General features: G+C 45.0%; 1 protein-coding gene across 1 annotated transcript; it reads right to left on the bottom strand.

Annotated features, from left to right (window-relative positions):
- Positions 1-13,337: 13,337 nt before the first annotated feature.
- On the bottom strand, positions 13,338-128,738 carry CLMN (calmin). The gene is made up of 13 exons (XM_084839778.1): positions 127,928-128,738; positions 66,338-66,399; positions 64,924-65,019; positions 60,673-60,756; positions 50,331-50,423; positions 40,596-40,786; positions 37,572-37,765; positions 35,153-35,235; positions 31,282-32,565; positions 29,133-29,320; positions 27,241-27,301; positions 19,729-19,793; positions 13,338-14,697 (listed from the first exon to the last, which is right to left on the bottom strand). The coding sequence occupies exons 1-13, from the start codon at positions 128,007-128,009 to the stop codon at positions 14,532-14,534; spliced, it is 2,649 nt and encodes an 882-aa protein (XP_084695904.1). The 5' UTR covers positions 128,010-128,738; the 3' UTR covers positions 13,338-14,531.
- Positions 128,739-129,306: the final 568 nt, after the last annotated feature.

The raw sequence follows: 129,306 nt of genomic DNA, 5'->3' as shown, positions 1-129,306 counted from the left end.
ACACGGTATATATCAAAGTGGTAGAGAAATACAAAAATCAGTCTTGCAACTCCTTGGGTGGTATCCAGTTTTGGTAGTCCACCAATGTCAATCATGTTGCATTTGCACAAGAAGCAGCTAACATTTCATAGTGCATCCCAGAAACCAGCTGAAACTATCGCTTCCAGAATGGGAAAAATGTCAGTGGAGCTCCCTTCCGTGAGCACAGCTGACTTGTCTTGTTCTGGAAGTGCTAGTTAGGGTAGTTTTCTGTTGTGCTATCAAACGTTAGCTTCCCACTGCATCCCATCTAGCACAAGGGTAATTCCCCCATTGGATACTGCCCTTTCTCTGCAAATAGAATTGTTGTTACAGCTGCTGTACAGATGTGGGGGGAATGAAGTCACAGACAGTCATTTCTTGTGCAATGTTTGTTACAAAACATTTACCCCTGTTCTAATACTTCCAGTGTTCCCATAGTGGAAGCACATTCTAAGCTTGTTTGCATGCATGAGATCAGTCAGGGGTGGGCAGAAGGAAGATCTCCAGATGTTTAGGACTTCAGCTCCTAGAAGTCCCTATCAGCATGCCCAATGGTCAAGAACCCCGGGAGTTAAAGTCCAAAACATTTGGAGTTCTACTTTCTGTGCACCCCGATTAGATCCTTGCAGGACAGAAGGAATTGTCTTAAGGGTTGTGTGGTCATAGGTAGCTGTTTGTCATTTTTCCTCATTAAATCTGCACAACTTGTGACACATCCTGGCAAATGTGTCCCCCTGCCCACTATGCATCGTGGCCTATTTGGCGCTTGGGCACACTCCATCCTCTCTACATACCTGGTGGACTGCATCCCACTTGATCATTCACAAGTACTGCAAGCCTGTTCTAAATATTTCTAACCTGCCCCCGTATCATTGGACCTCAAGGTGAGATACAATCTGTCAGGGTAGAAACTGAGCCAATAGGACCCCAGAGCAGTTCTGATTCTGAGGAGGAACAGCAATCTGTGAGAGAGGAGCTTGCTCATCTCTCACAAGCACAGCAGCTCGCAGAGATTCCTCCTGCCAGTATTCCTGGGATAGATAGTGACCCTGGCAGCGAGAGTGTGCTGGAGGGGGGCTTGCTGGACGCTCAGCACCGACGCAGGGAGCGACAACAGATGGAGGGCACGGAAAGGAGGCATAGTGCTCATTTGGCACGCAAGCAGCAGTCACGTCCCGAAGATCCAAAGGAAAGAGGGAGGATCTCTCCCTAGCCCATAAGTTCAGGGTCTTCCCGTGATTCTCCTTCAAACAGGGACCAACTGCCTTACCTGGAGCTTAGGCTACTCTGCTATCTTTCCCCAGGGCTGTTCCTTGCTTAGTCGCTGGTGATTAGCATCTGAAAGAGTCATTAAGTTGTAAAAGGAATAAAGCCTTGAAAAGAATCCTTTTCGTCTGTGTCTTGAGTTGGCTATTGGAGGTGACTGTAAGAGGCAGCTAGGGCGCTCCTGACACAATCAATAAAAACAATTCAACAAATAACTATAAAACAATAATCAACTATCCAGTATAGGAAATCAGAGCTGATATATCAAAAACATTAATGAGACCCCATTCTTTGGATAAGCAGCCAGGTCGTAACTTGGTGCCAAAATGAAGCCAACGTTGGGACCAGCCCAGTGGGGGGCATTCCGTAACTGGGGTGCCACAGCTGACTGCGAAGGCCTTATCTCACATCTCCACATAATGTACCACTCTCAACAAATGGGTCGCAGAGGACATCCCCCTTGGCAGACCTTAATACAGGCAGGTGTATGCGCCAGTCTTTCCTCTTAATAAATACATTTCAAAAACCTAGAATGCACATTTCTTAAGGAGCCAGCATTCAATTCAGATACAGAAGGGGATGTAGAGGACTCAAGTTCTATTTAGTGGAGCAGAAATAGGGATAGTATTCACAGCCCTTACCCAGACTAAGAAGCACAGGGTGCTGCCTTATATCAGATCAACCACCTTATTAATCTAGCTCAGTATTGCTTACCCCGACTGGCAGCTACTTTCTGGGTTCCCAAGAAGAGGTTTTTCCACATCACTTTTTTAGCTAGAGATACCAGGGATTGAACCTGGGACCTTCTGCAAGCCAAGCATGTGCTCTACCACTAAGCCAGTCTTCCCTAACCTGGTGCCCACCAGATATTTTGGACTTCAATTCCCATCAGTCCCAGGCAGCCTGGCCAAAGGTCAGGAATCCTGCAAGTTCTGGTCCAAAACGTCCGGAGGAGCATCTGCTGCTGAGCTAATAAACCTAGGGTCTTGTGGCACCTTAATTTTTGTATGATGTAAGATTTTGTGGATTACAGTCCACTTTTATCAGATGAATTATGTGTTATCCCAAGTTACACATATGTGTGTGTACACACACACACGTGGATGGGGGCGTGGAATTGTAAATAATGAGGTTAGATGGAGATGAAATGGAGGAAGTACAGACAGTGACATTCATATTATTAAGAGTGAAATGGAGGAAGTACAGACAGTGACATTCACATTATTAAGAGTGGCCAATTGCAAAATTGTTGTTGCTGATGACATAAACATCCTGGCACTGAGTAAAACAATTAAGACATGTAATGCGATAAGAAACCTTTATCCCAATTTAAGCTGCAGGAGTTAGGCGGTGAAGTTCAGCTGTTAGCAATAAAACATATTCTGAGTAGAGCTGTGCACAAATGGCCTCTCCAAACTCTCCACCTTATTTGTGGGCAGGGAAATTGTGGGGACAATTTCATCGAATTTCTCCAGGAAGAGGAGAAATTCTCCAACAGTTTCTCACAGCTAGGGCTCACAATTGGCAGGGGTTGTAGCACAGCTCTTTTCTTTTTCCCATAGGGTTTTTGTTTTTTGCGCTGCCACTGCAACTGGCGACAGCATCAAATGCACAGGCAGCCTTCACAATGTCCCATCCCTAGCATCATTCCGGGGCATTGTGGCAGGAGAGAGGGAAGGTGGCCACCTGTAGCAGGATGTGTGAGGGTGGGGGCAGTGGTGTGTCCAGCTCCAGGGAAGAGAAGGTACTAGTGCTCTACAAAATCTGTCCTCCAATATCCTGAAAGTTCCTTCCCCCAGGAAGAAGCTTCCATTTTTGTGCCTCCAACAGTGGCTCTGAGGATAGCAACAAGGGAGCAGGTCTTCTTGGTGGTGGCCCCCCACTTATGGGTGCCAACATTGTTATCTTTTCAGTGCCAGGTTAAAACTGCCCTCTTTTTTCAGGTATTTGGCAGGATATAATGAGGTGTGGGGGTTTTTTTGTTTTTTTTTTAAAATCAGGTCTTGGATTGTCTTTGGTTGATTATTTTTTATAAAAATTAGATATATGCTGTGTGTGTGTGCCCTTGATATGTTTTTAAGTAAATAGTTTGGCACTTTGTATAATGGTTTTTAGTCTTTGTGAACTGCCCAGAGAGCTTAGGCTATGGGGTGGTATAGAAATATAATAAATGGAATGAAACTTTCAGGGCATTTTAAACTTTATTTTGAATTTATTTTGGCAGTATTTTTAAACTTACCTAATCACCATGAGGTGGCTGAGGGTGGTGTGTTTTTTTCTTTCTATACACTTCCCTCCATTACTCTGCAGCCTCCCAGGCTGCCCGCATTGTCTGATCTTAAAAATACCTATGGGAGGAACTGCCTCATTTTGTCTTCCCCTGGGCTTTAATTGAAGTGTGGGAAGCTGAGGCTGCTGGAGAGATGATTGTACAATGAAAGATAAGACAGTCACACACACTTCTCAGCCACCTCATAAGTAAGGTAAGTACAAGAACCCTGAACACAACCCATGAGAATTTATCTGAAATGTTCTCCTCCTTTGCATTTATTTTCAAAAGCAATTTCTTTTTTTAGCAGATTGAATGAGAGTGGTCAAAAAAAATGTAGGTGAAATTTTCAGCACAGCACTAATTCTGAGTGCCTTCCAGCGTTTGCTGAGTTGCTATGATGTTACAGAAAGTTAATGAATACCTACTGATGGAGGAGAGGGTAAGACAGGGAATGCTAAAAATGGCATAGCTGTTATGTGGGAAATAGAATGCTGGGGGAGGAAAGATCCATTGTGGGTGAAAAAGGATGCACAGGAGTTAAAGAGCGGCTGGGTGGGTGGGTGGGTGGGTGGGTGGTCTGAATTGTACGTATTAATTTGAAGTAGCTGGACTGATCTTTGGCTGCAAGCCTCTAGTTATGTCTGTAATATATCAAATATCAGGATGAAAATTAATAGACCGGCTGCTATTAACCAGATTTGGCTTGCAGGACCTTTCAGTTCTGTCCATCAGACTAGATGCGAAGGATGCAGAGGCAGAGACCATGGGCACTAATGCTGGTGTCTTGTTTTAATGTATTTGTTACATTTATATCCTACCTTTTCCTCCAAGGAGCCCAAGGTGGTGTACATGATCTTCCCCTCTATTTTATCCTCACAACAACCCTGTAAGGTAGGTTAGGTTGAGAGTCAGTGACTGGCCCAAAGTCATCCAGTGAGCTTCATGGACATGTGGGGACTTGAACCTGGATCTCCCCAGTCCAACTCTCTAACCACTACACCACACTGGCTGTCAGGTGTGTGTGTGGAGAAACTCACTGAGGAAGGGGTGATTCAATATGGGAATTTATCTAAGGACTGTCCTTTCTCCTCTGAGGAGGAGGAATTGTGGGAGCCCGTTCCATATAGATTGGCCCAGTGCAGAGACAGACAAAATTTGAAGTAAGAGACCATGCTGTTGTCCTTATGAATGGCTTGTAGTCTAAATTAAAATGTAATGAGCTCATAGTGGACCAAAAAAATTCAGCTGCTTAATGAACCAAAATATGGAATGAACCAAAATATGCAGTTATTCCTGATATCATCATGATCATCATTACTAACACCACCCACGTGCACAGTGCTTTAAGAAGTGCAACAAGGCAAACTCCTGCCCCTAGGAGTTTACAGTCTAAAATTCAGCTCATGGGAGTTAACAGAAGAAAGGTAGGGAAGAGATGTAAGCAGAGGAAGAATCTGTTTTTAATTTGGTTAAATATGGTTATGCTTAAAGTGGGGTATGTGAACAAAGGTATCGATCCATGCTTGGTAGCCCATGGTATATGTCTGCCTCTTTTCTGATAAAAGCTGAAATAATTAGATTCGTAACAAATACAATCTGAAAAACTGTTCAGCCTTAAATACTTAGGGCCACACTGACATTTCTCAGAGGAAAGGTCACAGACAAAATTGATTTAGTACAGAAAATCCATCTATTTATTTGAAAATTTGAGGCATTAGAAAATAATATTTCAAGCTGTTCACTATTACATCCTTTTTTTAAAAAAAATTACTACAGATCAATGGTTTTGCAAAACACACACATCCCATTTGCTGTTTGTTCCATCTATACATAAAACATTCATTTATCTTACCAAAAGGAAAAAAAAAGTTTCAGAGATTAAGTGCAAACATTCAGTGTATAGAGCTGACCAGGAAAACATAGCAGAAGTACAGAATGTGCTCATTTATTTCTGTGCTTTAAAAATAAATCCTTCTCAGTAACACCGTGTTTCAGATTGTCCCTGCTCAAGAAAAATGATACTATACCCGTCAAAACCTGAATAAACCATATTTTACTAGTTTATAGACTTCATATCACCAGTGTTAGAATTTGCAGCACAATCCTATAAGTATTTACCCAGAAATCCTGTTGAGTCTAACGTGGCGTACTCCCCAGTAAGTGGGCATAGGAATGCAGCCTTAAACAAACTGCACTGTACAACAAGAAGAGGAAATTGGTTTACAGTAGCGTGACTCCGCGCAGGAGAGAGTTTGGTTCTATTTTACATTTATATCCCACTTTCTTCCAAGGAGCACAAGGCAGTGTAGATGGTTATCCACTTTTTTTTTTTACCCTCACAACAACCCTGTGAGGTAGGTTAGGCTGATATCGCCACCCAGCAAGCTCCATTGCTAAGGGAGCAATCCTATGGCCGCTAGACAGTGGCTAGATGGCCATAGGATATGCTGTTTTCCGGGAACTGACCTTGGAGCCTGTGCTCCAAGGTCAGTTCCCAGAAAACTGACCTCCCCCAGCATCTGTGCTGCCTTGGAGGCAGCACAGAGAAGCCCCGTCCTCTGTGCTCGGAAGAGGAGCATGGAATGGCTGAAAAGGGGTGGGGCGGGGGGTATTCCGGGGTGGGGAGAGCAGAACTGCCTGTACAACACATCCTGTGTCATACAGTAGCCTCCTCTCCCACTCGGTCCCCACATGGCTAGCCAGCCGAAAACGGCTGTCTTGCAGATAAAGCAGAACAGAAGAGGTGCGGAGGGAACGATCCCCCCGTGCTTCTCCTGCCTTGCTTTGGATAGGTGGTCGCCTCTGAGTTCGGAGGCGGCCGCCTATCTAAATAGGATTGCACCCTAAGTGGGGATTAGAACCTACACCTCTCTGGTCCTAATTAAGAGTTTTGGACCAGTACATCATACTGCCTCACACCAATTTGATAGCAGTCTTAATTAACGCATGGGTCAGAAAGTAAAAAAAACAAAAGAAAAATTCTGGCTATGTGCCCTCTTATGTTTGTTTAACATTCTCACATTTTTCTCTGCAATCTTAAAGATTCGTTTGTTTTTAAATTTCATCTATGGGTCTCAGGATCTCCCCTCTAGAAGCATGGGGTGTCAAGAAATCCATTTTATTTTTGAGATTCAGCTGCCTGTAAAAACTCCCATTTCTTGCAGATGGGCCTGCATGCACTCATTAAACCACCTGCTGGTGTTATCTTGTGTTGTTCTGGCTTCAAGGCCAGAGCCAAACTCTTGCCAAATTAGACTGAATGATTTCAGCTGGGCTTCTGTGAGAATTTTCTACTCCCTTCTGAAAGCCTGAAGAAAGGATTCAGCCAGCTAGTGATTGGCGAAAGAGCCTCACCTCACATTTGTCAAAGGCTCTTGAGTATAAAGGGGGGGGGGGCGCTATGGCTACCATTTGTCTCCAGTTTTGTCTTCATCCTGTGTTTGCTTTTTGCTTGTAACTCCCGGTGTCACAGTTTGGGCCTTGTTCTATGTGAAAACCCAAGAAATAACTTTTTCTTAGTTTCATACCTAACAGAATAACTTTTGTTATTTCCTGCCTGAAGTATTGTTTCCAAACATGCTCTGGTTCTTGTATGCCTTTGATTCCCTTTCCCCCCTTACCCTGTGTAAATAAACTTAACACCTACTCAAGAGGTGTGTGCTTCCTTCCAAGTAAGCCTTAGTACTAAATCCAGAGGCTTCCGTTTGCTTATTGCTGCTGTTTAAGGTTTCAGGCTTAGGGTTTGAAATAGAGGGTGCCGGCTTAGGACCTTATTTCTAAACTATAGGTGTGTCCTATAAGGTTTAAGAGTCCCCTGGCTCAGGCTGAGGTGGACATAAGCAGAGGTGGCAGCCTACTTTGTGAAGTGTTTCTCCCTGCCAACACTGCCGGGAGTTAGGGCAACCCCCTCCCTCTCCTTCACCATGAGATTCTTCCGTTGGCGATTGCACAACCAAAGCCTTGTCTGGAAGCCCCTGCTGTCTTCCATTTGTAACCCTCCCATGTTTTCCCATGGCTTCTTCCATCTTTTTTTTCCCTACTCAAAAAAATCCGTTGAGGAGGAAAAGACAGAATAGCTCCACAATGTCTTTCGGTTAGAAGTACCCTTTAGCCTGGAATCCCAGGCATGCTTTCCTGGGAGTAAGTCCCCCTAAATACAGTGGGACCCAGCTTTGAGTCAACATGCTTAGGATTGGAAGAGGGCAGAGTTACAAACACCCTGCAAAATCTAGGAACAAAAGCTGTTGTTCTTGGCCTTGAACAACAGCGTTCTTCAAATCATGACAGGAGCTGTAGGCGGCACCTGAGATGAGGACTGAATGTTGTCACTGAAGTCAAAGGATTTTTCCCTTTCTGTAAACGTAACAAGATGTCCCAGCTCTGTTCACATTGCTGAGCCTGGCCCATTCGCCCCGAATCTATTTCTCGGGGCTCCAGATCTATTTCACAGAGCTCTATTAATGCCAATGGAAAGGGTTTCCCCCCTTGGCTTAATTGCCATGCAGGGGGGCAATTTTCAGTGGAATTGCAGCCAGGAAGTGAACTCTCCCCTTCCCACATGGTGCAACACCCCGACCCCACCCGCATATTCCTCTGCATGGCAGTTAAGTTTAGAAAAAAAAAACACTTTTCCCATTGGTTTAGGATGATCTGGATCAGGGTGCAAATTAATTGAAGAATTTACTTTGAGATGATTGTGGTGAGCCAATTAATTGGCTGGCTTTGCCTCCTGTGCAATTTAAATAAACCTGAGCCATTATTTCTATAATTGCATATATAGATCAGCCTATGCAGATGGACGGAGGTCCGTAACATTGTTCAGGAGGCAGCAACGAAATCCATCCCAAAGAAAAAGAAATGCAAGAAAGCAAAGTGGCTGTCTGATGAGGCTTTACAAGTAGCTCACGAAAGAAGGGAAGCGAAAAGCAAGGGAGAAAGGGGAAGATATACCCAACTGAATGCAGAGTTCCAGAGAATAGCAAGGAGAGACAAGAAGGCCTTCTTAAATGAACAATGCAAAGAAATCGAGGAAAACAACGGAATGGGAAAGACTAGAGATCTCTTCAAGAAAATTGGAGATCTCAAGGGAACGTTTTGTGCAAAGACAGGCATGATAAAGGACAAAGAAGGCAGGGACCTAACAGAAGCAGATGAGATTAAGAAGAGGTGGCAAGAATACACAGAAGAACTATACAGGAAAGATCTGAATGTCCCTGATAGCCATGATAGTGCGGTCACTGAACTTGAGCCGGACATCCTAGAGAGTGAAGTCAAGTGGGCCTTAGGAAGCATTAGTAACAACAAAGCTAGCGGAGATGACAGTATTCCAGCCGAGCTATTTAAAATCCTAAAAGATGATGCTGTTAAAGTGCTGCATTCAATATGCCAACAAATCTGGAACACTCAACAGTGGCCACAAGACTGGAAAAGGTCAGTTTACATTCCAATTCCAAAGAAGGGCAACGCCAGAGAGTGTTCAAACTACCGTACAATTGCGCTCATTTCACATGCCAGCAAGGTGATGCTCAAAATCCTACAAGCTAGGCTTCAGCAGTATGCGAACCGAACAACAAATGCAGATTTTATGCAGATTTGTATCCTGTAGGCACGGGCCCTGAATCTTTTAGGTGCCTGCCTAGCAAAACCTTGTTCATGAGACAGAATAAATGCCTTTCTGCTAACCTGTATGATTTATCAACTGAATGATGTTTGGGGCAGCAGCTGCAAATTGTGCCGGGCCTATCTGAGCACTCTGCTGCTTGGATAGCTATTTGATAAGCACTGGGGTAGAAAGAGCGAGGTTAGAAATAACAGTAATAGAGCCATCTTTGTTTTTCTGGCAGAGGAAGACTTTTTCTTTTTTACGGCTAATCAGTAACATCGAGTGATATAGTTTTTGAGGTGTCACGCTGCTCTTTAAGATGACCTCTGTTTTTTAAAACAAAATGCCACAGCATGCCGCGTATCAAGCTTCGGAGAAAGCTCAGGGGACCGCATCCAACTGATTTCCCTTGGTGACGGGGATGCTGGCAAAAACAGAAGCGCATGATACAAAGGAACCAAATTATGCCATGCCAAAAAGGTCTCTTCCTGCAGCACTATTCTGATGCTGGAAGAATACTAGGGGGTTGACAATTGTTCTTTGCAGAATGCAGCATGAACAACAGAGATGCGGTGAATGGCACTTCTGGTCCATTGAGGAAAGCACAGCACAACCCTCACTTATTCAAATTGCTTCTAAGATATAACCCCTCTCTCCCCGCCCCTGCCTTCATCAATACTTGAATAATTTGGACCAGGTGAGCTTGCACTGGCACGAAGACAGCCACTTCAGTGGGTTTGGGCAGCTTTAGAAACTTGGGTAGCTTTAGAAATGTGGAGTGGCAGCTCTAAGGTCTAGTCTACCCAGGCAGAAGGGAATGAGATGGTACAGTCAATAGTACCATGTCAGGCTGCAGGCAGGGAATGTCACTTGCAGGCTCCCCCCCACCCCCAAAATTCACTGCAACTAAAATGCAAAACCGCCCCAACTAGCAGAAAAGTTCTAACTCAGGGCATCTCTACACCAGCTTAAAATCCTGCATTTAAAACGGGGCTTTCTGCTTCTGTTTTAAATGCAGGATCACGACGACTCCCTTTTTCACGTGCTTCCTTTCCCCCCAGCCCCTTCCCCCTCCTTCTCCCCATATCTGCGTCTTCCATTATCTTTCACTGATCTCGCTCCTCTTCTTGCCGCTTTTCCTCTTTTCACGGAGGAAACTGAAGCAGAACACAATGGGGTAATTTGATAGCTCATTATCTGCGATCTATTTAAAAACGGAACAAAGGGCATTTAGTGCAGGAGACGCCCTGAATGATCACAGTGTCATGTAAAGAGCCCGCAAACTTCCGTTTTGAGGAGCCATCTCAATTGCAGGATAAAAGCTCAGTGTGAAGGAGCCCTCAGGCTGCTCTTTGCTCTGCTAGCCTTCTAATTGTAGGGAGTTCTTAATTAGAGGGCAGCATTTCAGAGGGAGGGAAGGGAAGCAGGGCTTTGCCATTGACTCTACAGAGACACCAGTGGCTTTTGGCTCTCCCTCAAGTGCCCCAAGTAGCAGCCATTCCTTCATGCTACCTGAACTGCGTCCATCCCAGCTGGTTGTTAGAACTTTGTAAGCGAGAACGAGTGCCTGAGTTGTGCCTTTTCCTCTTCCCACCCCATCCCCTCTTCTTTCTGTGCTGTAATTTTCAGATTGTAAGCTTCAGGGCAATTTAAAAAAAAATTATTGATCTGTAAACAGCTCTGGGTGCTTCGTCATCTGAACAGCAGCATAACAATTATTAAAATACATACAGTTTTTACAAAGTGCCCCCTCATCCCCACATTCCTGCAGTCTGAAGTGGTACAGGCCATTCTATCACCTCATGCCCACCTCATTTTGCGGCATGTGCAGACCGGTCTTCAGGCTCCAGTAACAAAGTGAAAGGAGTGTTACCATATGCCTACAATTGCTTAGGAATCCAGGTAACACCCATCTCTATGCACAATCTGAGCTGCCACAAATTCTACTTTCTAAAAATTTCTATATTGCATTGATAGAGGTGGAAGGTGCAACACATAATGGAGTTGGAAAAATCAGGAAGTTTAACTGAATTTCACATAAAGGGGGTCGTATCCAGACTGGATCATGCTTAGAGCAGACCTACTGAAATCAATGGGACAGATAAGTCAAGATTAATTTAAGTCCCATTGATTTCAATGCCTCTACTTTAGGTATGACAGAGTCTGGATCCACCCCAGGGAATTCCAACTTTGGAAGTATTGGCAGCCCTAATCTGACACAGCACGTGCACAGCCCTGTAAAAGAAGCTGGTCTTCACTGGAATGGGGTTAGGTTGAGGGTGCAGAAGGAAAACTAAATCTAGGCTTTCCATGCTGCTGTGTGGTGTTATTCCAGGCACAGGGATGCCCAGCTGGAAAGGTGTGATGAATACAACCTCAACAAAATGTAAGGAGGTCTCACATTATGTTATACACTCATGAATTTGGCAAGGAAAGAGGTGAAGGAAAGGCAAGTATTGGCCTCATTTCTTTTAGCTTAGATGTGTGTTTTTAAAGGGGGATTTGGTGAATTCCTGGTCTCTCAGTGGTGATTACTTATGATGTCTAAATGGAGCCTCCATCTTCGGTAGCAGCATACTTCAGAGGATCAACTAGCATGGGGTAAACAGGGCTATTGCCTTCCTGCTCCATTTCTAAGCTTCCAAAAAGCTTCTGGCTAGCTGCACTAGATGGACATTGGTCTAATCCGGCACAGTCTTTCTCATGCGTTCATCCCAATATGAGGGCATTCTGGGTTACTTCTGGGCAAACCTAACTTTAAAAAAAAAACACCTTTATTGACTTACCTAACTTTTAAACACCAGTCAGTTATCACTTTTGGTCTACGTTTATTAACATCCCAAAGTCTGTCCATTCCGGTTTCTCTCAGTTGCTCATTTTTCCCGTCTTACATTCAGTTCAACCAGAACTTTGAGAAGTTCCCCAATCTTAAATTCAGTTCATCGCAAACTTTGAAAATTTCTTTATAAAGTTCACATAAAAATTCATAAGCATTTTTGTGCATATTTCTCCTAATACGTGTATTTTTGTCTATTTATAGACATTTTTGCAAGGATTTTTTCCTATTATAATGCATTCTTAAACATTATTTTCTCTTATATGCCCATTGTCAAACACATTTTTTGAACGGAGAATTCCATTGACACATTTGGAAATGTGCGAATTTCGAAGGATAGATGAGTTTCGGTTCACGTAGCAATTCAAAAGCGCAAAATTAGGTAAATTTGCATTCAAATGTTAACTGAATGAATTTCTCCCCATTCCTAATGTCAACACAGGGAGCAAATTTATGTTGTGGAAAGAGATGGTAAGTGGCCTGTATGATAAGTACACTGTAATCCACTATAAAGAATCAACCTAGCCAATATTATATTTACACAAGGGTGGGCAGCCAGGTGGGAAGCTTCATGACAGAACTGGGAAAATGAAGTCTTGTGGTGGATGACTGCATGGGAAGTACCATGGATTGAACACTTCACTGTTTCTAATATGGCAGTCTCAAGCTAACATCTGACAGTCTCCTGTCTTGGTCAATAAATACAGCACTATCATCTTATTTCATTATATGGGTTGCCCCCACACCCTCCAACTCAACCATCCTCAAACCCTGATGGGTTCAAAATAATATTTCTTATCGATGTTTCCAGTGAAAATGAATGTCACTCTTTCACTTTTGTTTCCACCTAGAGTAGCCTTCTCCAACTTGGCACCCTCAAAATGCATTGGGGGTACAGCTCCCATCTTTCCCAGCCAACATGGCCATCAGACCTGCTGGCTGGGGATGATGGAAATTGTAATCCAATACATCTGGAGGGCACCAGGTTGAAGAAGGCCAACCGAATGCACTGTCTGCCTTTACTGTTAATGATAAACGTTAACATCAAGATAGCTAGTTTCTGATGCTAAGCCATATTGCATCTATCTGAAGCAAGCCCTCAATAGCGACTCTGGATTTCTCTAGCATAAAATAGCTTGGCTCTAGTTGCATATGTCTGATAATAATTAAGAGAATCACATTACATTTCGATTTATGAAGGGCAATCTTCTTTAACCAAAAATATCTACTGGGAAGATAAAAAATACACGCGCGCACGCGCGCACAACACACACACACACACATATATATATTTGGCAGATTTCATGGCTGTAGATAAAGTAGAATTGCAAGAATGATTTCTGAAGACTAGAATACTTTAAATCTAGGATTTTCCCCTCAAAGATGATTCATTTTATTTAGTGTCCTATAAAGCAAGGCACACAAATGTACAAAAATTGCGAATATTAAGTCATTAATCCAATGACTTCATTCTATATAGATCTATCTATATAAATATATAATATATACACAAAGTCCTTGTGCTGACACTTCATAATATAACAGGACACAACAGTAGAAGGGTTAAGAACCCCTTTGGAATGTGCTTTGAAACCTATGAAGAAAAGTTACAATGTTTGGGGCTTTTTAAATTAGAAGAAAAGAGGTGTATAAAATTATGCATCGTGTGGAGAAAGTGGACAGGGAGACACTTTTCCCCTTCTCTCATAATACTAGAACCCAGGAATACCCAATGAAGCTGAGTGGTGGGAGATTCAGGACAGACAAAAGTAAGTACAGAATTTGCTACCTCAAGATGTAACGATGGCCACCGACTTGGATAGGGGATTAGACAAATTCATGGAGGATAAGGCTATCAACAGCTGCTAGGTATGATGCCAGAGGGGACGTATACATTTCGTCCACTATCAGAGGCAGAAGGGAGCAATACTGGGAAATGGCCATCATGTCCTGTTCATGGGCTTTCATGGGCATCTGGTTAGCCACTGTAGGCACAGAATACTGAACTAGAGAGGCCCTTTGGTCTGATCCAGCAGAGCACTTCTTATGTTCTTAACCCAGGTCCTGTTATTTTGGCTGGTGCCAGGGGCAGTGTCAAGAGTGGGCATGTTTGGGCACCTGCTGAGGGCCCACTCTCCAGCAGAGGCCCACTGACAAGTCTCCTGGACTTGCTCCTCTTCACCATTACAGCCTGTTTGTTCAACTGCCGCCCTCTCTGGCCCAGACAATGGTGGTGGGGAGAAGGAGGAGCAATAGATGCCTCGGCCTACTTGCTCCCTGGCTCTCTGCCTGTCAAGCGAGCAAGTGGGAGCAACGATGAGAAAGGACGAGGAGCAATAGCAGCTAGTGACAATAGTGGCGAGAAGGTAGACTCACTGAGGGGGATGCCCATTGAGGGTATCTTGCTCAAGGGCCCTCAAAAACCTGGCGCCAGCACTGGTGGGCACGTCTGTCTCCTGAAGAAATGGCATTAGGGGCACAGAAGCAAAAATGTCAAGTCGCTATCTTTTATTATTCCGACTCACTCACAGAGATCAAAGCGGGCTGCTAACGATCTGTGGAAGGAGCAATAAGCAGTAGACGAGCACCCAGAGGAAGACAATGAAGTAGAAGAGCTCAGGCTGGTCCGTCCGGGAAGTGGTGGCAAGTGCTGGATCCGCCTTTTCCGAAGCTTCTTTCTTCTCAGGGTCTTTTCTCTTCCTGCAAAGAACGTAAGAAGTAGGTTACAAATGTGGATGGGCTGAGATCACTGGAGGCCCTTGTCCACATGTCTTTGCCTGCAGAGGTTAGGAACATAGGAAGCTGCCTTATACAGAGTCAGTCCATTGGTCCATCTAGTCCAGTACTGGCAGCACTAACTGGCAGTGGCTCTCTGGGGTTTCAGGCAAGAGTCTTCCCAGCCCTACCTGGACATGCTGGGGCTTGACCCTGGGACCTTCTGCACACAAAGCAGGTGCTCTACCACTGAGCCACGCCCCCTCCCGGGTTAGATGGATGGGTACTGGAAATGAGAGAACCTTTTCTCTGGTTGCACCTGACTGTGGGACTCCCTCTCAAAGAAGATCCTTGGCTCCCTTGTCACTATCCTTTAGGCTCCTAGGAAAACCAATGCTAGTTATTTGGGCTTTGGGGTTGGTAATTTTGGTGGTTTAATTTAAATGCATGGCAGAAATTAGTTTGCTTCATGACACTTCTCTGCCCGACTGGGTGTGTAGATGGCTGCAGAAGTAGCTAATTGCTGCTTTTGTCTGCTGTTTTTCTACAGTGGCGTGTTTTTATGTGGTTGGCCATTCTTTATTTTGACAGTCAGTATCAAATGGAAATGCTGTTAAGTTGCCTTGAATGCCTTCTGGCAGACAAAGCAGCACATACAGATTTCGAATAAATAAACAAACAAACAAACGATGGCGCAAGAAGAACTGCAATAAAAATATGGGGCAATTATTACAATTATTTATATCATACTGGGGCGCATGGCACTTTACAGAAGAGCAAGGAAGAAGAAAGGCTGCAAACCTGATGAGCTTATGCTCTAAAGAAAGGCTTGGTGTTTGTATGTGCATGTATGTGCAATGCATATGGGAAAATGGAAAGGTAAGTGTAACAAGGAACACAGAGTAACCAGGGCACAACCCATGCCCTACTGCAACTATGCCTGTAAATCCAGGACTGGATAAGCCTGAGAGCTAAACTGAGTTTCAGCCTGAGAGCTAAACTCAATTTCAGAGAAGCTCTCTGGGACTGTGTGAATAGAATGCTAGACTAGATGGGCCCTTGGTCTGATCCACCATGGCTCTTCTTACATTCTTATGTTCTGGGGAACGTGTGTGTGTGTGTGTGTGTGTGTGTGTACACTCATGTCCTGCTTGTGAGTTCCCAGTCAACACCTGGTTGGCCACTGTGTGAACAGAATGCTGGACTAGATGGACCCTTGGTCTGATTCAGCATGGCTCTTCTTGTGCTCTTATGACTGCATTTCAACGGTGGGTGAAAATATGCTGGTATGTCTGGTATTTTCACCCCCACTTTGCCTTTGGCCCTGTCCACTACTGGAATGCAGCTGAGAGCTTCTCTGAAACTGAATTCAGCTTACAAGTTGAAATACATCCCCCACTTCTGGATTAATTGCAGTAGGGGATGGCTAGTGCCCTAGTTACTATGTGTTCCTTGTTACTCTTATCTTTCCGTATGTTTATTTAAAAGTTCATATTTCACTTTAAAATAGAAAAGAAAGAAAAATGTAGAACCATTGCAAAACATCTCTGGGGATTGGGGGGCGGGGAGATTTAGGTCATGGATACTAGCCAATCTGCACTATCCATAGTCAGATTTTGCTTGTTGTTGTTGTTCAGTCGTTGAGTCGTGTCTGACTCTTCGTGACCCCATGGACCATAGCACTCCAGGCCTTCCTGTCCTGCGCTCTCTCCCGGAGCGTGCTCAAGTTCATATTCATTGCATCCGTGATGCTATCTAGCCATCTCATCCTCTGCCGTCCCCTTCTCCTTTTGCCTTCAGTCTTTCCCAGCATCAGGGTCTTTTCCAGGGAGTTTTCTCTTCGCATTAGGTGGCCAAAATACTGGAGCTTCAGCTTCATTATCTGTCCTTCCAATGAGCACTCAGGGTTGATTTCCTTTAGGATGGACTGATTTGAGCTCCTTGCAGTCTGGGGGACTCATAAGAGTCTTCTCCAGCACCACAGTTCGAAAGCATCAATTCTTCGGCGCTCAGCCTTCCTTATAGTCCAGCTCTCACAGCCATACATTACTACTGGGAAAACCATAGCTTTGATTAGACGGACCTTTGTCGGCAAGGTGATGTCTCTGCTTCTTACTATGCTGTCTAGGTTGGCCATAGCTTTCCTCCCAAGGAGCAAGCGTCTTTTAATTTCATGGCTACAGTCACCGTCTGCGGTGATCTTGGAGCCCAAGAAAGTAAAATCTGTCACTGCTTCCATTTCTTCCCCTTCTATATGCCAGGAAGTGATGGGGCCAGATGCCATGATCTTCGTTTTTTTAATGTTGAGTTTCAAACCAGCTTTTGCACTCTCCACTTTCACCCTCAACAAGAGGCTCTTTAGATCCTCTTCGCTTTCTGCCATTAGGGTGGTATCGTCTGCATATCGGAGGTTGTTGATAATTCTCCCAGCAATCTTAATTCCGACCTCTGATTCATCCAACCCGGCATTTCTCATGATGTACTCTGCATAGAAGTTAAATAAGCAGGGTGACAATATGCAGCCTTGTCGTACTCCTTTCCCAATTTTGAACCAATCGGTTGTTCCATGTCTGGTTCTTACTGTTGCTTCTTGACCCTCGTACAGGTTTCTCAGGAGACAGGTAAGGTGGTCTGGTACTCCCATCACTTTAAGAATTTGCCACAGTTTGTTGTGATCCACACAATCAAAGGCTTTAGAGTAGTCAATGAAGCAGAAATAGACGTTTTTCTGGAATTCTCTTGCTTTCTCCATGATGCAGCGAATGTTGGCGATTTGATCTCTAGTTCCTCTCCCTCTTCTAAACCCAGCTTGTACTTCCGGTAGTTCTCGATTCGCATGCTGCTGAAGCCTAGCTTGTAGGATTTTGAGCATCACCTTGCTGGCATGTGAAATGAGCGCAATGGTGCGGTAGTTTGAACACTCTTTGGCGTTGCCCTTCTTTGGAATTGGAATGTAAACTGACCTTTTCCAGTCTTGTGGCCACTGTTGAGTGTTCCAGATTTGTTGGCATATTGAATGCAGCACTTTAACAGCATCATCTTTTAGGATTTTAAATAGCTCGGCTGGAATATTGTCATCTCTGCTAGCTTTGTTGTTACTAATGCTTCCTAAGGCCCACTTGACTTCACTCTCTAGGATGTCCGGCTCAAGTTCAGTGACCGCACTATCATGGCTATCAGGGACATTCAGATCTTTCCTGTATAGTTCTTCTGTGTATTCTTGCCACCTCTTCTTAATCTCATCTGCTTCTGTTAGGTCCCTGCCTTCTTTGTCCTTTATCATGCCCGTCTTTGCACAAAACGTTCCCTTCAGATCTCCAATTTTCTTGAAGAGATCTCTAGTCTTTCCCATTCTGTTGTTTTCCTCGATTTCTTTGCATTGTTCATTTAAGAAGGCCTTCTTGTCTCTCCTTGCTATTCTCTGGAACTCTGCATTCAGTTGGGTATATCTTCCCCTTTCTCCCTTGCTTTTCGCTTCCCTTCTTTCGTGAGCTACTTGTAAAGCCTCATCAGACAGCCACTTTGCTTTCTTGCATTTCTTTTTCTTTGGGATGGATTGAGTTGCTGCCTCCTGAACAATGTTACGGACCTCCGTCCATAGTTCCTCAGGCACTCTGTCTATCAGGTCTAATCCCTGAAATCTATTCCTCACCTCCACTGTATATTCATCAGGGATATGATTTAGGTCATACCTGAACGGTTTAGTGGTTTTCCCGACGTTCTTCAATTTAAGCCGAAATTTTGCAAGAAGCAGCTCATGATCTGAGCCACAGTCAGCTCCAGGTCTTGTTTTTACTGACTGTATGGAGCTTCTCCATCTTTGGCTGCAAAGGACATAATCAATCTGATTTCGATATTGACCATCTGGTGACGTCCATGTGTAGAGTCGCCTCTTGTGCTGTTGGAAAAGAGTGTTTGCTATGATCAGCATGTTCTCTTGGCAAAACTCTATTAGCTTTTGTCCTGCTTCATTTTGTACACCAAGGCCATGCCTGCCTGTTATCCCCGTGATTTCTTGACTTCCTACTTTAGCATTCCAATCCCCTATGATGAAGAGGACATCTTTTTTTGGTGTTACTTCTAGAAGGTGTTGTAGGTCTTCATAGAACCGATCAACCTCAGCTTCTTCGGCCTCAGTGGTTGGGGCATAGACTTGAATTACTGTGATGTGGAATGGTTTGCCTTGGATTCGTACTGAGATCATTCTATCATTTTTAAGATTGTACCCCAGTACTGCTTTTCCCACCCTTTTGTTGACTATGAGTGCTACTCCATTTCTTCTAAGGGATTCTTGCCCACAATAGTAGATATGATGGTCATCTGAATTAAATTCGCCCATGCCTGTCCATTTTAGTTCGCTGATTCCCAAGATGTCGATGTTCAATCTTGCCATCTCATGTTTGACCACCTCCAGCTTACCTTGATTCATTGATCTGACATTCCAGGTTCCTAAACAATATTGTTCTTTACAGCATCGGATTTTCTTTTCACCACCAGACACATCCACAGCTGAGTGTCCTTTCGGGTTTGGCCCAGCCGCTTCACTCTTTCTGGCGCTACTTGGAAATACCCTGTGCTCTTCCCCAGTAGCATATTGGACACCTTCCGACCTGAGGGGCTCATCTTCCGGCGTCATATCTTTTAGCCTTGTGATACGTTCCATGGGGTTTTCTTGGCAAGAATACTGGAGTGGGTTGCCATTTCCTTCTCCAGTGGACCACATTTTGTCAGAACTCTCTGCCATGACCTGTCCGTCTTGGGTGGCCCTGCACGGCATAGCTTATGGCTTCAATGAGTTACGCAAGCCCCTTCGCCACAACAAGGCAGTGATCCATGAAGGGGCAGATTTTGCTACTGTCTTGCAAAACTGGGCTGTTGTTTTTCCATAGTTTAGCTCTGGAGAGGATAGGGTATGTTTGTACTGAATATGGTTACAGGTGCTTTCCAACCAGCCAAATGTTACATCTGTCTTCACCCTAAGGCCCAACATATAAAAAGAAAGGAAATGGTACCCACCTGATAGAGGAACTTGTGCTTTCACTTGTGGCCGTGCTCTTCTGTACATCAGTGCTGCCACTTTCCTGAAAATATTTAATCCGTAAGTGAAATGACAACATAATTAAGTGGCCTAAATTGTAAAATACCAGACATACCAAATGAACTTCTAATTTTGTACATCAAAGGAGGATAATCTGGTCACACCCATATTGCTCATCTGCGAGGAATGTAGGAACTGCATGGGTATTTTGTTTTTTATGCATCTGTGCAAACCACTTCAAAATCCGTATCAGTGTAATGCCTTTATTAGGCCAACTCAAAGGTCACCAAAAATGTGCAAGCTTTTGAGAGCTCCAGAGGATCTCCAGGGGACTTTTGAGATCTCCAGGGGACTGGCAAACGAGATCACATTACAGCAGTCCTTTTTCAGCTGCACTGGCCACTAGTCCATGTCTGGGTCAGATTCAAAGTGCTGGTATTAACATTCAAAGCCATTAACGGCTTGGGGCCAGGTTATCTGAAGGATTGCCTCCTGCCATATGCACCTACCCAGACACTAAGATCATCTTCAAGGATCCTTCTCAGGAACTCCTGCCGAAGGAAGTGGGGCGGGTGGCTACCAGGAAGAGGGTCTTTTCTGCTGTGGCATCCTGGCTGTGGACTGAGCTCCCTGGAGAGGTTTGCCTGGTACCTCCGTTGTACTCCTTTTGGCACCAGGTGAAGACCTTTTGATTTTCCCAGCATTTTAGCACTCTAGTCTTTTAGCTCTGCTGTTTTAAATCTGTATTTAAATCTCTGCAATGCTGCTAGGTTTTATTCTGGTTGTACTTTTATACTGTAGTTCTAACCTTTCATATTTTATATCATTTTATGCTGTACTTTGTGGTTTTAATTTTTGTGAACCACCCAGAGAGCTTCAGCTATTGGGCAGTATAGAAAAGAAATAAATAAATCTCTTCATCAGGCAAGATGAAGAGATGTGTAAAGCGTGCATTTCGAAATAGACCCTGACACTTTCCTCCCAGGAGTCAACCCTTGGTAAGGCGGTCCTTTGTAGCACAAATCCTGTATCCTCCTATGCTGGAAGATCTTACTTGGTCACTTCCAAAGTAATCTGAATATGTTAGTTTTTCTAGCCAATTCCTAGATAATTGCGGAATAATTGCTGATGTCTCTGGGCCTCCTTACTAATTGCAACGTCCTTTTGTGGTAATAATGCAAAGGTTCAGACATTTCCCTGATTAGTCACTCCAGTCCAGAATGAGCTCCAACCTCCAGTCATTGGAGGCAGGAAGGAAGGAGTCTTAACACCTTTCAGTTAAGGGCAGAGCTGCTAGAGTTACAAGATTCAATGATAACATCATCAACAGAGCCGTTGAGTTTGAGAGAACTCCACTGACTGAGTGAAGAGGGGGATATGCTTGATTCATGGTGTGTGTGTATACAAAGTTCCACTACATTGGGGAAGTAGTACCACCACTTAAATAATTTCTCACCCCTCAAGTGAGGCAATTATCCAATCATATCTGCAAGTCTAGGGAGACTATGAATATGTCTAGGAGAAAGACAATCTTATGTTTACATCAGGGTCGGGAGTGAGTGCGTGAATGAATAAGAGCCATTTGCTATTGGTGAAGCCTTCTCTGTGGTGCTATAGACTTTCCTCTCTTCCCAAGCATTTGATGGCATATGATGGACTCCTTAATGCATCAGTTGAATTGTTTTTGGTTGTCACTGACATTTTAGTTGTTTTATGGGCGGGGGGGAGGTATCTTAGTTGATAGTTGTTTTTAGATGTTTGAAATGTATGTTTCAATTTTGTTGTAAGACACCTTAAGTCTTTTTTGGGAAAGATGTCTAAGGTAGCAATCCTATGGCTGCTAGACACTGTCTAGAGGGCCATAGGATATGCTCATTTCTGGGAACTGACCTTGGAGCCCCTGCTCCATGGTAGGTTCCCGGAAAACCAACCGTCCGCCTCGTCTGCGCTGCCTCTGAGGCAGTGTGGAGGAGCCCCGTCCATGCTCGGAAGAGGAGCACAGAGCGACTGACAAAGGGCATTCCGGGGCAGGGAAAGCGGAGCTGTGTATATCACATATCCAATGTGTCATACGGCAGCTTCCTCTCCCGGTCAGCCCCCTCACTGCTAGACAGCTGAAAACAGCTGTATAGCAAAAAATAGCAAGGCAGGAGAGGCGCGGAGGGAACGATCCCCCCTGTGCCTCTCCTGCCTTGCTTTGGATAGGCGGTCACCTCCGAGGTCAGAGGTGGCCAGCTATCTAGTTAGGATTGTGCCCTAAGAAATCTAAAGGATCACCGCCACCAGGAAAAATAAATCAAGAAAGAAGCCAGGACATGCATTAAAAACAGCAACATTGTTATACTCAACAGCTTTAAACATTTTGCCTCTCTCATCACTGAGAAAAACGGTTTTGTGCATTCTCAGAAGTGACAAACTTTTTTTCCCTTCTTGGTGCATGAACTGTGAGTTTTCAAATCTGCTACTGCTACACAGGTGCATTTTCCTTCATCTGCACACTGCAAGGATACAGCAGTGCCCACTGGAGGGCACCTGCAGATCCTAACGGGGAAACTGCTTGGCACCTGTGCAGTCCGCCCCATCTCACTGGCAGCATCGTGCATGCATGGCCCTCGAATAACGTGAAAGGCTGGTAGTGCCAGATCCAGCAACAGCCATATGGCTTTTGCCTGGAGAGGTCGATGCTGCTACTCAGAAAGGATTTCCCCAAGCTTAGCTTTAAAAGGAACTGATTATACGGGGAGGGGTTGGTGGCTGAGTGTGCATGCTGGCAGTTGTGTGTGTCTATGTTTGTGGGAGAGAGAACGCCACTGTATCTGTGAGCCAGGGCAAGGCCTTACTTCCTTTATTTTCTCTCTTTTGAAATAAATAATTCTCTGTTTTAGTTGTAGCATGTTTTGCCATGGGATTTGGGGGATTACACTTGCACTTTTTCAATTTGCCTTCACCATGCCTGTGCTGTTGAAACATCAGGCTGCATGCAATTCTATACCCATCTACCTGGGAGTAAGCACCACTGACCCCTTCATGGATCACTGCCTTGTTGTGGCAAAGGGGCTTGCATAACTCAGTGAAGCCATAAGCTATGCCGTGCAGGGCCGCCCAAGACGGACAGGTCATGGCAGAGAGTTCTGACAAAATGTGGTCCACTGGAGAAGAAAATGGCAACCCACTCCAGTATTCTTGCCAAGAAAACCCCATGGAACGTATCACAAGGCTAAAAGATATGACTAGGGATGTACGAAACCCCCCTTACCTGGCTCCGCCGGGTTCCGCTAAGGGGGGGGAGGTGCTCCATCCCTCCCCCCAGAATCCTTGCCAGGGGGGGAGGCGCTCCACGCCTCCCCCCCGGAATCCTGGCCGGCCAGCTGGCTGGCTCCGCTCCGCTCCACAGGGATTCCGCAGAGCCACCAGCCGGCTCCGCCAGCAGCTGGACATCTGGCTGCTGGCTAGCAGGGACACAAATGGCAGCGGCCGTAGCCGCCGCCGTTTGCGTCCCTGTATTCAGCCGTGATAGGCTACGTAAAGACTTACGTAGCCTATCACGTCTGGGTTAAAAAAAACACAAAAAAAACGCGTACGCAAATGGCGGCGGCCGTAGCCACCGCCATTTGCGTTCCCTATGTTTGGTTGTCTTAGTCTACGTAAATATTTACGTAGACTAAGAAGGCGAAACTAAGGGGGAACGCAAATAGCGTAGCGGACGCTATTTGCATTCCCCTTTATTTAAAGACTTACGTAGCCTATCACAGCTGAATACAGGGATGCAAACGGCAGCTTTACGTCTTTACGTGGCCTAGTCTTTACGTAGCCTATCATGAATGGGGGAAGAAAAAAAAAAAGACTGCAAATGGCAGCGGTGGCGGCAGCCGGTCGGAAGACCAGCCACTGCCGCCGCCGCCGAAGCCGCCGCCGTCTGGAACATCCGCCCCAGGTAAGTCTCGTCCCGGGGCAGATCCGGGGGGGGCGGGTGGGGCAGGCCGTTCCGCCACGGAGTTCGGGGGGCCGAATGCACTGGCATTTGGCCTCACCGAGATCTGTGGTGGAATTCTCTGATACCCCTAGATATGACGCCAGAAGGTGAGCCCCTCAGGTCGGAAGGTGTCCAATATACTACTGGGGAAGAGCAGAGGGTATTTCCAAGTATAAGTTATTTAACTTATATGCAGAGTACATCATGAGAAATGCCGGGTTGGATGAATCAGAGGTCGGAATTAAGATTGCTGGGAGAATTATCAACAACCTCAGATACGCAGACTCCAAGATCACCACAGACGGTGACTGTTGCCATGAAATTAAAAGACGCTTGCTCCTTGGGAGGAAAGGTATGGCAAACCTAGACAGCATAGTAAGAAGCAGAGACATCACCTTGGCAACAAAGATTCATATAATCAAAGCTATGGTTTTCCGAGTAGCAACATATGGCTGTGAGAGCTGGACTATAAGGAAGGCTGAGCGCCGAAGAATCGATGCCTTCGAACTGTGGTGCTGGAGAAGACTCTTACGAGTCCCCTGGACTGCAAGGAGGTCAAATCGGTAGGAGTGCACGAAAGCCACTTACCTGGTCTCGCAGCTTTTCGCGGTGGGGGGGAGGCGCTTCGCTGCTCTCCCCGCGAAGTTCAGGCTGGGGGGGGAGGCTTGCCGCCTCACCTGGCAGAAATTCAGGTCGGGGAGGAGGCGCCTCGCCTCGCCCGGCCGCAAAATAAAAAGTTAAAAAAAAAACAAAAAAAATGCCCCCGTGATAGGCTACGTGACGATTAACGTAACCTATCATGGCTAGATCTGCAAAGTCAGCCGTGATAGGCTACTTAAATCATTACGTAGCCTATCACGGGTGACTTAAAAAAAAAAAGCGCGTACGCAAATGGCGGCCCCCATAGGGAGCCGCCATTCGCATTCCTTATTTGGTTGCTGTAGTCTACGTAAATCATTACGTAGACTACGGCGAAAATAAGGAACGTGAATGGTGGTTCCCTATGGGTTCCGCCATTAGCTGTACGCGCTTTTTTTTTTTTAAAGTCACCCGTGATAGGCTTCGTGACGATTTACGTAGCCTATCACGGCTGACTTTGCAAATCTAGCCGTGATAGGCTATGTTAATCGTCACGTAGCCTATCACGGGGGCGTTTTTTTTTTTTTTTACTTTTATTGGAATGGCGGCGGCGGCAGCTGGTCGAAAGACTGGCTGCCGCTCCCGCCATTGACGAAGAACTGACGAACTGCCGCCGGGACCTGCCGCCGGGAGGGACATTAGGGAAAGGTAAGTCCCATCCCGGGGGGGGGCGGGGGGGCGGAGAATTTCTCCCCGAAACTTCTTCGGGGGGCCGAACACGTTGGCGCTCGGCCCCCCGAAGTTTCGGGGAGAAATTCTCCGCCATCCCTACAAATCGGTCAATCCTAAAGGAAATCAACCCTGAGTGCTCATTGGAAGGACAGATACTGAAGCTGAAGCTCAAATATTTTGGCCACCTAATTTGAAGAGAAAACCCTCTGGAAAAAACCCTGATGCTGGGAAAGATTGAAGGCAAAAAGAGAAGGGGACGGCAGAGGATGAGATGGCTAGATAGCATCACCGATGCAATGAATATGAATTTGAGCACACTCCAGGAGAGAGCGGAGGACAGGAAGGCCTGGCGTGCTATGGTCCATGGGGTCACGAAGAGTCGGACACAACTGAACAACAACAAACAACAAGCACCACTGAACTCAATGGGACTTACTTCCAAGTAAACATTGGAACAAACTCAGTGTATGGTTTATGTATCTTTAAGGGCAGTCCTAGTGGGAGATGAGCCCAGAAGGTCAGGGAGAGTTCCAGAACTGAGAAAGGGTGTGTGGGGGTGTACACACGTGCAGTCTCCGAGGGTTGCCATTTTCTGTCTGAAAAAGCTGCCCTGACCCAGTTCTCATGAGATGGAGGTTCAAACTGGTGTTCTACGGCAGTTTTCAAAGACTTGTAATCCCCCTACATTTGTCGTGCTCTTCCTTTTAGGAGCAACGCCAGGACATCCCCTCTCCTGGCTGCCTATTCACCCTTACAGCATATTCAAAATGCCCAATCCAGGAACTCCATTCGTTCTCAACCCCTGAGAATGGTTCAGGCATAAAAATCAGGGCACCTTGTCCTACCTCCTTTGATTCCCGAGCTTGCTTGCTGTGCATCACTCTCCTTATTGCTGTTCTCATCAGCCATTTTCTCCACTGCCTGCTAAGCTTTGATCCCACACTCTGCCACCAGTGTTATGTAGCTCTTGGGCCTACTCCAGCGCCTCAGCCAGGCAGGTTGTTTTTCAGAGAAGACAGTGATCCAGTTTAGGAACACAACAGATCTTTTGTTTGTTCTTCTCCTGGTTACACAAACTAGGCCTCTGTCTGTCTGTCTTATTCTTCTGACAGAGGGGTTGGGCTTGATGGTCTTATAGGCCCCTTTCAACCCTACTGTTCTATGATTCTCTCTCGTTCTCATTCTTCTCTCATCTCTCTCTCTCTCTCTCTCTCTCTCTCATTCTTCTCTCATCTCTCTCTCTCATCACCCTCTTTCTTCTCTCATCTCTCTCTCTCATTCTTCTCTCATCTCTCTCTCTCTCTCTCATTCTTCTCCCATCTCTCTTTCTTCTCCCATCTCTCTCTTCTCCCATCTCTCTCTCATTCTTCTCTCCTTTCTCTCTCTTTCTTCTCTTCTCTCTCATTCTTCTCTCCTCCTCTCTCTCTCATTCTTCTCTCCTGTCTCTCCCTCTCCCTCTCTTTCTTCTCTCATCTCTCTCTCTCTCTCTCATTCTTCTCTCCTCCCTCCCTCCCTCCCTCCCTCCCTCCCTCGCTTTCATATTCTTCTCTCCTCTCTCTCTCTCTCTCTCTCTCTCTCTCATTCTTCTCTCATCTCTCTCTCTCTCTCTCTCTCTCACTCTTCTCTCAAGCCTCTTATTTGGAAAAAGCCACATGCCAACACAGAAGCCTTCTTACTTCCAGAACTCTCCATGGCATTCTGAGCCCGCCACTAGGGGCACACAGTGATTTTGTTACAATATTTACTTGAAAGTAAGTCTCACTGACTTCAGTGGCGCTTACTCCCAGGTAAATGGGTATAGAATTACAGCTTTAGACAGCCATTGGTGTTTCATGTTAAAACATGTATAAATTTGCACTGTAAATCCCAAGAGTTCCAAGGTGCAAAGACAACATCATCAACAGAGCCAGTGAGTTTGAGAGACCTCCAGTGACTGAGCAAAGAGGGGGGCATGCTTGACTCATGGGGTGCATATACAAAGTTCCATTGCACTGGGGAAGGAGTAGTAGCACCACTTGAATAATTTCTCCCCCAAGTGCAGCAGCTACCCATATCTAGAAGACTAGAGAGACTATGAATATGACTAGGGGGAAGTCAATCTTAGGTTTACATCAGTGTTATTTAAAACCATGTTATCCTAACTTTATTTTGGATGAGTATCAAGAGGGGTGCATGCAAATTACTCCCAAAAAGTCTATGTACTTACCTTACTGGTTGAATCGGGAGCATATCTTTGGGAAACAACATTGGGATCACTGTGGCTTATCCTGAAAAGCATGATTGAAACAATACATAAGCGAGGCATGATTTGAAAGACGGCCTGGCTTCTAACACTTTCACATGGCACCCTGTAAAACAGCCTTTCCATGGCTGGGGATGATGGAATTTGTCATGAGACATATCTGGAGGCACCAGGGATGGCTTCTCCAAAGATCCAAATCCCTTACATCTGGATATATCCAGTGAAGTTGCATTTTTTCCATGTTTCAGTTATGCCAGACCCCAGATATATGTGTCTCTGGTCTAGTCCACGTTCTTGAATTCCTGCACAACCAGAATTCTCATATACCACCATCTAATGGTCTCAGCCCAATTTAATAAGTGACACTGTGGAGCAACCATGGGTCCTCGATAGAAACTGACCCAACTCCCAAGTTCATACATGTACTAATGATGCAGTAGACACTTGCTGCTGTGTATTCCTCCTCCTCTTCACATGGCGAGTGTGAGTAGACCTTAGGAGTAGATTTTAGGAAGAAAAAGAGCAATGAGATGAAATGAGGAGTCTCCAAAACAGGTCTCGTGGGCTTATAGAACAAAGAGCTGGGAAGAGAGAAGGTTCTTGCTACTGGAAAGCCTGAGAAACTCTGCTGAGCGAAACATAATTTCTTGGAAGTTAATGTAATGGGGGTGGAAAATAGGTAGGAGACAGAGTGACTTGAATACAGAAAGCTAGCTTGAGACCACCCGTTGTACTTACAAGGTTTCGTCAGTTTGGTTCCATATAAGCCATGGGCCCCTGGAGCCATGGCCCCTGGAGGACAGGATCCCATGCTCAGCTGCAAGTCCACTAGGTCTCTCCCTATGTAGCTCATCCTGACAGCATTAAACAATATCCTGCTGAGGGTTACTGCAAAGATGAAGCAAGCACTATGAAGCTTGTCCACCTGCCAATTTGAAATTGCGTTTGTGGAAAACCAGCTGGTTTGTTGCTTGGCTTGGTAAGCATGCATAGGAGTAAATTCAAGTCATATTGCAGATTAGCCTTCCACCAACCTGGTGCCCTCCAGCTGTTTTGGACTACAACTTCCAGGATTCTTGATCATTGGCCATGCTGGCTGGGGCTGGTAGGAATTGAAGTCCAAAACATCTGGAGGGCAACCAGGTCTGTTGCAGCTCCAGTAAAGGCGTTCATTGTATTGTAGATCCAGCCTGAGCAATTTGTGGCTCACCAAGCAAAACACAGGCATTTGCAGTCAAGGTTGGTGCTCCAGCACTTTGATGAACCTCTGGCCACTGAGAGCAGCTAGCAAGTCAGCACGTTGCGTTTGGCTTGGCAGGTCACAAGCTGTGCAGGTCCTGCTGCAGATGTTGCAATATTACACTTCCAGCTAGAACAGAAGCCTCTCAGTCCTGGACAGCCAGAGCAAAGGGGCAGGAAGGAAGGAGCGCGCAAGCAGCAGGGAGTACTTGGGCTGTTGTTTTTGGTTTTTGGAGTGCAGCTGATCATCTGGCTGAACACGTAAGCCAGTTTTTTAAATGAGATTCGGCTTGCCCGTTCTGCCAGGCAATCAGTGGCCATTACATGTAAGCACCTTTGCGCCCCATTGATTTCAGCGGGACAGCTAAGCACACGCTCAATTAAATCTCTGCTGTTGGAATCAGCAGGGCCCAAAAGTGCTTACAACGTGGCTGGATCACATTCTACCCAAATGCATCTGGCTGCAGGGGCACTACTCTGCCTAGGATTGCCGCCAAGAAGCCCAATAAAATAGGAGACGTGGCAAGTAAATAAGCTCTGTCTGGAAATCGGACAAGGAAGAGCAGCAAGACAGGTTTCGTGGTTAGGAACCAAATGAAAAAATGAACAAAAAGCACCTTGAAAGCCCCTGATAATCTAGGGATTCTTCTTCTAGCTTATCTAGTAACCGGGTAGAGCCAGCTTTTGGACCCTGGGTGTTTTCTCCTTGGAAAATTGCCTTGTTCTTCCTTTTTTCTTTCTTTTTACTTCTTTCTTCTGGTAGTTTTCTTTCTTCAGCTGCAGGATCAAATTGGTTTACCACAATCTATAAAAATAATTTTTAAAATTCTGTTAAAACTCCAGACTTTGCGCTCATTTATCAAGAACCTCCGAACACAAATTTAACCCCTAAACTTCTCATTTCCTGGCAAACTGCACTTATTGATTGTGTCTGTGTGGATTTCTATTCTGCTTTCTGAAAAGTGGAGGTGCCCAAAGCACCAAACAAGATGAAGTATAAAACTAGCAAATAAACAAGATCAAAACAAAAAAGTGACTAAAAATATGAATGTAAGAAGAGCCCTGCTGGATCAGACCAAGGGTCCATCTAGTCCAGCATTCTGTTCACACAGTGGCCGACCAGCTATCGACCAGGAACCCACAAGAAGGTGCAAGGGTATTGCTGTCCAGGTGGTACTGCTGATGGGAAACTTCAAGGCCCCTGTTCTCCCTTCTTATGATTCCTTATCTTTAAACCAGACTTGGACTAGGAAGCCCTTCCAATAGAGGGAATTCAGATGGGAGTTTTTCCAGCCCTACCTGGAGATGCTGCGGAACGAACCTGGGACCTTCGGCAAATAAGGCAGATGCTCTACCACTGAGCTACAGTCTCTCCCCGTAATAGTGCGTAGAGATGTAAGTATGGATCTGCTGATACCCAAACAAGCTGGACCAAGGGGGATAGAACATAGCATCTATCACGTCCCAAACAGGATGTCCCAAGCAAATAACTGCATACAGTGCCAGTATCAAATGACACCTGGGGCTCTTTCAAGATAGCAAAGGACAGGGGAAAACCTGCACTACAGGTCCAGGTTCAGGGCTGCTTTACACTATGACTGGGTTCAGACAGTCACGACAGGGAAAGAAGCCATCATGGCTTCTCCCACTGCTCCTGGGTGTGCTGCGCGCGCGCAACCGCCATTTGCATAATCCTCCACGATGCGGCGTGAGTTGGCGTGTTGTCTGAGCCCGGGGCACGGTGGGGGTTGCTTCGTACCCACTAGAAGCCACAACATGCAGCAGAGGTTGTAGGGTGGGTAAGACGCAACCTCCACATTGCATCGCAGGGGATTATGCAAATGGTGGTTGTGCACGCAGCACACGCGGGCGGAGAAGCCACGATGGCTTCTTGTTGTGATTGTCCGAACACTCCCTATAAAGGTGTACACCAAAAAGTGTGAAGTGTGATTGTGACAAACAAGTGTTTGAAACTAAGGGCATCGGAGAGATATAAATGCCAGAAAAGCCAGGATTGGCCACAGCTCCCTGTGGAGGAACACTTGATGGCAAACCTGGCTTTGCTGCTGTGTAATGTGTGAAGTACCCCTCAGACTTCAACACATTTTCTAACACCCTTCCAGTAAATAAGGAAACAGGTCTGCACATACCTATGAAATCATTAGGATCAGCCCATGCAGTGCACAAGGAACATAGCCTCAAAATAATCATCTCAGGTTTATTTTATGCCTTACTCTTAGGGCCAGAAGGTCAGGTCATAGCATGCCACAGCCTTCCCCAATCTGGTGCCCTCCAGACGTTTCTGACTACACCTTCCAGCATTCCCGACTGTTGGCCATGCTTGCAAGGGCTGATGTGAGTTGAGTTCCAAAACATTTGGAGGTCCCAAGGTTGGGTAAGGCCGGTATACCACATGAAAATGCTGTGCTGCCCCAAAGGCTCCCAATCTGAATTGCACCAACCTCTCCCCAGCTCTACCACAAGGGAGCCCCAAGTCCAACCACAATGCAAGAGGAGTCATATTGATGGAAGACATGGGCCCAGTCCCAAATATTTAAATCCAATTAGATATGCAATGGAAGATGACATCCAGATAGCAATCCCAGGGTCATGGACTCCAAAGAAACCATGGTAGCTGAAAGCAGCAGGTACCAACAGAAAGAGAGCAAATTATAGTGTAAACTTTTATGAAACCATCTAGAAGGCAAGTTATCACCCAGGGACCATTTTGCTCAAACAAGCAAGTAAATGTAAGAAGAACTTTACCACAGGGACATCAGGGTGAGCAGATTCCTTCTGAGGAGAGGCTGCATTACTGTTTGCTTCATGCACTGCATCCTTCCCTACTATAGCAGGCTCGTTAAGGGAAGACTTGGAATGAATATGGGTATATTTGTTCTGCTTTTCCAGGACATTATCATCCATTTGTGGTGGCACAGCCTTCACACTGACATGTAGGCCTGGCTTTGGAATATCCTCCTCAATATGTTGACTAAGGAGTTCTTCCTCAGCCAAACAATTCTCAAGAAGCTCGGTGCAGATTTTGTTGTTTTCTGAAAGGGAGGGGTCTGTTTCTGGGGTGGCAAAGGCATCCAACACTGCTGATATGGGAACGTCATAATGTGGATAATAGAAGAGGTCATGGGGGATTACAGAAACTTTAGAAGAATTTGGTGCCATCTTAACCATTGACCCATCTTCACCGGTGACATCTAAGCTCTTGGGAGTGTTTCTAATTGGCCAGCGTTCAGATGGGCCAGATGCTTCTGAATTATCCTTGAAATTGGGTCCATCAGTTTCCTGATTAATAGCATGCATTTCCTTCACATCAGATGCTTCCTTTGCATATTCATACTTTTCTGGAAGATTAGATATTTCCTTGTGCAACATGTGTAATATATGTTTTTGTGTAGCGTCTTCCTCTTGAGAATCTGAAGTTGGATATTCAAGTTCCTTTGACAGATGTTCTGGTATGCTTTTAGGTGGATGTGAAGCCCAAGATAAGGAGCAAGTCTTTCTGTCAAGAGATCCTTTTGTTTCACTGGTTGGCTTCTGCACAGTAAATTCTTCAGAGTCTATCAGATCAATGGAATGAGTGCGATACATAAGAACGGTTGGTGGGTGGTCGTCATTCTGTTTCGGTGAATCGCCCATGCTCTCTTGATTCCCTTCAGATCTGTTTATGTTATTGGCAAGAATGTTAGTAACAGAACAGGACTGAAACCCAATGGGTTCTGTTATTGGCAATGAGCTGGGCCGCGGAGGCTGTTCTGCAAAAGTCTCTGAATGATCAGGCAGTGGCGGATGGAGATTGTCGTTAAAGTCTTCACTGGCCATATGAAAATTCTGGTTCTTCTGATCAAGGGAAGAACCATGCATATGGATTTTAGGGGGTGGCGACTGGCTTCTGTCTAGGTGAGGCATATATGTGTGTTCCCCATTTTCATTCAGAATTAAAACCTTTCCTTGTTTTTCTTCCCCTGGTATCTCTTTGACATGGACATAAGTAGATTCAACTGGAAATTCCTTTTCTGGATCTGAAAAATCTTCCTATATGATATTAAATAAAAATAATAATTAATACATAATCATACACTGTGAGAGGGAGGATGGTTGTGAGACAAATGTTGAAACAATTATTCCATGCTTCCACCAAGCTAGGCAAATAATAATTATCGTCACTCAATATAAATATAAGGTTCTGGCCAAGCAAATTCTGTAATTCAGTTACAATCAACAGAGCTGGATTAGAATTTGGGAATTCCATATTGCCAGGGCACATCCAGATGCATCTAAATCACCCTGCACATCTGTACTGTAAGAGTCAGAAGTTTAGCCTTCCCTAATCTGGTGCCCTCTAGATGTGTTGGGCTAGAACTTCCATCATTCCCAGCCATCCATGCTGTCTGATGGATGTTGGGAGTTGTAGTGCAACATATCTGGAGGGCAGCAGGTTGGGGAAGGCTGATTTAGTCTGTTGCTTGTTCTCTAGAATATATGGCAGATGAGAACTAATTTGGGGGGTTTCTCCACAACAACGGAAGGAGAAGCAAGCGGAGGATTATCCGGATTTTCCTAGGAACCAGCTTTGGTGAGTTTTGGTCCACAGAGGGCTCCACGAGTGAGTATACCGCACCAGCATTAGTCGCTTCACAGAACATACTTCTGGGTGGGGTGGGTGGGTTTGGAGTGAACATCATTTCACTGGCAGGGGCTGCTCAACCAATAAGAGAGGCTCCCCTCCATCCAGGCTCCCCCCCCCACTTTCTCCTTCTATAAAATCCTGGGAGGTCTCCTCCTGTGTCTCCACAAAAGCACTCTCCTTCTCCCCCTCCACATTAATTACTTCCTCATAGCATGAAACATTACAGAAACACAGCTGTAGATGAGTGAAGCGCTGAGTGAAGCGCTTCCATTGAGTGAAGCGCTGCATGAACGATGGCCTTGTAGGCCCCTTCCAACCCTACTACTCTATGATTCTATGACTCCCTTATAGCTGGTGAAGCACTCCAGAGCCTTTAGGAGACTTAACCCTGTGAAGCACCCTGACTCCAACCAGCTCTTTTTCTAATCCCCTTTCTCCTTTCCCCTGAAGCTCCCGTTGCTGCAAAGGCGTGAAGTTGCAGATTAATTACTTCCAAAAAGAAAGGAAGTAAACATCAAAGACAAGCCTCACTGAACACAATGGGAGTTACTTCTGAGTAGACACACATATGTTTGTGGTGGGAAAGACAGGGACAGGAAACACAGGGATGGGAAAGCAGACCCCTTTCTAACCCAATTCTGCACACGATCAAAGGTGCAAATTAGTTACTTCCGAACGGCAATAAACCAAACAACAGAGAATCGCAGCTTCCAGATAGCACTTTATAGCTTTTAGGGAATTAATGCTTTAAAATGTGCTATTTTGATTGAAGGGGATCTCTGTAAATTCTGAAGTGTGCATTCAGGGGACAAGCCTCACTGACCACAATGGGAGTTACTTCTGAGTAGACGCTAATTGGTTTGTGCTGGAAAACAAGGGATGGGAAACACAGGGACAGGAAACAACCCTTGACCAGGATCATGATGAAAGGCACACCCCTGGACAGGGCTAGCATACCCGAGGTAAATGCAGGGGTTGAGGCACACAACAACTATACTGTGGAGAACCCAACTTAAGGAAGAGAGTCAGACCTAAAGTAGTCTCAGGAAATCTGGTTTTTCCACAAAAAGCTCCAGGGTGGCTGCAGGATGGCCACAACATTGAAACGGAGCCAGCTTGCAGCAAATCGACCATGCAGGCACCCCCTTGGACTGTGCAACACACAGTTGGCTTCAAACATTGGTGCTTGAGGGTAGGTAACTGGGCAGAATCCTGGATAAAAATGGGTCCCGTTCTACAACTGGACTCTCCCTATTCAGAGGCAGTACACTTCTAATTTTGAAGGAAAGGGGGGAAATAAGAAAAAATCCCCCATTATGCTAATATTTTTTAAAAGCAAATGACATTTTTGATATCCATGTCATTTCAGAATTCTTGCATTATGTATTTATTTAATAGTAATACTTGTATACTGCTTAATATAGTAAAATCTCTAAGAGGTTAACATTCAAAAATATGAAAAATCACAGTTAAAAATACATGTATATGTCAATATCACAGTAAAACGTATCAACTTTCAACAAGAAATGTAAGATAAACAGACACCAAAAAAAGGGACAGTAAAACAGAGCAGAACCATGATGGTTAATTATAAGCCAGGGTATGCTTGTGTGAACAAGTATGTTTTCAGGGGGAGCATTTCAGAAACACCATATTTTCTGCCTCCCACACTGCAAACTGTGAGCATGTGTTAGAGCAATCACCAGGGCAATGCAAAATGTCAAATGTCACTGATGAAATCACATTGACTTGAGATTTCTTTCTTTTTTTAAAAAAAGGGTGAATCAGTGGGTGGCAATGCTGAAACACTAACACCTGCAGGGGACGAGGTGAGGAACAATGCTGCAAGGACAGAAAGCCTGGTAATCAGCAAGCCTTGCCTTCTAAATCCATTCTGAATGACATCATTACAAACAGTCAATAAGAGTGACAGGATATCATTGCTTTCAGTGACAAAAAGAGTTTGAAAGGAAGGGGAACGAAAACACATACCCCTTCCAGTTCCGGGAAATGCTCTAAAAACTGTGCCACGTAGGTCATAATGGACTGTTCATCAGGTGAGTCAACCATGATGTCTGTGGACCACACAAAATATTGTCTCATTACCTAACATTTATGATGGAGGCAATGAATCAAAGTATACTTGCAAAACAATGCTCTAGCTAGGATCCTGAATTTCGAAGTTAAAATGTACCTTTATGTTTTATCTTGTTCTTAATGATACATCATGATGCTTCAAGATTCCTCTCCAGGCACAAACAGACGTTTCTTTTACCAACTATGCTATTCTGGTGTTTCCTCTGCTGGAAGGTTTTTTGAATGGTGAGTATTGATTGTTCTCTTTCTTGAAAAATCTTCATAAGGGTAGCTCTTGGTCTAGCATAGCCTTTCCCAACCTGGTGTCCTCCAGATGTGTTGAACTACAATTCCCATGGTCTTCAGCCAGCATGGCCAATGGCCAACACCTCTGGAGGGCACCAGTTTGCCTGTCTAGCAGGATGCTGAGTAGTGTTGTTTAAGGCAGGAAAACCCTAAAGTAACAGCAAGTTCACACAATACAACATCTGAAAGTTAATGGATTAAATCTAGTGGTGCTCTACCATCCTTTGAACCAGCAGAAGCCAATTTTCACCTATTCCCCCTCCTCCTTTGCCCTTGAAAAAATATATTTGAGGGTTGGAGAACTTCTCTGGGACAGCATGGGAGGTGGCATGAGGGAGTGCAGGAACACTGTCATTTGTGGAAGGGGAGAGTTAGATAGAATTCAATACATGGAGAAGGCCCATGTGCATCCCTCACCCTCATGCATACACAGCAAGATGTGCACTAGAGCACACCATGCTTACATCCTCATGCTCAATTTCCATGAATCTTTCATTCCTTGGTAGATTGAAAGATTGTGGGAACTGGGCATAACCACATATGAATGTACCCCTCGTGCAGATGTCACAGAAAAAACACAGGAGGCCAATGCAGTGCAAGCACACATACAGAGAGAGAGAGAGAGAGAGTTTGCTATAGTATGGCCCTTCGGCATGTGTTTTAACAATCAGTTTCCCAAAGTCTGACTTCCCAAGGTGTATGGTAACAATCTGGCAGAGCGATGCATTTTCAGAGCATGGTTCATGAATGAGCATATTTCCTAATCAGTTTCATAGCAATCTGTCTGGTTCTTTAAAAAGCAAAACCACTGATCCATTTGAGCATTACAACAGCAAGTTCCAAAGCAGAATTGCTGAATGAATTCCTGTTATGTATTAAATGCCTTAGTGCCCCCTAGTTCTAGTGTCAAGGCAGACAATGCAACCCCTCTTAGCGCTGGGGTGGTAAGCAGTGGTGTAGTGGAACCAGAGCCTGCAGGGCCGAAGTGCCAGGACTTTCAGATTAGAAGAGATGATGAGGTCATCTGTCACCTCCCACAAGCCTCCCTGTTGTCTCTGAGCTTAGTTGCAATCCTCACCATAGCTAGAGAGGGTGGGGGTTGGGAAGGATTTTTGCAGCAACCATATACTGCTGTGATCTGTCACTACTGCAATGCAAAGAATTTGGGGGTGGCTTGGTCCTGAATGAGCAACTAAGAAACACTAGCTTTGCAAAAGATCGACTCCTGGTGGAGATGAAAACTACTCAAACTGTTTTATTGACTTAGAGATAAATTATTTCTCCCTGATGCTGGGAAAAGAAACTCTTGACCTGGGGTGTGTGTGTGTGTGTGTGAGTGTGTGCGCATACACAAACACACACACACATTTAGGGCACAATCCTATGGAGATAGTTGTTAGCCTCTGAACTCGGAGGCCGACAACTATCCAATGCAGAGCAGCTGGAGCACGGAGGCGATCCTCGTCTCCATGCTCTAGCCACCCTGCATTTCTGGCTAGACAGGCGATTTCACCTGTCTAGCAGGGAGCTTCAGAGTGCGGGGGGGGGGGAAGGCCACATGGCACATAGGAAGCAGCGTAACACAGTCTCTGTGGTCTCCCCCCGATCCCTGCACCTGGGACCGCCCCCTTTTCCCCATCTCCATGCTGCATTTCCAAGTGCGGAGATGTAGCCAGTGCTGAGAGATCACGCCTGCTACAAGGGGGCGGGAAGTGCAGTTTTTGGGCTCTGAAGTCAGAGCCCTGGTTCCAACCTCAAACCTCAGAAACTGAAAAATCTTACATCCCCTAGACACTGCATAGGGGACAGAGGATTGCTCCCTTAGATATGGATCAACACAGCTACCTGCATTTTTGGATTCTCCATGGTGGTGTGGCTATGGAGACTGTCATGATGAGTGCCTGCAGTTCAAAGTTTATCATCGGTGGTAACAGTTTAGGCTAGAGTCAGCACTTTATGTGTTTGCACTGCTGATTAAGCTTGCAAATCCAATATGCATGCAGAAGACATTCTAATATGCGCAGGTTACCTTCTGGCTCTAGAAGTCTTGGAATACCCAGATGGTCTTGTGCTATACCAAATGCATCCTCTAAATTTTCCTGGGACGATTTCTCCAAAGCTTGCTTCATATCTACTAAGTTAGAATCTATTGCTTTGATTATAGCCAAGAAAGCAAGGCCGCTTCTCCAACTGCTGGCAAAGTCCTGAACTGCAACGCCATACCTAAAGACAGGAGTAGCAAAGAGAGGCATTCTGAAATTCATGCACAAAACATATGGAGAACCACCTTCACACCCCTTGCAACTTGAAAAATTATTGCAATTTGAGTAACTTCCCAGCTTTAGAAAAGGCATATGTTGAGTGCTCCAGATGGAGGGTTCCTGATGCTACAAATCAAAAGGCGTTGTGCAGCTATTCAGTCTTCCCCTGCCGAATGGATTTTTTGCTTTATAGAAGGTGCGGTGAAAAAACAGTTACAAATGGAAGATTTGAGGGGCGGGTGTCCTCTTTGGACACCCGCCCCCAATAAAATTCTGTGAATGGGACAAGGCCCCTCCGATCCCCCCAAAGTTGCCTAGCCCTGATATACATAAAACCACAAATAAAAGATAAAATAACTACAAGCAGGAAAAAGAGCAGTCAGCATAGCATGCATGGGGCCCAGTGCTAACCCAACATGATGTCGTATCTGGGGCTGATTATGTTGCAAGGTGGCAATTGTTTGTTAAGCCTGCTTCCCCATTTTTACCCAACTAACTGAGGACTTTCTGCACATACAGATCTGGGTTCAGTTAGCTTTTCATGTGAATGTGAAGACCTACATTGGCCAGAAAGTTCATTTGCATTACAAATTCCTCACCTCCATACAAACAATGGCCTGGTTCATACGAACATGGGCGCCCATTCTGTAACCCAGCACCTGCTCGTAGACTGTTGTGTTGTATGAACCCGGCAATGGTGGGTTACTGATGTGGTTAACAAAGCACCCAGAACCCATGGGCTGTTTTAGGGTCATGAGTGGTTTGTTAACCATGCCAACAACTCACCCTCAGTGGGTTCAGATGGCACGACAACTTACAAGTGGCGGGTGGGATATGGAATGGCTGCCCTGCACAAACCCCATTGTCAGGATCTGCTCAGTCCAGGAAGCTCTGCAGCTCCACCTGGGGTCCAGACATAGAAGACAGCCTGGCTCAGTATTTGCAGGATTAGGCTCTGGCCCTGCAGGTGCACCCAGGTCCTCTAATGCAGACCAGCTGGGAGCCTCAGGGAGCCCTATAAAGAGCTTCCTCTTCCTTTCAAACCTTGCCACAGCAAAACAAGCCATCTTGGTGGCAGTGTCATGTTCCAGTTCCTTGTTCCTGATCTTTGTTATGCCTTGCCGGTTCTTGACCCCTGCCTGTTTGGACTCTGCTTCTGCCTCTGGCCCTGCCACACCTTGTCTGGGTCTGACCCTTGTCCAAGGAACCTCTGCTCTCCACCCGCCTCCATCCCTCCTGGTCCTGGTGTTCTGGCCAAGGACGCCTGCCACCCACACCCCGGACCTGACACCCATGACCTGATTGTGCAAACCAGGTCAATAAGAAGTTAACATAAATAGCACGGAAACAGACTGAGACCAGACTGAAGAGAGACACAGAGAGGGCTGAGTTGCTCTCTGCAAGAATCTAAGGATGCTAACAGCCTCCCAACACCCCTCCCTCCCCAAAACTGACGTGGGAGCAGTATCTGCTGGAGTGGGTTTAAGCTGTGAACCTCCATCTATGCTCAACCTGTACATTGTAGATGAACAAAAATATGTATTTATTTCAGAGAATTTCTATACCGCTTTTCATTTTTTCAAAAATTATAACTATCCCAAAGCAGTTTACAAGATAAAATACTGACAAAACAAATGAAACCAATCATTAAAACACAATGACACAATAATAAAAGCAATACAAGATCATGCCATAAGCCTCCTGTGATCTCCTTCCAAAGGAAACCAAACCCGAGCACATGCTGGAAGCCCTGGAAATTCTAATTGCTCAGAGAACTGGGATGTGTATAACAATATCCATTCATCCACCCATTCATTCATGCATTCATTTAGCCATGCACGCGTGCGCGCACGCACACACACACACTCCTCTACAGGTCATTCACACCAAGAAAGTAGTACAGAGGGCAAGCAGGCACTCCTTGCCAGACATACCAGCCCTCATTGCAACATGGTGCACTAGCTAGCCTTCTGCTCATCATGCCATGAAAGCTGCTAGCATTTTGGAATGGCATCTCAACTGGCAATGTCGCCTCTACCACTGCCATGCAACAAAGGCCAACCTCTGTTTTGTGAGATGTGTGAATATTTTTTAAAACCTCTCTCACAAAGTGGATAGTTAAGCCACAGCATGGCTTTTTTCTGAACTCCAGATCAGTTTCCTGATAGGTAAATAATGGATCTCCCCCACCCCGACTCCCTGGCCCCGCCTACACTGTACAAACATAAAAGAGCTGGCACACCTATTCTTGCATTATAAAATGGACACATCTTTGTAGGCTACTATATATGAAAAAACATACTTTGTGTGGTTTTTATCTTATATGCTGCCTTGAGAGGGTTCCACCCTTAAAGGTGGCCTACAAATAATTTTAGATGGATGGATGGGTTGATCTGTGCGTAGAAACATATCCTGCAGGGAAAAGTCACAACAGATTTTTGTATCTGATATATAACATTGTGGAACAGGAAGGGGCAGAAAAGCCAGTTGCAAAGCCAAACCTCCTGGCTGAAAACAGGCAAAATTACAATGTTTTGTTTCAACCTGGTGCCCTCCAAATATTTTGGACTGTAACTCTTACCATTGCCCATGCTAACTGGGATGGATGGGAGTTGTAATCCCATACATATGGAGGGCACCAGGCTGCCTACCCCTGTGTCATTTGCACTAGATACCCCTTCGCATTTCTTCAGATTCCAAAGGGAAATTCCACCTGACCAGCAATGTTATTTGCAGCTGCAGTAATACGAATATCTCTGTGTCTTAAGAAGAAAGGAGGGAAGTAGACTTACTTTCTTGTTTTCCTTTGAACCCAGGTTAAAAGGGCCTTGATGGCTTTTCGCTGATCCTTCACTGAAACAGACATGCTTCTCTCGACATTAGGAGTGCTGGGATGGGAGGTGTCTGACTCAGGGCCGCTGGGCCCCGATGACAGGCTAGAAGAGGAGGAGTTCCTATGGAGGTTGCCTGTAAGTTCCTTAATCTGTCGAGAAAAAAGGTGACAGTTGGGATTAGAAACACAGAACAAAGAATACATCATCTTGCTGTGCTGCCTTCAGGACAAGCAATCCTATTTATTACCTTCAGGAAAGCAGCTGCTTGCAGATATCACAAAAAGCCAGTTCATGGCCGGCCAGCCAGCCCTGTGCTAAACACAGAGCTCATTTGGCACCAGTTTCATGCTGGCTGAAAGAACTTGTCCCTTGGTGAAACACACAGCAGTGCTCAAGTCAGCCTGGGCAGCTGGATCCCACACACGGACAATAAAAATACGTAGCAACCTCCAAAGGCCGATTAGGTAGGCACTCTTATGCAAGGATTCTTTGATGGAATGAATCTTGCCCAGATTTCTTGAAGTCAAACTTCGTGAGATGGGGTCAAGTGCCAAGCCCTCCTGGCATGTTTGTAGTCAAACAAAGAAGTCGATCTCCAAGTAACTAGCTTTTATTATGAGAATCACTCAGCCCAACAGCGGTTCAGGTTACAGACTATGTCATCCTACGGCAACCTACTGCTAACTTCCCTGATTAAGCTGACACAATACTAAACAGACTACCAGAAGATCCCTTTTGTGGATGCACTACAGTTAGGAGAGAAGCTGCTGCAAATTTGGGGCCAGTCTGCAGTACAGAATCTGAGAGGCTTTTCCAGTCCTACTCTCAGGGATGGTCTTCCCCTAGAGACCTCTTGTGATCGACCAACCTTGTAGAACACTTTACTTCCCAAACCTGTTCCTCCCTCTTGACCCAACATCTGATCCTTGTGTCTGTCACACCCACCTCCCCCCCCCCCGCCCCCATGAGTTGCTGTGTTCCCACAGATGGAGAAGTTATGGCTGGGCATTGATCCAACTGATTAGCCTTCACCTGGACAGATTCTCCTCTGTCTCCCTGAAGCTCTAGTCCCTCCCCCACCACTTCGTACTCTTCCTCATCTGATTCTGAGTCTGTTCTCACGGCCTCTAGAAAGGCCTCTGCAGAGATGCTGGGCCCAATCCTGACAGATGGTAAGAAAAACAACAACAAAGAGTCTTGTAACACCTTAAAGATGAACACATTCATTATGGTACAAGGTTTTGTGGAACTATGTGCCTCAATACATTTGTTTGTCTTTATGGTGCTTCAAGGTTCAATAGGCTGGGTCCGGAATGGCCCTTCTGCAAATAGAAGAGCTCTTTCTCTTCGTGGAAGGAGCTGCAATCCAGCAGCTTCTGCTAGAGGAGGAGGGGAGATTTCTGCAGATCCCTTCTTGTCCCTGCAGCCTCTCCCCCATGCCACCTCCCACACATTTCGAGGGCCCCCCAACCCTCCAGAACAGATTTACAAGGGGCTGCAGGGGGAAGGAGGAATCAACAAAAAGGGGTTCCCCGCCTTCCTCCAGCAGCAGTATCCGATGAGCTGAACTCCGCTTGCGGGAACATAGGATTCAAGCCTTTGTTGTTTTGCTGAAACAGATGAACATGGGTACGTCCACTGGAAATTCCTCCAAAGAGTATCCCAAAGGTAGGCTGACCATATTTCTTTGAGACAAAAACGGGATATTGAGATGACAAAAACTGGATGGGGTTATGTAATATTCCGTATTCATGAAAAAGTAAGACGATAACAAAAGTTTTATTAGATAAAGAATCTCTATGGGCAGAATAGAAATAACAGTAAGACTCACCCTCCTGGCTCCCACAAGCTGAAATGGGGCTGAGCGACCGCCGCTTGAATTCCCCGCCACTGCAGACAAGCAAGGGGGTGGCGTCTGATTGTCGCTAGCTCAAGAAGCCTGGCCCTGGCTGGATAATGTAAATGGAACTTCCTCTTTCGTCACACTAGTAGTTTTACTGCACGCATTGATTAGCATAGAGCCTTATGATAAACGCGTTGTTTTTTTTACAAAAAATTAAAAATGGGACAAAATTGACATTTATATTAAAACGACGGGACGGTCGGGAAATATGAAAAAAATGGTACTGTCCTGATTAAAACGGTACGTATGGTCAGCCTACCCAAAGGGCTCAAATTAGTGTTTCTGTATAACATGAATTTCCTTGTAGGCTGTAGAGATTATCACTATATAGAAGGCGGCACAGCAACTCTCTCAGTGGGGAGGTATCAAATAGCAGGGAAAAAAAGACAAAGTTTGGAAGAGATGCTGGTTGGCTGGAGGCAGGCACAGTTTGGGGCCCAGTCGAAGTTCAACTGTTGTTGTTACTGTTACTGTTGTTGTTGTTGTTATTTACATTTCTATATTGCCCCATGGCTGAAGTTCTCCAGGTGGTTTACAGAAGTTAAAACATTAAATGCAATATAAAAAGTTTAAAAGCCATTTACATAAAAGCACACAAACAACATACACAAACAACATATAACTAAAAACAACTTTGAACTGTCAGTCATAACTAAAGACACATCCAGGAGCGATTAAAACTCATCACGTGCTGCCAAATGTCTGGGGAAAGAGATAGGGCTTAACCTGTCACCGAAAAGATAGCAATGTTGGCACCAGGCGGACCTCATTGGGGAGCTCGTTCCACAGATGGGGGCCACCACTGACAAGGCCCTCTCCCTCGTTGCTAGTAATTTCTTTCCAAGATGAAATAGAAGAAACACTAATGTGGTATGACCCATGCCAATGTCACTTCAGGCTAAACATCCCGATATCTTAAGGATAGTTAAGAGATCAGTCAAGGGCAGTAGGATTGCATGCACTGACTCCCATCCTTTCCCCCAACTGACCCTGCCCTTTGATGGCCCTAATGATTTAATACAGTGTAGAGCCAGAGTACAGAGAGCCAGTGTAGTGTAGTGGTGAGAGTGACGGACTGGGAGCCGGGAGATCCGGGTTCTAGTCCCCACTTGGCCATGGAAGCTCACTGGGTGACTTTGGGCCAGTCACAGACTCTCAGCCCAACCTACCTCACAGGGTTGTTGTTGTGAGGATACAACAGTGAGGAGGAGGATAATGTAAGCCGCCTTGAGTTCCTTGCGAGAGGGAGAAAGGCGGGGTATAAATGCAATAAATAAATAAATAAATAAATAAATAAATGATTTAATACAAAGCTGTAGAAACTCAGGCCCAGGGGGCCAAATCCAGCTGGCCAAATCCAGCTGGCCTGCCTGGTTCCCCAGATGGCCCCACCCTGTCCCCCAGCCACCAATCACTTGGTGGTTCCCCAGCTTTTGTGCAGTCCCCCCCCCCATTCTAAAAGGTTGGACTGCCTCACCTAAGGCTTAGCTCCTGGCAGTAAAAGCTTTAAACGACAATATGCTGGCATGCTTGGTGTTTTGTCCCCGCCCTTTTTACCTTTGGCCCCACCCACCACTGGAATATGGCCCCCAAGAGCTTCTCTGAAATGGCATTCCGTCCTCGGACTGAAAGAGGTTCAAGGCCCCTGATTTAACCGGCAGGGGAAGAGCTGTCCTTCCTGTTTTGCCTTTTGAAAATTCGGCTCCCCTTTGAAGAAAGAATACTTTCTTCTTAATGCTGTGCCAAAAATTTCTCCCACATTTTTTTCGACCATTCTCATTCAATTTGATAGATTAATTGCTTACACAAAGAAATTCAAAGGAGGAGAAATTTCAGAGCAATTCTCATGGGTTAAGTTTGGGGTTCTTGGGCTTACCTTACTTGTGAGGTGGCTGAGGAGTGTGCGTGAGTGTCCTGCCTGTCATTGTGCAGTAATCTCTGTGGCAGCCTGTAGCCTCCTCAGCTTCCCACACTTCAGTTAAAGCCATAATGAGGAAGGCACCAGGAGGCAATTCCTCCCATGGGGCTTTTTCAAGTGCAGGTGGCCTGGGAGGCTGCAGAGCAATGGAAAGATGTGTAATAGAGAGGAAAAACACACACAGCACTCTCGGCCACCTCGCAGGGATTAGGTAAGCTCAAAGATACCACCAAAAGAAATTCAAAATTCTGCCTCAGAAAAGAGGAAGTCTCAATGTACTTGATGCTGTTGCCCCCCAGAAAAGCAGTGCAGTAAATCAAAAACCGCGAGGAAAGAAAGAAAGAACCTGTGCTACAACCCCTGCCAAAAGTGAGCCCTATCTGTGAGAAACTGCTGGAGAATTTCTCCTCCCCTAGGAGAAATTCGGCAAAATTGTCCCCCCAGTTTCTCTGCCCGCAAATAGGCTGGAGAATTTTGAGAGGCCACTTGCACACGGCTCTAGTCAATCTAGATGTGACGACAATCACACAACTGGCAGTGGCATGATAGTTCATTTAGTAAATAGCAGCAGTGAGGGTGTGCTTGTCAGGATTGGGACCATGATGGGGAAAAAAGGCAAATTTCCTTCTCCCTTTACTGCAGTTCCTGTACAAATCCCCATCACACCCCTGCAGCTGCTGCTTGCAAAATGAAAAATAACCATGCAACTGCCAGCTGTGTGATTATTGTCATATCTAGATTGGGCTTATGTAAGCACTTGGGCGGAAGTTGTGTTGTTATGTTTGCCAGCTCAGAGGTACCGTTTGAATTTGGCCCTTCTCAAAGTTTTTTTAAATCTTAAAAACCTTTGATGGGGAGAGGTGGGGAGAAAGTATTTTAAGCAGTCCAAGTTACATTTCATTTAATTGACTGAAGACATCTATTTTGAAACTGCAATGGTTTTAAGAAAGTGACAAAAATATGTGGTTTGTTTTGGGGAAGGCAGAACTCCAGTTGCCTAAGCAAATATATTATAATCAGTCTTTTGCCAATTCTCCTCGAGAGGATCATAGAATCATAGGGTTGGAAGGGACCTACAAGACCATCGAGTCCAACCCCCTGCTCAGTGCAGGAAGCCTGATTCCCAGGCAGACTCCCATCCAAGTACTAACCAGGGCTGACCCTGCTTAGCTTCCAAGATCAGACGAGATCGGGTGCATCCAGCCCTTTGCTTAATGTTCATTCTAAATCTGAATGGTGGAATTCCTGACTTAATGCTTTCCAAGAGCCTTCAAATTCCTTAGAAGATGCTAAGATACAACAAGAAATCAGTGTTTTTAAAGCCAGCTTGTGACAAAGTTCATGCTTTTGATCTGAGCAGGTCCCCACTAAAGACCAAGTAGCATGCAAGATTGCTCTGAGACGAATTGGATTTTTTTTTAATAATCATTTTATGTTAGTATTTTATTTTGGACCTTTGTTCCATTTGTTAATGTAAGCTATTCTGAATTGATTGCTCTGGTTTATAGCTATGACAATAAACTGAACTGGATAGGTACGGTTAAAGGATACATCTACACCAATCTTACCCATGGTTAACACCAACTAGAGGCTACCAATGGTTTTTTTTTTTTAAGTCTATTTGGCTTGGGGGAAGGGCAAGAAGGGGATGGGAGGGAGAGAGGAGGGGGGAGGGAGGGAGAGAGGTGAGAAAGAGAGAGAGAGAGAGAGAGAGAGAGGAGAGTGTGTGAAGGTTGTGTGTGTGTGTGTGTGTGTGTGTGTATGTGTGAGTGAATGGATGACCTCTCATCTGGATTACTGCATTGTGTTATATGTGGAGCTGCCTTTGAAAACGGTCCAGAAACTTCAGCTGGTCCAAAACAGGGCAGAGAGACTGTTAATGGGGAATGGCCAAAGTGTGCATATTATGCCAGTACATTTCCATCTCCACTGGCTGCCAGTCCATGTCCAGGCCTGATTCAAAGTGCTGGTATTAACATTTAAAACCCTAAATGGCTTGGGGCCAGGTTACCTGAAGGATTGTCTCCTTCCATATACACCTGCCCAGACCCTAAGATCATCTTCAGCGGTCCTTCTCTGGGAGTCCCTGCCAAAGAAAGCGAGGCAGGTGGCTACCAAACCTTTTCTGCTGTGGCACCCCAGTTATGGAATGAGCTTCCCAGAGAGGCTCACCTGCCAGCTACACTGTACTCTTTTCAGCACCAGGGGAAGACCAATTTTATTTTCCCAGGCATTTTAGTCTTTTAGCTCTGTTGTTTTAAATCTGTTATTGTATTTTAAATCTCTGCGTTGCTGCTAAGTTTTATTTTGGTTTGCACTTTTATACTGTAATTTTAAACTTTTACATTTTAGATTGTACTTCATGATGTATTTTGTGGTTTTAATTGTTGTGAACTGCCTAGAGAGCTTCAGCTGTTGGGCATTACAGAAATGTAATACATCAATAAATAAAATCAATAATGGGTGAATGGGGTGTGTGCTTCTGCATGTGAGAATAGAAGGATGGTGTCTGTGAGGAAGACAGTGTGGGGTGGCTGTGGCCCCACCCACCTTTGGCTCCAGCCCCACAAGTGGCTCCTATGTGGCTGGGGTAATGTTTAAATTATCTAATTGCATGGATCCTTCCTACAGAATTGGCATTGCTCTCCTCCTAGAAGGGGGCCAGCTCCAAGGTAAAAAGACCCACATGAGCTGCTCATGGGGATCCTGCACAGTACAGACAATGTTTAAAGGGCCCCCAGGCTCTTCCTTAGCCAAGGTTTTCAAATCCTGGTTAAGAATGGGAACCTGGATGTTGTTGTTGTTCAGTCGTTCAGTCGTGTCCGACTCTTCGTGACCCCATGGACCATAGCACGCCAGGCCTTCCTGTCCTGCGCTCTCTCCCGGAGCGTGCTCAAGTTCATATTCATTGCATCCGTGATGCTATCTAGCCATCTCATCCTCTGCCGTCCCCTTCTCCTTTTGCCTTCAGTCTTTCCCAGCATCAGGGTCTTTTCCAGGGAGTTTTCTCTTCGCATTAGGTGGCCAAAATACTGGAGCTTCAGCTTCAGTATCTGTCCTTCCAATGAGCACTCAGGGTTGATTTCCTTTAGGATGGACTGATTTGACCTCCTTGCAGTCCAGGGCACTCGTAAGAGTCTTCTCCAGCACCACAGTTCGAAAGCATCAATTCTTCGGCGCTCAGCCTTCCTTATAGTCCAGCTCTCACAGCCATACATTACTACTGGGAAAACCATAGCTTTGATTAGACGGACCTTTGTCGGCAAGGTGATGTCTCTGCTTCTTACTATGCTGTCTAGGTTGGCCATAGCTTTCCTCCCAAGGAGCAAGCGTCTTTTAATTTCATGGCTACAGTCACCGTCTGCGGTGATCTTGGAACCCAAGAAAGTAAAATCTGTCACTGCTTCCATTTCTTCCCCTTCTATATGCCAGGAAGTGATGGGGCCAGATGCCATGATCTTCGTTTTTTTAATGTTGAGTTTCAAACCAGCTTTTGCACTCTCCTCTTTCACCCTCAACAAGAGGCTCTTTAGATCCTCTTCGCTTTCTGCCATTAGGGTGGTATCGTCTGCATATCGGAGGTTGTTGATAATTCTCCCAGCAATCTTAATTCCGACCTCTGATTCATCCAACCTGGCATTTCTCATGATGTACTCTGCATATAAGTTAAATAAGCAGGGCGACAATATGCAGCCTTGTCGTACTCCTTTCCCAATTTTGAACCAATCGGTTGTTCCATGTCCGGTTCTTACTGTTGCTTCTTGACCCTTGTACAGGTTTCTCAGGAGACAGGTAAGGTGGTCTGGTACTCCCATCACTTTCAGAATTTGCCACAGTTTGTTGTGATCCACACAATCAAAGGCTTTAGCGTAGTCAATGAAGCAGAAATAGACGTTTTTCTGGAATTCTCTTGCTTTCTCCATGATGCAGCGAATGTTGGCGATTTGATCTCTAGTTCCTCTGCCTCTTCTAAACCCAGCTTGTACTTCCGGTAGTTCTCGGTTCGCATACTGCTGAAGCCTAGCTTGTAGGATTTTGAGCATCACCTTGCTGGCATGTGAAATGAGCGCAATTGTGCGGTAGTTTGAACACTCTTTGGCGTTGCCCTTCTTTGGAATTGGAATGTAAACTGACCTTTTCCAGTCTTGTGGCCACTGTTGAGTGTTCCAGATTTGTTGGCATATTGAATGCAGCACTTTAACAGCATCATCTTTTAGGATTTTAAATAGCTCGGCTGGAATACTGTCATCTCCGCTAGCTTTGTTGTTACTAATGCTTCCTAAGGCCCACTTGACTTCACTCTCGAGGATGTCCGGCTCAAGTTCAGTGACCGCACTATCATGGCTATCAGGGACATTCAGATCTTTCCTGCATAGTTCTTCTGTGTATTCTTGCCACCTCTTCTTAATCTCATCTGCTTCTGTTAGGTCCCTGCCTTCTTTGTCCTTTATCATGCCCGTCTTTGCACAAAACATTCCCTTGAGATCTCCAATTTTCTTGAAGAGATCTCTAGTCTTTCCCATTCTGTTGTTTTCCTCGATTTCTTTGCATTGTTCATTTAAGAAGGCCTTCTTGTCTCTCCTTGCTATTCTCTGGAACTCTGCATTCAGTTGGGTATATCTTCCCCTTTCTCCCTTGCTTTTCGCTTCCCTTCTTTCCTCAGCTACTTGTAAAGCCTCATCAGACAGCCACTTTGCTTTCTTGCATTTCTTTTTCTTTGGGATGGATTTCGTTGCTGCCTCCTGAACAATGTTACGGACCTCCGTACCCAAATTTCACGTTGGTACAGATGGAAATGTGCACCAGAACTCCAGCACCAGAACTGTGGTGCTGGAGAAGACTCTGACGAGTCCCCTGGACTGCAAGGAGGTCAGATCAGTCAATCCTAAAGGAAATCAACCCTGACTGCTCATTGGAAGGACAGATACTGAAGCTAAAGCTCAAATATTTTGGCCACCTAAGGCGAAGAGAAAACTCTCTGGAAAATACCCTGATGCTGGGAAAGATTGAAGGCAAAAGGAGAAGGGGACGGCAGAGGATGATATGGCTAGATAGCATCACTGATGCAATGAATATGGACTTGAGCACGCTCCGGGAGAGAGCGCAGGACAGGAAGGCCTGGCGTGCTATGGTCCATGGGGTCACGAAGAATCGGACACGACTGAACGACATAGATGGAAATCATGTTTAAGGACATCCAGGGTTGAGCTGGCAAAATTTGTACAGGAGAGGAGAGGGGTTGGGAGTATGCTAGTCTAATGCCCGCTCCCCAATTGCAATGTTTAAGAGACTGGATGAGTTACAACTGCACAGGTGTTTAGAATGGCTGGAGGGACGTCAAGTTCATTGGTTTCATTCAATTCCTGGCCTTTCAAGGCTCATTTTCAATCTTGGTACATGAAACCAATGCACATCTAATGGTTTTAAAGCATCACTGTCAGGACCTTTTAGGGCACGGATCTCATGATCCATGTTGCTAAAACATACAAAGCAACACCCATACATTTTCAGCCCAAAAATCTTCTCATTTTGGCTTTGGACGGGAGTCAGACACATACAGATCAGGCTGGGCTCAGGTAACATGATACAGAAATCCATTTGGGAGGGCAATGGAAGAGAACCAGAGTGGGAGGAGGGGAAGAAAGAAAGGTGTAATGAGGCTCAGGTGTTTGATCCATTGCAGTTTGTCCAAAATTTACAGTGTCGTTCATTCCAGAAAAATAAAGAGCTGCCCCCCCCACCACCAAGGTACAATGATAGCAAATCTCTATTAAACAATACAAATGAGAGCAAGTCTCCTTCATACTTACAAATCTGTAGAAGCTGAAAGATTTAATGGAATAGCTATAATGGAATCATTTTTTAATTTTACCTGAAAAAACAGGATTATGTTCCATATCAGGCCCAGTACCATGGAAGAGTTTCCATCTGCTATTTCAGCTGCATCAATGCTAACCAACTTTACCTACAGGGAAAAAACAGGATGCAGGCTTTAAAAGTTGCTTAAAATAAATAGATAAATACAGAAAAATACCTGAAGAGCTACAGACATACTGTCAGGAGCGCCCTTCTGCCTTCTGAAATCCTCAAGTAGCCAGAATCAACACAGAGACGATAGGGCTCTTTTCCAAGGCTTTATTTCCATTCAACCTAATGACACTTACAGATGCTAATTGCATGAGCCTGATGCGGGAAACTTAAGAGAGCTGCCTACTTGGGGTTTCTAGCCTTAGTGAATCAGTTGATCTCCGTTTGGAGGTAAAGGCGGGAAGCCTCTGAACTTAAGGGCTAGGAGGCGAAAGTCCACCCCTTTCCTGTGGGGCATTGGGGCGCAGCTGTTGATGTCGTGCCAAGCAGGCTGAGTGCTTCCTCTCAGCGTCCTCCATCTCCCGCTTGTCCCTGAGCCGGCGCCTAGCATCCCGAAGCTCCAGTTGTCCCTCCCCCTGCCTGCCAGGGTCACTACCACTCTCAGGAATGTGATCAGGGAGGGGCTCTCCCTCCAGCGGCGCCTCTGAATGGCGCGCGGGTTCCCCTCCCATGGTTTCTATCTCTTCCTCAGAATCAGAACTGCTTTGGGGCTCTATGGGCTCCGATCCAACCCTGACACATACAGGCAGCACCTGCCTTTTGCAATTACACGGGGCAAGGTTTTGGCTTGCTTTGTTTTCACAGTGCAGATGCCCTTAGTTGCCTGCTTCTATCCACAGTTCTGTCTCTTTCATGCTAGTTTATAACAGGATGTGGTTGCAATGCGGCAGTTCCCTTTAGATAAGGAAATGTTCTCTACGGCACTGGAAAGGTCCAGGAGGAAAGGCCTGCTGTGATATGAAGAAAATGGAGTTCACCACATGAACAGTCACCAGTGTGGATCCATTGAAAGACAACCTCCATTAGGCCACTGTAAATATGGATATGTAAGCCTGCTCTAAGGCTGGACCTGGGAGCAAGGGAAATTCTAATGACCTGAAGCAATATAAACACCCCCTCCTTCCATTAGAACAGGGGTCTTCCTCAATGGGAGATACACTTCCCGAAAATGGCGGTTTCCTGATCCATAACCTGATCTTCACCAATGATGGTGTCCATGCCCAGGAGAACATGGAAGATGTTCTTCTCTGCTCATGCAAGGTGACAGCATGTGCCACCCATAAATCAAGAATACATCCTAACATAGTCTTCTCCAACCTGATGTCCTCCAGATGTGCTGGACTACAACTCCCAGAATTCCCAGCCAGCATGGTATTGCTGGGAACCCCAGATGCCTAACGGATGCCTCAGGGTCCTCTACAAAGTGCAGGGATTCCATGGCAGGCAAGTAAATGTGAAAAGGATTCCTTGAAAGTAGAATATTTGGAAACCACTGCATTAGATTATAATGCAGGCCCCTTCAATATTTTCAACACCCAGTACTACTATGAATTCACTGGTGCTTATATAAATGCCTCTCTTCTGTGATCACGGGCCATGCAGTTCACTGCTGACTAGTGGCATGACTAGTATATTTTACATTCATGGACCCCTCAGTAATCATCAGCATTCTTAACACCTCTTTCGAGGGCCACACTCAGTGTTATGCTAAATGTATACCTGACACTTAAACCAGTAACCACCTGTTTAACTCCCCGCTCCTCCTCTGGTTTTGACCTTTAAAGCCTTAAATGGTTTGGGACCAAGTTATTTGAAGTACCGCCTTCACCCATATCGCCTGCTTGCACTTTAAGATCGGAAAGAGAGGCCCTTCTCATTTGCCCACCTGTGAGAGCAGTCAGGTGGGTGATCACACATGAGAGGGCCTTCTCTGCAGTGGCCCCACACCTTTGGAACAAGCTGCCATCGGAGGTCCGCCATGCTCCATCATTGCAGACTTTTAAGAAGTCCTTGAAAATATATTATTTTACCTTGGTCTTCTTTACCTGACTGCTATTGTTGCTGGTACTGCTGTTAACATTGTTGCTGGATTTATTGTTGGCTTTTATGGTTGCTTTTATTGTTTTTATCACTTTTAATATTTTAACTGTTTCTCTGTATTTTATTGCCGTAAGCTGCCTTGGGAGGGCTTCTGCCCTGAAAGGGGGCCAAGAAATATTTTAAATAAATAAATAAATAAATTTGACTTCGATTCCTGCATTGAGCAGGGGTTGGACTCGATGGTCTTATAGGGTCTTTCAACCCTACTATTCTATGGTTCTATGATTCCTCCATAACTCACCCCACTCTTAACCATGGTTAAGGTTGGCCAGGGACTTGACAAAATGTGCATGAGAAAGGAGAGGTGGTTTGTGAGTGAAGGAGCAAACTCACCCAGTGCCTGCTCCCCAAGAGATGAGTTACATCTGCACTAGCTTTTTAGAATGGCTGGAGGCATGTCAAGTTCATTGGTTTCAGTCAATTCTTGGGGTTGGATCCAGATTTAGTCAAACTTTGAGTAAACCCATTGAAATGAATGGGATTTAAGTTATTCATGACTAACTTAAGTCCCATTGATTTAAATGGGTCTACTCTAAGCATGGCTAAATCATGCTTTATGATGATTTATAATAATTATCAACAACCTCAGATACGCAGACGACACCACCCTAATGGCAGAAAGCAAAGAGGATCTAAAGAGGATCTAAAGAGCATCTTGTTGAGGGTGAAAGTGGAGAGTGCAAAAACTGGTTTGAAACTCAGCATTAAAAAAACGAAGATCATGGCATCTGGCCCCATCACTTCCTGGCATATAGAAGGGGAAGAAATGGAAGCAGTGACAGATTTTACTTTCTTGGGCTCCAAGATCACCAGAGATGGTGACTGTAGCCATGAAATTAAAAGACGCTTACTCCTTGGGAGGAAAGCTATGGCAAACCTAGACAGCATAGTAAGAAGCAGAGACATCACCTGGCCGACAAAGGTTCATATAATCAAAGCTATGGTTTTCCAAATAGCAACGTATGGCTGTGAGAGCTGGACTATAAGGAAGGCTGAGCGCTGAAGAATTGATGCTTTCGAACTGTGGTGCTGGAGAAGACTCTTACGAGTCCCCTGGACTGCAAGGAGGTCAGATCAGTCCATCCTAAAGGAAATCAACCCGGAGTGCTCATTGGAAGGACAGATACTGAAGCTGAAGCTCAAATATTTTGGCCACCTAATGCGAAGAGAAAACTCCCTGGAAAAGACCCTGATGCTGGGAAAGATGAAGGTAAAAGGAGAAGGGGATGGCAGAGGATGAGATGGCTAGATAGCATCACCGATGCAATGAATATGGACTTGAGCACGCTCCGGGAGACAGCGGAGGACAGGAAGGCCTGGCGTGCTACAGTCCATGGGGTCATGAAGAGTCAGACACGACTGAATGACCGAAAAACAACAACAACAAAAGCTCCACGCTCGTCAGACTGGGCTGCTGCCGCAGCATGCCAGGTTTCCTTAGCCTCCCCCCACCAACAGCAGCCATTGGTGTGGAGTGGGGAAATGAAGAACACTCTGACATCATGATACAGCAGCTATGAGGGGGCGAGTGGGAGATGGTAAGAGAGTAAAGATCTGGGTCCGCCATGTATTTACGAGTTACAAATTACTAGTTTGACCCTCAGTTATTAGATTTTTAAAAATGCTAACGTGATTAAGTATTTATCCTTTCTATCCCATGATTTGATTATATTGTGCATATCCGGGGCTATATAATCCACTGTTCTACTCAAGTTAGATTGATCAGGCTCCTTTTCATGTACAGCCTTCTGGCGTTCACTATGTGTAGATCGAAGACTGTTTACTGAACGGCCATCTGAGCCTGTGGGCATTTGGAAATGTGAATGCAACAAACATCCGATGCAAACTGGGCTCAGAAAAACTCCTTAGCTGTCTTGGAGGCTCAGATGTCATGATACCTGCCTTCTCCATTTTTACTGCATGGCTTTTTAAATGCCCGTTGTTTATTTGGGCACGATCAAGTTACCAAAGGTTGGGTTTGCGAAGCCATACCAGGATCCAGAGTTCCCACACTGAAGTTGATTCCGCATGATAAACACCAGCATATATCACTCCTTCAATCAACACTCATTCACTGTGGGCAGGACAGCAGAAGATGGAGCAAGAGAATTCCACTTTTGCCAATGACAGTGTTAAAGCCCAGTAAGTATGGTACTTCAGACATACCAAAAACCTGCTTTCTGCAACCTACTGTCTTCCAGATGTGTTGGACTGAAACTACCATCTTGGGATGATGGGAGTTGTAGTCCACACAGCTGGAGGGCCAGAGGTTGGGTGGAGTCATGCTGACTGCGCGTGATGGGAGTTACAGTCCAACACATCTGAAGGACACCAGGTGGGAAGGCTAGTCTAAACGATGGAACAGGTTAAAACACTGAGCTTCTGCATCTCCCAAACAAGTCCTTTCAAATTCCACATAGCTACACACCGTGACAGTCCCTTTCCATCTCTTTCTTTGTGGTTTAATATTTAAACTCACTCTCCGCGGCCATGAGAACTGGAAAAACATTTTTCTGCCCTGCCGTTCCATGAGGTTGAACTTAAAATGAGATTGAAAGGGAAACATTTAATCTGTGGCTTACGACTAGAATTTTCAGTGCCAATAAGATCTCACCACCCCGCGTATCATTCCTCTGAGATAAGGTCCCAAAGTAGGTCATGGCTTAAAACCTTTAGGTTGGTGAAGGTTTGGTTTTTTTTAAGTACATCTCTTATTATCACACCGTAGCTCTTATACTTTGCAAGTTACATAAAGACCCATGTCTTGCTTGGTTCTCACTGCAACCACCAAAGGTGGACCACTATTGTTCTCATGCTGAAAATGGTAAATGAATGCTGAGAAACTGGGAGTTGTGTTAAACATTGCCTACAGATGGTAAACAAGCAGAAATCAGAAATCATGACATCAGTGGTAAGTAGTGGTAAATTCTGAAGTCCAGGCACTCATCATGACAGTCCCCATAGCCACACCCCCAAGGAGAGGCCAAACATGTGTGTGTGTGTGTGACAGAGATGTGTACATACATACATGTACACACACCAACTCACGATTTTCCAGGAGTTTCTTTTTCCAAGCCCAGGGAAAAACAATTTATCTCGAAGTCAACAAACCAGTTCTAGCAGTTTTTATTTTCTCCATGAGCAGCTCTTTGTAAAGCTAATTGTTCTTCATTGCTCATTTGGGACCAAGCCATCCCTCAAATTCTTTGCACTACACCAGGGATTGCTCACAACAATATATCATTGCTGGGAAAATCCATTTATGGAAAATCCATTTATGCTAAGCTACTATGAGAATGGCAATGAATATGAACTTGAGCACACTCTGGGAGAGAGCGGAAGACAGGAAGGCCTGGCGTGCTATGGTCCATGGGGTCACGAAGAGTCGGACATGACTTAACGACTGAACAACAACTATGAGAATGGCAGCCAAATTCAGAGGGAACGGAGAAGTGTGGGGCGGGGGGCAGGGGTTGGCAGGTGATGTCTATGTCATAGTGAGGTGCCTGCTAATCCAAAAAGTCCTGGTGCTTCAACCCTGAGTGCCCTGGTTCCACTATGCCACTGCTTGAAAGACACACTTTTAATAGCTGCACTGGGATGAGTTGCCAGTGCTGCACTGCTAAACTGCTCCTAGCCGCACAGCTGTTGAAGACACAGGAGCTCTCCGTGGATTAAGACTTGGTGACCCTAGTTACACTATCCTACCTTTTTACTCTTCCCAATCCTTCCCAACTGGAGTCACTTACAAGTATATGATTGTGGTCACCCTCAGAGGGGGGTTGGACACAGAGATCAAATCATTCCATCTGGCCTTCAAAAGGTTCAGTGTGCCTAAGGAAACCTTCACTTTACTTAAGCTTAAGGCAAGATGAGGCACCTCACTATGACATACGAAGGCCCTTGGCAACAGGGTAAGTGTGATGTCGCCAACAGCATGTGCAGAATTCAGAGATACTGGAGCAACAGTTCAGGAAAGCAACCACCCTCTACCAAAGGCCCCCGTGAGACAGTGTCGTGAGGCGGCAGCCTGCAATTGTACCATTTCATACAACATCCCCATCAGTGTTTCAGTATTTGAGATGAAGTACATTTGTCCAAGTCCAGCAGCGGCTACTCTCCAATTCCAGAAAACAAGTAGTTTTGGTTTCCTAGTTCCTCAAGCCTTGGGGAGATAGTGAGCTAGTTCAGACAATCAGCCTAGTGGTTAGACATTATGCGGGGAGAGAGTGCATTCAGGTTCTGGGGAATGTGCAAACCTCGCCATCACATGTATGACATGTTGGGTAGGGATATATGAGAATTTTGTTTCAGTTCACAAATCACTCAAAAATGCCTTGTTGGTAGGGATGGTGCGGGCACCCGATTCCATCCAGGAATTCGGTGGAACTGCCCCTACCCATACCCCCGAGCCCCGCTCGCTGAGCCCCTGTCACTGCTCGCCCCCTGCCCATGCTTGGCAAATGGCGTGCACTCACCCTGGCAGCCTTGTTGAGCTTCGCGGGCACCTTTTTTTGAGAAAAAAAATGACAATCGTGAAAATGATCATATTTGTGTATGTGTGAAAATGCGCATTTTGCAAAATACCCTAATTTTTGCACATACCCAAATATGCACATTTGCAAAAATGCACATTTTGTGATCGCCATTGTATTTTTCAAAAAATGGTAACCGAAGAGCGTGACGAGGCCGCCGGTGTGAGTGCGGGCTTCTCACCAAGTGCGAGAGGGGCTCGAGTGTGGTCTGGGGACCAGCGAGCAGGGGCAGGAGCTGGGTGGGTGCCCAGAGAACCCGGAAGGGGGTGGGTTCACACATGTGAATGCAAATGGGAGTGCATGTTCTCTGAAAATGTTTGCAAATTCCTGAACTTGGATTTGCGTTTGCAAAATGCGCACTTAACAAATGTGCAACCTTCTAAAAATGTACAACTTTCTCTAAATGTGAAACATTTCCCATTTGAATGAATGGGAGCAAGCCAAACCGAGCTTTGAAGGAAAGTTTGGTGAACTGCAGTGAGCTCAAGCATCCTTGGTTCTCCCATCCCTGGTCTTGGGGAAATATGCACAACTTGCCATGGATGAGCTCATGTGGGAGCTGGGCATTTGTGCATACAGAAGAGGAGCAGTCCTTGGTTTTAGATGATGCACACACATGTTGCAGAAGGCATAATGCTAGAAGAGGAATTCCCTCCTGTGTGAAAAAGCAGTAAGAATACTTCTTCCAAGACTGGGCACGCCATCACTTTCGGAAGTATTTGTATATAGAAAACAAAACAAAACCCTGTCCAATTAATTGAGAGGACCATCTTAAAATTGAACAAAATGTCTAATTTATCTCTCTAACTCAGCCTGTCCCAAACTCGTGCCCTCCAGATGTGGTGGACCACAACTCCCAGCATCCCAGGTGCTCTCCAGATGTTGGGGAATGCTGGGAGTTGTAGTGCAACACATCTGAAGGGCAGCAGTTTGGGGAAGACTGATCAGCTATTCATTGCAGCCCTGGAGTAGAAGCATAAGCATGACTTACTCCATACCTGTAACCTTTTCCTTCCCCCAGAGAGGCACAGGCAATGTCAGATATAAGACAGCAGGCCTACACACTCGCAAGTCCCAGGTCAATCCCCCACCATGCCTATGATCAGCCCTCCCCAACCTGGTACCCTCCAGATGTTTTGGATTACAACTCCCAGCATTCCTGACCACTGACCAAGCTGGATGAGGCTGATGGGAGCTACAGTCCAAAATATCAGGGTGAGGGACCAGGTTGGGAAAAGCTGCCTATGATCTTAGCTTTGGGCTAAAGATCTGAGATGACTCTGAACGAAAGCTTCAGGTAGCCTCCACTGTTCCCCATATTCTCTTCACCCAATCCCTCCCACAGGGACTGGGCCAGTGTAGTTAGAGAGAAGTTAGAGCACAGCCATATATAGACCTGGTTTGCATGATTACTGCAGCCCATCGTGGCTTATTTAAGCCACAGTGAGTTGCGGCACATGCTGGTGGCCGTTTTGAATACTCAAGCCGTAGCGGGTGGGTGCCATGGCTTATTGTGACATCCAAACTCAAAGCAGGGTGGGTTATTGGTGTGGCTAACAAACCACCCACCACCCCTAAAACAGACCATGGCCACTGGCACATGCAGCAACCCACCGTGGCTGAAATAAGCCACGGTGGGCTGCAGTGATTGTGAGAACCAGGTTTAGAATCATAGACTACTAGGGTTGGAAGGGGCCTACAAGGCCATCGAGTCCAACCCCCTGCTCAGTGCAGGAATCCAAGTCAGAGCATCCCTGACAGATGGCTGTCCAGCCTCCTCTTTAATGCCTCCAGCGTGGGAGAGCCCACTACCACGTATGTTTATACATGGCTGTGCTCTAAATGCACTGGTTTTGGCTTCCTGGCAGAAAGGGGAATGCCCCGAGACAGACTTTAGATCATCAGCTTACATTAAAATCATAACCTCTTGCAGGATCTGGGAGACAACCATGGAAAAATGGAAACCCTAATCCCCACTACAGTACCTAATAGTGGTGCTGGTGGGGAATCTTCTGAGAAGTGGCCTTGTGCAAAGATATCAATCTGCTATTTCCACCTGCCCCACCCCTGCTGCTGCTTCTTCCTCCACCACCACCACCACCATGATGCAGCAGTCACATGTCTGGAACCCCAGCTTGTGCGGAAGAATTTACAGGGAAAAAACATCACGCAGGGAAAAGGGCGACCACTTCAGCCCCCATTTCTCAGCTGCCAGTTGCTCACTTCTCCGGCCACTTTGCAGCTGTTCAGCAGAGATCTCCAAACCTGTACCCGAGTCCCCAAACCTGTACCCTGCAGAACTAAAAGGCAGTGTAGTGCATGTGAATTCCTGTGTTACTTTTCAATAATGCATGTTTGCACAAGACACAGGGATGGTGCGGTGTTGACAGTCCAAAGAGCTATTATTTGCTTTAAGAAACCTGTGGTAAAGGTTACTGCTATCTCACAGTGCATATGCATGCAGTTAACATTATTTCCTCTAAAATGCTGAGGTAACTCTTTAGACTCAATCGCTGGAAAAGGCTGCGAAAACCACTTTTTAATTTTGACTTTTTATTTGGCGACGTAGGGTGCAGGAAAAAGTGCCCCTGTATAACTCCTTGCTGAGAATAAGACATGCTTCACACGTTAAAAAGGTTTCTGCTATGGTGGTTTAGCCTTTATGGCTGCCTCCCCCAACCCAGGACCCTGCAGAGGTGGTGGACTACAGGTCCCAAAAAGCTTGCTGGTGTGTTGATGGGAGTTGTAGTCCAATCCATCTGAAGGAAGGCTGGAGAAAGCTGCTTTGCTGTGGGTGTGAGGAAGAGAAGTGATTTGTAGTGCTGTGGGAAGGAGTCCCAGTCCAAGGCTCTAACCACTAGAAAACACTGGCTGGAGCATTCTGGGAGTTGTAGTGCAACACATCTGGAGGACACTAGGTTGGGGAAGGCTGCTTAACACTGAGATCCACATTCTGTCTTTGTAAGCAAGAAGGTGCATCTCCACTGCAGAAGCCAACCTTCACTTAAGACCGCAAGGGAGTAAGAGTCATGGTTTCCTCCCTTGCCACTTCTGCTCTTTGGGTTGCATCCAACGTTAGCCTGGCAGAATTCCCATTCATTTCAGGGGGACTGCTCTAAGTAGGACTAACTTCGACTATAACCCTTTTTGCAAAGAGACCCTGTATAGCGATGCCAAAATGTCGGCCAGGGATTTTTTTTTTTTCATCTTTATGGGATGTACAGCCCTGAAAGCTTGCAGAAGTTATGCAAGTCTACATCCCCAACTTCAGTTTTTCGGAATGAAGATCCAATGAGCTCTTGCTATAATTTAGCACTGAAATAAAAGAACTCGTGATGTCGAAAAGATTTTCTTAAAAAACAGATGACTCAAGTCGCTAACCTTCAAAGCAGCTCAAGTCTGGTTGCTCAGAGCTTGGCAGTTACATGCATTTCTTATTATTTTCTTTTAATATTAGCCTCTTGATCCTTTAATCCAGCTGAACCTTTTAACATTACATTTTTCTTTTAAAAAGTAATCCTTGTTTTTAGGAGCCAGCAGGAGCATTTTCTGTAGAATGTGTGCAGCATTTTAGATTCAGCATTAAAACAAAGCGTAATTCCTTCAGCTTATACATTCCTCATGTAGGCATGCAACATTTTATTTGTATTTATTATTGCAATGATTACTGAGAGAAGCGAAGAATGATTTGACCCCTTTCAAATTACTCACGTTGCTATCCTCCAAAAACTTAAGGGCCTTTGCAATATTGTTCAGTCGAAAAATACGATGGGTTGAGGGCTTGTATTCGTGTAGCTAAAAAAACAAATAAAGGAGAGTGGTTTGAAAAGGAAGTCTGACAATGAATACTACTTTAAAATATATATTAACAGTGTGAAGTAACAAAAGGGAGTCTACCATTTACTGTTCAGTGAAAGGTTATCATGGTTTATAAAAGCAGCAACAGTAGTTGGTTATACCAAGAGATAGAAAATAAAAAAATAAAATCAAAAACAGAACTTAAATTCCAGTAAGTGCCATTTTTTGGTAGAAAGGTGGGGTAGAATTATAGAATAGTAGGGTTGAAAGGGGCCTATAAGATCATCAAGTCCAACCCCCTGCTCAATGCAGGAATCAAAATCAAATTTATTTATGTGTTTAAAATATTTCTTGGCCGCCTTTCAGGGTAGAAGCCCCCCAAGGCAGCTTACAGCAATAAAATTCAGAAAAACCGTTAAATATTAAAAGTGATAAAAACATAAAAACAATAAAAGCAACCATAAAAGCCAACAATAAAGCCAGCAACAATGTTAACAGCAGTACCAGCAACAATAGCAGTCAAATCAACAGAAGGTCAAGGTGAAATAATATGTTTTCAAGGCCTTCTTAAAAGTCTGTAATGATGGAGCATGGCGGACCTCCAATGGCAGCTTGTTCCAAAGGTGTGGGGCCACTGCAGAGAAGGCCCTCTCATGTGTGATCACCCACCTGACTGCTCTCACAGGTGGGCAAATGAGAAGGGCCTCTCTTTCCGATCTTAAAGTGCGGGCAGGCTGATATGGGTGAAGGCGGTACTTCAAATAACTTGGTCCCAAACCGTTTAAGGCTTTAAAGGTCAAACCATCACTTTGAATTGGGCTCAGAAACGCACCAGTAACCAGTGCAGCTAGTTCAGTATAGGCGTTATGTGATCAAATTGGCTCGCCCCCACCAGTACTCTGGTGGCTGCATTCTGCACAAGCTGGAGTTTCTGAACCGTCCAAAGCATCCCTGACAGATGGCTGTCCAGCTTCACCTTGAATGCGGTATAAATCTGGCAAATAAATAAAGTGGTGGCCAGAGTTTTTAATTCAACTGTAACAAATCGCTTTACTTACTGGGAAGAGATTAAAAATACCATGGCCACTCTGTACAGAAACATTTACCCTCATTGTTCAGGAGAACTGATTTTCTCCTGTTCATTAGCCTCTATCAGCCTATCTAATCATTCTGAAAGAGACTTTCCTCTAGGTTATACATAGATTAGATAGTTAGATTATTAGATGCAAAAGATAATTGTTGAGAACTACTGCTTCTCACAGCCCACATATACAGAATCTGTATTTCCTGGGAATCTTAGGGCCAAACTACATGTGACATTAGTCACATAGCTCCATCCTTAAGTATAGGGTGGGGTGGGTGGGAAATCATCAGTCTTGAGTCCCTAATTCAGAATGGGGCCCTAGCATGAGGGGTAAGGGGTTTTAACCTCCACCCAGTGACATGATCTAGATCAGGGGCATTGCATCCTCAAATTGCATTGCAAAAAAAGGGCCCCATTCATTTCAATGGGACCTTTTTGCAATACAAATTGCAAGTGGGGGTAAAGGGTGAAAGCTCCCTACCACTCATGCTAGGGTCCCGATCTGGATTGGGGGCTCTATGTTGACAACTTGCCAAAACCCCAAACCAACCTTGCATTTAAGGGCAGAGCTACGTGACTAACAACACATGTAGGTTGGCCCTCAGTTCAGACTACATTTTCCAGCCCTACAAACTATGGTCTGGAGGATCAGGATTGAGCTTTGTTCTCCCCTGCTCTGAACTTTCTCCTCCCTCCTTATATACTTAGCATAATGCATAACATCCTGCTTTGATCAAAAAATAGTTTGCCATGTCATCCAAACTAGCATGGGCCCTCCAACCCAGGAATTCTGTAAATTATTTGGTCTTCTGCCCTTTTCTTTTAAGCACATTTTCAGTCCTTAAGATCTACAAAAATGTTTTAAAAGATTTCTATCCCACCTTTCTGTCCATTCAGAATTGTCAAGGTGGCTCAATGTACATAAAATAAAATATAATTAAAACACAAATGCAAGCAACAACCAGTATATCAGCAGAGGCAAAGGATAAATCATCAGTGGCAGAAGAATAAAACCTCCAAATCACTTCTTTGTTACCTGGGTCAAGTGCTTGCTTAAACAATAGCATCCAAATTAAGTAGGGAAATAGGCTCCAAACAGGTGTGTTTGCCTCTACTGATTTAAATGACACTGAAGGAAAAAATTTGCATATTGTAGGTAGGGTTTTCCCAGTAGCAACATATGGCTGTGAGAGCTGGACTATAAGGAAGGCTGAGCGCCGAAGAATTGATGCTTTCGAACTGTGGTACTGGAGAAGACTCTTACAAGTCCCCTGGACGGCAAGGAGGTCAAATCAGTCCATCCTAAAGGAAATCAACCCTGAGTGCTCATTGGAAGGACAGATACTGAAGCTGAAGTTCAAATATTGTGGCCACCTAATGCGAAGAGAAAACTCCCTGGAAAAGACCTTGATGCTGGGAAAGATTGAAGGCAAAAGGAGAAGGGGACGGCAGAGGATGAGCTGACTAGATAGCATCACCGATGCAATGAATATGGACTTGAGCACACTCCGGGAGAGAGCGCAGGACAGGAAGGCCTGGTGAGCTATGGTCCATGGGGTCACGAAGAGTCGGACATGACTGAACGACTGAACAAACACGTCACAGAAATCTGTTCGGGGGGAGGACTTTGAGGAGTTTTCCTAGGCTCAGCCCCCTGGACTCCATTTTGGTTCCTGCTATAGTGCCCAACTCAATCTGTAGTGAGTGAGGCCAGTTCGCAGAGTTTCTGGGAATTTTGCACATTTTGGAGCAAAGTTCTGTAATTTGTGCAAATCTTTGAGTAATTTGCACGATTTATGGCCGAATTTGCACAAATTGTTCAGAACCTTCCCCCAAAATACACAAAAAAGTTCCCAGAGTTTGGGGAACAGCCTGCAACTTGGCTTGCAGATGGAAGGGGAGCCATACATACCATGGAACTCCACCGAGCTAAAGAAGAACCAGATTTCCCTGTGATGGACATCCCTAATTGTAGGGCAGGGGTGCAGAACCTGCAGCCCATGGGCTTTATCCAGCCTGCAGGGCACCTCAATCTGGCCTGTTCAACTTCAATCTGGCTTGCTCCACCTCTTGGGGTTCACCCGTGGGGGGGGGGGCCTTCGGCACCAATGCCTGCCTCCTGGAGGAACCACCTCAGCGAGCATCCCCACTGCGATCTCTGATCTGAGATAACAGCGGGGATTCCCCCGCATCCGATCTCCCCAGCACGGTCAGTCAGGCCCAGGCTGCCTGGCCTCCTCGTCATGAGAATGCCAGTTCCTGTAGCAAGACCCTTCCCCATCCCCATCTTGTTTAGTACAACATGGCCATGCTGGCTGGGAATGATGGGAGTTGCAAGACAACAGATCTGGAAGGAACCAGATCTACACTAACAGCTTTATAGTGGTAATGAAGTGCACTGATAACTGATGGGGCACATTACACATTTGATATACCTTTTGTAGGTGTATCACTTTTGTGTGTTATTTTTATATCGCTTATATTCACCTTTGTAGTGTTATTTATATATTGTTCATATTCACTTTTGTAGTGTTATTTATATATCACTCATATTCGCTTTTGTTGTGTTATTTCCTGCTTTTTATCCCACATTATCCTATATTCATTCATTCATTTTTCATTTTTATATACTGCCCAATAGCCAAATCTCTCTGGGCAATTCACAAAATTAAAACCACAAAAATACAACAAAAAATACAAATATACCTCAAGAAAGGCTATTGTGTGTCCTACGAGGTGTAAATGCACAAGAGGTATATAGCATTACCATGATGGGATCATAATGATATGACACAAAGTGTAGTTTAGGGAAGTATGTCTTCAACAGGGCCTAACCAGTGACCACCTATCCAGTGCCAGAGCTACCGAACTGCCAAGTGCTCTCCAAGGTTGGGGAAGGCAGATGTAGAGTTTACCTGCCTGAGATCCAAGTCAATTGTGTTTGTTGGTAGTGGGGGTGAAGAATGATTAACATTTCTGATAGGGTCTTTAGGTTGCCAAAGGCCATCCAGTTTGATTTTATCATAGATGCAGAAAGATTACCATGTCAGTGGCCGTTTACATTTTCTTTTTATACCTACCAGATTTTGTCCAGAGAGAACCTCCAGTAAAGCCATCAAAATTTTTCCATCTTTAATATCACGCAACAAATCTTTCACTTCCAGAGGTGGGCTGCACTGTGAAGAAAGGGAAACCGCATTGAGGAACACAGACTTGATGCATGCGCTCATCTACCAGCAATGCCCATCTGCATTCTAGCTAGAACAAACAGGCCAGTCTCTATGCAAAAGAATAAACAGGCAGAAATCCAACAGCAGAAATGGTAATATTCAGAAACCAGTAAGGGAACTTTTCAACATACCAGAGCAATCTGGGTGCTTCCAGTTGCTATCAATCAAAAGACACTGTGCAGCTATTCTATCTTTTCCTCCTTAACAGTTTTTTGTGGAAAGAAAAATAAGACAGAAAAAGCAATGGGAAAACATGGGAAAGTTACAAAATCTGGGCTCCCTCTAAAATTCCGTAAATGAGGCAGGGCGATTACACAATGAAAGCCTCATCTAGAAGCACCCTCTGTTACTGACTTTAAGGCAGCCATCCTTGAATAAAGGGAGTTCAAAGGGAAACTCCAGCATGATACTGCTGAATTACACCTTACCAATAAGTTTGATTCTCATCATTTGAGAGATGTCTCAGCAGAGACAATACTTTTCTGTCCCACTCCAAGTGTTAATTTACTCAGCGTATTAATAATTCTAATACTAAATAATTTTAAAGGAAATCAACCCTGACTGCTCATTGGAAGGACAGATACTGAAGCTGAAGCTCAAATATTTTGGCCACCTAATGCGAAGAGAAAACTCTCTGGAAAAGACCCTGATGCTGGGAAAGATGGAAGGCAAAAGGAGAAGGGGACGGCAGAGGATGAGATGGCTAGGTAGCATCACCGATGCAATGAATATGAACTTGAGCACACTCCAGGAGAGAGTGCAGGACAGGAAGGCCTGGCATGCTATGGTCCATGGGGTCACGAAGAGTCGGACACAACTTAACGACTAAACAACAACAACAATTAAGGTGATTCTGTGATCACCAATGACTGCTGTTGTGAAGGCTCACGGTGCTTATTTTGCATACATGTAAACTCTAATTGAATTGTCACAGACTGTAGTTTTTTCATTTCATTGTCATTTAAGCCCTTTTTTTGCATCCATGTGTATATCTATCTGCCAACTGAGGATTACACTTCATATATCTGATGAAGTAGACTCTAATACATGAAATCGTATGCCATAATAAATGTATTACTCTCTAAAGGTGCCACAGGACTCTTTGCTGTTTTAAAGACATCTTTGGCATTCTTTTGACAGTATTATTTGCTAAGTATTAAACAATCACCACCAAGAGAAACCCCCACGTATACTTTCCCATCTATAAACTCCACTTTCCAGTAATTATAATATTGGAGCAGACCAATTTGTTTAGCAGGGTTACCTTTTCCAAATGCAGATTTATCCACCGGGTGAAAGTCCTTTTCTGTACATTTTCCCTCTCCACTAGAAAGGAAAGAAATAAAGTGGATCAATCTCTTTAAAGAGGAGGATCTGCCTGTGTAAAAGCGCAATGCTCCATAGAAGGAGAAGCAATGGTACCTAATGGCGGTCTTGAACCTCAGGCCCACAGGTCAAACCTGGCACACCCAGGGTCCCAATCCGGCAGACCTGTGTTCCTCAGATGGCCATGCCCCGTTCCCCTGGTTCCACACTCTTTCCCCCAACTGCCAGTTGTTTTGGTGGTTTCCTGGCTTTTGAGCAGGTTTTTCTTTCCATTTGGAAAGGCTGAAATGCCTCAGTTCCTGGCAGTAAGGGCTTTCAGTTAAAATATGCTGGTATTTTTGTCATCAAAAGTTTTGCCTTCAGCCATGCCCACCACTAGAAAATGGCACCTGAGAGTTTCTCCAAAATGGAATTTGGCCCTCAGGTGTCTAGCTTTGGTATCCCTTGATATACCAATATTTGGTTTCCAATATTGCCGCAGATATAAAATATGCATTTATACATTCTACGAAAATTAGGTAAGAAGCGCAGCAGCAGGAACGCCATAATTCAACGCCCCCTCACCCCAGCCCAGGCAAGACATATATGATCACCTCTTAATTGTCTTGTTTTTTCAGATGAAATAGCATGTGTGCAAAGCGGGGGCAAGATCAGTATTAGGGCTGTGGGAAAGGAGGGGTTATTTATCTTTTAAAGGTATTTCAACCCCATCTTTCCGCATAGAACAGTTTCCAAAACCAATAAGAAAACAATATCAAAAGTCAATTTTAAAAAATCAGAAAAAAGCAAAGCAAATCGAATTACAACACAGAACAGTCCAACACACACATAGAAGCAGTCACAGCAAGGGGTCTTAAAAACAGCATTAAAGACTTAAGCAAACAGGACAGATTTCACCCAGCACCTGAAAGTTAACAATGGCACCAGGTGAACACATCTAATGTGAGAAAGTTCCACAAGCAGGGGGCTGACACAGGAAAGGCCCTTTTTCTGGAAGCACCTCTCCCCGCACCTGCTCTCAAACATGGCAACACTCAGAGAAGGGCTTCAGAAAAAAAAATCTCATTTGACTGGCAGATTCATGTGGGAGATTCCTGTTTTCAATTATTCATTTCATTCATTACGTTTATATTTCACCGTTCCTCCACAGTAGTCAAGGTGACATACTTGGTTCCCACCCCCAATTTATCCTCACAACAACTCTGTGAGGTGGGTTCAGCTGAGAGATCATGACTATCCCAAGGTTACCCAATGAGCTTGATGGCCAAGTGGGAATTTGAATCAGGGTCTCCCTAGCCCTAGTTTCACACTCTAACACAGCCTTCCCCAACCTGGTACCCTCCAGGTGTTTAGGGCTTCAACTCCTAACACCTCCAGCCAACATCACCAATGGTCAGGAATGCTGGAAATTTACTTTTTAAAATTTATTATTTATATCCTGCCTTTTTTTCCTGCAAGGAGCCCAAGGCAGCTTATATAATCCTCCTACTCTCCATTTTATCCTCACAACAACCCTGTGAGGTAGTGTCAGGGTTGCCTCTGAGCATATAGAGTGTCTGAGCAGTTCAGATTCCGAGGAAGAGCTGCAACACACGGGGGAGGAACTTTCCCAGGCTTCAGATGCACAGCTGGATGGAGAGGCCCTCCCTTTACACAGCCCTGTGAGTGACAGCGAACAGGGGGAGGCGAGGGAAAGACAACCTGAACTCTTAGATGCAAGGTGCAGACGCAGGCACAAGCGGGAAATCACAGGAGCTGAGCTTAGGTGCTCTGCCCGATTGGCTCGGCATCAACAGGTGTGCCTAGAGGTGTCACAGGAGAGGGAAAGATCTTCCCCTCCCACCCCTTAAGTTAAGAGAGTTTGCCACCTTTTTCCCAAATGGAGAGAGACCAACTTTTGTAGTTTCTCTTTGAACTCCTTGAAGCCTGTTTCCTTTGTACTCTGTGAGTCTCTAGCAATTCGCATCTGTATGCCTCATTCGGGTAAATGGAATTAAAGCCTTGGAAATGCAGCCTCTTGTCTGAGTGTTGATTTGGCTACTGGAGTTCTCAGCAGGGCAAAAGGGAATGATATGTAGTTGGGCTGAGAGTCTATAACTGGCCCAAAGTCACCCAGTGAGATTCATGGCTGAATGGGGACTAGAACCTGGATCTCCCAAGTCCCAGTCCAACACTCTAACCACTGTGCCACACTGGCTCTCAGTGGTCCAACTGTGGTCCATTTGGAAGGCACCAGGTTGAGCAACTCTGCTCTGACAACGACACCACAGTGGCTTTCACATACATCACTGTTTCCCTTAAGGTCTCCCACTCCATCACTTTGGTAAGAACTCCCACTATCAGCTAGTTCAATTTGCAAGGCTTGTACAGAGACTCCATAAATGTTATACAGTTTCCATAAACCCAACGGAACATGTTTCCTTTGCACCTACTCTTTTGAAAATGTACAGCCATAAAAATAAAATAAAATCAGGTCCAGTCGTAAGATTGGTTTTCACATGCATACAGTTTACTGAACCAGTGCAGGGCTTTTCTGGGCATCTAGAGAGCTGTAACAAGATTATAAATATCGTAATTACACATAGCATATGGCCAGGCCTGTTCACAAATCCATGGCGTCAAGCCAGAAAGAAGTAACGCTTGCTAAAATTCAATACTATAAGCAGTAAAAGGAGAACGGTCTGGTTTTGGTTTAACTTTTAAGAGTTTCAGGCTCCATAAAGACAACAGGAACTCAAGATGAGAAATGTCCAACAAGGAAAACAATTTCTCCTCATGCTGCTGCAATCAAGAATGGGGGGGGGGGTTTCTAGGGTTCAGCATAATTTTAGGAAGAGGGGGACAACCTGTGACCCTTAGTCTTAATTTCCTGTGGCCCTCAACGTAATTTCAAAAGCCTTCTGCAAATGAACAGTTTAGACCTCTAGCAAGAGTGATCTGTCTTTCCCTTGGCAGCCTGCTGTGTGGGAAGTGGGGGCAGGGGGAGAGAAAGGGATGTCAGAAAAAAAGAGAGGAAGGAATGACCCCACCACTGCTGGTTTTTGCTCCTGACAGATTACCCCTGAGGAAATGTGGCCCTTGACAGAAAAAAGGTCCCCACCTCTGGATTAAGGAATGCTGGGGTAAACATAATCCAGGGCCAATTTATAAAACTGTATTTTAGGTCTGTTTCAAACTGGGTTGTTTTATTTACATCCCACCTTCTGGATGATGACAGATCCATTAGGTGGCTTACAGAATAAAATAACCCTCTAAAACATGAAATAAAGGGATAACCACGGTAAATTAAGTCAGTCAGAACATCATGAGAATCAGCAGCATAGCCAGTAGTAATACCAGAACCTTGAATTCGGAGCTTTTTGGAACAGAGGAATCTCTGTCCACATGCAAAACAGCCAGCCACCACCTACTGAGGATTCTAAAGATGACCTCCAGGCTGTCAGTGCTATATTGCGCAGAGGTGTTTGCCTTGACGTCATTCTGTGAAAGAAGATTTATTTATTTATTTATTTATTGCATTTATACCCCGCCTTTCTCCCTCTCGCAAGGAACTCAAGGCGGCTTACATTATCCTCCTCCTCACCATTGTATCCTCACAACAACAACCCTGTGAGGTAGGTTGGGCTGAGAGTCTGTGACTGGCCCAAAGTCACCCAGTGAGCTTCCATGGCCAAGTGGGGACTAGAACCCAGATTTCCCGGCTCCCAGTCCGCCACTCTCACCACTACACTACACTGGCTCTCAGACCAGGGCTGGCGTCAAGTGTAGGCATGGTTGGGCACCTGCCAAGGGCTCATGCTCCAGCAGGGGCCCACTGACAAGAGCCCCCTGGACTTGTTCCTCCTCTTCACCACTGCAATCTGCTTGTTCAGCTGCCTCTCTGGTGGTGAGGAGGAGCAGTAGATGCCACTGCGTACTTGCTCAACGGCCTGTCAAGCGAGTCAGTGGTAGCAATGACGAGAAAGAGCGAGAGGAGCAATAGCAGCTGGTGACAATGGTGGTGAGAAGGCAGACTCGCTGCATGAGGGACCCACTGGCAGTGCTTGCCCAAGGGCCCTCAGAAACCTGGAGCCAGCACTGCTACAGGCCGATAAAGGAGGTGCTATGGTATGGTATACAGGGACAGCTGCCTCTGATACTGGAGATAGCATATAGCCATCGTAATTAGTAGCCATCGATACTGTTCTCCTCCATGAATTTGTCTAAGCCATCCAAATTGGAGGCCATTGCTACATCTTGTGATAGCAAATCCCATAGCGTAACTATGCTCCATTTAGATGGCGAGGAGAGCCTGAGCTTGCAAACACTGGAGTGGCAGGGATGCCTTCTCCAGCTTCTGAGAGACCCAGATGTCTTGTGAGAAGCTGGAAGAAGACATCTATAGTTTGGCTTTCCCGGCACGCTTCTACCTCACTGCTGCCCAAAGAGTCCCCCAAAGAGTGGTTGCCTGTAGTCACTCCATAGGCCCAGGCAAGAGCCAACCATGGTGACCCCTGTCTCTTGCTAGGCTGATTTCCCCCTGCTTCTCCATTTCTAGGCAACGTTAACTGAATTAATGAGGAAAAAAAACCCCACTGGCCAAACTCTCAGCAATTCTCCACCACCACCCTTTCAGAATTCTGAACAGTCAAGAGGGTGGCTACTTTCCACATAGTGAATGCAACATGTAGCTATTAGCTCTGGATGAGCAGATTCCCAAATCCAATTTGTTAATATTAACAATGACTTAAACCAAGAGGGTCTAATCCAGGGCAAAAGCAGTGTGGCAAATCGCAAGCAGTCCCAATGATCTTGCTGAGAGCATGACGATGCCTTTTAGAGCTTTTCAGGTCCATTTTCAAGTACACAGCCTTCCGGAGAACCGGTGCCACTGTGAAGACAGACCCAGCTTTGTCAAGGCATTTTGAACTTGTGTAGGTGGTAGCTGGTTATAAATAGGTTCCGCATGTGCTCAAAACCCCATCAGCAGATTGATTATGGTTTAATCTTACTATCAACTCTGTTTGAAGCTGCAGACCGGGACCAGTCTTTGCATGTCCTCCCTACACACCCGGGCTCTGGAGCACTTTGAACAGTGCGCGCAACCAAGTAACAATGGCTCACGGACATTCTAGAGCCTGAACATTCCCAGGCCAATGTTCACACACCTTGCCTCTGCTTGAGGGTTCAAACCAAGCCAATGGTGAAAGTTAACCTAGTTTGAGACAACTGTGATGGTTCAAGCCCAACAGCAAGGGCCAGAGATGGCCTGGCCTATTATGGAAGCCAGTCCATGAGATGACAGTAGCGCATAGTGGTGCTGGTGAGCCACACTTTCAGAACTCTTTCCAGGGCGGCTTGAAAAAACAGATGTTTAAAAGGAAGAAGCCCCACACATATTCACACAGACCTCCAGACTCGAGTCCTAGAGGGCGCTTCTTCCTGCGCAGACCTACATCAAGCTGTGAAGTGAAACAGGCATTAAATCAGCCTTCCTCAATTTGGCACCCTCCAGATGGCCATGCTGGCTGGGAATTATTGGAGTTGCAGTCCAGCACATCTGGACGGCACCAGGTTGGGGAAGGCTAGATTAAATATAGCACTAGGTGAAAGGTTTCAGAGAGATTTATTGTGGACTATGCCACAGTAAATGTATTAGCCTTTAAGGCAGAGGTGGGCAACTTCCAGGGGTCTGGGAGCCAATTTCCATCCCCCAGAACCCACCAGAGCCACAACCTTGCCCCCTGTTGCCGAATTTGCTGCTGAAATTCGGCAGTGCAGCAGTGAAAACCTCAGTGATTTTTCTATGAACTAATGTGTGCAGAGAGCACGCGCCTCGTTTTAAACCAAATTTGTGTTCCCAGGAGGCTTCTGGGAGCCAACTTAGGCCTTAAAACAGAAAAATCAACAGGGTTTTTTGCTGCCACTGCAGCAAATTTGGCAGTGGCTACTGGGGCTGCCAAAAAGGCCCTTTGGGGCGTGGGGCGGTGTTGTTGTCCACTCCTGCTTTAAGGCACGATGAGACTCCTTGTTTTCATGGCAACAGATTAGCATGTCTACTCCTGTGGAAATCAAAAGCAGTTATAGCACAGTGTGAAGATTGTGAGCCAGGAAGTCCATAGTTCAAATGTTACTTTAGCCAGGGTCTCACTAGGTGTTTTTAGGCACACCACTAGACTCTCAGCCTCTGCACCCATCTGGAATAGAGGGATAATAATGCTGGCCTACCTTCCAGGGCTTCTGTATGATTACTGAGATACTGTATGTGTAGTATTGTGAACCCTTGAAATACAAATGCCAAGTGTTATCGTTATCTCTCTTAAAAATGGAAAGAAACAAATCTTGTGAAGGATGACGCGATTTTCTGCAGAGTTCCTCAAGCACTTTCCTATTTATTTATTTTTTATTTCATTTCTATGCCGCCCAATAGCCGAAGCTCTCTGGGCGGTTTGGCGGTTCCAAAACAGTATTGTTTTTCTAAGTGACCCATGGAATACTTCCTTCATGTCGTTCATTTTGATGTTGATGAAGCAGAAATCCAGGATTTCTACATCTAGTCAAGATTAACAGCTGTCGCCATCCACCCTGGTCAATTAAGAATGTCTGCTTCACAAAACCAAACTCAGACAGAAGCTTCTGGAACAGCCGCCAGATTAAATGTGCACACATTTTTTTGTATGTATTTCTCCCACTGTACCCATTTTTCTATGTATGTTTGGATGGCGTGCAAGGATGGCTCCCGCCATCTTGAGGGAGGTGGTAGCATGATAGATCCTGAAGAAGTCCACCCTGGACCCAAAGATTTGTTGGTCACAAATACCCCATTTTTAGGGAAGGTTATTGGGAGGATTGTGGTGGGGCAACTGCAAGCATTCTTGGATGAAGCAAATTATCTAGACCCATTCCTGTCTGGAACTCCCAGGAGACAATGTGAGCTTGCCCCCTCCAACAGGCATTCAGGAAGAACTCCTGGCTGGAAAAGAGTCCTGGGCTCCTGCAAGCGCAGGGGGTGTTGTTGTTGTTGTTTTAAATAAAAATATAAAGAAGACCCCTCAGGATTTGCCTACACTTTAAAAAGGGTATGTGGAAACCCTGTCCTGCTCCCCAAGGAGAAAATTCTCCCCTCCCTGCAGAAGAGGCAGAAAAAACAATGCCTCTTCCGCAGGGAGAGGAAAAAGTTTCCGAAAATAGGGGGCAGGATTCGGCACAGCACTAATCTGAATCAGGTGTGGCTGTACTGAATAAGGGGCAATAAACTGAATTTGAATTCTGGCAAGATGAAGCACTGTAGGTAGATGGGTCCAGGGTCCAGGACATAGGGCTGTTGCCTGCTCTGGGTGGGGCTGCACACCCTCTGAAAGAACAAGTACATAGTTTGGGGGTGCTCCTACATTCAACTTTGTCACTGGAGGCTCAAATGGCCTCAGTGGCTATGACTGCCTTTTACCAGCTTTGACTGGCTTGCCATCTGCAGGTGTTTTTAGACCTTGATAGCTTGGCTACACTGGTTCAGGCATTGGTAACCTCAAGACTGGATTATTGTAACGTGCTCTGTGTGGGGCTATGCTTGGTCTTGGCTCAGAAGCTGTGGCTGGTGCAGAATGTAGCGGAATGGGGCCTCCTCTCAACAGCATGTTACGTCTTTGTTAAAAGAACTGCACTGGCCATATTTAAGGTTTTATTGTTAACATATAAGGCCCAAAACAATTTGGGACCAGGTCACCTTAGGGATAGCCTCATCCTTATGTCCCTACCCAACTTTTGCGAGACTCAAAAAGAGTGCTTTTGATGGTGCCCTATGGTCCTGAGCGTTTAGTGTTGTGGCACCTGCCCTCTGGAACGTCCTTCCGACTGACACCAGATAGGCATCTACAGCGTTGACTTTTAGATGACTCGAGACCCATCTCTTCATGCAGGCTTGAGGTGTGGCCCAGCCCATTACAGTTACAATTTTATTGCCAATCCATCATTATTTTAAGTGTTGATGTTGTCATTCTGTTCATGGCTCTGAAAATTTTGTTGGGAAGCAGTATAAAAATTTATGAAATAAATAATAAATAAATGGAAGAACAACAGCGAAAGCTAATGGAACTAGATGAGACAGAGCATAACTTGTTCTGAAAAGGCAATGTGATGTTATTGGTTTTGTTATGGGCACAACACTGAGGCTGAGTAGAATAATCTCCGGCTCAAGTCAAAAGTTCTGGAACTCCCCAGAGAAATCCACACACACCTCCTCTGCCAGAGCGGACCTATGCAAGGCCAATACTTAAAGGGTGTGTAAGGTTACACATTTAAGAGAAATTTATTTTATAGGATCTGCAGCTACGCAATGTATAATCTGCAATCTGCAGCTACTTCCATTTATTAAAAAAAAGACTTCGAATTGATCCATATGTTCTTTAGGAGTACCTACAGTTTTAGATATTTTTTGCTGCAGGGGGAAATGCAATCCACCTTTTAGCTATTTGCAAGAACCATATCCACCATAGGAGCTTAACAAAAAAAAGAGGGGGAAAAGCTTCATTTAAAACAATTCAAAACAAAAAAGACCTCTTGGATTTGCAGTGGCTTTGGTTGTCACTTAATAAAATGATGTTATTTACTAAAAATAGTCCCTCTTGTTCCAGTGGGATTAGAACAGAAAAGCCTAATTTAATTGAAAAATAACTTCACCCTCTGTTCTTTTATTTCTGGAGGTTACCAAGCTGAAAATCGCAAAAGTTATTAGCTTGCTTACTTTTTTTTTTTACATCACTCACAGCAGCAAACACACCAATATTCTCTCCTTACTGCTCAATGTCAGCATAACATAGTGAGTCCATAGGGGGTGAGGATGAAGTAGAAAACACTCAGCTGGAAGGACTAGTTGGTCCTGAAATAGATCCAGCTTTTCCCATCCTTGGGTCCCCAGAAGCTTTTGGACTAATGACCACAAGGCAGATCAGGGAATAAGGATTCAACCTGTGTTGGATGGGGTTACACCACTGTGAATGTTTGAGGCCTACAGAGGCAAGGAAAAAGGTCAGGCCTAGAGCCTGGAGTTTCTTGTTGGGAGGGGGTATCCCTGAGAGGAGTAGTTTCATTTCCCCGGTTAAGTTTCATTTTCATTTCCCCGGTTAAGTTTCATTTTCATTTCCCCAGTTAAGTTTCTTTTCTTCAGGTTTTAAGCAGCACTTTCAGTTTTGGGGGAGGGGGGTATAAAAAGAGAGAATCAGAAAGACCAGAAAGGGGTGATCCGGTAGATATTGTTTACTTGGACTTCCGAAAGGCTTTTAACAAAGTCCTTCAAAGACTCCTGAGCAAACTTAGCAATCATGGAATAAGAGGAGAGGAATTCTTATGGATCAGTAACTGGTTAAAGAACAGAAAGCAGAAAGTAGGAATAAATGATAAATTTTCCCAAAAGGTAAAAAAAGGTGTCCCCAACCAGTTGTGTACGACTCTAGGGTGTGGTGCTCATCTCCATTTCTAAGCTGAAGAGCCAGCACTGTCCGAAGACGCTTCCGTGGTCATGTGGCCGGCATGACTGAACACCGAGGTGCACGGAATGCTGTTACCTTTCTCGCCGAAGCGGTACCTATTTATCTACTTGCAATTTCTTGCTTTCAAACTGCTAGGTTGGCAGAAGCTGGGACTGAAGACGGGAGCTCACTCCATCATGCAGCACTCAGGTCTCGAACAGCTGTCCTGCCAACCTTCCGGTCTGCAGTTCAGCGTCTTAACCACTAAGCCACCGCAGCCCCTAAATTTTTTTTAAAAAAAATTCCCAAAGGAGGGATGTAAATAGCAGAGTTCCACAGGGACCAATTTTTGGTCCCAAAAGTATTGGGACCAATGCTTTTCAACTTGTTCATAAATGATCTGGAATTAGGAGTGAGCAGTGAAGTTGCCAAATTTGCCAATGACACCAAATTACTTAAGGTGGTTAAAACAAAAAGGGATTGTGAGGAGCTCCAAAAGAATCTCTCCAAACTGGGAGAATGGGCATCTAAATGGCAAATGTGGTCCAACGTAAGCAAATGTAAAGTAATGCACATTGGGGGTGGGAGGAACCCAATTTTAAGTACAACCTGATGGGATCTGAGCTAGCAGTGACCGATAAAGAAAGGGATCTTGGGGTTGTGGTGGACAGCTCGATGAAAATGTTGACCCAGTGTGCAGCTGCTGTAAAAGGCAAACTCCATGTTAGGCGTAAATAGGAAAGGAATTGAGAATAAAACTGCCAATATCATACTGTCCTTATATAAATCTATGGTGCAACCATACTTGGAACACTGTGTACAGTTCTGGTCACCACACCTAAAAAAAGATATTGTAGAGATGGAAAAAGTGCAGAAAAGGGCAACTAAAATGATCAAGCGACTGGACCAACTCCCCTATGAAGGAAAGTTACAATAGCTGGGATTGTTTCGCTTGGAAAAATGGTGAGAAAAGAGAGACATGATAGAGGTGTACAAAATTATTCACAGTGTGGAGAATGTCGATAGGGAAACATTTTTCTCACTCTCTCAAATACTAGAACCCAGGGTCATCCCATGAAGCTGGTTGGTGAGAGATTCCGGGCAGATAAAAGGAAGGACTTCTTCACACAGTGCATAGTCAAACTATAGAATTTGCTACCACAAGACGTAGTGATGGCCACCAATTTGGATGGCTTTAAAAGGGGGTTAGACAAATTCCTGGAGGAAAAGGCTATCAATGGCTACTAGTCCTAATGGCTCTATGCTACCTCCAGTATCAGAGGCAGTATGCCTATGTACACCAGTTGCTGGGGAACATGAGCTGGAGGATGCTGTTGCACTCATGCCTTACTTGTGGGTTTCCCATCAACAGCTGGTCGGCCACTGTGTGAACAGAATGCTGAACTAGATGGACCCTTGGTCTGATCCAGCATGGCTCTTATTAGACAAAGTCATGGAGAAGAAGGCTATCAATGGTTCCTAATCACAGCGGGATTATATACTTACATCTGACATAAAGAGAACAACTATAGAAAGTCTCTCTCTCTTCCCCCCCTCCCCCCCTCAAATACACATAATTTAACCAAAGGCCAATTACATGTGATATTAGATGAGAAAGACCGACTCAATTAGAGATTTCTCGCCAATGCAAATACTAGCTTTAGAGGACGGCTTTTCTTGAGGATTGCAGCAGGGGAGGCAAAGGTTGAAAATTCCATCTCCACACCTGCTCTGATCCCTTTAATTATCAGCAACCCCCCCGCCCCCTCCTCCCAGCTGATGCATTAAAAGAACCGCAGGTTAGATGCAAAGATGCATGTGTAGTTTGGCCCTTAGCTTTTACTCCCTATCCTCTTGTGTTTGCTGGTGTCACATGTCTACATAGTTCCTTCTCATTCAAATGAATGGGTGTCAGAAAGGTGGGTGCACACTTTTAGAACTACTGTCAGGATGTAGCAATCCCATTTGCTCCCACTTCCTTTAACAATTCAGATGTCATTCCATTTCAGTTTTATTTTTGTCCACTGTCAGCACACTGCATATTTTAAAATCTATTCCTATCTTCTTCTTCTTTTAAAAAAACAACATCGCATCGTTTATGCTATAATTTTCTCTGGAGTGGGTTATTCTTAATGGGATTGTCTTTTATCTTGTTAATTATGGTGAAAAGCACCCTGGAAGGCTGAAATATGAAGTTACAGCGCAATTGGTAATTATACCAAATTGCATAATATAACGAGTGCTGTTATTTCATCCGTAGCCAATAATACTCAAAAGTTTCACAAAGAGGCATTGGGCAGGACGAGGAAGCCCACTTCAGATGGAAGATCTGAGGTTACTATTTTAAAAAAGCAAATTGCAGTTCAGTTGATTTTATTGTTTTACCAGCACAGGAGGTGTCATTTGGATTTTTTGCATTGAGCACCAAAATGTATTAGACCACCTCTGGCTTTATGCATTACACAGCAGCAACCCTGGGCTTTGTCACATAGTGTACAGTTGACAGGTAGCCACAGCCAACCCTGGCTCCCGGACAAGGATATTGTAAGAGACACGTGTCCACAAAACGTGTATGTCATTGTTGGTTCCTGCCAGCTGACTACAGCTAATATAAATCACGGGCTGATAACAGGGTCGTAAACCTGTCCAAGGCTGGGGGAGAGAAAAAGAGGCTGTAGCAAGGAACATTTTACCCGGGCAATGAATCCAAAGCATTGAGGCAAAGAGAAGTCTGTTGCCTGGTCCGAGCTCCAAAACACACAAGGGAACATGAGCAAGGCAGTGGGTCAGGTCTGAGGTCGAGGCTGAGGTCCGGCATGTGACACAATGTTGTTCTTCAGCAGTCTTGCCCCAGCCTGCCTTCCGCTTTTAACGGCCACGACTTGAGGCAGCTGCATCCAATCGGTTCTTCTGCCTCTGAGAGCCTCTCTGTGTTAAACGGACAGAGGTCGCCTATGCTGCTCCCGGACATGCAGCTGCCTTCGCTCTGTGGGGGTCAGTGGCATTTCGCCTTCTGAATCCTCTGGGGGACTGCAGCTGGGCATGGAACATCCACAGGGGATGAGGGGACCTGGTGTCAGGATAGATTCTGAGTGCAGGGAGATAGTTAGCAGCTCAGATACAGAACAGGAGCAACCAGAACTGAGGGAGGCATTTTCACAAGCCAGTTCAGATATGGACAGGCGTGCTTCTCAGGTTACCAGCTCCCAGATCGCCGGGCATGAAACCTCATCCTTACTCCCCTCTGTGAGAAGGAGCAAGGAGGAGGGGCTTGAGGACTCTGACCTAAGGGATGCCAGGCAGAGATGCAGAGCTAAGAGGGAAATGTCAGGGGCGGAGCTTAGACATTCGGACCAGTTAGCAATGTGTGAGAGGCTATGCAGGGAAGCAGCAGGCAAGGGGCAGAACCTCCCTCTCTTAGTTAGCCTAGTCAGACAGCCGCCCCTTCAAACTGCAGGCAACTTTCGTTTATTCCTATTTGAATCCCCTGGAGGCATTCCTTTGCAGCCACAGAGTCTTCGAGTATTTGCATCTGTAACGAACCTGAAAATAATGAATTAAAGGCGTGAGACTGAAGCCTCTCTTTTTGTGTGTTGTGAGTGCTGGAGGAAAGGGGGGGCAAGGGAACCCTGACACTTGGGCTCCTGTGCCGGTCCCTTCCCCTGGGTCTGGAGCCTGCCATTCCCCTTCATCCTTGGAGGAGTCTGAGGGAGGCATGGCAGTCATGTTCATGCTTCCACATCTTTAGATATGCACCTGAAGAACAACGTAATGTGTGAAGGGGCCCCTAAAGTCTTGCAGCAGAAAATATGAATCCCCATGTCTTTGCTGCCATGTTTGAAGAGCGCTTGTGGCTACAGACAAATTATTGTTTCTTCAGAGCGTTAAAGGAAGATTGAACAAAGGATTGCTGCCCATGGGGTGAACACTGCCCATGGGGTGAACACTCACCTACTTTCGTATATGGCAAATAGGCTTTGCCTAACTGTTTCAACAGGATGGAAAACTTGTTTGTTTCGAGACAACAGTGGGGAAAAAAGAAATCTGTGTCCACAGTGGGGACTCTCTTAAAAGGGCTTTCTGTGAAGGTTGAGCCAAAACAAGGGTACATTTCAAGAAAGTTGGGTGAGAGGGAAATGTGTCCCCCCATTTCAGCAATATTGGAGGGTTGGGTTGCAAACACATGTGAAAGTGTTCACTGGGAGTGAAGGCAGGGAACATTAATTGGCTATGTGCAGTCAGGATGTCATCACGGCATGTGAGTTCTGATTGGCTGGGATCATATAGCCAAAAAAAAGAAGAAAGACACCCTATTTTAAAAATAAAATGGAAGTGGAGCAGCTGCCAAACCCAACCTGTTTGTTGCCCTAACAGTGGCCAAGAAGATGAGCCAGGAGAGCTTTTCCAGGGATCTCTCCCCCTCGCCCCACTGTAGTTTTCTCACACACACAAAATATTCACATAAGAACTTTGCACACCTATTCAATGCTCATATCATCTACCTTCAGACCATTGTGCTTTCTGAACTTAGGCAGCAAACAGGTTGAAAAACCCTGTTAATTTCATTTGTGAGAATACGGGCAGGTTTGCAGGAAGCTAGTTTTTGCTCCTTAGAAGGAAGAGCTGAAAGACTCGGACGGGGGGGGGGGGGGCTCTGAATTTCTTCATTTGCTTTAACATTTGTAGAAAGGCCAAAACTGGAGCAAAATGTTCTGTCAATTAACAAAAAGAGAACGTAAATTTGTCCCAGGAGTCATGCAAAATTCCATGTCCCCTGGTCTCCTGCCAGGGAAAGTAAACTTTGTCTGGAGAATGCAGTTTTAAACCAAGTTGCTGTTGCTACTAGTTAATTAGGAATACAACTTGTCCTGGGACTCTGCAGAGAGGGGCAAAATCCTGTATCGTCATCAGTGCCTTATGCAGGGATTTTGGACCCACCACTGTCATCACGCTACTATGCACTTTTTAATCAATATACAACCCCACCTTAGTCAAGAAGTTATAACCTTTCCCCACTTGATGCATGGCAGACTTTGTAGGCATCTGCACTGATCAATTTGCCTCCGCCCTTGAAACTGGGAATACTAGTGACTCAAGAGTAAAAAAAAAAAAAAAGGTTACTCATTGAAACACCTCTCCTAAAGCTTAGTTATAGGCAGTAAGAGCTTTAAGCTAAAATGTGGTTATATATTTGGCCCTGCCCTTTTGCCTTTGGCCCAGCCCACCAATGGAATGAGACCCCTGAGAGCTTCTCCGGAAGTTGTATCTGCATCAAGTTTAAAGGCAACAATGGTCCCTGTTAAACCAGAGTTTGAAACCAGGGTTGGAAGCTAGTTTGTCATTAACGTTAGTGCAGATGTAACATTATACCAGCATTCCCCATCCTGGTGCCCTCCAGATGTTTTGGACTAGAACTCCCGACTATTGGCCATGCTGGCTGGAGCTGGGGTCAACTGGAGTCCAAAACATCTTTGAGCTACCAGGTTGGGGAGGCTGCACTGTGCCATATTCATGCTGAAAAGGAGGGTGGTGGGGTGGAATTGTGAAGTGAGAAAAGGAAGGAGTGTGAGAGTCCAAAGCCCAACTACAATCTGAACCGTGGTAAAGAAGTCAGTTTGTCATGTTTGCACTAGGGTAAACATCGGGCTATTTATCCACGAATTTTCAAGATTTAAGAGTTTGCTGGGCCATTTGTCCACTCTGCAGGCCACACAAGTCTCTGAACTTATGAAAATGCCTGGAATTTTCTATCAATGTTTTAGGTTCTGACACTAACTGGAAAATAAGTGTATCACTTTGCCAGGCTTCAAGAATATCTAAAGAGTATTTGAACAGCCATTTCCTGAAAACAAATCCCCACCCATATCGCAAACAACCCATTTACAGCACTTACCCTCTTGAGCTTTCTACATTCTGCAACATGAGAAATGTGAAATACGCTAAGCATTTTCAACAGTGAGCCCTTGACATATTTTTACACTGTTGTGAACAGGACAATACTTATCCTTACTTGGTCCTAAATCCCTGGACTTCATACTTACACTCTGTGGGGGGTGGGGGGAGAAATAAGCTCAGCTATGCCTAGGAGCTGAAGGTTACAAGGGACTTACTTCTGAATAAGTATGCATACAGTTGTGCTATAACAGAGGTACAGAACCTCTTTCAGCTCATGGTCCAAAATCCTTTTCAGAGAAGATCTCAGGGGCCACATTCCACTGGTGCACAGCAAAAGGGTCAGGGCCAAAAAATACTAGCCCGTTGTAGCTGAAAGCTCTTACTGCCTGTAAATAAGCCTTAGGACAGGCATTTCAACCATTTAAAATGGAGGAAAACGTTGCACAAAAGCCAGGAAACTACCAAATGATTGGTGGTTGGGAGGAAAGGGGTGGGGCCTTCTGAGGAATCCCAGAGGGCCAGATTTGGCCCCAAGGCTTGAGGCTTTGCACCCCTGAGCTAAAAGATATGAATATAAAGATTTGTTTTATACCCATTCAACAGACCTCTGCAATTTGAAGTTATTAGACATCAACATGTACATTTGGCTTCATTTTTGTCATTATCAATCAACGTTATCATTGACCAATGGCAGCAGCATGTCCTACTTGTGGTGGTACAAGGACAGAGCTCCAGGAAATTAGTCAGGGCTAGTTCCAAAGGCAAAGTCAGTGGGCAGTCCAAAGCCCAGAAAAGAACCAGGTTAACAGGGAACCATAAAACTGGCATTGTTCCAGCATTCTGTGCCTCAAATAGAAGTCTTTTAAGCCTGAGCCTTCAGAGTCCCACTCAAAGGACAGCTGCAAACCCTCAGTGCCACCTGAGGAGTGGTCTACTCATGAGCAGAGCCTTCATCATGAGTATACCTTTACTCACAAATAATCCTTATCCTTCAGGTGGACACTTCTGCATGTGGCCATAGGCCGAGTCTGAACCTTTAGGTGCCTGCATGCCCTGGAGCTAGATGGCCGCTTGGCATCTGCCTCAGAGTCCAAGAAGGGGCGGACTACTTCTTCAGGGGAAGAGTCCACAACCAGGGTGCTATTAACTTCACTTCTCTAGGAAGTGGAACACATAACAGCAGTGTTGTAGTGGAGGCAGGGCTTGCAGGGATGCAGCCCCGGCCCTTTTTCATTAGCAGGGACTCTGATGTCATCTGCCACCCCCCTCAGAATTCCCTGTTCCCTCTGAGCTTAGCTGCGATCCTCACTGTAGCTCTGGGGGGAATGAGTTTTCCAAGCAACAATATATTGTTCCATGTTGGAATGCCAAGTATTTGGGATGACTTGGTCTGGGATGGGCAATTAAGACCTATTCGCTTTACCAAAGACCTGCTCCTGGTGGGGATGAAAACTCCTAGAAGTGGTTTGTTGATATGGATTCACACAGCTGCCTGGAATTTTTGGACTGCCCTTGGGGATTGTCACAATGAGCTCCTGCATTTCCAAATGCACCACTACATCACTCTCTGTGTATGAGTGTGTGTGTGTAGTTCAATCCAGCTCGGTGTATGAACATTTCTGTTGGAGCGGGAGGGGGAGATATAATGAAGATGCTTAGGGAAGGCTAATGGGTAACATTGGGGTGCTAAGTGAGTGTGCAAGGGGGCTGTTTAAATGAGAATAGATCTATCCATGAGGGCTGAGTTGAGAGGGTGAAGCTTCCATAGAGTATCATATTTTGAAAACCTAAAAGGTTTGTGTTCGAGTGAGCAAGTGAGTGAGTGGGTGAAAAAGATTTTAACACCCCTGCATTTTTTTCTCAGACATCCAACTGAAATACCACTGCCTTAGTCTCAGCTGCACTGTTTGTGGATCCCAGTTGAAGGCTGTATAACTTACAAGGTTGTATAATCTTAGAAGGGGGCATGGCTGTGAGGGGGCATGGCTGTGACTTTCACGAAGGGACCCTGCACTTCTGAATTTGCCACTACACTACTGCATAACAGAGCCTCTGATGGTGAATGCAGAAAAGTTCACATGGTAGGAGGCAGTCTTTCAGATAGCCCAGCTCTGAGACATTTAGGGCTTTATAGGTAAGGACCAGCAGCTTGAATTGGGTTCCCAAACAAACAGAAGGCCAGTGAAGTTTGGGAACACCAGATGGGTGAACACCAGGGTGAATACCAAGATGGGTGTTATGCGGTCTATAAAATGCACAACAGACAATAGTCTGGCCACTGTGTTTTGTACTAGCTGTAGTTCCTGAACACTTTTCAAGGGCAGACTCACAAAGGGTGCATTATAGTAATCTAGACACGAGAAGTTTAAGGCATGGCCCACTATGTCCAGATCCATCTTCTCCAGGAAGGTGCACCAGCTGAAACTGGGCAAAAGCACTCCTGGCCACCGCCACCACTTGATCATTCAGGAGCAGTGCCGGATCCAAGAGCACCCTCAAGCTGCATACCTGATCCTTCAAAGAGAGCACAACTCCCTCCAGAGCAGGTTGTATTCCCAATCCCGGGTTGGCCTGTCTACTGACCTCTGTGTTGTCTGGACGTTGCTCAGTTTATGTGCCCACATCCAGTCCCTCACTAAAGAATGGGAATCCACTGCATGGAGGTGCACAGCTGCCTTCTACAATATACCCTGTGCCAATAATGCCTTACAGCACTAATTATATAATCATAGAGTTGGAAGGGACCTTGGAATTCACCTAGTCCAACCCCCTGTTCAATGCAGGATTGCAACTACAGCATCCACAACAGATGGCTGAAATAGCTCCAGCAAAGGAGACCCCACCAGTTCCCGAGGCACTCTGTTCCATTAGGAAGTTTCTCCTAATGTTTAGCTCAAATCAGTTTCTCTGCAACTTCTACCCATCAGTTCTAGTCCTGCCCTCCAGAGCAATAGAGAACACGTCTGCTCCATTTTCTGCATGACAGCCCTTCAGATATTTGAAGACCTCTACCATGTTTCCCCTTAATCTTCTCTTCTCCAGGCTATTTCACACAGCTATTTCAAGTTTCAACCAGTTATCATAGGACTTGGTTTCCAAACCTCTCAACTTCCACATTATCTCATTCACATTTTCCTTTTATTTTACCACCTTCCCTTCCTTTTTGGTCTTGGTTCCATATATGAAAAAACAACCTCTCTCCTCTTCCTCAGAAGCCAATGAATATCCAAGCTAGGCTGGATATGGCAACTGCCTATTTCCTGTGCCTTTCAAATGCATCAGAAAAGTCATTATAAAATTTCCAAGCCCTTCCATCTGTGACGATGATCAGAACTTAAGATTCCCATGAGGTGCTCCGGAACGACGTTGCCAGGCAGCAGCTGATCATCATGTGCCCTAAGTGTTGGATAACGAGATTTTGGTCCCTGAACATACACTCATTAAAAAGGACGTGTCCCAAGGGATCACAGTTAAACAAATCCTAAGCAACGGCATAAACAGTCCGTTCACTTCCTTATTCATGCCTCCACCATTTCATATTTTAATGAAGCTAGTTTAACATACCAATAAATTTTAAACAATAATTGAGGATGCATCTTCCTAGAGTATCCAAGGTCCCATGGCATGGCTCTTTGAAGTTAAGAGGGCAAGTGAGAGGGCCGTACAGCTCTCTCTTTCTGCAGGACTTCTCGGGCTTGCCAGGCTACGTAGGAAACAATTTGCATCCACGACAGGCAACCAGGTGCTATCAGCAGCTTTAGCTGCGGTAATTAGAGGGGTTAGGGCTCAACAGTAGAGCACCTGTTTTGTATGCAGAAGGTTCATGGTTCAATCCGGGGCATTTCCAGGTAGGGCTGGAAAAACTCCTAACTGAAACTCAGGAGAGCTGCTGCCAGTCAGTGTTGACAACACTGGGGGGGGGGGCTATATGGACCACTGGTCTGAGTCAGTATAAAGCAGCTTCCCATGGTCAATGCACTCTTCTGTTTGTACTTTGTTCACTACAATGGCTACCGCCAGTGCTTCGGACAGGCAGGGATAGGCAGCGGGGCAGTGCCGGATGGGAGGAAGGGATGTGCCCTGCACATGTAGCTGTCATCCTTCAAAGTCTCAGTCTGCAGGATCAAATATAGCAAGCCTTTCCAAAACTGAAATGTTCACACCAACACGACCACAATAGGGAGCTCACACAAACACTTCCCTAGGTTAACGTAGGTAGGCCTCTAGGCAATTGTCACTCATCTATTATTTCAAGACAGGCTCCAGTCCTCATCCTCTTCTTAAGCAGTGTGTGTGGGGGGGGGGGGAGGGGATAGTTCTTTACCTTTGCTTTACCAGCACTCCACAGTTTACAGGTTTAGGTGCATAGTCAATAGTTTTAAATGTGAATGCAAAGGAAGATGAGCTTCATACAGAGAGCTGGGTTCGACAGTGTTTTCCTGCCAAGTGCATACTCTGTGGCTAACCTGGGCCATACAATGTGTATCATTGGTTTGAGGCCACATTTTCTATCCATAGAAAAGTAAGGAGAACGATTTGTCACTCGGAACATAGTATCTCAAGGGGGTGGGGTGGGGTAAATCTGGGAATGATGAATGAGGCATTTCTGCTTAAACAAGAAAGGCACAACATTTGCCTGGGAGGGCCAGGTTCACTGTATTAGAATAAGGCTTGTTTTGAGCACAGGTAGTTGGTTTTTTAAGGCTAAAAAGCCAAAAATTCTGGGAACCTTCAACCAAAATGGTGCAGGGCTGAAATGACTGGCCCCGACCCCAGCTTACCATTTTCCACTGCTGCCTTATTTCATAGCAGCAGTGCTTTCCCTTCAGCAGGTATTCCCTGCGCCCCAGAACCCACCTTTGAGCAATGCTGCATCATTACATTGCATACACGGCAAGGGGCCTCTGGGATAAGAAAATGGAGGGTGCTAGAATATGTACTGCTACTGCCATTTGCGAATTTCACACCCCACCACCCCCAAAAATCACCAAAATCCCCCCCCCATTTTTCCTACCTGAAGAGACAACAAGAACAATTGGGAGGGGGGAATTTCAGCTCAGCCTTAGTTTTTTTTCTGAAGTAAAGTTGGAGGCACATGATATTACTTTACTCTCTCAGAGAGCATATATGTATTTTCTTAACAAGGATGGACAAATTTGCTTCTGGGGTGACTGCCCCTCCTGCATCTGGTGAGCATCCCTTCCTACAAGACGTATGAGAATGTTGTTTCACTTCATTAAATAACAGAACTTGCCCCATTCACATTCCCTGAATGCGAACACATTTTTTGGGCAAAATCTCCTTATTTCCAAGCTTGCGATTGTGCTTGCAAAATGTGTGCATTAGAAAAATGTGCACTTTAAAAATGCAGATTTTAGAAAAAAATACGCATTTTCATGCCTTCGTCCATAGGGGGGAAGTATGCATTTCAGCATGTGCTTAAAAAAAAAAAAAGTGCACCTAAACATGCATTTCCCCTGCTTGAATAATTTTAAAAAGCACGCATTCAGGCATGGGAAGGAGCCGGACCAAGCCCAAACAAGCTCAAGCCTTTCTGAACCTCCCATCCCTATGCCTTTCCTCACCATCAACTTTACGTTGTGCTTCCAAGACACAGCACAAAATGAAAAAAAAAACGAGTTCCCACTTCTCTCCGAACGTCTAGGTTTAGGGAAAAAGCAGGGACCTTGCCTCTGACTCTGTGCAGCATTGAACATGTTATGTCTGTACACAATCCACGGATCCTTATGACATCACCAGTATGTGAACAGCTGCTCCCAGATTCATAGCCCTTGGCAGCGATCGTGTGTTTAGACTGGCCCATTCCTCAAAGATCCTCCAGGGTTCGGGAAATGCACGTGCCCCTTATAGCACACAAAATGCTGATCAAGAAGTGGGGGTGGCGGGGTGGGAATTCAGCAAATTGTGGGTGTCAAGCTCTGGGGGCACTTCTGCTGAATGCAAAATGGATAAGCTCTAAGAAAAACCCTCCATGTATGCAATTAACTGTTCCCACAAGAAGTAGAAGCACATGCGGCATACGCACCATCGACCTTGCTTGGATGGCATTATCCACAGATTACTGGAGGTGGTAGCACAATGCACAGGCCTGGAAAAATCTCAAGCCCCTCTAGCTTGTTAAAAGAAATGCTAACACCTCAGGATTAAGATGTTTTCTCAGCTCTCTCTGCTCCACAGCCTTGCAACACTACAAGATTGTAGAGCCCACTTCGTACATTATACATGGACAATTCGGAGGTTTTAGAACTGTATACCAAGAAATGTAACGTGTGAATGAGACAGACATGAATATCACACGGGCATACCCAGACAGCCATGGCTGATCACACTAATCTGCCGAGCGTGCACTGGATAGAAAACCTGGTTTTGCCACTGCATAATGTGTGAGCTCCTGAGATGGCTGCTAACAGGAACCTCCTTTCAGCAGCATGTTACACCTCAGTGTAGAGACATGCTTTGCATGCACAAGATCCTAGGTTTAGTCCCTGGCAATTCCAGGTAGCTTGTGGAACAGATCCTGCCTGAAACCCTGGAGAGCCACTGTGTCAGGGTGGAAACTGAGCCAATAGAGGCCCAGAGCAGAGCAGATTCTGAGGAGGAACAGCAATCAGTGGGAGAGGAGCTCGTTCATCTCTCACAAGAACAGCAGCTGGCAGAGATTCCTCCTGCCAGCATTCCTGGGATAGATAGTGACCCTGGCAGTGAGAGAGCGCTGGAGGGGGGCTTGCTGGATGCTCGGCGCAGATGCAGGGAGCAACGATGGAGGGCGCAGAAAAGAGGCGTAGTGCTCGTTTGGCACGCAAACAACGGTCGCGTCCCGCGGACCCAAGGGAAAAAGGGAAGATCTCTCCCTAGCCCATAAGTTCAGGGTCTTCCCGTGATTCTTCTTCAAATGGGGACCAAGTGCCTTACCTGGAGCTTAGGCTACTCAGCTATCTTTCCCCAGGGCTGTTCCTTGCTTTGGCGCTAGCGACTAGTATTCTGAAAGAGTCATAAAGTAATAAAGGAATAAAATCTTGGAAAGAATTCCTCGTCGTCTGTGTCTTGAGTTGGCTATTGGTGGGGGCTGCAAGAGGCAGCTAGGGCGCTCCTGACACACTGCCAGTCAGTGTCGATAAGACTGGGCCAGATGTTCCAATGGTCTGACTCAGTATGAGGCAGCTTCCTGTGTTTCTAAGAACTGCACTGCTGCCAATACGCTACTGGGACAAGTATAAGGCTTTCTTGTAAAGACATAAAATCCTAAACAATTTGGGATGTTACCGTAAAGATCACTTCACCACTTAGTCCCTGCCTGGTAGTGATGTGCGAATCAGCAAAACTCGAGCTCACTAAAGTTCACACAAAGTTGCTTATGGGTTCCTGGTCTACAACTGGTTGGTCACAGTATGAACAGAATACTGGACTAGACAGACCTTTGGTCTGATCTAGCATGGCTCTTCTTATGTTCTTATGTTTTCCAAATTATGTCTTGAAGCTCATTCCAACTCAAGTCTGGATCAGATTGTGAGCGAAAATCCATGCGTATTTTCCAAAAATACACATCAATTGTTTGCATCTTGGGAATGTACGCATTCTTCTCCCATTGATTAAAGCATATTTGCACCCATTTTTCAAAAGTATGCATTTTTTCATGCATGTTTTTCAAATGTACACATGCTGTCAAACACATTTTTTGGTCCGCGAATGACATTGCAAGATCAGAAATGTAAGGACTTCTATTTCAGATTGGGTCCGAGTCTGTGTTCAGTCCAGATGGTGAAAACTGGGTAAACCCTGATCAAAAATGAACTAGACTGAATTTCTCATACATCCCTACTGCCAGGTCATTGAGATCCTCAGAAGGAGCATTTTTTGTGGTTTTGCATGGCCCCAAGGCTCACCTTACGAGTACTAGCAACAGAGTATTTAGTGTTGCAGCACCTGCCCTTTGTTAAGCTCTTCAAATTGACATCAGCCAGGCATCTGCACTGTCTTGACTTTTAGACTTCTCCTTAAGACTTACCATATTGCAGAAAAAAAGGCAGCTGAGTTGGCCCTAAGATAAATCCCCAAATCCATACCTTTGGTCTATTAAACATATTACACTATATGGATTCTGGAATAATGTACAGAGTTATCTTTCTGGGCAGAACTGTACTATAGTCCCTTCCATATCTGTAAAGCAATCAAACACAGTCTTTGATGATAAATAATTTACCAGCTTTGGCTGGTTTGCCAACTACGGCCTCTCCTGGACAGGGTCAGCTTGGCCACAGAGGTGCTGGTGTTAGTAACCTCAAGACTGGATTACTGCAATGCACTCTGTGTGGGGCTGCCCTGGAGGCTGGTTTGGAAGCTGGAGCTAGTGCACAACGTAGCAGCTCAGCCGTTGTAGGGAGCTGCCCCTTTCCAGCATGTAACTCCTTTGCTGAGGGAACTGCACTGGCTGCCTATCTGCTACTGGGCCAGGTTTAAGGTTTTAGTACTAGTGTACAAAGCCCTAAACAACTTGGGACCAGGATACCTGAGAGAGCGCCTTCTCCCTTACCAACCTGCCCAGTCACTGAGGTAATCGGAGGGCTTGCTCCTGGTGGTTCCACATGGACCTATGGCCTGATTGGAGTCTACCAGGAGAACAGCCTTCAGTGTGGTGGCCCCCTTTCTTTGGAATTCCCTGCCCCTGGAAGTCAGGCAGGCACCAACACTGTGTTGCATCCAGTGCCTCCTGGAAACAGCACTGTTCCAGGAGGCATTCCTTAATTGACCAGTCACAGTTTCTATTGGCATTCTGCTATTTAACAAGCATGATTTTAAGGTGATGTTTTAATCTTTTATTCTTTTACTGTTTTATCTTTTGTGTTCACCACTCTGAAATCTGTTTTAGATATGGAGCAGTAAACCAATATTGTAAAAAAAAACAAAAAACGTAATAGGTGAAAAGGAAAAGAAAAAAAAGATGTGGCCAGCTCAGTGTCAGAACCAAAGTTGAACTGCAGCATTATTCACATCTTGTGGTTCAGTGTGATTGAATACAACCATTCTGTGCAAAAATTAGCCTATTTCAATCAGGTTTTAAGTTACAACCATGTGAAGTGTGCTGTTTGCTGAAACCCATGCATTTTCAAGCAATGCAAACAGATAAACTAAACATAGCCAAACCCGAGATTTAACTCCCATCACTGGAACACTTCCTGAGATTTCAAGTAATCTCGCCTGACAACCTTTCTCGACTTGAAATTAGACCTGCCCAGATCAATCTGGTCCTGGCTTTTGTTCTTTCTAACTTGCTTATGGAAAAGTCAATATACGCAAAAAGTCCCTTCCCATAGCAAACCCCAAGCCCTCTTGCTGAACAAGGGACTGCTGGCAAACTGACAGCAGTACATAGTGAGGCCTTGCTTCTTGAGGCGTTTCGTTCTGGTCACAAGGTATGAATTACAGCCAGAGAAAATCAAGTGGTTAAGGATGCAATTGCCTCCACAGGAAAGTCTGAGTCCAGTATATTCCAAACCAATTTATATCACAGATTGTTTGTGCTTGTGGAGTGCCTAGAAGGAAAAGGCCTGGTCCAGCAAGGCAGAATTTGAACCCAAGTTTGGCAGGATCGATCTATCTATCTATCTATCTATCTATCTATCTATCTATCTACCTACCTACCTACCTATCTATCGCACATGGATTTCATGCAACTGTAATCCAATCAAAACAAATCAGATGTGTGTGTGTGTGTGTATGTGTATATCTGCTCTCCAATGAGAAGCTATGTCAAAGATGTAGTATTAAATATTACTTCAGCAAAGACAGAAACAGGACATTTTATATTTGACTGTGGCCTCCTGTGCATATGCCTCAAGATGGTGCAGGCCTATATAGGCATGGGAATGAATCACTTACATGAATCAGAAGAACCTACATGTGGGGGTGTACCAAGGCCCAAGGCAAAGAGCTGCATGAGGTGAAAAACAAGATGGCTCCCCTTCCCATTCCATGCACAAAAGCCTCCGGGACTGGACACCTGAAGGTAGCAGGCTAGCGTAGGGGGTGCAGAGCAGGCAACATGGCACACGGGTCTCTCCTCTGACAATTGGCTGCCGCCTCCAAGCATTGGCCGCCAGAGGTGATGGCTTCAGTCTGCCTCATGATAGGGCAGGCCCTGGGGTGTACACATGGCTGCTGTGATTTGCACAGTGGTGAAAGAGGTTCCCCACCCTTGCCTTATATGAACTGAAATCACACAAATACCAGCACTCTTAGATGCAGACCCTACACGGAGGTACCAGTGTGTAGAAATGGAAGCTCTGCCTAGAGATGTGAAGGCCTGGAAGGAAAATGGAAGAATTCATTTGTTTCCCCCAAAGACCATTTTATAAAAATCAGAAAAACTGAACAGCTTTGGATTATGAGATATTTTCTTTCAAAGAGATAAATAAAATATTTAAGCCAAGGTGGTTATATATCTTTTGTCCACTTGTTTTGGAAGCAGTGGCTGGACAATTACCTATCTCACAAAGGTGAAGAAAATAAAATCAGAAGACTAGACTTATGGCATATTTAGAGTCGACCCAATGACATCAGTGGGACTTAGAGAAGACCTTTGAAGTCAACCTATGTATGAGTACGTCTGGATCCAAGCCACTGTCGTTCCTGTGCTAATATGGCTTATTAGAACTAACAGTTTAGGGGGCAATCCTATAGGCCTTAGACAGTATCCCAGGGTCATAGAATTGTCTAGAAAAAACCCTCTGAGATCTTAGAGCTACGACCTCAGCAATTTTTCCCAACGTCGGAACCCCCCTGTGGCTCCTCCCAGTACCATGGAGGTTTATGTGATGGCTTTGTCTAGGAGGATGGAATTCCAACCTCAGAAAAGGGGAAAATGGATGTGTAGGGGGAACGCCAGTGGGTGGGAGGTAGTGGTTGAGGATCCTGTTGGGAATATTGCAACCTTGTCTGCAACTTACTGGAAGGGGGTAGTGTTGCAGTTAGTTCATGAAAATTTTGACCACAGCCAGCCTTAGGATCTCTATAGCCTACAATGTGGCTTCCTGTTATTTCTTCCTTTTGCTCCTCCCCTTCCTTCCCCCTCTCACTTCCTCTGAGTTCTGCCATTGCTGGGAGCACCTGTGTTTGTTCTTTCACTCCTGCCTGAGTAATGGAACACAAAATGGATTGAACAAACTCTTTTTGAAACTCTACACTGTACCTGCATTTTATATGCAAGAATATTTGTGAGTACACCTGTTTTACCTTTTCTTCACTGAAGAAGGGTGTGGTTTCCTTCACTGTCCTAAGATAGCCTGTGCGCATGTGGGACTGGTAAATGCTCATTCTGTTTTGCCTTTTCATTTTTCTCTGCTAACTGCCTTTCTAACAGGAGGCATCATTACTAAATAATCCCATCAGATCCAACGGTTCCTAAGCCCTCCCAGCCCACAACCAAGCCCCCAGGCACAGAGGGAAAGTTAGCTGAGCACTGAGGCTTATTTAATTGATTTTTCCTTTGGGGTGGAAAAGGAGCCCCCCACCAAGCCTCCATCATTCCCTGTGCCCTACTAGCAAGAGCCCCGCAGGGCTTTAGACTGAACGGAGCCTTTGAGATCAGAGTGCTCCATCGTTCGGGCTCTTTGCCCACAGGATTGTACTCTTAGTGATTCAGAAAGACAGAGAAGCAGACAATTGTTCAAACTAAAATTAGTTTCTATCTTGTTTTATTTAGAACTGCATTTTGTATACGCACAGCCCAAACTTGTGTGACCTGCAGATGTAAGCAATGTTTTTCTTCTATGAAATGGCTTTGAAAAGCAGTAGCAGTTTGGAATTTAGAACCAAACAATCAACCATGACAACAAGCATAATCACACAGAAGACACGAGCACCCATTTGGAAAATTGAATTTAGAACTGGAGGAAGAAGAGTGTTAGTCATACAAACCTAACTATATAAATATTTTAGAACTTGATCCACCATATGGGTTAAGATGACCTGACCTTCCCCCTCTTCTCAGTAATCAAAGAAAGTTGAGTCAAGAGCCTTGGTCTTCCCAGTAGTTGAGTCTTTCAACTTAATTCTACCTCTGAAACTGGGAAATGGGTGCAATCTGGAAGGGGTAAAAAATGTTATAGGAGGAGGTTGCTTAACATGTCCTCCAACAGACACTTCTCCCCTGCATTTTCCCATCCAAATTGCTTTTCTCAGCTGCGACAAACTCAAAGGTGAGGGAGCAATGCATGTGCAAGCATACACACCAGTGCTTCCCACCACTACCCCGAATTGGACATCTCCCCCTACCACTTTTTAGATGTATTCTGGGTATTTGTTTGATTTGTGCCAAGAAAAATGGCTCTCGAGGCAGCTTACAATCATAAATAAAACTTGATTAAAACAATAATAAAACAGATGCATTAAAACACAATTAAAAATTAAAAACACAACAATAACAGAGTAAAAACAGCATTCAACCCAACAGGCCCACTTAGACAACAAAGGCCTGATCAAATAAAAAAGTCTTTGACTGTCAGCAGGAGAGCAGAGAGGGAGCCAACCTAGCCTCCATCAGCAGGGAGTTCCACAGCATGGGAGTGGCCACTGAGAAGGCCCTTTCTCGCGTCTCTACATTACATCCAGTTCAGACAACTGTAACGCGCTCTACGTGGGGCTGTCTTTGAAAACTGTTCAGAAACTTCAGCTGGTCCAGAATGCGGCAGCCAGACTGTTGTCAGGGGCCAGTTGGAGGGAGTATGTGACTCCCTTGTTACAGTAGCTTCACTGGCTACCGGTCTGTTTCCCAGCAGAATTCAAACTGCTGGTTATGATCTATAAAGCCCTATATGGCTTAGTATCAGTCTACCTGAAAGATTGCCTTCTCCCATATGATCCTGCCCGGTCTTAAGATCTTTAGGAAATGCCCTTCTTTCAATACCGCTGCCTTTAGTTTGTCCTACAAGTAACTTTGCCCTTGGTTCTCCATGGATTCTTCCAGCTTTCCACCCACGATCCCCTAGAGTCTGCTTTTATTTTAAACATGCTACATTTTCCTAATATATGGGCCAATGTCATACGGATCATTTTAGTGTGCCAGAACTTTCCTCTGTGCATAGGAAGCTGGATTAGATAACCTTTGAGCCCCCTTCCAGGCCAACAGATTCCAGATGTGTCCAGATGTCAGCAACTCTCTGCACTCCAAGTGGTTAAGAAGGGATTAGACTGCTGGAGAAAGATAATTCCTTCTTGAAACAAAAACGACTAACATGCAACCACAGTTTTCTTCTCCCTACCCCCAGCCCCCTTAGCCTATTTTGATTTAAAGCCTAAACATGATTTCTCTGTTATTGCCTCAAGTTGTAGTAAGAGCAACATCAGTGTTTAAGACACACACAGACTCCTCTTGTCCGGAGTGGCAGCCAGAGGCGGATTTGAACTCAAAGTTGTTTATTTGTTACTTGCCTCTAGCCCAGCTTCCAGCAGACGCCTCTTGATGAGTTGCACTGAGTAAGATGGCCTGCTCACCTAGCACAATGACCTCAAATCTAACTAGCTGTAACTAGGGATGTGCGAACCCACCTCCATCCAGGTGCTCCGGGTGCCCACCCAGCCCCTGCCCCCGCTCGCCAGTCCCTGGACTGTGCTTGAGCCCCTCCCATGCTCAGCGAGTGGCTTGCACTCACCCCAACAGCCTCATCAAGCTTTTCATTATTTTGAAAAATAAAATGGCGATCGCAAAAATGCATTTGCACATGCAAATATGTGCATTCGCAAAATGAGCATTTTTGCGCATATGCAGATATGTGCATTTTTGCGATCGCAATTTTATTTTTCAAAAAATGGCAATGGCAGAGCTTGATGAGGCTGTCCGGGTGAGTGCAAGCCACTCGCCGAGCATGGACAGGGGGTGAGCAAGGGCAGGGGCTCAGCGAGCGGGGCTCAGGAGTGCAGGCAGGGGGGACCTTTGCCAGATTCCCAGATGGAATTGAGCACCCGCACCATCCTTAGCTATAACTCACCAAAGTCTCAGCCAGGGATCTTTCCTAGCCCAGGTACCTGAAACCCATCAAGTGGAATTGCCAGGAACTGAACTTGGAATCCTCTGTATGCAAAGGATGTGCATTAGCACTAGGGATGGACAAATCTGTCAATTTCAGTTTCTTTCACTTTCCCATTTTTCAATCTTAAGTTTGGATCACTTCAGACTCTGAGAATTTCTCCAGTCTTAAGTTCAGTTTGTCCTGAATTTTGAGCATGCATGAAAATTCATGAGCCTTTTGTGCACATTTTTCCTCAATACACACATTTATGCAAGCATTTTCCTAATAAAAATGCATTTCAATATTATTTCCCCTAATTTTTCCCTAATGTACAATTTTCTGATCGAACGGCGCATGATTCGAGGAAGTGCGAATGTCAAAGGATAAACAGTTTCAGTGAACAAAGTGGTTCAAAAGTGCAAAATTAGGTGAATTCGCATTAAAATTATTACTGAATGAATTTCTCCCCTATCCGTAGCTACCACTGAGCTATGACACTTCTCAGGGTGCATCTCAGCTCTGGACTGAGAAACTGCAGCCAGCTACATGGTCTAAGATTAGTGGGCAGGTCTTCCAGGCTCCCTTCACCATAATCCTCCGGGGTGCATGTACTTGTTAGTTTGTAGCTGCACCCAGGTATCAGGTCTGATTTGCACAGACTGTCCTGCTTAGCCTTGGGTTCTCAGTCTTGTACCAACCTCTTGGTTAAATTAAAATGTATTATGGGTATATAATATATGCATCATGTAACACTGATACTCTTCAGCAAAGGAGATCGTTACCTTGTCATGGTGCTGGAGCTTGAGCACCTTAATGACGTCATGAGCTAAACCGTGAAGGGACACCCAAGACGGGAAGGTCATGGCGGAGAGGTCAGACTAAATACAATCCCTGGGGAAGGAAACAGCAACCCACCCCAGTATTCTTGCCATGAAAACTAAATGGATCAGTACAACCAGAGATATGTTGGTGTACCATCGGAAGATGGGACTCCCAGGTTGGAAGATGGTCAGAATGCTACTGAGGAGGAACAGAGGATAAGTTCAACTAGCCCCAGATGTGATGACGCAGCTAGCTCAAAGCCGAAAGGACGGCTAGCAGCCGATGGTGCTGGTGGTGAACGACAAATCTGATGTTCTAAAGATCAACACACCATAGGAACCTGGAATGTAAGATCTATGAGCCAGGGCAAATTGGATGTGGTTACTGGGGAGATGTCAAGATTAAATATAGACATTTTGGGTATCAGTGAACTGAAATGGACTGGAATGGGCCACTTCACATCAAAGGACCACCAGATCTACTACTGTGGACAAGAAGACCACAGAAGAAATGGAGTAGCCTTCATAATTAATAATCAAGTGGCTAAAGCAATGCTTGGATACAATCCAAAAAATGACAGAATGATCTCAATTCGAATTCAGGGTAAGCCATTTAACATCACAGTGATCCAAATATACGCCCCAACCACAGATGCTGAAGAAGCAGAAGTAGATCAGTTCTATGAGGATCTGCAGCACCTACTGGATAGTACGCCAAAAAAAAGATGTTATTTTCATTACAGGAGACTGGAATGCTAAGGTGGGTAGTCAAACGACACCTGGAATTACAGGCAAGCATGGTCTGGGACAACAAAATGAAGCAGGACATAGGCTGACAGAATTTTGCCAAGACAACTCACTGTGCATAACAAACACTCTCTTCCAACAACCTAAGAGACAACTTTATACATGGACTTCACCAGACGGGGTCGACACCGAAATCAGATTGACTACATCCTTTGTACCCAAAGGTGGTGGACATCTATGCAGTCGGTAAAAACAAGACCTGGAGCTGATTGTAATTCAGATCACGAACTTCTTATTGCACAATTTAGAGTCAGACTAAAGAGAATAGGGAAGACCCACAGATCAGTTAGATATGAGCTCACTAATATTCCTAATTAATATGCAGTGGAGGTGAAGAATAGATTTAAGGGACTGGATTTAGTAGACAGGGTTCCGGAAGAACTATGGACAGAAGTTCACAACATTGTTCAGGAGGTGGCAACAAAAAACATCCCGAAGATAAAGAAAACCAAGAAGGCAAGATGGCTGTCTGCTGAGACACTGGAAGCAGCCCAAGAAAGAAGGAAAGCAAAAGGCAACAGTGATTGGGGCAGATATGCCCAATTAAATGCAAAATTCCAGAGGTTAGACAGAAGAGATAAGGAATTATTTTTAAACACGCAATGCGCAGAAGCGGAAGAAGGTAATAGAATATGAAGGACAAGAGACCTCTTCCAGAAAATTAGAAACATCGGAGGTAAATTCCAGGCAAAAATGGGTATGATAAAAAACAAAGATGGCAAGGACCTAATAGAAGCAGAAGAGATCAAGAAAAGGTGGCAAGAATATACAGAAGATCTGTATAGGAAGGATAATAATATCGGGGATAGATTTGACGGTGTGGTCAGTGAGCTAGAGCCAGACATCCTGAAGAGTGAGGTTGAATGGGCCTTAAGAAGCATTGCTAATAACAAGGCAGCAGCAGATGACGGTATCCCAGCTGAACTGTTTAAAATCTTGCAAGATGATGCTGTCAAGCTGATGCATGCCATATGCCAGCACATTTGGAAAACACAAGAATGGCCAACAGATTGGAAAAAATCAACTTATATCCCCATACCAAAAAAGGGAAGCACCAAAGAATGTTCAAACTATCGAACAGCGGCACTTATTTCACATGCCAGTAAGGTAATGCTCAAGATCTTGCAAGGTAGACTCCAGCAATTCATGGAACGAGAATTTGCAGATGTACAAGCTGAGTTTAGAAAAGGCAGAGGAACTAGAGACCAAATTGCCAATATCCGCTGGATAATGGAGAAAGCCAGGGAGTTTCAGAAAAACATCTATTTCTGTTTTATTGACTATTCTAAAGCCTTTGACTGTATGGATCATCACAAATTGTGGCAAGTTCTTGGTGGTATGGGGATACCAAGTCATCTTGTCTGCCTCCTGAGGAATCTGTATAACAACCAAGTAGCAATGGTAAGAACAGACCACGGAACAATGGACTGGTTTAAGATTGGGAAAGGAGTACAGCCGGGTTGTATACTCTCACCCTACCTATTCAACCTGTATGCAGAACACATCATGCGACATGCTGGGCTTGATGAAGCCGAGGCTGGAGTTAAAATCGCTGGAAGAAACATTAACAATATCCGATATGCAGATGATACCAATTTGATGGCTGAAAGCGAGGAGGAGCTGAGAAGCCTCATGACGAGGGTTAAAGAAGAAAGTGCAAAAGCTGGGTTGCAGTTAAACCTCAAAAAAACCAAGATTATGGCAACCAGCTTGATTGATAACTGGCAAATATAGGGAAAAAACGTGGAGGCAGTGACAGACTTTGTCTTTCTAGGCGCAAAGATTACTGCAGACGCTGACTGCAGCCAGGAAATCAGAAGACGTTTACTTCTTGGGAGGAGAGCAATGACAAATCTTGATAAAATAGTGAAGAGCAGACACATCACACTGACAACAAAGGTCCGCATAGTTAAAACAATGGTCTTCCCCGTAGTAACCTATGGCTGCGAGAGCTGGACCATAAGGAAGGCTGAGCGAAGGAAGATAGATGCTTTTGAACTGTGGTGCTGGAGGAAAATTCTGAGAGTGCCTTGGACTGCAAGAAGATCAAACCAGTCCATCCTCCAGGAAATAAAGCCAGACTGCTCACTTGAGGGAAGGATATTAAAGGCAAAACTGAAGTACTTTGGCCACATCATGAGAAGACAGGATACCCTGGAGAAGATGCTGATGCTAGGGAAAGTGGAAGGCAAAAGGAAGAGACCAAGGGCAAGATGGATGGATGATATTCTGGAGGTGATGGACTCGACCTTGGGGGAGCTGGGGGTGGCGACGGCCGACAGGAAGCTCTGGCATGGGCTGGTCCATGAAGTCATGAAGAGTTTGAAGCGACTGAACGAATAAACAACAACAACAAAAAAACACTGATACTGCACGAGCTTCACTGGTTGCTAGTGCATTTCTTAGCCCAATTTAAAGTGCTGGTTTAAAACCTTAAATGGTTTGGGCCCAAGTTATTTGAAGGGCCACCTTGATGAGGTCATCATAAAAGGCGCTGCTCATTTGCCTGCCACCATGGGCAGTTAAGTTGGTGAGTACAAGGGAGGGAGCCTTTTTGGTAGTGGCCCCCACCTCTGGAATGAGCTTCCATTGGTCATCAAACCTCTTCTTTGCAGGTCTTCAGGAAAGCTCTAAAGACCGACTTCTTAATTTGGGGGCAGCTGCTTTTATTTGTAATCAATGTTTTTATTTAATTTGTTTTCGTACTGTATCATTTCTTTTGTATGCCACCTTGAGAAGCTTCCACCCTTAAAGCTGGAAGGAAGTTTCCAACTGTCTCACAAGTTACAGCAGGGTCAGGCTGAAGTCATCTGTTAGCTTACTTGACTCACGTCTGTGGAAATGCTTGCAGCTACGTCAGGGATACATAACTTCAGGCCCGGGGATCCCAATCCTGCTCTCTGGGGTTCCCAGGAGGTCAGACACTGTTTTCCCCAACCACAGGTCATTTGGTGGTTTCCCAGCTTTTGTGCCATTTTTCCCCCATTCTCAAAGAATGAAATGCCTCTCCTAAAGCTTTGTTACTGGCAGGAAGAGCTTTAAGCTAAAATATGCTGGTATTTTTCATCCTGCCCCTTTGACCTTCAGCCTGCAACACTAAGCTACTTATCTAAAACAGTTGCCTCTTGGCGCAGCAGCCAAGGAGTAAAGCACAACATGCACAGAGCCCCTTAAATTATACATGAAAATGCACAATAAAGTCCACCACAATGCGTCCGTTCCATACATTGTTCCTTGACAACCACATTTCTTAGTAGCTGCAGCCGATATTTTTAGCAAACTTCACCACTCTCCAGTACAGTAACACAAACAACAATTTTTTAGGCTCTTTCATAATATGAAAGGATTAAGGAGGCAGCAGCTGATGGTTCTGTATGTCTGGCTGTGGGCTTTCAAGATGTTCTTTGATGGGGACACCGAATGTCCCCAAGGTTTTTATTCACTGCCAGACAATGTGCTCTGTTTTGCAGAAAAATGGAGTGCTATTTTAAAAGGTTCTGAAGTGTTAACAAGAAAGAAGCTGCAGGCCGATATGCAAAATGCAGAACGGAATGGCTAAAGAGTTCCAAAGCAGTATGTTTGGGGAACTGAGAAGAGAAGACTGAGGGGAGAGATGATAGCACTCTTCAAGTACTTGAAAGGTTGTCACAGAGAGGAAGGCCAGGATCTCTTCTCGATCATCCCAGAGTGCATGACATGGAATAATGGGCTCAAGTTACAGGAAGCCAGATTCCGGCTGAACATCAGGGAAAACTTCCTGACTGTTGGAGCAATATAACAATGGAACCAATTCCCTAGGGAGGTGGTGGGCTCTCCCACACTGGAAGCATACAAGATGAGGATGGACAGCCATCTGTCAGGGATGCTTTGACTTGGATTCCTGCATTGAGGGGGTTGGACTCGATGGTCTTGTAGGCCCCTTCCAACCCTACTATTCTATGATTCTATGAACTGCTCATGCGTCGCCCATCCTTGTACTTGCACAGAGTAGAAGCACTGGTATCCATCCATCCACTGTCCGTTTGCCATGGGCCAAGGATACAAATATAGTAACAGGACATAGGAGACATGGAGCAGAGGTTGCAGACATATTGGTACAAGCATGAAGTCATACGGGCCATACTTCCAACAGCTTCCAGCCATCTTCAACCTGGTACCCTCCAGACATTTTGGCCTGCAGCTCCCATCATCTCCAACTGGCCATGGTGGCTAGGCTATTCTAGTCCATAACACCTGGGGGGGGGGGCACCAGGTTGGAGAAGGCTGGGTTAGCCTACCTCAGCATTCTTGTTATGTAGTTCCACCTCCTCTACATGTGGTCAGTGGAGGCTGGTAGCTCCGATGTCAGTGGGGTGGTGAATCCGCTCCGAGTTTCAGCCAGAACCAGTCAAAACTCTAAAGGAGCTATCCAAGGTGCTGTTCAGCACTCTTTTTGAGTTCTGAATGTTTCTGACTGAAACCCAGAGCAGATTCACCACCCCACTGACATCAGAGCCACCAACCTCCACTGCATGTGATGGAGCACTTTCTCCATCAGTTTGGAGTAGAGCCATGATTTAAAAAAACCCATTAGCAAGTCATCTTTTTTCTAGAACAAGATTAACTGCCTGCCCCACCCCTACCCCAAATACAATCTACACAGGGGTATATTGCAGCTTGCCCTAAATCCTTGAAATAGTTCTGAAAAGAAACCTAAAAATAAATACACATTAGCTTGCCAACATTAATTGGCCTCACAGTTGTTTTCAGTTCACTGCTAGTGACCATCATTAGATGATTTAATTGAAAAAGCAAAAAAAGGAAACTGCTTCATCATTCCTCCCCTGATTACAGGATCTGGTTAGAAGTGCCCTTGGGTTAGGATGTACCCCAGAGACAGCTACCCCTGATGGGTTACTCAAATGAAAAGTTACTCTTCATGAAAAGGTTTAGCCTGAAAAGGTGCACCTGACACCTCTTCACTTCACCTAAATACTCCACCCTTGCAAAAAGTTCATATAAAAATGTCAGGATATTTTGACAAGAGTTTTTGAATAGCTCAGGTTGATTAGAGAAAATCACAGCAGCCAGAACAACAAAGAACTCCTCAAACGTTTGATCAAACTCTCACCAAGGACAGTCGCCTATTTTTTTTAACTAATACATACATACACACAAAATAACACACTTGCAGACGCTCCTTTTACATGCTGTATAAATTTTATTTTTACTCTTTCATTAGATATTGAGCTCCTACTAGGGCCATTTTACTGTAGACGTTCCGTAAGCATATTGGTTATAGATTAAGAAGGTATATAATTAGTGAATTCCTTTGTTTCTTTAGTGATATTGATGTATTGCCTTTATTTTAACTTTAGTTTGAAATAAAATAAAATTTCATGGACAAAGAAGAAGAGACCACATAACAGAGATACAGACCCCAGAACCAGACCCTGTGGCTGATCTAAGTGCCAACTCTGTCCCCATGTCTACTCTGGCAATACTATTACAGGACCTAATAACAACATTTCACAACATCCAGTTTTCATACACCTGCTCATCTTCCAATGTAATATATGCCAGCAATGCCTTCTGCATTCTACACAGGACAGACAGGACAGTGTCTATACAGATGATTAAATGGACACAAAGCCAAAATTAGAAATGGCAATGTTTAAAAACCAGTGCGGGAACACTTCAACCTCCCAGTACAGTCTCTCAATGACCTTGGAGTGGCCATTCTTCAACAAAGGAATTTCAAAGGCAGGTTGCAATGGGAAACAGCTGAACTTCAATTTATCAACAGATTTAACTCTATCTCCTGTGGCTTGAATATATATATATATATATAAATATATATATATATATATATCAATCACATCACGTGTTAATCAGCTCACCAATGCAAGGATGTCTGTGTTATCAACTGTTTTGTAAATGGCCACTGTTACGAAGGTAATTATCACTGTCTGTATTTTCTGCAATTCATTTTCCTCTGATCTCACTATTTACAATCCCCCCAACCATGTGTAACTCAGTATCGCATTTCATGCTAGCACCGTGCCAAATTCTTCTGTCTATTTGTTTTAGACCATTCATTGGGGGAGGGGCGAAAATGAATCACATGCATGGTTTCAAAGTGCGAGGCATTTTTGGTTTTGTTGTTAAAAGTCCTTTTTAACAAGAAGTAGGAGAACTCCTCACTCAGCTTTCAGGCACTCAGCTGACAGCAGCACTGGAAAGCCCCAAGGCAGGAAGTCATGGATAAGTCCTCTAGAGGGGTTTCCAGAAAGCACAGGCAGTTGTGGAGGCTGCAAAGTACAGAATGTGCCCAAACTGTAAAATGAAGAGCACACATGAACCCCTCAGCCGCCTCCTTTCTCAGGGTGCAAGCTTACTGAAAACTGGACGATGTGCCCAATCTCATCTGATCTCGGAAGCTAAGCAGGGTCAGCCCTGCCTGGGAATCAGGCTTCAGGCATTGAGCAGGGGGTTGGACTCGATGGTCTTGAAGGCCCCTTCCAACCCTATGATTCTATGACTCTATCCTATGAACGGAGAAGACAGACTTCTCCCTGTTCCTCCAACTTTTCACAGACTAGACAAGAAATCCCAGGCATCTACCCTGTAATGCTTACAACATTTTGGGGCTTATTTTTTCACACTAGGTTTTTTCAAACCACTATACCCAATGCTATATCCTAAATAACATACCATTGGGACAGAACTAGTAGGCAAAATAAATGCCTTCAAAAATTGACGTTACAAAATAATAAATGATTCAAAATCCTAAAGCCCTATAGTTTAATGGTAGGGGGAAAACACACAGCTTCCTTCCCAACCCCAAGGGAGTAATATGCTGTACCAAGCAATAATTAGTTTCACTGTCTGTCTGTCTGTCTTTGCTTTTGGTCCTAATATCCATTCCCATGCTGCATGGCACCTCCTACCTAAACTGGCTGAGCAATTATTCTTCACATACATTTCAAGTGTATCATCAGCATACACATCCTTCAGCAAGAACTCACTTTGAGGACTGAAATTCCTATGACCAACCCTGCATTTTTCCACTGTGGATGTGAGGGTAAGAGCCTCTCTCTTTCCACAAGTATATATGCCAAATTAGGGGAGACCCATCTGTTGAGGAGAGTTTTCACTGGAGATGTTGCAGTCACCATTACCGTCAACAACCTGAAAAGTTCCAGAGTCCAAAGAGGCAAGCACTCAATGAAACCATAAAGAAGCTGACAGAGTAGAATGCATTTCATGCAGTGCTGTCTCAGCCTCAAACCTGGTTGCACTCCACATAATCTGAAGGTGCCGGCATGACTGAACTGGCCTACAGTCCTTTGGGTCCCAGATACTACAGCTGCAAACATTTTCCAGCTCATGAGTGCTGGTGATCTTCCAAAATGCCTATGGCTCTCTTTAAAGGAATAGCAGAGGGTATTTGTCAAGAGCAAACATGAGATTCACAAACCCCAAGACAGAGCTGTTCTACAGTGATTTAGATACTTTTATGAAGGTTCAGAAGCAGACTAAGCATGGCCCCGTAATACTTGTATGGATGGACAGAATTTCATTTCTCCAAGATAAGCATTACTTAGGGCCCAATCCTATGCAGGTTTAGACACGAAAAAGTCCTACAACTCCCAGCATTCCTTAGCCAGCACTGCTGGCTGGGGAATGCTGGGAGTTGCAAGACTTTTTTCTGCCTAAACCTGCATAGGATTGGGCCTGGAGGGAGCAATCCTATGGGGATAGGTGGCCGCCTCCAAACTCAGAGGCAACCGCTTATCCAATGCATGGCAGGAGGAGTGTGGAGGGGATCATCTCCATGCTCCAGCCGCCCCGGATTCACAGCTAGACAGCAGATTTCAGCCGTCTAGCAGTGGGACATCAGAGTACGGGGTGGGGAGGCCGGACAACACACAGGAAGTGTCGTACCAGCACTTCTACACTCCCCACCCCGCCCCAGAAACACCCCTTTTTGCTCCACTCTGCACTGCTCTTACGAGCGCAGGGACAATCTGCGTCACCCATGTGCGGCGGGGGAGGGGTGGGGAGGCAGTTCTCTAGGAACCGACCACGGAGTGCGAGCTCCGAGGTCAGTTCCTGGAAACTGACCAATCCTAAGGCTGTCTAGCCGCTGTCTAGCTGCTGTCTAGCCACCATAAGATTGTGCCCTTAGAGACTTAGGATGAGTTTGTGTGGACTTTCAGGCAACTGGGTCTGGGTAGGCACGTGTTAGCCTGGTTTTACGACCACTTCTTTACATGTTTAAATCACAGGACACCACATATTCAGAGGCTCTTGTTTTAAAGTCTTTATACCTGGACCAGTCTGCACAGATATGCCACTCTTGCCTTAAGAGACCATGTATGTTTGTGCATGTGCGCAACAACTTATGTTTAAAAAACACAGGGCTAAAGTGGTTGCTGAATCCACCCTCATAACCTTGATGTTCTGACAGATCAATATAACTGAGTGCAAGCTAGGGGATATCCTATAGCTTTTTGGAGCTGTGGGACTCAGCATTTGGTCCTCATGTTGGAGCCCATTTCCATATTTTGTAGTCACAGCCTTGCAACAGGGATCCTTGACCCTACTGAAATGGACATAAGTACCACACCCCTATGATGTTGCTGTTGCTGCCAAACCCTTTCTGCTGACCTCTGACTGCATGGTGAACACTTGGAGGATCTCTTATGTTTGGAGAGGATGGTGAGCTGTGATAGTTTTGCAACACTGTGGTTCATGGTATTGAAACACCATTACAGCTGACCACCCTCTCCAGTGTTTGACTCACGTTAGACGTTATTCAGCCTTCCCCAGCTTGGTGCCCTCCAGAAATGTTGGACTACTATTCCTATCACACATCCAGTGAGGATCAGGTTGGGGAAGGCTGGACTACAGGATCGGGAGATACCGTGTCAATAATGCACCAGTCAGCAGAAGCACACGCCTAATCATATTAGCAATCCAGACAAGAAAGGACCCTTTTCCTCTTCAAAAAATATGTGCATCAATTAGATTCCTTACTGTTTCTGATTCTTCTGACAAAAGCATAATGTTTCAAGTTAGAAAGGCCAGAATGCAACACTTCAAAACAGTCATCGTGATGGGAGAAAATTAAGGCTATCAAGTGCCTCCCCCCCAAACCCACACACCCTCCCCTGACCTCAGTGGAGGCACAAGAGGATAGATACTTTTAGAACTCGTATCCATCTTGTTAAAAAAAAAAATGGAGCAAAAGCACTTCCTAACCTTCTAACTTTTTGTACTTACAAAAGTTAAAGCTATTTTAAAGTAAGAATTATGCATAATTGTTAAAGTGCTAGATTTCTGCCATAAGAGGATCACCTTCTTTAATAGGACTCAAGCTTAGGTATTACAGACTGGAACTAATCATCGAGGACAAGAAACAACTCAAAAGGACAAATGGAAATGTTTTATATAGTTCCTTTGGGGGAAAATTCCACTTAACGGAGTAACCTAAGCAAGATGACAAGTCCCTGACCCAAGGAAATTTCAATCAAAGTTTTGACAGATGATGGGAGAACAACATAAGAAGGGATTACAGGGAAGAATATGCTGAGATGTCATTAGGCTGGGTATTAGTAGTGGAGGCTGAGCCAAGAAGACTACATGGAAGAAGGTAAAATGTAAAGAACAAGCACTAGTGTTTGCCCTCAGCATGGATCACTAACTCAGATCCCAAGGGGAAACTCCTACAGGAAAATCTGCAATAATGTGTGTGGATTTATAGGGGTAATAGGCAAAGATTTGCCTAAGTTTACAGATCTTGTTCTGATTATAGGGATGGATGAGAATTTCAGTTCAGTTTGATAAGAATTTCCCAAAATTCACAACGTTCTCCATATCTGAGTGAGAAAGAACTTGAGATTTAAAAAACTCAAATGAGAGAGAAATTGAAACGGGCAGATTTGCCCATCCAGGCCCAGCGCTTTGAGTGGTTCTTTCCTTATAGCCTCCATTTGAATTTCTGCGTATTCAGCCATACTAGTGTTGAATTGGGGTTGCCACCTCTTTTTTTCTGATAGGCTCATCATCTTATGAGCTATATGGCAGGCAGATACACCATGGTCTCTCCATGCTGGGAATAACTATAAACATTAAACATGATTGGTACAGATGGGTGAGAATTTTGTTTTGGCTTGGTTTTGATCAGAATTTTCCAAAATCCATAAATTGGGGATAGAAAGAAATTGAGGGTTTAAAAATTCATATAGGAGAGAAAGCAAAACTAACAGATTTGTCCATACAGAATTCTCAACTGTATTGGTGAAAGTCTAGAGTAAAAAATCGACCTTGCATAAAGCTCCTCTTTTCTCCCGTATGTAACTCAGAATTAGTCTAGCCTAGCTAGCCACATCCTCTCAAACACTACATTTTTGAATGAGTACATCAAGTTATATACCATCAATTAAAAAAAGAAACATCACACACCACCACCATGTACTAAGCCCCCACTTGCCTATTAAGTCTTACTGATTACTGTTTCTGCAGGAACAGCCTCTCTGACTGCAAAGCTTCGCACCCTATCTGTCTGCAGAATCACATCCTCGACAAACCTTTGTTCGACAGCCTAGTTGATGACTTGGGAGAAGATGCTTTATTAATAGTGGAGATTGTGGCTTTAAAACTGCAAATTTTAGCTAAGAGATACAGTTCAGCTGTTTGCTAGGAAACACACCAGCAATTATGAAGTACCTCCCCACCACCACCACTGCAATTCCAATCATTCAGCTAAACCACCGCTACTGAATTTAGCTGAAAATAGAGATTAAAATGAGAAACAGGAAAGGAGCTATGTTAAAAGAAGTTCAGTCAATCCTCTGTTTACCTGACATAGAACGGACCCTGTGCCAACAATAAACACGCAGACTGTGTGTGTATGTGCACATGCGTGCAGGGGAGAGAGTCTACTTAATCCTAAGGATGTCCACCAACAAGTAGAGCCAGTGTGGTGCAGTGGTGAAAGTGTTGGACTGGGAGTCGGGAGATCTGGGTTCTAATCCCCACTCAGCCATGGAAGCTCACTGGGTGGTTTTGGGCCAGTCACAGACTCTCAGCCCAACCTACCTCACAGGGTTGTTGTTGTGAGTCTAAAATGGAGAGGAGGAAGATTATGTACACCACCTTGGGTTCCTTAAGGAGGAAAAAAGGCGGGATAGAAATGTAATAAATAAATAAATAAATAAATAAGAAATACTTGTTCGCACAATGCATAGTTAGTTCATGGAACTCATTGCCCCAAGTTGTGATGATGGCAACTATCGTAGATGGCTTTCAGAGGGGATTAGACAAATCCACTTCTTTTATGCCTTTATATACCACTTTTCAGGAATACAGACTCTCAAGGCAGTTAAAAAAAATTAAGGCAATGAAACATCAAAAATCATATAACAAAAGAGAGGAAGACCAGCAACCCAAACAAGTTTTAGAAGCCAGATAAGACTGGTCAGTCAAGAATTAAAACACAGAAAAAGCCTGGACGAATGAAAAAGGAACCCCCCAAAACCACCCAGAGTCAATGCCCTGTGAACCGCTCTAAGAAAGTGCATGTTCCCAAGGTAGGACACCACAGCAGAGAAGGCCCTATCCTAAGTAGCCACCTGCTTCACCTCATCTGGCAGAGGGACGCATAGAAGGACCTCAGTGGAGAACATAATAACGTAAACATAAAATAAGAGCATAAGAAGAGCTGTGCTGAATCAGACCAAAGGCCTATCTAGTCCAGTATTCTCTTCACACAGTGACCAGCCAGCTGCCTGTGGGCAACCCACAAGTAGGACATGAATACAACAGCACCCTCCCACTCGTGTTCCCTGGCAATTGGTGCACACAGGCATACTGCCTCCGATACTGGAGATAGCATATAGGCATCAGGACTAGGAGCCACCGATAGACCTATCCTCCATACATTTCACTCATCCCCCCTTTAAGGCTGCCTAAAGGCTTGTTCAGGCCTTCCCCCTTATACACCTTTCCCATTGAGGACATGTTTCCTGGCACATTCCGGACAGCTCTACTACCCTTCACATGTTGGGGCTGAACAGCTGTGAGGGCTGGAGGAGGAGCCAGCTCTACTGATGGAGGTTCCATTTGCAATTTCAAACCTTGCACAAGGGAGTTATTGATTTTCAAGCCATGCTTCTGGGTTTCCCAGAGGGTATTTGGTTTACTATTCTGGGAAGCAAGGTCCTGGACAAGATGGTCTGATCCAGCAGAGCTTATGTTGTTAAATCAGGAGGTGATGTTTTTCACAGCATGGTTATAAGTAGTTATTTAATGTGGGGTAATTTATAAATTGAACCCAAATGGCCTATCAAAATGCATCCAAACCTTTATGGGAGAAGCCAAGGCAGATCTCTTGTTTCCCCTAGCAAATGGACATGACTACTTGTAGAAACTTACACTGTACAATTGGAAAACCTTTAACATGGATAATATTAAAAGCACCAGATGCACAACCACAAAAACAGGGCAGTATCTAATTCCTCCCCCCTTTTTTCCCCCAGTGGTGTCAGATGCTGGGGGCCACCAGACAAGGCTTGGGGGGGGGTGCCTGCAGCCTGCTCTTTTTGCACCCCATCTCTATTTGAAGGGCTGCCCAATCCAAGTCTGGTTTAAAGATAAAGAACCATCAGAAGGAAGAGCTGGGCCTTGAAGTTGCCCACCAACACTTAGTACCTGGACTGCAGCCCGAGAAAGCACACAGGTCACCTGGTCACAGTCTTCTACACTACAACATTTCTAGTTAAATTTTAGTCATTCTCAATTTGCATCTATATATTAGCATACACAAATGTGACGCAAATCTACATCCTCTTCTGCCCTATCTTTGGGGGATTTGCTTTCCCTGTATTGGCCACGTGTACTGGTTGGGGGGCTCTTTTGAGAAGCAAGTGAAAGTCTGTGGGCCACTAGTCTAATGCCACAAGGGTAGCTTGTCAGCAAGTTCTGTTGCTATGGATGCCAAATTAACATGCAGGCAAAAAGACAACTGAAAAAGGAACATAACTAACATCTGTCAGGGAACCACTTTTGGCCCCAGGGACATCTCTTTGCCTAGCCCTTCTGCACTGACTACAGACTAGTACCCTGCTTTTCATGTCTGAGTCCTCAGATCACTTCAGTGGGCTACCTGAAACAGAACCTATGCTTGTAGATGTTAGCACCATTCACATATAACGTCTCACTTGTTTTTCAGGCTGGCAAGGGTTACCATGCAAAATCTGAGTTTATAACCAATGACAACAAACAGAACAACTCATCATTTTGGCATGGATGAAGTCCCAGCCATTTCTAAGCTGATTTATTTTTCCTCCTCCAGCTATTCTAAGGATGAAGAATGATGCATTTAAGAGCTTCCTTCAATGACACCACCTCTGAGAATGCCATGAACTAACCCAAGTGGGCAGGAGTTTGTTGTGTCTTTCTAGTTTTATTAGAGGCTACTTAGATATTTATCTTCTGAAACTATTCCTTTTAAATAATTTCTAACCTGATTTTATTTGGCTGGCTTAAACATTTCTACAAAAGTGTCTGTCTTGGCAAGAGCCAAACAGCCCACACACACTAGCCATCTTTCATTTCACGTGTCTCTCAAGTCCTCATTACGCCAAACAGATCTGGAACACAAACAGCTGCTTTATACTGAGTCAGATCATTGGTCCGGCTACCCCAGTATGGCTGACACTGACTGATAGCAGCTCTCCAGGGTTTTAGACAGGTGTTTTTCCAGCCTGGTATGGAGCTACTGAGAATTGAACCTGGGACAAAGCATGTCCTCTACCACCGAGCCACAATCAATAAGCAATAGCTGGCCTCTCATTCTCAAAGAATACTGCAAGTGTGACCACCAAGATCATGTACCAATTTCCTGAGAGAAAGAGCAAGCAGGGTCAGGCAGCTTGTACCAGGTGGCAGATACTGAGGTACCACTATCAGGTAGTAAATTGTCAAGTATTTTTATTAATACACAGAAAATTTCTGAGCACTTACAGAAATTTAAAACAGCTCTTCAGTGAATTATATTTCTACCATCAGCTTGGGGGAGTGGGGGGGAGAGAGGTTTGGATTTTCTGCATCCAAAATGTTGTGCCTAAAATGTGTTCTGCATATTTGACTAAAGTTTTCTAAAACCCCATTGAGAAAATTCTGGCACCCATCAAGCTGAGAGCAGAGCATCCAAAAGTGTCCCTTCCTTTCACTGAGAGCTGTACTGCAGCTTCCACAAGGGAAGTATGGGTCAAGCTACTGTTGCCTCAGTGTAATGCAGAATATGAAATATATAGCTTCCAAAATTATTTTTGCTCCACATCCTCATTCACATGGACGCATACCCAGCATGTACACATGTGAAAGGACCATCGTGAGTCTAAGGAGGCTTTTCAACCAGAGATGTGGTATGCACACTTAAAGTGGGGAATTGTTGTTGTTGTTCAGTCATTCAGTCGTGTCCGACTCTTCGTGACCCCATGGACCATAGCACGCCAGGCCTTCCTGTCCTGCGCTCTCTCAAGTCCATATTAATTGCATCAGTGATGCTATCTAGCCATCTCATCCTCTGCCGTCCCCTTCTCCTTTTGCCTTCAGTCTTTTCCAGCATCAGGGTCTTTTCCAGAGAGTTTTCTCTTTGCATTAGGTGGCCAAAATATTTCAGCTTCAGCTTCAGTATCTGTCCTTCCAATGAGCACTCAGGGTTGATTTCCTTTAGGATGGACTGATTTGACCTCCTTGCAGTCCAGGGGACTCGTAAGAGTCTTCTCCAGCACCACAGTTCGAAGGCATCAGTTCTTCGGCGCTCCGCCTTCCTTATAGTCCAGCTCTCACAGCCACACGTTGCTACTGGGAAAACCATAGCTTTGATTATACAAATCTTTGTTGGCAAGGTGATGTCTCTGCTTCTTACTATGCTGTCTAGGTTTGCCATAGCTTTCCTCCCAAGGAGCAAGTGCCTTTTAATTTCATGGCTACAGTCACCATCTGCGGTGATCTTGGAGCCCAAGAAAGTAAAATCTGTCACTGCTTCCATTTCTTCCCCTTCTATATGCCAGGAAGTGATGGGGCCAGATGCCATGATCTTCGTTTTTTTAATGTTGAGTTTCAAACCAGCTTTTGCACTCTCCACTTTCACCCTCAACAAGAGGCTCTTTAGATCCTCTTCGCTGTCTGCCATTAGGGTAGTATCGTCTGCATATCTGAGGTTGTTGATAATTCTCCTGGCAATCTTAATTCCGACCTGTGATTCATCCAACCCGGCGTTTCTCATGATGTACTCTGCATATAAATTAAATAAGCAGGGCGACAATATGCAGCCTTGTCGTACTCCTTTCCCAATTTTGAACCAATCAGTTGTTCCATGTCCGGTTCTTACTGTTGCTTCTTGTCCCTCATACAGGTTTCTCAGGAGTCAGGTAAGGTGGTCTGGTACTCCCATCTCTTTAAGAATTTGCCACAGTTTGTTGTGATCCACACAATCAAAGGCTTTAGCATAGTCAATGAAGCAGAAATAGACGTTTGTCTGGCATTCTCTTGCTTCCTCCATGATCCAGCGAACGTTGGCCATTTGATCTCTAGTTCCTCTGCCTCTTCGAAACCCAGCTTGTACTTCCGGTAGTTCTTGGTTCACATGGTGCTGAAGCCTAGCTTGTAGGATTTTGAGCATAACCTTGCTGGCATGTGAAATGAGCACAATTGTACGGTAGTTTGAACACTCTTTGGCATTGCCCTTTTTTGGAATTGGAATGTAAACTGACCTTTTCCAGTCTTGTGGCCACTGTTGAGTGTTCCAAATTTGTTGGTATATTGAGTGCAGCACTTTAACAGCATCATCTTTTAGGATCTTAAATAGCTCAGCTGGAATACTGTCATCTCCACTAGCTTTGCTGTTAATAATGCTTCCTAAGGCCCACTTGACTTCACTGTCTAGGATGTCCAGCTCAAGTTCAGTGACAGCACTATCATGGCTATCAGGGACATTAAGATCTTTCCTGTATAGTTCTTCTGTGTATTCTTTCCACCTCTTTTTAATCTCATCTGCTTCTGTTTGGTCTCTGCCTTCTTTGTCCTTTATCATGCCCGTCTTTGCACAAAACGTTCCCTTGAGATCTCCAATTTTCTTGAAAAGATCTCTAGTCTTTCCCATTCTGTTGTTTTCCTCGATTTCTTTGCATTGTTCATGTAAGAAGGCCTTCTTGTCTCTCCTTGCTATTCTCTGGAACTCTGCATTCAGTTGGATATATCTTCCCCTTTCTCCCTTGCTTTTCACTTCCCTTCTTTCCTCAGCTACTTGTAAAGCCTTATCAGACAGCCACTTGGCTTTCTTGCATTTCTTTTTCTTTGGGATGGATTGAGTTGCTGCCTCCTGAACAATGTTACGGATCTCCGTCCATAGTTCCTCAGGCACTCTGTCTATCAGATCTAATCCCTGAAATCTATTCCTCACCTCCACTGTATATTCATAAGGGATATGATTTAGGTCATACCTGAATGGTTTAGTGGTTTCCCCTACGTTCTTCAATTTAAGCCGAAATTTTGCAAGAAGCAGCTCATGATCTGAGCCACAGTCAGCTCCAGGTCTTGTTTTTACTGACTGTATGGAGCTTCTCCATCTTTGGCTGCAAAGGACATAATCAATCTGATTTCGATATTAACCATCTGGTGATGTCCATGTGTAGAGTCGCCTCTTGTGCTGTTGGAAAAGAGTGCTTCCTATGATCAGCGTGTTCTCTTGGCAAAACTCTATTAGCCTTTGTCCTGCTTCATTTTGTACACCAAGGCCATGCTTGCCTGTTATCCCGGTGATTTCTTGACTTCCTACTTTAGCATTCCAATCCCCTATGATGAAGAGGTCATCTTTTTTTGGTGTGAGTTCTAGAAGGTGTTGTAGGTCTTCATAGAACCGATCAACCTCAGCTTCTTCGGCCTCAGTGGTTGGGGCATAGACTTGAACTACTGTGATGTGGAATGGTTTGCCTTGAATTCGTACTGAGATCATTCTATCGTTTTTGAGATTGTACCCCAGTACTTGCTTTTCCCACCCTTTTGTTGACTATGAGTGCTACTCCATTCTTCTATGGGATTCTTGCCCAAAGTAGTAGATATAATGGTCACCTGAATTAAATTCGCCCATGCTTGTCCATTTTAATTTGCCGATTCCCAAGATGTCGATGTTCAATCTTGCCATTTCATGTTTGACCACCTCCAGCTTACCTTGATTCATTGATCTGACATTCCAGGTTCCTAAACAATATTGTTCTTTACAACATCAGACTTTCTTTTCACCACCAGACACATCCACAGCTGAGTGTCTTTTCGGCTTTGGCCCAGCCACTTCACTCTTTCTGGCGCTACTTGGAAATTCCCTCTGCTCTTCCCCAGTAGTATATTGGACACCTTCCGACCTGAGGGGCTCATCTTCCGGCGTCATAACTTTTAGCCTTGTGATACGTTCCATGGGGTTTTCTTGGCAAGAATACTGGAGTGGGTTGCCATTTCCTTCTCCAGTGGACCACATTTTGTCAGAACTCTCTACCATGACCTGTCCGTCTTGGGTGGCCCTGCACGGCATAGCTTATGGCTTCATTGAGTTATGCAAGCCCCTTCGCCACAACAAGGCAGTGATCCATGAAGGGGAAAGTGGGGAATAGCTACTTCTAAATTAGCTTTTTAGGGGAAATTAGCTCAAATGCTCATTAAAGTCAAAAAGCACAGACTTTATTTTTTACAGATTTTGTTCTCAAAACACCCACATGCACATTTGTTACAGAAGAGAAAAAGGGCTTGCTTGGTATACCCACTCCTTAGCACATGGGCCACTAATTCTAATAGGCCTAACTAAAAGATAGAGGTAAATGGTAAAGACAGAGACTGGGGAAATTAGCATTTGCCAAATAAGGACTGGAAGCTGGTGCTATGGAAGTGGTAGAGCAGGGACTAGAAGGCTATACAATCAAGGGAGCTCAGGTGCTGCTAATTGTGGTGGGCAGCAAGGGCAGAAATCAATAGATTTAGGAGGAAAGGAAAAGGAATAGAGCAAGAAAGGCTATTATTACTTGATTTTGGAGGAAGGAGAACCCAAAGGACTTTACTTCCTGGTTGGTTGCCAAAGGTTAGAAAAATGCAGTGAGCATGGACTATGCTCAGATTTCTCAAACTCAAAATTGGGCATAAGCCCTCAAGCCACTCTTGAAGACTAAGGGTGCCATCCTATGCACGTTTAGACAGAAAAATGTCTTACAGCTCGCAGAATCCCTCCAGCCAGCCTTGCTGGGTGGGGCATGCTGGAAGTTAGGACTTTTTTCTGTCTGAACATGCATAGGATTGCACCATAAATTCTCCCTTATTCTCAATGCCACCAGCATCAGGAATGCCCAAGCAGAAAGAATGAACACTGACTGCCCTAATTCGAAGGCAGTGATAGGGTTCAAAACAAAAGGGACAGAGAGCTCCATGTCTCAGAGGCCAGGATGGGTCAAAATAGAAGGAACAATAGTTTGGTTCTGGGGAATGAATAGAAAGCTCAGAGAAGTTTCTTGCTCTGTGGTTAATTGACATCTAGCTGGCTATACAAAGCTATAGCAATACAGCACTCGAAACAAAAGGGGTCATTCAAGGGTGCTCAGGAGGTGCTTGGCCTTGTCTGGGAGTTGGGGACACTTCAGGATTGGGCCATTTTTTTTCTTGCCAGACCTTTAGGTTGGCCACTTCCAAGGTACTCTCATGGGTACCTTGGCTGGGCGGAGGTCAGGCATTTGCATGTTTCCGCAGTTACAGGGAACAACTCCCTTTAATGTAATCAAGGAGGAAGTACATATACTCTCTGGAATCTGTGCCTCCATGGCAGTTCAGAACTTTAGCAACATTCCTGGTAGCTTCTCAGGCTGTGCCTTCTGGAACCAAAACTGATTCATGAGTCAAGGTCGCAGGGTAATGCCAACTGCAGACAATGCCCATGTCTGAAAGCCAGTACATCTGAAATTCCTCTGTAATGTTACATAGCTTCCAAAGGAAGTGTGGTGACTATAAGTGCATGTAAGTCATAAAGGCAAAGAACTATTTGGTGAATAACAACATATGAAGCTGCCTTATACCAAGTCAGTCCATAGATCCATCCAGCCCAGTAATGTGGCAGAGGCACTCCAAGGTGTCAAACAGGGGTCTTTCTCAGTCCTACTTGGAGATGGATTGATCCTGAGACCTCGCGCACGTAGAGCATGTGCTCTTCTCCAAAAGACTCAGAACATGATGATATTTAGCTGAAGCCATTTTAGGCAAGCCATGGGTTGCAAACCATATCTTTCTTTGTTGCCTTTTACTCTACCCACAAACATAGATCCAAACTGTATTCCCGTCAAGTAAGCTTTCTAAAGATTTGTCCATGTATTATATTTGGGGAAGGCCAAGGCGTATTATTGTTATTGTTTTTAAACTTGGTCAAGAAGAATTTCCCTAAGTTTGAGAAGTCCTCGTGAAACGCTTGTAAAAAAAAAAGAGTTCAGAAGACCTATGTCAGGCTGTAGCATTATACCTTCAGCAGCTCTGCTGTGGAACACACTACAGCAGCAGAAGTTGCTTTTGGCTCTGGAGCAATTGGAGCTTTCAAGCCCTGCCCTCTCTTAAAAACAAAATCAATAGCAAAATTCCCTGTGGACTTCAGTAAGAGCACAGCAAACATTCTGTGCCCCTTCAAAACCCCACTGTTGCACTGAGATCATACATTATATTGGGTGGAAAAACAGATTGGATGTTTAACTGGATGACTGCTGTACCAGGTCCATTACATCACACCTGATTATGTAGGCTTTTGCCTATGAGAACACATTATGCATTAAAACCCGTTAGTCTCTATCAACCCAGGGCAATATTTGGCTACAGCCAGTCACCATTACTGTTCTGGAATTGTATTTTCATCTTTTTGTTTAGATTCTAATTCCCAATCTGGTGCCCTCCAGATGTTTGGGACTTTACCTCCTATCAGCCCCAGCCAGCATGGCCAATGGTCAGGAATGCTGGGAGTTGTGGTCCAAAACATCTGGGCAGGGGCACAAGACTGGAGAAGGCTGTGAGTCTAATGAGTCCCTCAATCAATCATGCGCAAGAACAGACATAACTTATATCCAGCTTAGTACAAACTTGGGATCAAATTCAATTTTCAACTACACACACACACACACACACACACTATTACCAAATGTTAGATTTTACATCACAGAAGCTACTCTACGTTACGGGGAGGATGTAACTTTACAAAGCTTTCTCTCTGTCCCTGTGGCGTTTCTTGAGCCTAGACCCACGTCACATTTTAACCATCGCACCTCACCTTTGCCCCACCTGAACTGTAAATATAACCTAGAACACACCCAGCGCTACCCTGTGGCTGAGCCTTGCAGTGGAAGACTGGCAGGGCAAGATGCCTTTCAGGACGCTTGCTGCCAATGTGAAGCTTCTCATGGAAGTTTTTCAGGACTACATCAATGCAACACCAAGGGTCCCTGGGGACATGGTTTCAAAACCACACACCGCCTTGATGGCCTTTTAACAAATAAGGTGGCATATAAATGCTATTAATATAAAAGCCACTGCAAGAGATCATTCGAAATAAACTTGCAGTCAATTATTTTGCTGGTTATTTCAGACCAGTGAGTGAAATTCAGCTTTCTTTACTCCTGTATCTCTGGGTCATGCTTACCTCTCCTCTGTCCGCACTTCCCATTACACACACACACACACACACACACACACAATACTTTCCCCACCACCACCTTTTAGTTGCTTTCAGACAGCTCCTCCCAATCCTCCTATCATAGCAGCCCTGCTTCTCTTGGTCTGTTGCCTTCACAGGCCCCTACTGCATTGCTTCCTGTGTTCCTGCTACATCTATCTCTCTATCCTTAGACACATCTGCCTTCCCGTCTGTAGAATCTGAGCACCTCATCAAAGACATTGCTGCAGCCAAACAAAACGCTAAGCCAGGTAAGGTTCTGGTTACTTTAGCTGCTCCCGCTTGCAGGAGGAGCAATTAGGCAGTACGCATGACCATGCTGCTCATTACCACTCAGCCAGAATACTCAACCATTCCAGCTTAGCGTTTTGTGCAAACACAGCCACTGGGTAACACTTCTGCCTACCCCAGCACCATGAGAGGTGTAAGCAATCTGGGGCTTTCCAGATGTTTTAGACTACATCTCCCATCAGCCTCAGCCAGCATAGCCCATGGTCAGGGATCATGGGAGTTGTAGTCCAAAACATCTGGAGGGCCTACAACCACTGCTTTATGACATTAGGATCATTCAGTCAACTACTGACAGACACTCCATGCTAGCTCAGTTTGTCAGTGCATAGTGCTCATCATAGTGAGTCATGAGTTCAAGGCCCATGCTTGCCATGCGGGGTAGATGGAAGCCTATGAGTTCTCCTATCTTTTGGGGGTGATGCTGTGGGCCTGTTCAGATGTCACACTATGCCGTGGTGGTTGGGGAATTTCTGGTAACAACAGTAGCTTAGTGTGTTGTGTGGAGGGAGAAAACTGTGTCATCTGACCAGCTCCCTGGTGGCTTAAACAGGTTCTGGAGGACTTCCAGGCCACCACCATAGAGTCTGTCGGCTAGAGCATCCACTGGCTAGAGCATCCATGGACTTATGGTCACGTAGACATTCGGCATGCTGGAGCGGCCACTGGGAGCCTGTTCTCACCACAGAGGATGTCGGGATATGCCCTAACTACTCAGGTAAGCTCACCTGGTAACTACGGCAGAAGGGGGGATAGCGGTGCCACATGGTTCCCGGTCATGTGATGGGCCCGGTCATGTCGTTGTTCCGCTAACCTCCCCCCTCCGTAGTTCCCTTAGCCACCCTCCTCCCATGCACACGTGAAAAGGCCCTGTAACTCAATGGTATGCTTTGCATGCAGGAGGCCCTAAGTATAATACCATGTTATAGATGCTTGTTTTTCATGCATCCTGTGATAGTGTAATATTTACAACAATAGAGGTATAACGTTGTAAATGTTATTTCTTTAATAACATTTCCAGGAAATGGAACAGGCTCTAGAACAGAAGATGCCACAGAGCGTATTATTGAATGATCTCAGAAACCATGCAAAGAGGAAGAACGATCACCACCAGTGGGTAGATAATTAGCTGAAGCAAGAATGCTTCCGGCACAAAATAAGAATTGTGAAAACAGCAGTGACAACGAAACAGCATAGAATACAGAATATAAGTGATGATGTGCTAATTACCAGCCAGTATTGACATGCCAATGCAAGGATAATGGTATGATACTTTGTGGAAGTTTGGAGAAAATTTAGCACATATTGGAATAAGAATTATTCTCAGCAGAATAGATGCATGCAAATATTATCAATATCATAAAAATTGAATGTTTGTTTCAGCACAATAGGCCCTTCTTTCATATACTGTATTTTTAGTTTACAGATGAATGCTGATATGTATGTAATTTTCCAAAACATCTGTATCTCCTAAAATTCGTTAAGAATTTTTTTAAGCAGCTATAATGGCTTGTATCCAACCTCGGCCATCTGCCAGTGGAATGGAAACCACCGGTGGAAAGAGTTTCTCCTCTCTCCTGCAGCCTGCTGCACCCACCATCAATCCTCTTTCAGAGCATTGGGGAACCCTCTAGAGCAGATTGGGGGGGCAAGGGGGCTGCAGTGGGGAGGGAGAGCAAGAGGAAGTCCACTCATGCAACACTGAATTTAAGTCTATGAGCTTGTGATGTAGATGAAGCCTGAACCTAACAACTTTGCTAGCGCATAATGATTTTTATACGTGTTCCCACGCACAATTCAAGTATATGCCATGTAACTAGGAAAGTGCTGTGCACTTCCTAACCAACACCATAAAAGAGGCTCGCTCACTGATATATTAACAGCACAATCCTGTGCAGGTTTATTCAGAAATTAGTCCCACTGTATTCAATGAAGTTTTCTCCCAGGTAAGTGTGCACTGAGGTTAATGCCACTTTTCACATGCAGCACAATCTCAAATGCCTTTGAGTTCAATGGAACTTGCTTCCTAAAATTAAGTGTGCTTAGGACTGGTGTGAGTATAAAATTAATCTACCATTTCTCCTCTGTAAAATGGTAGAAGATGTTACAGAGCAGAAATTACACCACTTCCCATTAGCTGCAACTATTTCCTTTGTATGCCTCGCTGTCATATCAACAATAGTTGCTCCCTGTGCCTAATGATAATGGAATGTAATCCCAAACCTATTATTTTAATTCAAGGTGCAGCTATGCTTCAGCTTAATGTCAATTAGTGATTAAAAAGACTGGGAAGGGGTACATTAAATAAATTGTTTTTCCATCCCCGCACACCAAAGCTCTTTTATTGTTACTTTAGCTGGCACAGTCCTTGCCAACTCAGGCCTGCTGAAGATGAGCAAATATAACTTTTTTGGGGAAATATTTTATCTGTACTGAATGAACGAAAATGGAAGTCAATACAGTTTTGCTTCTGCATTAACCAATGTACAGGCAGAGTGGACAAAACAATCAATATGTCATTTGTCCCTTAAATCACTCTGCAGCACTTCATTATAAGGACCCCCATTTTCCTCAGATCGTGAGACAAATTCTGTTGAGATTGACTCCTGTAAGCCAAGCAGATTTCTCCAAGCACTCTACATACTTTGTGGCTGACCCTTTTGAAATCTACTACTAGACTCTCCTGTAAGGCAACGTTGACAGGGTTAAGCTCTAACCTCATAGCTCATTATCAGTTTATTTGGCATTAGAACAAACTGACTCAACACTTCTTCATGACTCCACCCCCAGCCCAAAATGTGTGCTTGTTTTAAAAGTTCACTTCACATCCAGATGGCTAGACTCAACTAGTACGCCTTTAAGAACTTACTTCTGAACAAACAAACATCAGATCAGGCTGCCTGAGTTACTTCCTATCCTACCAGTCAGCTATTATTACCTACACTAAGAGCATAATAACAGCCATGCGAGATCTAGTCCACAATTCTGTTCACACAGTGGCCAACCAGAAACCCACAAGTAGGACATGAATGCAATAGCACCGTCCTGGTTGTTTTCCCCAGCACCTGGTGTACATAGGCATGCTGCCTCTGATACAGGAGGTAGCATATAGCCATCAGGACTAGTAGCCATCGATAGCCTTCTCCTCCATGAATTTCTCCAATCACCTTTTGAAGACATCCAAACTGGCAGCCATCACTACATCTTGTGGTAGCAAATTCCATCGTTTCACTATGTGCTGTGTGAAGAAATACTTCCATTTATCTGTCCTGAATCTCCCACCAATCAGCTTTATGGGATTATGAGAGATGGAGAAAAATGTCTTCCTATCCACGTGATCCACACCATGCATAATTTTGCACAATCAGCAAGTTTTCATGCCTTGTTGTCACCAAACAATTGCTGCTCTGGGCCAACTGTGGTTTGCCTTGCCCTGACAGCAGTCTGGTGGTTCATAACAAATAACTACAATTTATCCAGAAGTTACACTTACGTTATCCAAAGTCAGCAACCCCTTAGGCAAGAACTTACTTTGCCCTCAGCTTTACTCATGTTCTTGCCAACGCTTGAAGACTTTTCCCTTTCACCAAGCTTTTAACTCTTTTGGTGTTTAAGTTCTTAAGTATTGTTTATTGGTTGTCTTTCTTTGTTGAATGCGGTTTGTAATTATTGTCACGTTACCTATTTTATTATTTTAATTCTATGGATCATTGTTATTTTAATTCTGACTTTTCATTAAATCTTCTAAGCTGCTTTGAGCGCCTCTACAAGCAGAGGAAACACAGGGTAAAATATACATAAAATAATTACCAATGACTGCACAACTCCATTCATCTCCATTTACTTTTGTCTGGACTCCACCAGCAAATCTGGCAACAGAAAGAATCTCTTCCGCCAGCAGTGTCCATTTCACTAGTGAGCAGACACCACTGGATACAATCTTCTGTTCAATCTCCTACCTTACCTTTGAACTAGGCCTCAAGGTCATTCCTGGCATTGCCAGCATACAGTTTGATACAGAAACGCAATTAAACAAAACCAGACTGATACAATGGCAAGTTAGTTCTGCTAAAACGATAGGCTTACACTACCTTAAAACCATGTTGTTTAACATTTCTGGACTAAGAGCCTAATTCAATGTCTGTTCTTGAAAAAAAGAAGAAGTCCCACAGAGTTCACTGGGGCTTTTTTCCAAGTAAGAATGTTTCAGATTGAATCCTGCATGACTAGCTGTTCCATCTCAGGAACATTATAGCCATTCTTGACAGTAAATACTCCAGGCTAAGTGTATTTTTCAGGAAATACACTGTCTTGGGGGTGAGAAAGCAAGGCTGGAGATTGGAGCTCACAAGCTGACAAAACCACAAAACCATCAAACAGAAGAAGCCCGAAGCATTTACACATAATTCTGATCTTCTAGGGTAACTCCATCCATGGAACTAAAGAGGTCTCAATCAAAGCAAGGGTAGCTTTCTCAGAACAGCTGTAAGATACATTCAGGGTTCATTTGCACATCCATTATTTGTTTACATTTTCAAAGTGAGCCAAAAGAGTCTACCAACCCTGAAAAGATCACAGGTTGTCAACTTGAACACAAGAAATATCCTGCTGGATCAGACCAAAGACCTATCAAGTCCAGCATTCTGCTCCCACAGTGCTAACCAGATGCCTACGAGAAGTCCAAAAGCATGACATGAGTGCAATAGCACCCTCCTGCCCATGTTCCCCAGCAACACACACATTATCCTAAGGAAATATGGTATCTGGAATGGAGACACCTGTAGCAAATGAATACAGCAGCCTTAAAACATGAGGAGAGCCCTGTTGGATCACACCAAAGTTTGGTGAGTCCAGCATTCTGTTCCCACAGTGGCTATCAAGAAGCCCCAATGGGGAGCCCACAAGGAAGACATCAATACATTAGCACCATCCTGATCATGTGTGTGTCCCCCCACCATAACTGATATTCAGAGATATACTGCCTCTTATGATGGAGGTAATATACAGCCAACATGATTTGTTGCAATTAATAGCCTCCCTTTTATTTGGTTCCCTTTGAATCCAGAATATGTTTACATGTATACAGAGTGTTCAGGCACCTCCTGAAGACATTGTTATTTCAAGAGGCCTTCCCTGAGTGACCAGCTGCAGTTTATTAAGTCCAGAATCTGTTCTTTTAAAAGGTTTTAATTGTTTTAATTACAGGGTTTTACTCTTTTACCTTGTTGTTCACCACTCTGAAATCTTTGTATATAAATATATAAGGTATATAAATACTTTATTAATACATTTAATAGGGATAAATGCCAAGTTCTGCACGTAGGAAAAAGAAACCAAATGCACAGTTACAAGATGGGGAATACATGGCTCAACCACACTACAAGCGAGAAGGATCTTGGCATTGTTGTCGATCACAAGCTGAATATGAGCCAACCATGTGATGTGGCTGCAAAAAAGGTAAATGCTCTTTTGGGCTGCATTAATAGAAGCATAGCTTCCAAATCCCGGAAAGTACTAGTTCTCCTCTACTCAGCACTGATTAGGCCTCATCTGGAGTACTGTGTCCAGTTCTGGGCACCACACTTTAAGGATGCAGACAAACTGGAGAGGGTTCAGAGGAGGGCAACAAAGATGATCAGGGGACTGGAAACAAAGCCCTATGAAGAGAGACTGAAAGAACTGGGCATGTTTAGCCTTGAGAAGAGAAGACTGAGGGGAGATATGATAGCAGTCTTCAAGTACTTGAAAGATTGTCACAGGGAGGAAGGCCAGGATCTCTTCTCGATCATCCCAGAGTGCAGGACATGGAATAATGAGCTCGAGTTACAGGAAGTCAGATTCTGGCTGAACATCAGGAAAAACTTCCTGACTGTTAGAGCAATACGACAATGGAACCAATTACCTGGGGAGGTGGTGGGCTCTCCCACACTGGAGGCATTCAAGACGAGGCTGGACAGCCATCTGTCAGGGATGCTCTGACCTGGATTCCTGCATTGAGCAGGGGCTTGGACTCGATGGCAATATAGGCCCCTTCCAACCCTACTATTCTATGATTCTACTTTAAATAAATAAATAAATGAGAGAGAGAGAGAGAGAGAGAGAGAGTATGTGTGTGAGAGTGAGAGAGAGAGAGAGAGAGAGAGAGAGAGAGAGAGAAAAGATTATTACGAACACTGAACTGAGAATAATGAAGGTGGTCAGAAAGACATGTGGATGAAACACCCTAAAACACCTTATTCATGTAAGACAGGGATTGTTATTTGAGGTGGCTAAGGAACAGAGATTTTATGGAGAAGCAGCATCTAGGTCAAATTGCATCATGCACAAGATCACAGGCCAAGCAGCTGCCTCTAAGCTTCCATTCAGGTCATATGGAAATGTCTTCTGTTAGCATCCAGGTTCTACTGGTTCTCAAGGTCTAAAGAGGACAACCAACCTTTTTTTTTTTTTAAATCAATGTGAACACAAGAAACTGCCTTATACAAAGTCAAGCCATTGGTCCTCTAGCTCCAGAGCCAGCCCAAGACAATTTGCTGCCAAAGGCAAAGGACAAAATGGTGTGTCATCCCTCACCCCTTCCTCCATTCTTGTACCGAGGCCAACTAGACTGGTATTTGAATCTTACTTTAACCCTGGGAACAGCATCTGCCATCATACCTGAAGGCAGCAGGCTAGTGTAGGGGATGCCAGACAGGCTTTCTTCCAAGACAGAGGAATGGCTGGGAGGAATGGTTGGAGGGTTGCTACAACTGTCCACCTGAGGCAGCAGCCTCACTCTGCCTAATGGTACGGCCAGCCTTGTCTACCTCAGTCTTGTCTACAATGACTGGCAGCAGCTCTTTGGGGTATTCAGACAGGAGCCTTTCCCAGCCCCACCTGGAGATGTCCAGGATTGAACCTGGGGCCCTCTGCATACAGAGCATGTGGCCTACCACTGAGCTACAGTCCCTCCCTTACTGGTAGGGCCATCTTCCCCTTCACCAGGTGTTGAAATATTATAGAACAACCTTGAAACAGTAATGTCTGAATCCCAACTGTGGGTGTACAAGCCTTATTTGATGTTCCACTACAGATGGTGGAATGACAAACACAAGGCTTTGGACAACCCCTCCTTTAAAACAGCCCTTGATAACAAGTGGTCCAGAGGAGTCAGTCAGGGCTTGCATAAAGTTTGAGATCATCATCACTATTAGTTATTGCTGAGCACATTCTATATAAAATAACTTCCAGCAATCCACCGCCCAACCCCCCCCCTCTCTCTCACACACACACACACACACACACACACACAACACGCTAGCCCATCATGGGCCACAGAGCGAACCACGGTAGCTTAGCATGCCGTGTGGGGGGTGTTTTGCCCAACCACGATCAGTAAGTTACCCACCCTTATTACGCACCCTCTGCACAGTGGGTATGGGGCTCCTGGGTGGCTTCCCATGTCATCTGTCTGGCATTCCATAGAGAAAACCAGGTGACCAGAGAGACAGCTGCCTAGAGCACCCAGAACTTCCAGGGAAGCTCTAGCCTACGTGGCCAAATTCTGTGGTCATGGTCGCATAGCAACAGCTGGAGCGGCCAGGGTGACCCCGTTCCCACAGTGGTAGCTGCTGGGATACGTGGCCACAGCAGTGGGAGGACAATGAGGGAACCAAAGGATGGGAATGGGTCAGGGAATCACTCTGCCCTGCATGGTTCTGCAGTGATGGGTGGGGTGTGTACATGGTGGTTCCTGTACTCTTCCTTACAGCGTGGCTCCTCTACACAACCCCCCCACCCCATGATTATGGGAATATTCCCACTATTAAAATAAAAATACCCCTGTCTTCTGATCTGGGAATAAAGGTATTCTGGAAAGCAGGGCATGCACTGCCATTGGTGTGTTCATACTTGTAAACATAGCTTCAGTAGTCTCCAGCTCTCCCCAACTACATTCGCACAGTCAGAGCAACATGTTTTAAGCTTATCGCTTCCCATTTCTGAAAGTTATTCATTCCCCAAAATCCTTTTTGAAAAGCCATCATAGTAATGTCACATACTTATGTTTTTTTAAACCAGTTTCTTCAGCTATCCCATGAATAATGATTTGTGAATTCACCTACAAACTCCTCCTAGAGATTATCATATACTGATCTTCTTGTGATCATGTTGGTTCTAGATGTTAACAATCTGTTTTCTGCTCACAGGTACACTTTTAATTGACTTTTCCACTTGTCCAGTGAGAGGCATGTGAAATTATTTGTTCATCAACATGATGCGGTGGAGGAAGCAAGGACTGACTGTAAGGAACAACCTTTCACAACATCTCAGAAAACTTTCCTTGCCCTTGTTAACTCTGTCCTGGCACATTTATTTCCTTAATACTAACATTTCAGGCTAGGATTTAGAAAGGGGAAGGAGCAGAGAAGAGTGCCTGTCATGGGAATTTCTGAAATCACAGTATCCAGCCTTGTGAATCTACTACATTAGGAGTCAACTAACTTTCATCTTAGACAGCCTGCTTGGTTCTTTGTTTTTGTTACTAAAGTCCCCCTGGTCTAACCGTGTGTTTACTTACAAAGCAAGACTGCATACGTAACATTCATTATGATTTATTATATAGCACCATCAATGTGAGTGGCGCTTTACAAAAGATCAAGTGGGAGGTCCCTGTCCCAAGGAGCACACAATCTAAAATTTGACAAAGGGAAAAACAACAGAAGTAGCAGGGACAGGAGGAGGAAAGAAGAGATGGAAGCAGCAATAGGGTATACACATTTTCCAGTTACACTTGGTTACAGTGGGATATGGGGACACGAACGCACAACTAATCTGTGTTACGTACTCCTGAATCAGTTATGTCCTGCCTAAGAAGTGCCTTGCTTGACCTACCAGAAATTGGCCAGTGGTTCACTTCACCAGTGAAACATGCTGTACCTTCTATCCATCAGTTTGGATAGATTTCATCCTATGCTTTGGGTATTCCGCACATTGATTGATTTTTTAACTTTAAAAAAGTTAAATCAGACCAACGCACAAATAGACTGTCTTCTCTTTCTTTCTAGGAGTTCCAAGGGAAAACAACAAATAGTTACTGTATTTTATTTTAATTAAATCACCCAAAACAAAACCTTTGGCCTCCACACAACCCTAACCTAGTGAAGCGCAACCCCACCCCCGGCCCCAATTTCTCTGCATGCTCTAGCGGCAGGTATTTTATCCTTAGACGTCTACACATATAAAATGCCACACACTCTTCCCCCCCCCCCTGTCTTCCGAACACAGAAGATCAAAGTAGTAAGTGAAAAGGAAACAGCGTTCAAACGCACAGACGGAATTAAGACTAGGTGGGGGCGGGGAGGAGGAAAGGAGCCGGAGTTTAAAGTCCCCAAATCGAATCCATCTGAAAGCCAAACCCGGAGGGGGGACGCGCTTTTCGGGTATAGACGCGCGCACAAGCGCGCGCACGCACGCACACATAGAGAGGAGAGGGGGGGGGGAAAGGAATGTATATACATATATATATATATATTTTACCTTGGAGATTTTGGACTCTGATGTCGCTAATCTGTCCGATCAGCTCCTCCCGCTGAAACCAGTCCCATTCGCTCCCAGCCATGAAGGAGCAGGCAGAGGTGGGGATGGAAACACCACGGCTGCAAAAGAGGGGGACCCCTTAGTGCACCCCCTACTCCCGAAACACACTCAAACGGAGGGAGAATGGAGAAAAATGAGGGGGAAGAGAAGGAAGAGGAGGAGAAAGAGAGCGATCAGTAGGCAAGGGAAGGGGGGGGGCAGGAACTGCTTGCCCAGAAGGGAAGGAGGAGAGGAAGAAGAGTTGGACAGAGAGGAGCCGGCGGCGAGGTTGCTCGGGGGGGTGGGTAGGGGGGGACGCTCCGAGCCACTGAGCGCACAGGATTGGTATAAGGGGGGTGGGTCAGAAAGCCCCCAGAAGACCTCGCATGCACACTCACAGGCAGCAGCACAGAGGGGAAGAGGAGCGCGCAAGCTAAGCGGGTATTGGGGTGGGGGAAAATCCAAATACGTTGGGACGGCAAGACCCCCCGCCTCCGCCTCCTCCTTCCCCACCGGCCGGTGGGATCAAGGTTTTCAAAGACGGAGGTCAAGCCTGAGGTTTCGAAGTTGCATCTTGTGATCTTTCTCACGGTTTGGGTAGGAGTAGCATCAAGAAACACACACAGCGCCCATACACGCACATATATGCGCGCACGCAGCACCTGGTTAATGTTTACTGCAAAGCAGGACGCGGAACGCTCACACCCGACACCCATTCACACGCCTCTCTCTCCAGCCCAGCCCCGGCCTCGCCTCCTCTCCGCCCCCCCCCCCCGCTCTCTGCAGCCGGATAAAAATTAATCCGATTAATCATTTTTCAGTGGCCAATTGGTGGGTGGGCGGCAGGGACCTGCGCGCGTGGGGGGGGGGGCGTTCCAAAACTCTGGAAAAGCCAAGCGGATATTCTAATTAGCATGATCCTCCCTCTACCAGCAGCAGAAACACCTAATAAATAAATACTATCATATATTTTTTATTTTTAAAAATATGCAGCTCTGCATTCCAGCTTGGAGATTTCAAGACGTGAGTGGCTGAGAGGAAGAAACCAACGCAGGGAACAGATCAAAACCTCCAGAGCAGAAAAAGAGAGAGACGGAGGGAGGAAGGGAGGGGATGAAGGCCGGAGGAGGAGCAAAAGCGTTTATAGCCCTCCCACCTGGAGGTTCTGGGAGCATCCAGGACTCCAGCAGAAACATAAAACAAACAGAAATAAATATGAATGTCCTGAAAGAGAATTTGGGCAAACCGGTTAATTCCAAGAAGGGTTCTTCTGGTCTTGCCTCCTGCAAGCAGCAGTAGGGGAGGGAAGCAGTCATTTTTTCTCTCCCACTTAACTGGCT

Source organism: Heloderma suspectum, chromosome 1 (genome assembly GCF_057233095.1).
Source record: "Heloderma suspectum isolate Gila_16-S chromosome 1, 16-S_ref, whole genome shotgun sequence".
Lineage (NCBI taxonomy): Eukaryota > Metazoa > Chordata > Lepidosauria > Squamata > Helodermatidae > Heloderma > Heloderma suspectum.
Note: the sequence above shows the minus strand (reverse complement) of the source record. Positions and strands in the feature narration are given on the sequence as shown.

What these genes read in the sequence shown, in the direction of transcription:
- CLMN (XM_084839778.1), bottom strand. Translation starts at nt 128,009, where the DNA reads ATGGCTGGGAGCGAATGGGACTGGTTTCAGCGGGAGGAGCTGATCGGA. An exon ending in CTCACCCTGATGTCCCTGTG is followed by an intron (nt 29,321 to 31,281) that starts GTAAAGTTCTTC and finishes TTATTTTTATAG; the next exon opens with ATTGTGGTAAACCAATTTGA. An exon ending in GATTATCAGGGGCTTTCAAG is followed by an intron (nt 27,302 to 29,132) that starts GTGCTTTTTGTT and finishes CATGCTTTTCAG; the next exon opens with GATAAGCCACAGTGATCCCA.